The sequence below is a fragment of the Lutra lutra genome, chromosome 2 (genome assembly GCF_902655055.1).
Source record: "Lutra lutra chromosome 2, mLutLut1.2, whole genome shotgun sequence".
In the NCBI taxonomy this organism is placed as follows: Eukaryota; Metazoa; Chordata; class Mammalia; order Carnivora; family Mustelidae; genus Lutra; species Lutra lutra.
In genome coordinates, this window is record NC_062279.1 from 11,847,643 (window position 1) to 11,991,821 (window position 144,179).

The following is a 144,179-nucleotide window of genomic DNA, read 5'->3' on the forward strand; positions in this document are numbered from 1 at the left end:
TTGTTATCTACACAGAATGGGAATTCTGGAATTCAACACATGTATTTCATCCTATAATTTCCTGAGCATGTAACTCAGTTGCTTGATAAGTGGTTCTTCATGTTAATGATACCTTAGGGTGGGATTGGAAAAATAGGGAACCATAGGGTATTATCATGTTATGACAACGACAAAATGTAATGAGATATTTTCAGGTTCTGGGCACAGTTCTTTACAAGCATTATTCATTCAATCAATGCGACTATATATGCTCTACTCGCATGAAAAATCTGATGTTCAATCACTGAATAAGTTACATAGACAATGATGTGACATTGTAAATTTCAAGAATTGTGCCCAGATGATTCCCTCTATCTGGAATGTTCTTCTCTAGATATTTCTTTGGCTTCTTTCTCATCAAGAACTGTTCTCCTCCAGTCTCAGACCTGACTCAGTGTCCTATCTAAAATAGCAACTTTCCCCTACTCTATTTTCCTTATTTCTCTTTGTTTAGTACCATTTAACATTCTATACATTTAAATTCTTTTACTTCTGCTCCCCAAAACTTTAATATAATAGAGGTTTATTTTTACACTTAGGATAGTTTACATTTCTTGAACATATTTGGGGAAATAGCAGTAACTAAAATAATTAAATTAATAATTGAATTGACAATTGAATTAATAATTAATGGATTTAGCCTACATGGGCAGAGTCACTTCAACCATAATGAAGTATTAAAAATGTTTAGTGCCTTGTTTAGAGCACACTGAGTGAATCAAACAATGAAATCTTATGTATAGTTTTCTCCACTAAGGTTCTGTACTCTTTGTTTTTTATATTGAATTGTATTTTTTTTCCCCTCACAGTGAATGTGTCTATCAAATTGTTGAACTGCAAAACTATCTGGAGAACATTTTCAGACATAGTGGTGTATTCTTAAGAGAACAAAGAAACCCTCCAAGGCATAGGAAGTTTGTGGATTTTGTACTGACTTCTCAGTAGTTCAAATGAATGTGGAGAAAGCTTGACTGCATCTAAGTTAACATATTTAAACTGTTTTGTATTCTGACTTCCAATGTAGACTGGTAACAAGTTAATGATTTGTGTTTCAAACACTGTTGGAAGTTGATTCCAACAACATCTGCACAGGCTCATTGCCTTGGGGAAGACATAAACTGAAACCATGTTGGTAAATCCACATTATAAATGAATTCAGAGGCTTCACCCCCTTTTTAACAGTAATTTTTTCAACTTTATTGGCTGCACATGTCTGTGTGTCTTTCTCTCAAATGCACGTGCACACAAGCACACAGAGTAGTAGTAGATCATGTCGGGGTAAAGTGAACTTACGGTTTACCCCCTGAGCATAATTTTAAATGACATTTTTCATGCTTTTCACCTAATGTGTGTGTGACAATATAGAATCTGAAATAGTTTTTCTTTTAACCAGTTAAAAAAATTTCCCTTATTGTTGCCCATAGCTAGAATAAAAACTATGTGATATGAAGTATCTTCCACACTTATTTTGCTGAAATAAAACTTCCCTAAAGGTGTAGTTGCAGAGTAGATATACATAACTAGATCAGAATGAAACAATAGAAATACACTGTTATCTTATATCAAGAATAGTTCTTCACTGGATTTTCAATACAAAGAAATCTCAATATAATGTACATTCAGAAATTTAGTCAATACCACAGGGACTTTTTTTTTTTTTTAATAAAATCTCACATTTTCAAATTTATTGGCCATTATTTCCAAACTGAAAACTGGCTTTTTCACTTTTAATCATTGACCTTCGATTAAAAATGAGTTTTAAAAGGTGCTCTTCACTGAAGTTGTATTTAATTTGCCTTATGGTTTGTAAAACGACTAATTCAAAAGTCTTTGGGAATAATTATTGGTTTCTAACTTCGAACATTTATTATAGAATAAACTCTTATTTCAACAGCCCATAATCAGAAACTAATAGAATTAATGAATAAACATGAGAAATGGAGAGATTTAGGCAATATAGATAATACTCTCCAACCATTACTAATGCTCAGTTTCTATACTTGATTTTGTTAGAATTTTAATTCACAGGCCAGCACTGGTTTATTTAATTTTATTTTATTCATTTATTTTTTTACCAAGTAGAATAACAAATGCTGTGAGTTTACAGTGTATTTCACTTGATTATGTATGGGCTAAAGTGATTTTTTTTTTTTAATCGTCCCCATTCTTTTGTATATGTTAAACTTTGATGTATTTTTCAAACTCTATCCTTAATTTTCAACTCCTTAGATGTTTATCCTATGATTTGGGGGAGATTGACGCTAAATACATATGGTATAACATTCCTAGTAACTGGTTTAAAGACTTTTACAACAATCAGTAAGAGCAATCAGGTTTATTATTGGAATAACCAAATTCTGAAAGGAAGCCATCTGTAATGTCACAGAGATTAGCAGACACTTACCAAAACAGCAACCTCTTGAGATGGGCCTCTTGTAAGAGTCCATATCCCTTTGGGGCATTTTTTTTGTTTCTCATCTTTTTCCAAACCCTTGCGTCCAGAGCTGACTTTGAACAGACAGCAGTGGGAGCCATTCTGCTACCTACAAAGTGCTGGCCAATCATTTTCAATTTTGATCTGCCCTGGGGACTCTGAATCTTTAGAAAATAAAATTTTAAAAAGGACTCAAATATTCCCTAAAATCTGTATGTGGACTACTTCACCCTTAGTTTGGAAGAGGGACATAGTAACAAAGTTGTTGCTGAGTTAAGACCGAGAATTAATCCTATTAACTATAACATCAGAACAATACATTAAATCGGGAAGTTGAGATGGAAGAACCCCAACCATAGGGATAAGGAGGCACTATAGGAAGCTGGGTGCTCTAGGGTGAAAGACAGCTTTTCAGAGAATAATAATAATAATAATAATAAGTAAATGAGTTAGGTCTTGTGGAGATTGGAGGGCCTGCTGAACTAACTAGTGTGTTAGAAAATTACTACAAAAGGAACAGATGGGCTAGTTGACTGACAGACACAAAAGGCTTATTATGGTGAAGGTAGGAAGAACAGAGAAAAGATTAGGGAATCTGGGAACAATATCAGGGAATCCTGTGTACTGAGTTCCAGGTAATTTTAGGAACAATAGTTTTGCTTAGAACCCAACAGCAGACCAAAAAGCATGTTTTTTTAAAGATTTTTTTTTTTTTATTTGACAGAGAGATCACAAGTAGACAGAGAGGCAGGCAGAGAGAGAGAGAGAGAGGGAAGCAGGCTTCCTGCTGAGCAGAGAGCCCAATGCGGGACTCGATCCCAGGACCCTGAGATCATGACCTGAGCCGAAGGCAGCGGCTTAACCCACTGAGCCACCCAGGTGCCCCAAAAAGCATGTTTTTTGATGTTTGTTTGCTACTTTTTCTTTTTTCTCTCCTGTCATTGGAAAGAATCATGGTTGTCGGTAAAGATAGGGCAGGTAAGTGTGGGTGAATGGAATGGGTGCAGGGCAAACTAGGGTCAGAGGAGCTGGCTTTCTGGAAATAGCCAGACATAGGCAGTGGCTACAAAATAAACTCTTTAAATTTTTCATATGCAGGCAGATACATTTAGGATTCAACCATAGTTTAAGACAACCTAATCAGTGTTGTTGGTAGCCATCTTGCTCCTATGGATATGTTCAGATGAATATGATGAGGGCATTTTTCTCACTGACGGTTTTTGCCTACAGAGATCCTAAGATGATGTTGGTGGTGTCCAGGAAGATGACAGTAAACATTCAGATGTTTCCCTGGGTCCCTACCCTGTCTGAGTACCCATAACCACTTCACAATACTGAGTAACTTCCCAGTGTTCCCAAAAGCCTGCCAACAGGTCAATCATATTTGATCAATTCACTTCCTCACAGATATGTCCCCAGCCCCCATTACAAGATGCATGTTTTTCCATCTATTTTGTACCACGTTATGCACCTAACGTGGGCCATTGTACTCCTTGCCCCCTCTCCCCCTGCCAGTCCAAAATATTTTGGGGGTCTGTCTCAAACCCCACCTTTTCCATGAAGCCTTATCATTCTCAGTGAACTCACTCTTGCCAGTGTTATTGTATCCATAACGACTCCCATTCTACTTCCAATTTATGCTGCCTAGTATCTTGTGTGGGATTCGTGTGTGAATTTTGTCTTCCTAACTCAAAGGTAGAATTTTGATGGAAGAGACCGTGTTTTAGAAATCTTACTCTGTACCATGCCTGTATCGTAGACATCGTAGACAAAAAATGAAACAAAATAAAAACAAACATTGTAGACAAAAAATGAAACAAAATAAAAACAAACAAAACCCAAAAAAGATATGTTGAACATATACATTCAAATTCTTAGATTCTCCCCAACTCCATTTGGAACAAAAGATAAAACATTAAGATAAGTGGTTGCTAGTTCAGTTTTTTTCATAGTTTCCCTCCGGAGCTTAATATGCTCCATTCTTTTAAATAAGGACAATCCTAAGAGGCAGCTGTTGTTCTCGTCTTGGTTGGCTGACCCTCAGGCAGTCATTTAAACTTTCCCAAACTTTGTCCCATCACCTGTAAAATGAAGAAACTGACCTTACCTCCTGTGATTTTATCACAGTAATTTATGCCTAATTAGATTCAAAGAGGAGCTGTATCTTTGTGAGTATCTTACAAAGACATGTCTTCAATCATCTGTTGACTAAGAAAATCTCTCTTGTGTCCCTTTCCTGGTCCCAGGCGATGGAAACAGAGGTGCCCAGTAAGAAGCCAGACCCAGCCCTCATAGAGGACAGGCGGGCAGTAAGAGGGAATGACATGGGTGGTCCCTAAGTGTATTTTCCTGTACCAGCATCGGCATCGCTTGAAAGCTTGTTAGAAATGCAGAAATGTGGTCTCCCACCCCAGACTCATCCCACTGAAGTCCTGGAGGTGGCTTCCAGCAGTCTGTTTCTAATAGCCCAGTTTCACAGCAGAGTTTGAGAACCATTGGCATGACGAATGAAAACAAATTGTGATCAATAATCATCTTTTTCTTACTGGTAATTTGAGCACAGATACTTCAATTTTTTGAGACTCATTTTTCCTTCTTTGTCAAATCGGGACTACTTGAAAGGTCGTTTTGTTTTTGTTTTTGTTTTTCCCTGAAAATAATATTGGATATTTGCCAAGCCCATGTTATAATACCTGGCAAACAGTGAATATAGGTGTTTATACAGCTTCTTGATGAAGTGAAACACTTTAAGTGAGGAAACTGATTTCATTACCAGGTGTGGTTGTCCAGGTGTCAAATTATTTTCCATTTCACATAAAAATGAAGTCTGTCATTATAAGACCAGCAGTTTTTTAGGAATGGACCTGGCTTACAGTTAAAAGTTTCTGACTCTGCGTGTGTTGGTCTGATTGGTTATTGTAACAGGTTGATTCTTATTTCCCCCAGTGTAAACACCCCAATAGACCATATAGGAATATCTTATCTTGCCTTTACGATTGCCCCATAATGGGGTAAAAATTAGAGTGTGAAGTGGAAAGAATTTTCACAAATGTAATTTACCTGTGCAATCGGCGCCTCATCAAAAAAAAAAAAGAAATATTAATAGCACCTGGAAACTCCTCCTGTTCACTATTATTTCCTTTTCTATTTCCCTCTCTCCGAGTGTAACTGCTCTCCTTAATTCTAATGGTGTCGGTTAGTTTTCTCAGTGTTGAACCTGATATAAATTTTCACTCCCTATTGTGTTTGTGAGATTCACACATGCTTTTTTGTAGATAGCAATAGTTAGTTCATTTTTGCTCTAATTTTCATGAATAGTAAAAGGAACATATGTGGGGAATTTAGTCCAGGAATCATTCCATGATAGAGAAGGCCAAAGCAGGAGTTGATAACACCTGCGAAACATACTTGAATATCTACTTTCAGATTTCACTCTGGGTGGTTTTTCGTGTGGATACTCTGCTAGTTGGCTCAGTAGTCCTCTACCCAGATGGGATGGCCTCTCTGATGTTTGCTTCGCGTTTCTTCTTATTAACAGTCTTTAACAAGGAAAGCACGCCACAAAAGCGTGGGTCCCATAGGTGTACTGGAGATTGAACTAAGACTTCACAGAGCTCATCCCCAAGCTCAGTTCTGTGCAGTAATTCGAGATCGTCAAGTAAAATACTTAGAAATGGTTTCATATCATTAGGAATAATTGCAACTTGGCAATAACAGTAAAACACGGGTTCTTACCCTTATTTATCTTGTGCCTTCAAGTTTTGAAGTGCCGTTAGATGTCTGGAACTCGGATGGGTAACAGGAAAAGGAAGCCCTTTCCAAGAAACTGGTTCCAGAACCCAGCATTTAAATTTACACTTCTGACACCCACATAACCATGTGTTCTCTCTCTCTTTGTGCTTCATTACAAGGCTTATAAATGATCATTACTGAAAAAGACATCTTGAGGCAAATTGCTCAGAACATTTGAATACACTGACCTCCCGCAGAAACAGGATTCAAATTTTAGTAACAACACAACTTTTGTGATATCTGTAAGGTAAATTTGGATTCCAGCAGCAGTTCCTTTATGTTAACATGACTAGATAATGTTATGCCATGGTAATTTAGATTTAATCAGATGCACTCACTTGAGCTCAGAGCCAAATGTTTGTCTGGGTTTCTCTGTTGTCATATCAAATGTTAGCTGATGTCTTTTCTGGGTTAGCAGGACAAGAATGTATACAAATCAGCATCATGGATAAGAATGATGTGTAACTCAATTTAGATATATGATGGATGCATATTTTAAATGACGTTGTGAATGTACCACAAAATAGCTAGCATGTGTTATTTAAAGTATCCAGTACCTGGAGGAAAAGTACATTTTATCCCTTGTAATTAAATACAGGGAAAATCTGCAGTAACCATTTTACTCAAAGATAGTCAATATGGTTTAAGTTATTTAAAATTTTGCATTAGGTATCCCTATAGACCTGGAAAGTAACGTTTCCACATTTGTATTACTGCACTGTTGAAGGAAATCAAATTATAAATACATATCTTAATTCATTAGCATATTTTAATTCTTCAGAATAAACAGCAAGTCTTATTTCTCAAATCAGGAGGAAATAGCAGGACACAATCAGCAAAATGAAAAAGCAAGTAGACGAAGGAACTGTAGCATAACAGTATTTTTGCTAAGTGATTGAATGTAAATAATTATCTATGCCATGACATCAAATATGTCTCACCACATTTGACTTGATATCTAGCTGCACCCTGAATTGAAAATGACTACATGTGATAAGGGGTAGTGGAACATTCTAATGAAGGCACTGTAGTTACATTAAATTTTCTCATTATTGAATATCATTATTGTGGAAATCACGGATATTCTCGGATTCACAGACAACATTACAGTTGATATTAAATTATATATCCATATAAAAATAGGTTTCTTGACCATCTATCAGTGTACATTTTTTAGTAACTAAGGTGAGCACGGATTTTCTAACCTAAAGTGGGAGAATTTATGCATGATTTAATTTCAGTTCAAAATACAGATACAAATGATGTGTCCCACACAATTTTTTAGGAATGACAAAAAAAATTAGCTAAATTAACAAAATACATCCTCACTCAACCGAAATGTTCGGAGTATATTTTTGGTTTTCCTTATTAGTTCATTGTTGAATTTTTCGTCAGTTTGTGAATTTGAGGAGTTAGTTTCTGAATTCCTACTGCTAATTTTCTGTTAATTTCATTACTGCTTTTCATTATGTTCTATGATGGTATTTTTCTTATCTCAGATTTAGATTAAGAATGAAAAGAAAGCTAGAAATTTAAGGAAAGGAGGAGAGACGGATTGTCAATCCATAGAACCTCCTAGTGTTTTCAATTCTGCTTTGTTCAAAGGAAGCCATCCACTTGAACTTGCCATATAGTTATGCCCACAACTATCATTTCGGACTTCTCTGAAATATGCCAGTATGGTTCATATTCATAATAAGTCCAATCAAATATGTGTGTGTATGTGTGTGTGTGTTTATAATATACACAAAGACAGGCTTTTTTCTAAGAATGTGCTCTGGGTTGCAAAGTTAGTAAGTGACAAAATTAAGATTTAAGACAACTTTGCCCCCAGTCTCCCTTTTGTTAAGAATGGAAAGTATTATCATGAATCGCTGTGTGACTAAAAGCATATTCTACCACAGAAAAGACCTTACTTAATTGTTTAGGAGAGCTGCTTATTTATTTATTTATTTATTTACTAAGATTTTATTTATTTATTTGTCAGAGAGAGACACAGCAAGAGAGGGAACACAAGCAGGGGGAGTGGGAGAGGGAGAAGTAAGCTTCCCGCGGAGCAGGGAGCCTGCTGTGGGGCTCGATCCCAGGACCCTGGAATCATGACCCGAGCCAAAGGCAGGTGCTTAATGACTGAGCCACCCAGGTGCCCCTAGAAGAGATTTTTATGACATAAGTGAGAGGACTTGGGACTTGTTCCACCACATGTCATCAAGAAACATCTAGGGTTGCCTGGGTGGCTCAGGGGGTTAAAGCCTCTGCCTTCGGCTCAGGTCATGATCCCAGGGTCCTGGGATCGAGCCCCGCATCGGGCTCTCTGCTCAGCAGGGAGCCTGCTTCCTCCTCTCTCTCTCTCTCTCTGCCTACTTGTGATCTCTGTCAAATAAAAAAATAAAATCTTTAAAAAAAAAAAAAAAGAAACATCTATAACTTGGCTCTTTTTCCCAATTACCCCCTGCCTTCCACCGCTAGAAAGTAGAAAGAAAGAAAGAAAGAAAGAAAAAAAAAGCTGGTGTAACATGAGTCTTGTGATCTGATATCATTCTCCAATGCCCTTTGATGAGGCATAGAGTTTGAATTTCATACCCTACTAGCAGATAAAATGGAATAGCCACTTTCCTCACTACCTATATCTCTGTGTCTATATGTCCTGTGCTCCGTGTTTAGAGGAAATATTTTGGAAGAGATTCTTCAATTCATGAAAGGCTCTGAGAAGGTGTGCATGGCCCCAACAATGCCAAAACCTCTGGAAGTGTTTTGTGTCCTGTTAGTATAGAAGGCTGAAATCAGACAAAAACTGTAGAACATACTAAACATGTGTAAATGGTGTGGAAGGGAATCATTATCAAAACAGACAACGGTGGGGCACCTGGGTGGCTCAGTGGGTTAAAGCTTCTGCCTTTGGCTTGGGTCGTGATCTCAGGGTCCTGGGATCGAGCCCCCAATAGGGCTTTCTGCTCAACAGGGAACCTGCTTCCTCCTCTCTTTCTCTGCCTCTCTGCCTACTTGTGATCTCTGTCTGTCAAATAAATAAAATCTTAAAAAACAAACAAAACAAAACAAACCAGAATGGGATGGCATCACTCTAGGTCTTGGCTGGTCCAAGTGCTGTCCTTGTATGGATATCGTCAGCATCCTCTGGGAACTTGTTGAAATACATATTTCAGGTTTCCACCCCAGACCTATTGCATTCGAACTTTGATTTTAACAATTTCCTTACATGATGTACCTACCCATTAAAGTCTGAGGAGTACTAGGCTAGTGAACAGGATTAAAAAAAAAATTTAGATTTATGTAATAGGCTCATTTCCTACTGCTTTTCCATGATGTATTGTGCTGATAGTAGTGGAAAGAATCACGTAGCTTTTATCATAAACTATACCCATGTAACGGAATGGAGACTTTGTAGGTGAATGGTCAGTGGATGCCTCAACGCTAAAAGAAAAGAAAGAGAAGAAAAACAAATGAGCAGTTGATTTGCAGAGTTTCATCTTTTCCATCATAATGGTCAGGCAGCATGAAAGGGATGGTGAAATAAGGAAAAAGACAAAACTCAAAGTTAAAAATACATGGAAAATCATGTGCTCACATGTGGTGTTAAAACAGTGTGATACAGAAAAGAAGTAGAATTGGACAGGATGGCCAACATTGATAGAAACTGGATTTTTATGTGGAGAAAAGTATTAGAAGCAAGATTGGGAAGTAGTTTAGATGTGACAGGTAGGAAACTATTTTCACTATGAGGTCCAAAATGGATTTTATCATTGACAGGACAAATTTTCAAAAAAATATATATAGAATTATAATTTTTCAAGTATTCATGACAATTTCCACTCTTATATGTAGCTATCGATGTGAGTATGATCTGGACCTAAATTTAGATGCGGACATAATTAACACTTGAGTGTCAGAGCACAGGTTTCCTTTGATTTACTACTTGATCTCTGACACAATGTTCTGTAAATAGCTGTTAAAGTTGATGAATTTGAGCCTTTTTTTTTTTTTTTCTTTACTACAAGGTTATCCTTAGGGTCCATGCTATAGGAAATACCCCTAGGGAAAAATAACATATATTACTTGTTTTTAAATGATTTTCTGCCTTTGCTTGAGGGTTAATGCTACCTTAAAGTATGAAAACAAAGCATTGTGTTCAACATTCAGGTTATCAATGGCTCAAGTCATACGGAGGGGATCAATTTAGCTCAAGTCACAGGGGAGGAATAGATCTATTACTCTGTTTGCCATCTCCGTCTGGTACAGTCTGTCAAAATACTTCTTCAAAAACAGTAACAGTGGGGAGACTGGTTGCCTCAGACATTTAAGCATCTGACCCGTGGTTTCAGCTCATGTCTTGAGCTCATGGGTGATGGGATGGAGCCCTGTTGTAGGGCTCCGGGTGGAGTAGGCTTGAAGATTCTCTCCCTCTGCCCCTCCCCCCAACTCTGTGCTCACGTACATGCTCTCTCTCTCAAATAAACAAATAAAATCTTTAAAACAAAAACAAAAAAATGGTAACAGTGAACACTTAACTGGGGACTTACTGGACTAAGTACTGGGGTAAGCACTTGGTAAAGAGTTGTCATTTAAACTCACAACTAAGTGGGATGATTAGGGTAAGTGCCTGTCCTCTACTGGGGTCCTGATCCCAAGGTCCTGGGACCAAGCCCAGCATCCGGATCCTTGCTCAGCAGGAGAGCCTGCTTCTCCCTCTGCCTGATCTGCCTGCTGCTCCCCCTACTTGTGCACACACTCTCTCACTCTCTGACAAATAAATAAATCTTTAAAAAATAAATAAACTCAAACTAACCCCAAAAGTAGATTTTATGATAACAGCATTTAACGGGTCAGGAAGTATCCTCGCTATTGAAGAACGCTGACAGGTTTCAAGTGCAGGTCTCAGGCATAAGGGATCGTACATATAAACATGGCATGATACGGTCTTCTTTAGAACAAAAGATTTAAAGGGATTCATTGAAAAAAATAATAAAAATAACAATAAAGTAGTTTTAGGACATTATGGCTTATAAATCAGTACCTTGAAATGTTATTAGCAACAGGAGAGTTACATAAACAATATGAATATTTATAAGTGAGCCATAATTTTTTACTCTGCCATGAAGTAGTGCTGATTTTTTATAATCTTAGTCATCTTAGAGAAAAAAGAATCTTTTTTTCTCCCCTTTTATTCTAACAAATTTTCTTGACCAGGACAAGCAACAAAAGTTCAAACCTACAGCCTGAAGACATTTCACAAGGAAGAGGGGGGCATCTTTCCTACTTAGAGGAATTTACAAAAGACTCTGGTATATTTCCAAGCGGATGAACTAAGCCCATTAAAACTAAACATTTTACATAAGCTGTGAAACTTTTCATTGTGATGGACTCTCATTATGTCCCAGCATGCAAACATTTCTTTTGTACTTTGCAAATGGCAGTAGTCTTGGAAATTGGTGCATATAATGAATGGAACAACTACAATAATAGGTCATTCACCTGCAAAGTGAGTAAAAGTTAGGGGTATTCGGCAAGGAGATATATTTAAAATTTCTGTCAAGTCAAATGTCTCTGGTGTTTTGTTCTCCAACATAATGGAATTCATTTTTGCAGTCCTTTTAAAGGTACACAAGTGTAGCTATAGCAACGTGAGGGGGGATCACTTTGTTTCCTAAAGCACATGGAGCCCTGTAACTAGTCAGAGGCATATCTCCTGAGAGATGTTGTGCTGTGCATCTGAAATAAGGCACTGGTTTTCAGTACCAATTTCACTCTCCTTAAATTAGAATATAATGATCATATTTTAATATGGAAAATTTGTCAAATTACCATAGTGCTGTGAAAGGATTTTCTATATTTGGATGCCTCCTCTTACATTTTTTAACACTAAGTGAGCACATACTTGTACCTGTAAATTAGGCGAGGATAGAGTCACTGAACCCACGGCAGGAGAGAGCTGGATCCCAGGCGCTGAGCTCGGTGTCTTGTCATTTGATGACTCTCTTCAAGTCTAAACTATTTCTCGTGACCAAAGTCCAACACAAATAAATATTGTGCAGAACTGTTTGATTTTTTTTCCTTTTTTCCTTGAAAAAATACCATCCAAGGAAAGCTGGTTGGGTTGTGGAATTTGTGGACTCAAGGAAGGAGAAAATACAGAGATGGCCTAGAGAAGTCATAGCACCAGGCAACCCACTTTCCGTCTGTCTTTTGACAGGAATCTCTGAGCTGCTTCAGAGGCATCAGAGCGATGATCTGGGGATTTGGAGGGAGGAGGAATGAAGTGGCTGTCATTAGTATATTCTTCGTTCTTTCTTACGAATGGAAAGCCAAATTTTGTACCATAGTTTGGAAAGAACTCACAAGAGCGGGACGGTATTAGGGGGGACTCTTGGATGACTGTTTAACTAGATACAGGCTTTCCTCTCTACCCTTGAGCTTTTGTGTATCCAACTGCATGGAACTAGTTCTTTCAGCCCCAATAGGCTGCATGGACCTATTGTGTGACAATATAAACCTCTTGAAAAATCTCCATTCAAGATGATCGCACCAATGAACTTTGTCTAGTTTCTATTCTAAAGACAATGAAACTTTAAAGTATTGTATTCATAATTATCAGTGTAGTTCTTATCCATGTAAAGATTTTGAAAGATGAATTATAAAGTTCAAGCAGAAAATATAAAAATACAGACCTGGGTTGAAGCTGCTTCTCTGCTAATACGTATTTTTATCACCTACATATACCTGTATTTGGTTTAATATCCCTTACTTTATAGCCAAATTCTGCCCTTCTAAAAAAATATTAAAATGTATAAGTACATGATAGAAAATAATACTCATCAACCTACCCGTCATGCCTTGGTAATAACTGATATCTATTTAACATTTATTTCAATTCTGTATCTTGTGCAAATGAAAACTACATTCTTCAATTTAAATTAGTTGCTATGTCATTTTGCTGGCAATATCCCTTAAGTTCTACTTTCACACTTACATTTTAGAAAAAAATTGCTTTACATTTGTTTTTCATTTTGAATATTTAAACGTTTAAGGTGTGAAAACTCATTTGTACTATTTCAGATCGTGTGTTATGTAACATCACATTTATTTTTTAAGGACTTTATGTATTTACTTTTTTTTTTTAGAGCAATATTAGGTTCACAGCAAAATTGAAGGGAAGGTACAGATATTTCTCACATCCCCTTACCTCCCATGCATAGTTTGCTCCATTGTTAACGTCACTTATCACAGGGCTACCTACCTTAAAGCAGATGAACTTACACCGACCCAGTATCACCTGAAATACATAGTTTGCATTAGGATTCATTCTTGGCGTCGTATATTCTGTGGGTTTGGACAAATATATAATGATAGGTATCCATGCAATGACATGAAAATACATACATGTATTCTTATATTTTCACTGCCCTAAACACCCTCTGTGGTCTGCCTGTTCATTCCCCCCACTCTGCAACTACTGATAGTATAACTATCTCCGTAGTTTTGCCCTTTACATATAATATTATGGTATATATATTGGCACATAGTTGGTCATATAATTAGAATCATAGGGTAGATAGCCCTTTGAGATTGGCTTCTTTTTCTTAGCCGTAGGCATTTAAGTAAGTAATTTAAGTGTTGTCTTGTAGTTTGATAGCTGAGAATATGTTTGTGCTGAGTCATATTCCATTGTCTGTTGATACCACAGTATATTTGTCCATCACCTCCTGAAGAGCATCCTGGTTGCTTCCAAGTTTTATCCAGTACAAATACAGGTGGTATAAACCTATAAGCAGGTGTTTGTGTCTACCATCATTTCTCATCTCCTTTGGGTGATTACCAAGGAATGCAGTTGCTGGATCATAGGGAGAGAACCTATCCAGTTTCGTTAAGAAACTACCAAACTGTCTTCCAAAACCATTAGACCATCTTGCATCCCTATCAGGAAGTATGAGAGTGACTGCTGTCCCACATCCTCACCAGCATTTGGTGGTGGTCTAGATTTGGCCGTTGTAATAGCTGTATAGTGCTCTCCCATTGATTTAAGTCACATTTTCCTGGTGACGTATGTGGAGAACTTTTTCCTATGCTTATCTGCTATCTGCATATATATATTTTAGTGAGGTGTCTGTTAAGGTATTTCACTCATTTTTAGAATGAGGCTTCCTTGAGTTTTAGCATTCTTAGTATATCTTGGATTGTTATTGATTAGATTCACCTTTTGTAAATATTTTCTCCTAAACTGTGATTTGTCTTCTCATTCTCTTGACAGTGTCTTTCACAGAGCAGACGTTTTTAATTTTAATGAACTGCAGCTCACTTACTATTTCTTTCATGAATCATGCTTTTGGAATTCTATCTAAATTACATAAACACACCTGAGGTCATTGAGGTTTTTTCTCCAAGTCCTAGAATTTGATAGCTTTGCATTTTACATTTAGGCCTATGATTCATTTTGAGTTAATTTTGATGAAGGTTGTAAAGTCCATGTCTTGGTTTATTTTTTGCATGTGGATATCGCGTTGTTATGGTGGCACCACATATTGAGACTTTTTTTTTTTTTTTCTGCACTGTATTGCCTTTGTTCCTTTGTCAAAGTCCAGTGGACAGTATTTACGAGGTTCTATTTCTGGGCTCTCTATTCAGCTCTATTGATCTATTTTTTCACCAATACTGTGCCTTTTTGATTACTGCACTATTAAGTCTTGACTTTGGGTAGTGTCAGTCCTCTAGCTTTGTTCTCCTATGTTTTGTTGGCTATTCTGAGCCTTTTGCCTTTTTACATAAACTTCTGAATCAGTATGTCAATATCCATGAAATAATTTGCTAGAATCTTGATGGGAACTGCACTGAATCAATATATCCAGGTGAGAAGAACGGGCATCACACTCTTTTATAACAGACTCAAGAGAATTGTTTTCTCCTTTATTCAACTCTACTTGTCTTTCATTCCACTCAGAAATTTTTCTTGGGAAAGAACCAATTTGACACCAATGTTCCCACCTCTCAGCCCACATAGTAATAAAGCACCAGTCTTCTTTGGCTAGCAGAGAATCCTTAAAGAAAACTCTAAAAATTATTTCTAGCATCTTTCTATGGTACCCAAATTGTTCAGCTTGTCTCCATTCTCTCCTCAACTGCACTTCTACCTGCTTCTCCTGAATCTAAAGATTTATACTGTCATTGAGAGAATAACTCCAAAATTTATTTAGCTACTATTATTTTTTAAAAGATTTTAGTTTTTTTTTTAAGATTTTTATTTATTTATTTGACAGAGAGAGATCACAAGCAGGCAGAGAGGCAGGCAGAGAGAGAGGAAGGGAAGCAGGCTCCCTGCTGAGCAGAGAGCCCGATGCGGGGCTCGATCCTAGGACCCCGGGATCATGACCTGAGCCGAAGGCGGAGGCTTAACCCACTGAGCCACCCAGGTGCCCCAAGATTTTAGCTTTTAAGTAAATCTGCACCTAGTGTGGGGCTCAACCTCGCAATCCTGAGATCAAGAGTAGCATGATCCACTGACAGAGCCAGCCAGCACCCCTTTAGCTACTATTATTACCATTAACTTTAGGTGAAAAAATATAAAGAAAAGATTTGGAGTTGGCTGGAAGAATATATACCTATATACTTACAGAGACTGCTTTATTGTTAATAGAACTTAAAAGATTAAAATCTACATATAAGCATCTTTAGATCTCCCAGGATTTTCTTCCAGCAGATGATTTTAATGCTTGCTAGATGTCTATACAACTACAACTATGGTCTATACAACTACAAGGTAATGCAAGTTATCGGAATTCATTATTGCAAGTAAGATAAGAGCCTGAGACTCAAGTCCACTAAAGAGACTCGTTTTTATTGCATCTGTGCCAAATCAGCTATAGTGAAATTATCCATATATCTAATGAGTAGCTGTTTTTCTTGCTGCCCAGAGAACATGTGGTGAAATTCTCTCCTTCACAAGGTGCAGATTAAGAGCGTCTCCACCACACCCCCTTCTTGCCTATTAAGTGAAAGCTTCGTGTCTCCAAGAGCCTGATGTTAGAAGTGCTCAGTGTTGTAGGAGAGTTAAATTTCCATGTTTTCTCCTGCCTAAGCCTCGCTGTTATTATCTGTCTGAGATTTTGTGCCCCAGGATTCACTTAGTTATCCACAGAAGACAATATCAAGCAGAAACTGGGGTTTATGTAACTGAGAGTTAAGATCGGGCAGGTAAGTTAGGAAAGTGTATCAACCCACGAAACATATTTTGAATCTAAGAGTTCCTGAATAATTTTGCTGCTGGAAGAAATTGGCTCTTGGCTTTCAGATTTTGAAGAGTACAGTTACAGATACCAATTTAATTCCACATTTGAGTGCCTCTTACACATAAACCATTATGGTAGATTTTATGAAGAATTCCCAAGATGAATCTGCATTGATAACATGGCCAGTACTTAAAGCTCATAACTATTTTTTCCCAGCATTTACTTTGTATCAGGCATTTTACTTACATGCAATATTTCATTTAACTTAATGTTCATAATATTATTTTGTGATGGATTCACTCACATGTATAAGAATTAAAAGGAGACTAGAAAGGTTAAACAGCTTGCCAGGTGTATTCACTCATTATATAACATGTACTGAGTGACATATATGTACACATGATGTCTGTGCTTTTAGCTAGGACATTGTTCTACTCCCTTCAACGTCTTGACAAGTAGGTAGGAAAGGCAAGATGGAAGAGAATAAAATAAGATACAACAGAAGTCATAAAATGGAAAAATAAGGTGGATACACTGATATAGGTCATTTTAGTATGAAGTAGAAGAGGCTGAAGAAGTCATGACAGAAATAAAGCCATCAGTGGTTCTTGATTTTGAAGGATGCATAGAATTTCCTTAACTAAAAAAAATTGTGCTTGGAAGGGGCATGTGTTAAACTTGGGACAGAGGAAAGGGAAGAGTTCAGAGGGTAATATAATCCATGACAATAGTGTTAACGAAGACGTAGGGGAGTAACAATTACACATGACTCCTTCTTGGAATCCAGGCATAGATACGGACAGGAAGTTGACTCTTATGGTTACTGCATGCCATCATTTTGGATGTGCTGAATGTCAAGTTTAAGCATAAACAATGGAGGTTTGAAAGCTCTTTGACAATTTGGTGTGTGTATCTCCGTGAGGACAGTAAATACCAGACGTCACAAGTGGCAAGGTTCTTAATTTCTGGAAATTCTTTTTTTCTCTGTTTTAGAAAATTTCCTACTGTAGAGATGACCTCACAGGGATGTGGGAGTGGGAAAACCTAAGACTGAGGTAAAGTGGTAGCTTCTGGAACAAGAATAGGGCACGGTTAATGCTCCAAAAATTAGGAAACTTGACGTTTACGTATGATTTTGCCACTGAATATATGATTATTTTGATGATTAACACTAAAATGTGAGTGGAAAAGGGACGTCTTCTCAAAGATCTAACTTCCTTCCCTGCCATCTTATTCTCTATAGCTCAGACTATGGCTTTATGTTTGAAGAAGGATGCTCAATCTTTAAACCACTTTAGTGCTTCTGTTTCATAGGTACATTTTGTTCAACTAAAATTCAAAGCTAATGCTAGATATAGATTAATTCTGCAGTATGGCCTATTTCTTACCACCTGAACCTAAAGTCTGATAAATATTTACAGACATCTAGCTTTTCAGAAGCCCGAAATGTGGCCCAAAATGCAGTTAATGGTGTAACTCTCCTTTGAGTTCTCTTTATTTTTAAGGATTTTTTTGTTTTGTTTTGTGTCTGTTGAAAGAGAACAAAAATACTGCTCAATATTAACAAAATAGTTATACTTGCTATATGTAAAAATAAACAATTTAAATATCATAATTAGGGTTAAAATTTTGCATTTGAATTTTCTAGGTTTTGCATTCTTATCTAATAACATTTAGTGCACACGTGCATGATCAATATGCTAAAAAAAACCTTTTGCTGGTAACACTATATTTAGAAATACATATTGATTTTATACTTCTTTAGATACCTGAAAATAAAATGATATGCTGTCTGTGTATCACTTAATTTATAAGTCATAAACATTTATATATTTATAACAATATATTATTCTTGGATCCATTATTATATTTGAACTCCTTCAACTGTGCTGGTGATCATTTTTATCATTAAACAAATAAACGGGGGCGCCTGGGTGGCTCAGTGGGTTAAAGCATCTGCCTTCGGCTCAGGTCATGATCCCGGGGTTCTGGGATCGAGCCCCACATCGGGCTCTCTGCTTAGCAGGGAGCCTGCTTCCTCCTCTCTCTCTCTGTCTGCCTCTCTGCCTACTTGTGATCTCTGTCTGTCAAATAAATAAATAAAATCTTTAAAAAAATAAACAAATAAACGGACCCTGTTGTAAAGAAACATCCAGGTGTCCTGATATCCTGTGCACAGTCATTTCTTGCATCCTATTTTTCGTTAGAAAATACATTATGAGTCATATGGGAAATTGGAATCCCAAGGAAAGGGTCCGCTAATAGAAGAAAATAAACTGACACAGATTCAGAAACTTTCTTGGGTGAGTTTAAGGAGGAAAACTTCAGATAATTATTCTTAAAGTTTGGTTCCTGTTAGCTTTCCCTCTCAAATGTTACTTCTTGACTCAGTATTCATCCTAGGACCCATCCTTGTTGCATTACTTATGGTTCCCTAAAAGACCTGATGGATAAATTTTCTCTGGAATGCCTCTTCTCGGAGCAGTTATTTCAGACTTCTGTTACAATTCTCTCCCTAACACTGACTCTATTGAATTGACTACATTCTGTCTCTCCCATCAGTCTATAAGCCCTCTTGAGGGCAAAAGATATGTTGCAGCCATAAAACTTGGGTCTCTACCGCCTTCTACAGTGTCTTGAACATAGTAGAGGTTGTAAGCAAGGGTGCTTAAAAAAGAATTAAGACATAACATGAAATACCTCATGAACTTTGAGTTATTACAAGACCGTTGATACTTGTTTCTAAATGAACACATTTGAGAAAAGTTGCTAAATTCTAACAGTTAACAGAGAGAGACAATGTTGAATTTGTTCTTAACTGTACCATGTGAGTAACTGTGGTAGGAACTAAGCCCCATTTGGGTCTTTGTCTGTCTCCCTCTCCGGGTGTCTGTCTCTGAGTCTCTGTCTGCCTCTCTCTCTCTCTCTCTAATATTGGAAGGTAACTGTTGCTGAAATGCCTCTTGATTTTACTTAAATCACCTCCCTGAGCTTGGCAACTGGAAAAGTAGAGTTTGATGGATTGGTTTATTCTGGTTAAATTAAGCACGGCACAGTCTAAATTGATCACTAAAGAGACAAAATCCTGAACCATCTATGCCTGGGCTGTTTCAATTCAGTTAGCTACCTACGGCCAAAATAGGGAGACAAAATATATACATGTATTTCTAAACATTTCTGAGCATTTTCAACACATCTTTGTTACAAAACAGTACATAGAAGCACTTTCCATGACCAGATAAAAACCAAAGGTGGCAACTGACAGCATATATTATCCTTTAAAACATTTCAGACTATATTGCTTTGCCTTTTCATTGTGTTTGTCATAAATCTCTTGGCAGAGGGATTTTTTTTTAAGTTGTTTCTCTTTTTACCTTAACATTTCTTGTTGTATGGTGTGCTCTCATTCTTTACCCTTCACTCAGGAATGTTTCTACTTTTAGCTATAACTGTCTCCTTATAAACTATGCTGTTGTTAGCATGACTTATCAAATGAAAATGAAAATATCTAAGAGGTACATTTTGCTAAATGCAGCTCAGTTTTCCTTGTTTGAACTAGACCTCTAAGTCAGGCTTATTTTGTTTGCCTTTTTATTTATTTATTTAATTATTTTTTTGTTTGCCTTTTTAAAACCAGATTAAGGGGGTGCCTGGGTGGCTCAGTGGGTTAAAGCCTCTGCCTTCGGCTCCAGTCATAATCTCAGGGTCCGAAGATCCAGCCCTGCATCGGGCTCTCTGCTTGGCGGGGAGCCTGCTTCCCCCTCTCTCTCTGCCTGCCTCTCTGCCGACTTGTGATCTCTGTCAAATAAATAAAATCTTTAAAAAGAAATTAAAAAAATAAAACCAGATTAAATAGATAATATTCAGCTCTGTGTGAGATCTCCATTTTCTAGCTGGTAACATGATAACTCAATTAATTTTTTTGAGAACCAGAGAGAATTAAACTTTGGAAACCATGTTCTATGATACTCTGTGATCTGACATACATTGATAGGGACAGTTAGACATCAACTTTCAAAGTTGAAAAAATTTATCTTATTATCATAGCATTATGGTTTTAATTTTAGAAGACAGGAAAGCATAATATAAGAAAAAAAAGAAAAGAAAAAAGCAATTGATATCTTACTCCAACACCCAGGTCTGAAGTACAGCTTATATTTTTTTGAACTGAAGTACAGCTTATATTTTTTTGAACATACTTATAGTGTTTAGGTTGTGTTTGATGGAAATTGTCTCTGGTTTTGTTTGGTGGTTCTTTTATGAAATTGGATTATTCTGTATTTCTAGGTTTTGCTTTTTTTTTTTTTTAAGATTTTATCCATTCATTTATCAGAGAGATAGAGAGCGTACACATAAGCAGGGAGAGCAGGAGGCAGAGGGAGAAGCAGGCTCCCTGCTGAGTAAGGAGTCTGACTTGGGACTAGATCCCAGGGTCTGGGATAGAGCCAAAGATGCTTAACAGACTGAGCCACCCAGGTGTCCCTGTATTTTTGGGTTTTGTTTTAAGATTTATTATTATTTTTTTATTTGAGAGAGAGAGTGAGTGCATGGGGGGATGGGGCGCAGAGGGAGAGGAGAAAAAGAATCCCAAGCAGACACCTTGCTAAGAGTGGAGCCTAATGTAAGGCTCTATCCTATGATACCGAGATCATGACCTGAGCCAAAACCAAGAGTTGGTTGCTTAACGTGACTAGGCCACCCAGGCACCCCTGTATTTTTAGATTTTAAGCTCCATTTTGTTTAAACTGTATGTATACATTTTTCCATTAGTGATAACTCTTTCCCAACCTCATTTTTTAATTGCTTCATCACATTGCCTAATGAGTATACTGTAATTTCACCATTGTCTATTATGGAGCTAATAAAGTTCCTATCAATTTTTCAATATCAACAATACTTTGGTATTGAATGTTCTTGTCATCCAATTTTGAACATTTTGTGAATACTTAGAATTTCTTATGTGTAGAACTGAAATTGTCACTATGAGAGGCTCGACACAAATACAGGATCTGTTTCTTTAAATGCATCTTCTTAAATGTGTCTTATAAGGTGGTGATAAGGAAACTAGTAAGATCTCATCAGACAGAAGATATTACAATTCAGTAGGTTTATTTTACCTGTTAATGTATTTGAAAATATTGAGGACTGTGTTGTAGGCATTCATAATATCTGATAAATAAATATACCATGGAAAATACATATGAGAGAAGTTCCTTGTAATTCATTTCTGCAATAGCCATAAAATACTAATATAAATGTTACTTATTTATGTACTTATTAAGACAGACAGCCTTGGCACCAAGCTAATTATGGTCTGTAGTCGTAGGACATGTTTTATGCATATCTTCTGCATTTAGAAAACGGTGAAACAGGTTTTGCACCTTAATGAAGAGAAGCTTGCTATCCCCACTCCCCTCACCCCAGCATCTCTGTTTTGAAGGACACGGGATTGTTTTCACGTAGTGGCTGCTGAATTAAGTTTTCCCAGTGCCCTAGCATGCTTTGCCCATGAAAAGTCTCAATGATCCTACATTTTAATATCCCTGAATAAGGCTATTCGGTTAAATAAGTGATCTGCGAGTGACCAAAATTAGGTAATTTTCTTTCCATTCTGAAATTATAGTTAAGTAACCATTACACTTGTTTAGATATAATATGCCAAAAACAGGAGAAATATAATAAAATTAAGAAATGAAGTGTTCATTAAAGAGCACAGTAAACTGTTCCCTTTTCTTGCTATGATGGCCAGAAGGCCTAATTAACTCTGGTAGCAGTGGCCCCACGGGCAGGATCCTTTTAGAGAGGATAAACCTCACAGAAGCAGGAGCTAAGACTCATTAGCTTTTAAACTGCTGTTCAGACCTAATTTCCATTGAATAAGGGCATCTTTATGATAAAGAGTAAAAATGTTTACCTTATGTTCATATTTAATTAGCCTAATGGTTTGTTATATCAATATTGTTTATTCCTTCTTTCTTAGGCACAGACATGGCCTTCTCAGCTTTTCTTTTATTACCTGTGAGAGTTTTTACTTAGGATGAAAGTAGTCCCTTTCCTTCAAATGCCCTTAGTGGTTGCATTTATTCAACCGTCATTGACGGGACGTAAGGGCTTAAAAGATACTTAAGTACATTACAACCTTTAAATTATATTAATCTCTATACGTATTTATCTCCTTAAAAATTATTCCAATAGATCTCTTACAACCTGATTATGATTCTGTTTATCTTTAACAGAACCTTGTTTTCCCCCAGTAAATAATTTTTCATTAATGAACTTGTACTTTATAATAAACTCCCTACTTCATGTAGCTGAGGTAGAAGAGTCAAGAGTGACTTGACCAGCACTGCACCCCTTTGAACAATGAGGTGTGCTTCTCCTCCTGCCTGGAGAACATACAGGGAGATAATGCAAACAAGAGGGGGTAGTAGGTATGAAGAACTTTGCTGGAGAGGCATTGTGTTTCTTTTTCTTGAGCTCAGTGCAGCCCCCAAAAAGGTGCATTCAAGTTGGGTCAGCTGCGGTTGGCATTTGCAAAGCCAAGTTCTTTCAAAATTCCCAGGTTGCCATCAACTGAGCTTATGGATACATCTATCTTTTCTCAGCTTCTTAGAAAACCACGAATGCTGTCTCTATCCGTGTCCTTTTCCAAGTGGTGAAAATCATCCTCATATTTTATTTTTAAATAAAGTAAATACATTCTTTTGACCCTCCGTATACTTTCTCTCTCACAACTTCAGTGTTCTCCTCACTGTTCAGTATTTTAAGGATGGGAAAATCTTCCCTTCTTTGCTTCCCCGTTCTCTGGCTGGCTTAATAATTGACATAAGACAGATGAACAGGAAAAAAAATTCATGTGGATGGGATTTCTATAAAAATATGAGACCCAAAGGCAAGTTGTGCAAAAGGATGGGAGGGGGGCCTGAGGAGCTGTGGCTTCAAAGGGGAAAGTAGTAATTTCCAGGAAGGTAAGAGCAGAGATTTGGTAATCAAATGTTTGCCCCACCAGGTTGGTAAGCTTTTCAGATCCAAAAAGTTACCCCAGGTCATAGCTGTCTATGAGCACAGCTCCCCTCTCTAAGTTATTTTAGGTGGTTAAGGGAGAGGTCAGAGGTTTCTTTTTTCTGAACTGCCTAGGTCTTGATTGATTTCAGCTTAAAATGATCCACATGCCAACGTGATACCTTTTGGGATAAAACATTCTGTTCCCTTTCAAGATGAAGAATACTTAGCAAACCCTTTCAGTGTTACATGTGAAGTTTTTTTTGTTTTGTTTTTTTGTTTTTTTTTAAATTTATCTATTTGACAAATACAGATCCCAAGTAGGGAGAGAGGAAGGCAGAGAGAAGGAGGGAGGAGAGGAGGAAGCAGGCTCCCCGCTGAGCAGAGAGCCCAATGTGGGGCTCGATCTCAGGACCCTGGAACCATGACCCGAGCCAAAGGCAGAGACTTTAACCCACTGAGCCACCCAAGCACCCCAGTGAAGTTGTTTTTAAGATCATGCCCATGCTTTGTGAGCCTCAATAGTAGAGCTCATGTGACTTTGTGAATTTTATGGGAATCCTGTTGGCTTTGCTTAGATATGGATAGACATGCTTGATGTATCCTCCCCCCCCCAATCCATGTTTTTTGTTTGTTTACTTTGGTGGTTGATGTAAAACATATTTTAAGTTCCCTGCATATTTAATCAAGAATCTACCTCTTTTTCTTTATTTCTCATGAGATAGTTTCTTTCTGTCTATATATGAATTTCACATGCCCAACAACTCCATGGTAAACATCTGTACCTCCTTCTTCTGCATTACTATAGCAGATACTTAAGAACCCAAGAATATTTGTGAAGCAGAAATATAGAAGATCCTGCTAGAAATGGTTGATTCCCAGCTTGAGCTTAGACTGTAGGACTCAAACATACCCACATATTTCTAGAAGAAAATTCCTCACACCCCCCCCACCCCACCACACTTCTGATCTAAACTGGACTCCTACAGATTATGAACCAAGTGCTTGATTAGGAAAAAGAGAGAAGCAGATTTGACAGGGAAGGGTGAATTCTGCAGATGAGTCAGTGACTGTCCTTTAGCTCAACCACCAACCGTTCATTATGTTTCTCCAAGAAGAGGGAACAGCAAGCAAAAGGAAAACAAACACAGAAGGGTTACTTTCACTGGTGCCATGTGTCGACAGTCTGTTGGGATTGCTGTAACAGTATACCATAGAGGGGTGGATTAAACAACACACACTGATTTCTCACAGTTCTGGAAGCTGTGAAGTCTAAGACCAAGGCACTAGCCAAGTGGGTGGGTGTCTGGTTGAGGGCCCAAATTGATAGCTATCTTCTGGCTTTGATAAGGGCATTGATCCCACTGGTGCAGCCTCTCCCCTCATGTCCTAATGACTTCCCAAAGGTTCCCACTTCTGTAGACCATCACATGAAGGGGTGGGGGAGGATCAGGATTTCAACACATGAATTCTGGTGAGATAGAAACATCTAGTCCACAATCTACTGTAAGGTAGCTTCTGGGCATGAGGACTACTGCTTTGGTCCCATCTAACAGAGCATAAGGAAAGATGAAGGAGCATTGTTTTTCTCATGGTATGCGATTTGTCTTACATATATTGAAAATGCGGAAAACATGATTTGACATAGCCAATGTCAGTGCTACCCTCTTCTTGCGACTTTCGGTGAATAGGAGACAGTGTCCACAAAGGAAGACAACTGTGGTACTTATGGGAACCTCAGGTGAAGCTTACCTTGATTTTTCCTAGGAGTGGCCATATTTCCTAGGGTGGCCACAACAAATTAACGCAGTTTGGGAGCTTAAAACAACAGAAATTTATTCTCAGACTTCTCAAGGACAGAAGACTATAATGAAGCCATCATTATGAGTTCTTGGGGTTCAGAGGGAGGATCTTTTCTGTGGTTCTGCCTTTGTGTTTGGTGTTTGACAACAACCTTGGGTGTTTCTTAGCTTGGGTGTGGCACGTCAGACTCTGCCTCTACTGTGGCCTGGGGTTCTCGTGGGTGTGCCTGTCTCTCTGTCTCTATTTGCTGTTATAGTGACCCCAGGCATTGGCTTAAGGGCCACTCTAATCCAAGATGAACTCAACTTGATTATATGGTCAAGACCCTATTTCCAAATAAGGTCACATTTAAAGTGCAGGGAGTTAGAACTTCCATACCCAATGGGGAAAAAATCTTTTGCTAGTCCTGAGGTTAGCAGACATCATTGTGGGGACAAATGGTATAGACTGAATGTAGTAGCTGTGAGATAGCTTGCTTTCTCTTTATTTTCAAACTTGGGTCTTTAGGAAAGATTCTGATGGAGGTTTGAGGGGACCAAACATGATGTTGAAGTAGTTGAGATTACTGGTTTTGTGAGACAAAGACAGTTTTCATATTGGCAAGATTCTCATGATTGAACCTCAACTGCGTTAGAATGAATGTGGCTATTTATAAACTTTTTTTTTTTAGAGGATTTTATTTATTTATTTGACAGACAGATCACAAGTAGGCAGAGAGGCAGGCAGAGAGAGAGGAGGAAGCAGGTTCCCCGCCGAGCAGAGAGCCCGATGGGGGGCTCGATCCCAGAACCCTGGAACCGTGACCTGGCTGAAGTCAGAGGCTTTAACCCACTGAGCCACCCAGGTGCCCTGAATGTGGCTATTTAAAAGAAATATTTTATTTATTGGAAAGAGACAGAGGGACCACATGAGGTGGAGAAAGGGAGGGATGCAGAGGGAGAGGGACGTGCAGACTCTGTGGTAAGCATGGAGCCCCATGAGGGGCTCTATCCCGAGACCCCAAGATCATGATCTGAGCCAAAATCAAGGGTTAGACCCTCAACCTACCAAGCCACCCAGGCGCCCCAAGAATGTGCCTATTTTTATAAACCCTGACTGGCACTGTTACACTGTAAAAAAAAAAAAAAAAAAAAAATTGAGTTACATGAGAGAAAGGGTTGCTTTTTTACCTTGGAAAAATAGTCCACGTTTGAACTTAATCTAGTTAGATACTTTTAAGATTTATAAGTGCATTTGGTTGTCATGTGTATTCAATAGATGTTTCAAAAACGGATTCTATTACACAATATAATCTTGCCTCTCTCAAGCGAGTCAGGCCTAGTGTGAATAAATACTTTCACACCATAGTATTATCTCATAGTAACCAGCAGTAAAGCAAGGTGAGTTGAAAAGATTTCAAATCCTGTATAAACCTGTGAATTAACTTCAAGCCTTTTTAGTGATGAGCCAGATATCATTCTATTTATTTACCCTTAGGATTTGCATAGTGATTTTTTTCTCTCTCTCAACATTTATCTAGATTGAGCAGCAAATTTACTTTTGATTGCTTTCCCAATTTTTCAAGTAATTTGTATTCTAATACTATTTTATAGGAATTGGCTGGCCCAACGGCCATCCCCCTAGATTTGGATTGATATTGTTTTGAAATTCGTAATGTCATCTCATAGACTTGACTCAATTTGATTAAATTAATTTTAGATCTCACCACACTGCTGTTTTTAGCAGCTTAAAATGTTATCACCAAAAATATTTTCATATACTAACTTAGCATTGTTCTTGAGGAAAGAGTCAGTGTATCTAAAACCTGTTTTTGAAAAGCACTTTTTTGATATCATTCCTTTGGTTTATCAGTTTAGTGAACAAACCCTTATGCAATATTCATTGGAAGGCAGTTGACGAGGTAACTGACTAAAAGAAGAGTTATTTTGATCTTCAGATTTGATTCTTGTTTTGGATTGTGTATAGTCCTGAAACTTGTTTAAAACCTCCCAAGATTTGATCCAGAAATCAAAATTAAGAAACAATAAAGATCGGGTAGAACGCGCTATCCGTGACCTTCTATAAGAACATGCTGTTCTGTAGGGTGAACAGTATAGAGTTCAATCATACTTGAGGCTTTTTTTTTTTCTCTAAGTTTTTACTGAAAATTGAGACTGTCAGTGATCCATCAAGATTCAGGTATGCCTCTGGGGTGGGAAGGACAACCAAAAATACATGTTTTGTTTGGTGTGTTAACCTGATGTTCACTATGTGCATTAAATACATTTATATGTCATTTCTCCTCCTGTTGTACATTCTGGCTGTTTGAGATGTGTTACCAGGAGCAACTGGGTATGGAGACCAGGAGTTTCATTAGGCTATGCCTGGAGGCATCTTAGACAATAATGATAAATATGAAAAGCTATGTAATTCTGACCTCGTCAGACTAGTGTGGACAAATGCATCTTTAGCCATGGGTTTGGTTTGTTGATGTTGCACTCTACGCAGGATAGCCTGTTTCTGATGGAAACGTTAGACAATGCCCCAACTTGAAATTAAGTCAAATTAAATAACTGTCTGTACATTTTAATGAAAAATTAGGCAAATAATATACTTCTGACTTAGAGTTTTTATCCTTAGGATAGATTATGGAGTAAATGACATTAATTTACACTTATCTGCTGTCTTTACAGTGGCAACTACAGAGTTATTTAAATGTGTATATGCTGTGGGCATTCAGAGGCTGGTCAGAAATCCCAAATCACTAGGACTGTTTCATCAGATCCTTAATTTTGCAAGTGTGTCTCTTGTTATTTTGAGGAGCAATTCCATGAAATCTTTTTGGTGTATTCAGAGTACCACATGCAATAGAAAGATTAAAGAGGAAAAACTGAAGGGTGCCTGGATGGGTCAGTCTACAGGGCATGTAAATTTTGATCTTGAGTTCAAACCCTACCTTCAGCATAGGGCTTATTAAAAAAAAAAATTGGGACTTGGGGGGCAGGGAACAGAGACTGAAGAGTGGACATGTCACCTTCTAGGGTGAACATATGATAATTCAGTAGCAGTAAGAGGTTATGGCTTTGTAGAATGAAAATGCCTACATTAACATTACTCCAGAGGCAACAGGCTGTTGCCCAGCCTTGAAGTACTTAAGAGGGTTGTCTGGCATCTCAGACTCTGGGTCAATCTGGCAAAACCTAATGGGCTTCTGGAATGTAATGTTGCCATACTGTGGGCAGTGGCTTTTCATGAATCTTTGTTCTGATCATGTGAAGATCTCTACAACTGTTACTTAAAAATGCAAACAGTATATATATTACAAGTATGAAACACATCTTTTAAAAAACTAACACTACCTTCATAGTCCTTTGTACATGTCCTTGTACTTAACATGAACAATTGATTATTTTACTTTATTTTCTAGTGGTCACTGAACAACTGTAGAATTAGATAATGCTTTACCAATCACATTGTCAAACAGGTGTTTTAGGAGAATGCTTTTAATCAAGAAAAATTTTTTTGTGTGCAATTTTGCAGTTTTAGCAGAATAACTATACCATCCTAGTTGAGAAAAGACTGTCTTTGAATTTAAACCCTGGATCCACACTGTACTGATTGAGACCTTAGACAATTCACGTACCTTCTATGAGATCTAATTGTACTCTTCCCTAAAATGAGGTTATTAATAATAAACTACTTCAAGAAGCTGTTGTGGGATTTGGATGAGATGTAAGTAATGCATTTAGCCTAGCACACAATATATGTTCGCAAAATGTTATACACTCTTTATATACTATAGTGTGAGCGTTGACATGGTCACAATTGTCTGTCAGTCTGTCTTGTAACAAGACTGTGGATATTTTGAAGATGACTGGCTCTCTGACTACTTCACATTTAACATCTAACTATTAATCAGAAGTATAACAGTGGTTCACTGGTAATTGATACATTCTCCCATTTCACTGAATTATGGCACACATTTGAACAATTATTAGTTTTCAAAGCAATAGGGTATTTTAGGGTCAACTTGGAAGTTTTCATTTTGTATAAAGCGTTTAGGAAAGCATTTTGCTTGATGCTAAAAACCAATTAACAGTATATGGAAAGATTTATGGTAGAAACCAATGTTTTCTCTTAGCATGGTTTATTAAAACGACTTCTTTATAAAACCTATGGAATATTTTTCCCTAAATACCTTCTGTCTTTAAAGTTTGCCTCCAAAGTCCAAACTATCTTCCAGATACTGTTCTTTTACAAAATGCTTTAACACTTTGCCAACTTTCTCTATAAAATATCAGGATGATTTCCCCAATGATCGTCAAATAGACATTGCTTACTCCTGTAGTTGTGCGAAGTACTCTTTCTTCTTTCCTCAATCTAGCTGATACCTACTCATGTTTCATGGCTGTACTCAAATTCCAACTCCCTCTTCCATCAGTCTTAATACCTACAGTTTGTCACATAAAATGTTGTTGAAGGATCTATCTGCTGTTCTCTTGTACTGTTGTATGTAATGATTTGATAAAAGACATCTTTATACCACGCTAAGTTCCTCACACGTTTCTGTGCATCTGCTAAGAAGGCAGCATATCAGACAGTTTCTCTGTGTACGTAAGGACCATACTGCAGAAGGAAATGTATTCTTCTGGGAGCTAGCAACATGAACACCGTTAATAGTGTTTGAGGTAAAAATGGATGGCGGTCCATAAGACATATTAAAGGAATATGAATGGATGGACAGGAAAATCTGGCCAGTCGATGATTGGTATATTTTGGGTGGATTTCAGTGGTCAGGATAGGAAATTATCATTAGTTCTAGGAAGCAGACTTACTGGAGTCAACACATCACAACTGCTAATGTGACTTCTTAAATGTGAATATCTTTTTTATTTTTTAAAAAGTTTATTATTTATTTTGAGAGAGAGCAAGAGAGAGACCACAAGCGGGGTGGGGAGGGAGGTGGGCAACAGAGGAAGACAGAAGCTTACTCCCCACTGAGCAGGGAGCCAACATGGGGCTCGGTTCCTAGACCCTGAGATCATGACCTGAGCCAAAGGCAGATGCTTAACCAACTGAGCCACCCAGGTGCCCCTGAATATCTATTTTTTGAAAGAAATAGTCTTAGTAGATAAAGGGTTAAATAACTTTTGATAAATATAGGGCGTGGAAGGTATAAGGTATGGAGCAGTGGAGGTGAAAAGAAGTTAAATTATATTTTTCTCAGTGATACTCATTAATGCTACATTTTCAAAAGGAAATTATAGGAAAAATATGTGTCTGACTTTGTTTTCATAAGTAAGGAGCACATGTACCAATGATCCTTGATTAACACCATGAAAATCTTGGGCTTTTTCTTAAAAGTATCAGAAATAGATTTCTTACTGACACATATTTACTGAGGATAAAAACATGAATTTACTTTTGTTTACATTTATAAATTGACTCTGAAAGACAGATTTTTTTTGGACTAGCTTCGTTATACCTTAGTTGAAAAAGACAGTTGCAATGCCATCTGGCTTGAAAAATGGAAAACAATGTTCTTAAGCTGTTTTTAGAAGTGAAGATTATCAACGTCACCTCTTGAATATAAAGGTTAGAAATAAATACAACCACTAAAAATGTAATAGTTAAGTGAAAATCAGGAAAGTGTGAGATTTGTGGCCTAAATTTTATGATTTTTACCTTTGAAATATACAACTGCTAAAGTGAGGCTGTCTGATTTGTTAAATCAGTGATTGCAATAAAAGACTTTGGCCTTTGACAACTTCAGACATCCAAATGCCTAGCATGTAGTTTACTGTTGCCTTTACAATAAAACAACAACAACAACAACAAAACAAACCCAGCCTGCTTCTCCTTGTCAGTTTTCTTCTTCTTATATTTTATCCGCCAAACTAAATGTATTTCTATAAAGTATATCAAACTCTTTTGGAAATGGGAAACACAAATAAAGCCTCAAGATGGTAGATAAATGAACAGGGAAATATGTGGAGGAGAGGCTGACACAGACTGGAATGTGAAAGTCTGCTGCTATGTGAGAATTATTATCAAATGTTACTCTGGAGTTGTGGTTTACTCTGGTAGTGTACCCTATAAGTTATGATATTTGGAGCTTCTTTTTTTTTAATCTCATATCATTCAAGAACCTTTCGAGAATGTTAATGGCAACAGCAGACTCGCTGTGTGTAATGTGTATACCCCATTGCAAAGTGTCCTAGATTATAAATTTGAGCAGTATCAATAATATTAGGACACCTGAGGAGGTGTGATATAGCCTTTTAAATCCTGCTTTGGAAGGGTCTGTCACTACTATAACATATTCAGGTGTATTGTTCTCATTTTCTTCTGTCAGCACATTTTTGTTACGAATTCATATACATAGTATGTATGGGGGAAGATAGTCCTGGGTGACTGGCCACAGAAGCATGAAGGAAGGGAGGCTTATTTTTTTGACAAGAGCCTAAGAGATGTCAGAAGCAAGTTCTAGCAGGTTTCAGAATTAAGGGAATTAGAAACTTGATAAGTACAACACAAAAATAAAGTATGTAAAATTAAAATCCAATATTACAAATTTCTATCACTTATATTCTTTTTTTTAAATTTTATTTTTTATAAACATATTTTTTATCCCCAGGGGTACAGGTCTGTGAATCGCCAGGTTTACACCCTTCACAGCACTCACCATAGCACATACCCACCCCAATATCCATAACCCCACCCCCCCAGCCCCCTCCCCTCATCAACCCTCAGTTTGTTTTGTGAGATTAAGAGTCACTTATGGTTTGTCTCCCTCCCAATCCCATCTTGTTTCATTTACTCTTCTCCTACCCCCTTAACCCCCCGTGTTGCATCTCCTCTCCCTCATATCAGGGAGATCATGTGATAGTTGTCTTTCTCCGATTGACTTATTTCGCTAAGCATGATACCCTCTAGTTCCATCCACGTCATCGCAAATGGCAAGATTTCATTTCTTTTGATGGCTGCATAGTATTCCATTGTGTATATATACCACATCTTCTTTATCCATTCGTCTGTTGATGGACATCTAGGTTCTTTCCATAGTTTGGCTATTGTAGACATTGCTGCTATAAACATTCGGGTGCACGTGCCCCTTCGGATCACTACGTTTGTATCTTTAGGGTAAATACCCAGCAGTGCAATTGCTGGGTCGTAGGGTAGTTCTATTTTCAACATTTTGAGGAACCTCCATGCTGTTTTCCAGAGTGGTTGCACCAGCCTGCATTCCCACCAACAGTGTAGGAGGGTTTCCCTTTCTCCGCATCCTCGCCAGCATCTGTCATTTCCTGACTTGTTAATTTTAGCCATTCTGACTGGTGTGAGGTGATATCTCATTATGGTTTTGATTTGTATTTCCCTGATGGTGAGTGATGTGGAGCACTTTTTCATGTGTCTGTTGGCCATCTGGATGTCTTCTTTGCAGAAATGTCTGTTCATGTCTTCTGCCCATTTCTTGACTGGATTATTTGTTCTTTGGGTGTTGAGTTTGCTAAGTTCTTTATAGATTTTGGACACGAGCCCTTTATCTGATATGTCATTTGCAAATATCTTCTCCCATTCTGTCAGTTGTCTTTTGGTTTTGTTCACTGTTTCCTTTGCTGAGCAAAAGCTTTTGATCTTGATAAAATCCCAATAGTTCATTTTTGCCCTTGCTTCCGTTGCCTTTGGTGATGTTCCTAGGAAGATGTTGCTGCGGCTGAGGTCGAAGAGGTTGCTGCCTGTGTTCTCCTCAAAGATTTGGATGGATTCCTTTCTCACATTGAGGTCCTTCATGCATTTTGAGTCTATTTTCGTGTGTGGTGTAAGGAAATGATCCTATTTCATTTTTCTGCATGTGGCTGTCCAATTTTCCCAAAACCATTTGTTGAAGAGGCTGTCTTTTTTCCATTGGACATTCTTTCCTGCTTTGTCGAAGATGAGTTGACGATAGAGTTGAGGGTCTATTTCTGGGCTCTCTATTCTGTTCCATTGATCTATGTGTCTGTTTTTGTGCCAGTACCATGCTGTTTTGTTGATGACAGCTTTGTAATAGAGCTTGAAGTCCGGAATTGTGATGCCACCAACTTTGGCTTTCTTTTTCAATATTCCTTTGGCTGTTCGAGGTCTTTTCTGGATCCATATAAATTTTAGGATTATTTGTTCCATTTCTTTGAAAAAAATGGATGGTACTTTGATAGGAATTGCATTAAATGTGTAGATTGCTTTAGGTAGCATAGACATTTTCACAATATTTATTCTTCCAATCCAGGAGCATGGAACATTTTTCATTTCTTTGTGTCTTCCTCAATTTCTTTCATGAGTACTTTATAGTTTTCTGTGTATAGATTCTTAGTCTCTTTGGTTAGGTTTATTCCTAGGTATCTTATAGTTTTGGGTGCAATTGTAAATGGGATGGACTCCTTAATTTCTCTTTCTCCAGTCTTCTTGATGGTGTAGAGAAATGCAACTGATTTCTGTGCATTGATTTTATATCCTGACACTTTACTGAATTCCTGTACAAGTTCTAGCAGTTTTGGAGTGGAGTCTTTTGGGTTTTTCCACATATATTATCATATCATCTGCGAAGAGTGATAGTTTGACTACTTCTTTGCCAATTTGGATGCCTTTAATTTCCTTTTGTTGTCTGATTGCTGAGGCTAGGACTTCTAGTACTATGTTGAATAGCAGTGGTGATAACGGACATCCCTGCCGTGTTCCTGACCTTAGCGGAAAAGCTTTCCATTTTTCTCCATTGCGAATGATATTTGCGGTGGGTTTTTCATAGATGGCTTTGATAATATTGAGGTATGTGCCCTCTATCCCTACACTTTGAAGAGTTTTGATCAGGAAGGGATGCTGTACTTTGTCAAATGCTTTTTCAGCATCTATGGAGAGTATCATATGGTTCTTGTTCTTTCTTTTATTAATGTGTTGTATCACATTGATGGATTTGCTGATGTTGAACCAACCTTGCAGCCCTGGAGTAAATCCCACTTGGTCGTGGTGAATAATCCTTTTAATGTACTGTTGAATCCTATTGGCTAGTATTTTGGTGAGAATTTTTGCATCTGTGTTCATCAAGGATATTGGTCTGTAGTTCTCTTTTTTGATGGGATCCTTGTCTGGTTTTGGGATCAAGGTGATGCTGGCCTCATAAAATGATTTTGGAAGTTGTCATTTTATTTCTATTTTTTGGAACAGTTTCAGGAGAATAGGAATTAGTTCTTCTTTAAATGTTAGGTAGAATTCCCCCGGGAAGCCATCTGGCCCTGGGCTTTTGTTTGTTTGGAGATTTTTGATGACTGTTTCAATCTCCTTACTGGTTATGGATCTGTTCAGGCTTTCTATTTCTTCCTGGTTCAGTTGTGGTAGTTTATATGTCTCTAGGAATGCATCCATTTCATCCAGATTGTCAAATTTGTTGGCGTAGAGTTGCTCATAGTATGTTCTTATAATTGTCTGTATTTCTTTGGTGTTCGTTGTGATCTCTCCTCTTTCATTCATGATTTTATTTATTTGGGTCCTTTCTTTTTTCTTTTTGATAATTCTGGCCATGGGTTTATCAATCTTATTAATTCTTTCAAAGAACCAGCTCCTAGTTTCGTTGATTTGTTCTATTGTTTTTTTTGGTTTCTATTTCATTGATTTCTGCTCTGATCTTTATGATTTCTCTTCTCCTGCTGGGTTTAGGCTTTCTTTCTTGTTCTTTCTCCAGCTCTTTTTGGTGTAGGGTTAGGTTGTGTACCTGAGACCTTTCTTGTTTCTTGAGAAAGGCTTGTACCGCTATATATTTTCCTTTCAGGACTGCCTTTGTTGTGTCCCACAGATTTTGAACTGTTGTGTTTTCATTATCATTTGTTTCCATGAATTTTTTCAATTCTTCTTTAATTTCCTGGTTGACCCATTCATTCTTTAGAAGGATGCTGTTTAGCCTCCATGTATTTGGGTTCTTTCCAAGTTTCCTCTTGTGATTGAGTTCTAGCTTCAGAGCATTGTGGTCTGAAAATATGCAGGGAATGATTCCAATCTTTTGATAATGGTTGAGACCAGATTTAGGACCAAGAATGTGATCTATTCTGGAGAATGTTCCATGGGCACTAGAGAAGAATGTGTATTCTGTTGCTTTGGGATGAAATATTCTGAATATATCTGTGATGTCCATCTGGTCCAGTGTGTCATTTAAGGCCTTGATTTCCTTGTTGATCTTTTGCTTGGATGATCTGTCCATTTCAGTGAGGGGAGTGTTAAAGTCCCTGACTATTATTGTATTATTGTCAATGTGTTTCTTTGATTTTGTTATTAATTGGTTTATATAGTTGGCTGCTCCCACGTTAGGGGCATAGATATTTAAAATTGTTAGATCTTCTTGTTGGACAGTTCCTTTGAGTATGATATAGTGTCCTTCCTCATCTCTTATTATAGTCTTTGGCTTAAAATCTAATTGATCTGATATAAGGATTGCCACTCCTGCTTTCTTCTGACGTCCATTAGCATGGTAAATTCTTTTCCACCCCCTCACTTTAAATCTGGAGATGTCTTCGGGTTTAAGATGAGTTTCTTGTAGGCAACATATAGATGGGTTTTGTTTTTTTATCCATTCTGATACCCTGTGTCTTTTGATTGGGGCATTTAGCCCATTAACATTCAGGGTAAGTATTGAGCGATATGAATTTAGTGCCATTGTATTGCCTGTAAGGTGACTGTTATTGTATATTGTCTCTGTTTCTTTCTGATCTACTACTTTTAGGGTCTCTCTTTGCTTAGAGGACCCCTTTCAATATTTCCTGTAGAGCTGGTTTGGTATTTGCAAATTCTTTCAGTTTTTGTTTGTCCTGGAAGCTTTTAATCTCTCCTTCTATTTTCAATGTTAGCCTAGCTGGATATAGTATTCTTGGCTGCATATTTTTCTCCTTTAGTACTCTGAATATATCATGCCAGCTCTTTCTGGCCTGCCAGGTCTCTGTGGATAAGTCTGCTGCCAATCTAATATTTTTACCATTGTACGTTACAGACTTCTTTTCCCAGGCTGCTTTCAGTATCTTCTCTTTGTCACTAAGACTTGTAAATTTTACTATTAGGTGATGGGGTGTGGACCTATTCTTATTGATTTTGAGGGGGGTTCTCTGAACCTCCTGGATTTTGATGCTTGTTCCCTTTGCCATATTGGGGAAATTCTCTCCAATAATTCTCTCCAATATACCTTCTGCTCCCCTCTCTGTTTCCTCTTCTTCTGGAATCCCAATTATTCTAATGTTCTTTCATCTTATGGTGTCACTTATCTCTCGAATTCTCCCCTTGTGGTCCAGTAGCTGTTTGTCCCTCTTTTGCTCAGCTTCCTTATTCTCTGTCATTTGGTCTTCTATATCGCTAATTCTTTCTTCTGCCTCATTTATCCTAGCAGTGAGAGCCTCCATTTTTGATTGCATCCCATTAATAGCTTTTTTAATCTCAACTTTGTTAGATTTTAGTTCTTTTATTTCTCCAGAAAGGGCTTTTATATCTCCTGAGAGGGTTTCTCTAATATCTTCCATGCCTTTTTCGAGCCTGGCTAGAACCTTGAGAATCGTCATTCTGAACTCTGGATCTGACATATTACCAATGTCTGTATTGATTAGGTCCCTAGCCTTTGGTACTGCCTCTTATCACTTATATTCTCAACAGTAAAAATATGTGTATCATGGGTTGGAGCCACGAATAATACAGGCTTGGCCTAGAAATGTAGATAAATAAAATGTGTAAACACACTTAAATACATTAATGTTTTTGTTTTTTTTTTTTAAGATTTTATTTATTTATTTGACAGAGATCACAAGTAGGCAGAGAGGCAGGCAGAGAGAGAGGGGGAAGCAGGCTCCCTGCTAAGAAGAGAGCCTGATGTGGGGCTCGATTCCAGGATCCTGAGATCATGACCTGAGCTGAAGGCAGAGGCTTTAACCCACTGAGCCACCTAGGAGCCCCTACATTAATGTTTTTAAATTAATAAAGCTACATGGTTTTACAGGTATAAAACTGGATATCTCAGTGGGTTAAGCATCCAACTGTTGACTCTGGCTCAGGTCATGGTCTCAGGGTTGTGGGATTGAGCCCCAAGATGGTTCTATGCTTAACATGAAGGCTATTTGAGATTCTCCCTCTCACTCCCCCTCGGCCTCATTCCTGCTTGTGTGTGCACGTGTGCTCTTTTTCTCTCTCAAACAAATAAATGTTAAAAAAAACAACACTAATAGTTTTATATAGACACTTTATCATCCCTACTATGTATTTTATCCATTATGAAACAGGTTTTAATTTGAAGCACTAGTTACATCCTAATACTCTCTTTTAACAAATTATAGTCCTTAAGGTCTTATTAATAAACCAAAATAATGAAATGACCAAATGCTCACTGAGGAAAGTTGAATCCAATATAAATTCATTTTTAAGTTATGACCACAAAGTGTTCATAATAATGCTCTTAAGTATTACATATTCAAATGGAAAAGCTGGAATATTGACTACTGCATTGCCTTTTACCAGCTAAATACAAATGCATCCTTAGAATACTTTTTTTATTTTTCATAGGCCAAATGTCATAGTTCGTTCACATAAGGCTCATCAGAGATTAATATAATTATGATTACAAAGGAGAAAAGCATCACAAATGTGGTTCTGAGTGAAACTAGATCTTTTAGTTAATGTTCACAATTTTCCAATGTAGATGGATCATTTGTGTGTCATTTGTGGAATGTGATCTTTCAGGGAAACCTATGGACTCTAGAACATTCCGTCACTCTAATTGCTGGAGGAGATCTTTGTCTTAGCTTAATAATCCAATTTTAGAAACTCATGGAAATACTCCATAAAGAGCAAAACAGCAACGGGAAGAAATAGTTGAACAGGAATAAGCTATGACTAGAATTGTGGTTTTTGGAATAATGCATTAGGTTTGTAATCAATTATGGATGAAATGTCTGGTCCGTATTTTTCAACATCATCTCCCAGCATTGCGTCCCTCCTGCCGGGATTGATTATGGGAGGGGTACCTCTTCTGTCATAACTGTCTGGACCCAGAGGAGTAGGATACGTGCAGAACAGCAATTAGCATCAGAAATCAATCATCCTGAGGCTGTGTTTTCTAGAGTTCATCTAGAAAAAAAAATTACCCTCCAAGTGGCTGTGTGTATGTGTGTGGGTAGGCGCACATGCCACCCTTCATTTACAGTCTGTTGGATTGGAAACCTGACATTTTCTGCTTGTGTCGGAAAGCGGAACAAATCATTCTAGTTAAACTCCTGTAACTAAGAATGTGGCATCCTGGTGACAGAGAAAAACATTTAGACTTGAAGGTTTTTTTTTTTTTTTTTAAGATCAACAACCTATATTAACATATATAGGCTTACCAGCTGATTTTCTTATTAATGCACACCTACTGTGATTGTTTGCATTGTTCTTCTTTAAACAGAGTTATACTTTGAAAGTTTACTTCCAGTTTCACTTTATGCTTCAAGGATAGCTCTATTTTGGTGAAGTAACAAGAGAAATGGAATCTTTCCAGGACAAATTTTACATATCGGGTTTTTTTTTTTTTAAATACTACTAGGGTTAGTATTTTATTAATTAAATATCTAGGGGAAGAGTCCTAAAAATGTAATTCCAATTCATAAAATAGTTAATAAAATTTTTTAGAGTTTAGAGATGATTCAGAAAAAAATTTAATTGAACTGCTTGACCATAAGGATTTATGCAATGGTGCATAATTTACACACGCCTAATTTGTACAAAAATTAGGAAGACTTATTCCTGGTCGAGTCAAAGCATTACACCAAAATGTAGCAAAGCTCAAGAAAATCCTGCCTTTCGGTTTTAATATCTTCATTTTTCACAATATTTGTGGCAAGAACTAGACCCACATGGTATCATTGAAATTGACAAATGGTAAATGATGAGAACAGGATTGAAAGAAATTTGCACTGTCAAAACACAACTCCACATGCATTTGTAGCTTCTTTATCTGAAAAACATGTAACATTCGGGAGGCAAAATCTTTATTCTCCCAAGAACCTATAATCTGGAAGAGGGCCAATAAGAGTTCATCTTAATGCCGCCTAAGTCATCCGTGTCTTCTGGGAGTCACACAATCCAGCTGTGACAGAACTTCGGGAACAGGGCAGGCTCCTTCTGGTTAGGAGACTAGGAAAAGTTCATGAGGGCTTGTGGGTCTTCTCGTGTTTTTTAGTAACAAGGGTTCCCGCAATTTCTGCTTTCCGCCTATTGCGTGGACATCCATTGGAATAAGTCCAGCAATCGGTGTTTCTAATAGACATTCTTTTTTATTATCTGAGGTTTCCTCTACAAACACGTGAATACTGGGTTGAGGGGTGGGGGAAAAGGACCATGGTTTTTTACCTATTTGTTTCCAGTACAGAGCCTGATGTAGCGACATGCGACAGATACTTGTTTGGCTTAAGTAAACAGTAAGTGCCAGTAAAGATAATTTAGCAACGAATAAGATTTATCTCTTGTCAGTGTTACCTGTTCTTTAACATAATTAAGGCAATGGCTGAGCCTAATAGTGCTTAAAAATTGGTAATTTGTTTTTCTGAAGTTCTTTTTTGGTTTAAAACAACAGATTTGTTGATAATTTATATTTCACGTTTGGAAAATGCAGCTTTCACAATGCAATTTGGGGGAAAAATAAATCAGATATGAATATATGAAATTATTTCAATTGACAAAAAAATAATCAAAAAGCATTTTAACCATTTCCCCCTAAATTCGGAGGCAGCTTTAAACAAGGTATTGTTCCCTAGCTTTTCATGATGATACTCTAAAGTGTCTTCTAATCCTAAGTGGCTGTAAGCGCAAACATAGTTAATAGGCTCTTGGTACTGAACTCACGAAATAGAAGTAACTGTTTGATTTACCATGCATCTATTAGTCCTCAATTTCTTTCATGACATGGGTAACCTTGCAGGACTGTCTTAGCACAGACAAGTTGTGTAGAACTCGTCTCCACAACTGAAGAACCAGGGTCCGAATTACCCGGTCTTGGGTTGGCTTTGCCACATCTTTGGTGTGCTACTTTCTGATTCCTGCTGTGACCAATGACTCCAAACAAGGGCTTCCAACACCACGAACTCATTATCTCACCATTTTAGTGGTCAGAAGTATCAACTGAGTCAGTGAGGCTGTATTCCTTCTGGAGAATTCCTTTCTTTGCCAATGCAGCTTCTACAAGAGGTTCTTGTTACTAAGCTCCTGACTGTACAGTGCTGTACCTCCGCTGTCCTGTCTTCTTGTCTGACTCTTACCCTCCATGCATCTCTCTCATAAGGATCCTTGTGATTGCTCTGTGCCCACCTGGGTAATCAGAAGAATCTTCCCATTTCCAGATTCTTCATTAAATCACCTCTGCAGAATCCCTTTGGCCACATAAGGAGACATCATGTCAGGCTCCATGGATAAGAATGTGGACATTTTTCAGGAACCATGTTCATCCCCTCTCACTTGATGATATTTTAGGTTTATAGGTTAATTTAGGAAAGATATTTCTCCCAGCTGAAGGCAACTTAGATGTCTGTCCTATTAACAGTTGGTCTGTGAGGTCTCTTAGCGAAGGGGGGGTGGGGACCAACAGAGAAAGAGGTAGGAATGGGGCCAGTACTGCATCTTTGGGAAATCCATAGCTGTCAAGTGTGTTTAATTTTATTTGGAATGGGAGGTTAAAATCCAATCCCTTAGATCTTTATATGGTCACGTTTGCTCTCACATTATAAACTCCTTGTGGAACAAATAACCAAATTAGCCTAGAGCTAATTTTTTTAAGCAGGTCAGACTGAAAAGAGTGAGTTGTCAAGTTTTTATTTCACTCCTCCTTTCCAGGGGCTGTCAGAGGTTATGAATATAAATTATGTAGAATAATACAAGTTATGAAGAATATAAGTATATTCATATAAGTTATGAAGAATATCTCTATGATCGGTTTATTTTGAAAGGCAATAAATAGGCTAAAACTGTTGGCAATAACTCTTAAAAACCAGAAATGCTTATTTTTGTCTAAAAAATGTTTACTTTGCCAAGATGTAGGTCTCCTTAGTTCTAGCTGTATATTGATGATACAGATGTATCTTACTGTGTATTCATTTTTTTTAATAATTTCTCATGAAGTATTAAAGATTTATTTGTTTGTTAGAGAGATGGAGAGCACACATGCACAAGGGAGTAAAGGGAAGGGCAGACGGAGAGGGAGAGAAATTTTAGCATACTCCTCACTGGGCTCAGAGTGCAACCTGGGGTTCCATCCTACAACCCTGAGATCAAGACCCAAGTTGAAACCAAGAGTTGGATGCTCAACCAGCTGTGCTACCCAGGGGATCCCTCATTAAGTCTTTCTAATGTACTGTAGTCAAAGGGCCCTCTCATATAAGAGCATTTCTTTCCATATTTATTCTCCATACTCTGAGTCAAAGAAGAAAACTTAAATATCCCATTTGTCTTTAAATTCAGTATAAAAATAGACAATTTCTTATCTAATGTTTGAAATCAGATGGAAGTGGGATTTAAATGGCGCTGCATTTACCGTTTATAAAGAACTCCATGACTCTAACATTTCAAAATAATGTAACTTCATTCCACAATCATTTACTTTTTTAGATAGTCAAGCTATTTTCTGGGATGCTTTATGATATAAAATAAAAGACTTTCCAGGGAAAAAAAAATCCCTGCCCCCCCCGCCATGTTTTCAAAACTAAGGTTAAATTAGCATTATGTATGTTGAAAGTACATGTTCCTTTTAATGGCTGGTGTTGTTAAACGTGTACCACTTCCCTCAATTCCGAAATTGTCAAAGACACTTCTGGGAGTGTTCATGGGATGGGATTATCTTGTGTTAGAAATACAGAAATAGCATTTTCAAAGAATAGTGCTGAGTTTTGTGAAATAACTTGTATTTGCCTTAATCAAAATGTGAAATGTTCTCCACTTGATCCTTTTAAATTGTTTCTATGACATTTGCTACAGTGGTCATTAAATTAGATAGTAATAGCCCAATGCGTTTTTTGGATCCTTTCCGTTTTTCAGAAATAGAGAGATTGCATTGGCTACATTTCTGCTTTATGAGCCTCTGCAGGAACAAATGTGCTCATAAAATGTACATTAAGAGTTCTTCAATTATGTTCCTATTTCCTTGAGCACCCCAGCCTCTTAATAAGCTTTTTTAGGTGTTTCTGGTCTATAGTCCTTTAATTTCTACAACATTCCTCATAAGCTTTCATCATGATTTAAATGAAATCCTGTTATAAGCTACAGTAGAATTATAACCAAGTGCATTGACCAAATATAATTCCTCCCAGGAACTTAATTTCACCACATTGGAATACAAATCAATTTGCATTTAACATGTCAACTTTTAGTTTTTAAGAAAATATAAACAGATACATATACATTAATGTACTAACCTCTGCAATTATAGGTTTTAATGATGAAATAATTGATTCCTAAAATAACGAAACCGATCCTCTCCTTCTTTATATTGTTCAAGCTAGGTAATTAAGTACTTTACACAAGGTGAGCAGAAGGATAGCCCTGGAAATCTGATCCCTTTACTCCTGGTTAAGTGCATTTTCTGGTAAGACGTGTTTGCTTTTTGACAGTGTGCCGTGGAGAATATAAAAGTTCTAGTCTGATAGCACATGAGGCACCTGGGCTGGAGACCCCATTACTCTTGCCAGTGCAGAGCATGAAGCTTCATCACGCTCAAGCTCGTGTTGTCATTGTGACCGGTCACTTCCTTGACACACTGCAGCCTCTGCCTCCTACAGTAAGAGTCCAGGCAGGATTGATTTTTAATTGTTGTATAAATGATCATTGGCCAGATAACACACAGGTACGGGGTACAATAACGTGCATCATGTTGATTACGATTGCACTCTTGTTTTCTTTGTTCATCACTGTTCATTAATTTCTGTTTTAAAGGTAGTATTATTTCAAGATCTGTGGTTTGGCTCTCAAGACTACTATTCCTACCAATGTTAATGAATATATATATATCTATATCTATATATATATATATATATATATATATATATACAAAATGATATATATATATCACCTAAAACATACTAAAAGAAAGTAAAATATATATATATATATATACATATATACATATACGTATATATATATATATTTTTTTTTTTTAAGTTCCTAGCTTTGTCTTACATGTATGCACTTTTGGCTGAAATTTCAATGTTTTATAGCATTGGCAAACTTCCAAACTGAATGAATGTTCACTAATTCACCAGGTAGCAGAATCAGGACCAATAAAATAGCTCAAGTTTGCTATTATAGTGTAATCTTTGAAAATCAGGTAGAGGTGAGGTCTAAATCTCAGACCTGCTGCACAGTTACGTCTATGGGGCTACTGGAGAGAATGACATAGACCCTTGTATGTTTTTTCCTCTCTGTAAAATGGAAACAATAACACCTATCTTGCAAGAGGATGGTAGGAATGAATGAGACTATCCTTAACAAATATTCTGGAATACAAGATATTCTGATTACTGAATGCCTATCATTTTACATTCATTCATTTGAAAACTATCAAATGAAATGCAAGGAGGTATGAGAATTCCCTGGCCAACATGCTTAAAGGCAGCTTGAGCTGAATGGAAGATTTAAAGAAAATATTTTTAATCCCCTCTCGCTCAAAACCTTCAAAAATGTTAATTTCCAGAGAAGTTCAGCATTTTTTTTTAAAGATTTTATTTATTTATTTGTCAGAGAGAGAGGGAGAGAGGGCAAGCACAGGCAGACAGAATGGTAGGCAGAGGCAGAGGGAGAAGCAGGCTCCCTGATGAGCAAGGAGCCCGATGTGGGACTCGATCCCAGGACGCTGGGATCATGACCTGAGCCGAAGGCAGCTGCTTAACCAACTGAGCCACCCAGGTGTCCCGAAGTTCAGCATTTTTTCAAAGAACATAAATAACTTTAGTTTCAACTTGTCTTGACTTAATTTATGGGTATATATGTGTGTATGTGTGTATGTGTGTGTGTGTGTATACATATGTAACTTACTAGTTCTCAAAGATTCTTCACCAAAGATTGTGAGGACATGGTTAGAATGTATTCGCACAGTTAGTGAGATCTTCAAAAAATAACCAACCATTCCTCTAAGACTTCATCATATCTTGATTTTAAAATATCCAAAGCATTGTCATCAGCATGTGTAACTTACTTGTAAATGTGCTTATTATCCACCTTTTCCCCCTAATGCATGGTGCATGGAGACCAGAATGTTGTAGGTTTTTTTTAACCACAATGTCCCCAGCACCTGGGGAAGATGCCTAGAAGTTCAGTTAGTCTATATTAGCTGGATGGATAGATGGATGAATTTTGACTATTGTAAAATCTTCTATAGACTTTTTAAAAAATAGTAGTCACTTTTTGTTTTAAGATTTTATTTATTTATTTGACAGAGAGATCACAAGTAGGCAGAGAGGCAGACAGAGAGAGGGGGGAAACAGACTTCCCACTGAGCAGAGTACCCGATGTGGGGCTGGATCCCAGGACCCTGAGATCATGACCTGAGCCAAAGGCAGAGGCTTAACCCACTGAGCCACCCGGGCGCCCCTTCTATAGACTTTTTAAAGACTAGTTGACAAGTATTAATCTTTCCGGAATATTTTAGATGAGACAAGATCTCCTAAAACCAAAATAATTCTTGAGAATTTATTTTTAACACATTATTAGTTATTTGTTTGTATCTTTCTAGAACAAAAATTAGGTTGTTATATAAAAGTAGAAAAATTAGCCCAATTAGTAAAAAGTCAATACATGTTAACTCTTAGTCATTGATTAGTTCATGCATCATATCATTTCTTCAAATCTAGAAATAGATTTTTAAAAGTCATTGGTAGATCTTCTATCAAATAGGGAAGAGAAAATAGGTTTTTATCATAACAAGGTAGACACCTAAGAATTGCCTCAAATTTTTTGTGTGTCTCATACTTTCATGAGGCCATGGACAGCTTTGCTTTTAAATCTAGCAGAAGATATTTCAGCTCTGTGATTACTAATAAATATGATATGTCACTTCTCATTTTGCAAGGTACAGCATTATTATATAAATTTATAAGAACAACCATCAATAATGATGAATTTAGATGCATCCCAAATGAGTTAATTAAAATGACAGCAGAATTTCATTTACAATCTTGCTATAAATGAGCTGCAAATACTCACTCTGAGCTTGAACATGTTCCCTTTTAAGTGCCCAGTGTATAACACAACAGAAATTAAACCGAAGTAATTAATACTTTAAAAAATGTTAAAAGGGGTAACTGCCATCTGGTCTCGTCAGGGGTGTTAGTGTATATGGAATGCATCCTATTGCAGCAGCTGGCAATACAATTGTAATTTCTTTGTACCTCTTAAAGATTAACTGGACAAAATGATTTAAATGTAGCAGTAGCCATCATTGAAATTGTACAACTACAAAATGTGCTGAAAAGAATGAACTGTGCACAGATCCTCAATTTCGAGGCTTTGTATCTATAATGTTTCAGTTAATGGTTTCGAATCCCATCCCTAACTACATTAATAGGATGTATATATTTTTTAAAATTTTTTTAATTTTTATTTATTTTTATTTTTTTAAAAGATTTTATTTATTTATTTGAGAGAGAGACAGTGAGAGAGCGCACCAGCGAGAAGGTCAGAGAGAGAAGCACACTCCCCGCGGAGCCGGGAGCCCATGCGGGACTCGATCCGGGACTCCAGGATCATGACCTGAGCCGAAGGCAGCTGTCCAACCAACTGAGTCACCCAGTCGTCCCTAAATTTTTTTTTTTTTTAACATATAATGTATTATTAGCCCCAGGGTACAGGTTTGTGAATCGCCAGGTTTACACGCTTCACAGCACTCACCATAGCACATACCTTCCCCAATGTCCATAACCCCACCCCCCTCTCTCTATTCCCCTCCCCCCGGCAATCCGGGATATATATTTTTAAAACACGTGCTTAGCTCGAAGTTTTTTGGAGCGTGACCGTTATTGTGAGCTATGAATAATGCTAGATGTGTTTCAGATACTCTGTTTAATATTTGAAGATAAAAACTATCAATTTTTAGATTCATCAAAGATGTTACCGGGTTTGTTTTCATAATGTATAATGACCGGGTCATTATGTGGCAATGTGAGGGTGACATTAAATGGGTTTCTTACATTCCAGGAAAATTTCCCTACCAATATGTGACCTGGGATTATTTCGCCATTTAATATTAAATGTGATAGAATACAGGATTCTTCACTGACCTTGTTAAAAATAACTAAAATTTGAACCCTTTTTTTTTTTAAGATTTTTTTTTTTTAATTTATTTGACAGACAGAAATCACAAGTAGGCAGAGAGGCAGGCAGAGAGAGAGGAGGAAGCAGTCTCCCCGCTGAGCAGAGAGTCCGATGCGGGGCTCGATCCCAGGACCCTGGGATCATGACCTGAGCAGAAGGCAGAGGCTTAACCCACTGAGCCACCCAGGTGCCCCTGAATTTGAACCCTTTTTAAATGAAAACATCATCTTATCATTTTGAGTATTAAATCTGCTGACATTTATAACCATTTTCATTAAGAGATTTATTGTTCCTCTAATGTCATTCTCATTAACTTGTGTAAGGCATGCTTATAGAACTTAACTAAAATGTAACAGGATTCTCAGGCTTTCAAAAATATAATTTACAGAAGAGCAAAAGATAAGCCAGTACTCAATATCATACTGAAATGAATCATCATTGATAACTGCTTCCTGCTCTCCCCCCTTGGCTTTTTATCTTTTCTCTTCCTAATGTACTTGCAGATGAGTAATGGGAAATGAATTTTGTTCTAACAATTGTTTTAACTGCTGTACTCCTGTCTTCCTGATAAACTAGGTACAGACTGAAGGAAGTAAAGACATTGCACAAAACTAAAACTTCCTTTCTCAGGTAGAATGTGAATGTTTGGGAGGGCCTGTTGATTGCTGTTAAGCTGATACTGTTACTAATATCTTAATTACTCTTGTTAATATTAAATTAGTCTTAGCAACTGAACTGGCTTGATTCTCCCTTAGAGAAATATCCCATGGTCTTTTGCTGGAGGAAGATACTAAAATTGGAAAGTTTGGGCAGTGGCACCTGTTGTAGCTACCAGGGGGACTCTATCAGATCTCCCCCCCTCTCTCTTAATGCTTTGCTTGCTTGACTTTATTCATCCATTCACAAAACATTATTGGCAGACATCATTCTAGGTGACCTGAATACTGATAGAAATAGGAAGATATTCTTGTCTGAATGAGCACTGAGTCCAACACATGCCCTAATCATTACGACCCTATGATGAGGGCCTTAGTGTTCCATATATACGTGGAGTGCGGAAACTCACAGAAGGGAGTGCTCTGTTGCCTGGAGAAATCATTAAAGTCCTTTGGGACTCTGAGCATGAAATAGAGGTTGAGCATGTGAATGTAGAAATAAGACATTCTTATCTCAGTAAGTGGTGTGGGTAAAGAGATGATGATATAAAATGTGGCCTATTCAGGGATTCCGGTGACTGGAGATTTGGTGACAAAGAAAATGTATGTTCTTTTCTCTTTCCCTTCTTTGAAATAGTTCCTTTTAAATTCCTTCTGTTCTCATTTTCTGCCTATACAATCAGTCTGTAGCCAGCTCAGACCCCAGTGTTGTCCACACATCGATGGCTGAGAAGGCTGGAACTTCTGACATCAAACATGGCTGCTACCTTGATGAGGGTCTCAGGTTCTCTGCTAGTTTTTCTACCATTGAAAGATTAGAAAGCTGGGGCACTGGGTTTGCTCAGTGGGTTAGACCTCTTCCTTTGGCTCAGGTCATGATCTCAGGATCCTGGGATCAAGCCCCACATCAGGCTCTCTGCTCAGCAGGGAGCCTACTTCCCCTTCTCTGCCTACCTCTCTGCCTACTTGTGATCCCTCTCTTTCTTTCTCTGTCAAATAAATAAAATCTTTAAAAAAAAGATTAGAAAGCTAACTCACTCTCAGGAATATAGGAAATATTGAAACAATTAAGAAATGTTGGGGGAAATGCTAATGCATGATTAAAATTTGCAAGAGAGAATTGTCTCTGTACTGCTTTTTTAAGTAATCTTTGTCTATTTAACTGATTTATACCTTTTCCTTGTTGCAGAGTTCATTGAGGTAACCACTAATTTCTAAGGGTGCAATTTACTTAGTAATGGCAAAGATAGAAATGATAATCCTGTCAGTGATTTGGAGAGAAAAATGGATACCTTGAGACAAGGCAATTGGGTAATTCTCATGCTTGCAAAGAAAAATATCACTGTAATGTGCTGGTAGCAGAGTTTAATTCCTAACTGATTTTCTTGATCTGTTTTACTGGGTGTATGGTAGCTACTGTGTGTTTGCAGTCATCATGGACATGATTCTCTATGGGTTTGGCACACCCTGGATGTAATCCAAGGCTGCTTTGAAGTCCATTGGACACACAGACACAGATAATCACAATGTAGGATTGATTTTTACTATCTTAGGAGAGAAAAAAAAAGCTACTCAAAAGATTCAAACAGAGGGGGGCGCCTGGGTGGCTCAGTGGGTTAAGCCGCTGCCTTCAGCTCAGGTCATGATCTCAGGGTCCTGGGATCGAGTCCCACATCGGGCTCTCTGCTCAGCAAGAAGCCTGCTTCCCTCTCTCTCTCTCTCTGCCTGCCTCTCCGTCTACTTGTGATCTCTCTCTGTCAAATAAATAAATAAAACCTTTAAAAAAAAAAAAGATTCAAACAGAGAAGTAAGATTGATTGGTCTCTGTAAAGTAGGTTATGCAGAGTTCCAGCATATAGAGAATGATAGTGGGCTTTCAGAAGATATCAACATAGAGATACATATTGGGAAAATGGTTGCCTATGTTCTCTAACAGAAACATATATTGTAGTTCTGCTTACTGGGTTTTGTTTTATCTTGTTCTGAAAGAGAAAATGTAGACTAAAATATTTGTGATGGACAGGGAGAAGAATCCAAAGTTTCAAAAACAAAACTTTAGAGCAGAGGTTTGCAAATTAAGGCCCATAGGCCAAATGTGGCGACAGCTTGTTCTGTATGATCTGAAAACTATAAAAATGGTTTCTACATTTGTAAAGCATTGGGAAAAAAAAAAAAGATTTGTGACCTGTGAAAATAAGAAATTCAGATTGTCTTGTCTATAGCTAAAGTTTTATTGGAACAGAGCCACATAAATTTTTCACATATGGTCTATGGCTGCGTTTGTGCGACAACAGCAGAGATGAGGAGTTGTGACAGAGACAATATAGACTGCAAATCCTAAAATATTTACTGTGTGGCCTTTACAGAAAAAGCTCGACAACCCCCGCTTCAGAGAAAGGGAACAACAGTGATAGAAAATCAGCTTAAGAGAATCAAGAATGCAAAGACTTTTATGTAATTTGTTCTGATAAGTTTCAATTCCAGAGCAGAGAATACAGGTATCGGAAAGCAAACAAAAGAAAAAGATAATTCTTCCATTACTTCTTCGCTAATCAGTGTCTTTTTTTTTTTTGGAGCCTCAAAGTTGGCAGTTCATACTTTATAGAAACAAGTGCCTCAGAGGACGCAAGCCCAGCATATGGATTTCCCAGAGGATGGACAGTTAGAATTCAGCTCCAGGAAAGATAAGCAACTAGCAGATGGCTGGTATTAAAAGCAGTAAGAAGGGATGAATAGAGCTGTATGCATCACCTCTTTCCTAATGTTATTATCTGGAAAGTCAAGTATCATATACTTCAGAAATCAGAGTTGCAATTCACAACTTTGAAGCAGGTGTTATATCCTTTATAAGCCGATAATAAAAATAAAACAAGTTACCCTCCGTGTAACAGAACTAAAGCTAAGGATAATAGATCCACTTTTTCCAAGCTGAATTGCAATATAATTGCCATGTTGAGGGGGAAAATGTAGTTCTCAACACTGAATACAAAGTGGAGAGCAGAAGTCACAGGGAAACCCACTGGACGATGTATAACTTCCCTTCAGGATCTGCTGACTAAAATGTCAAATGGCTGAAATCCACATAAGTAAATGGAAATGGTTTTCTCACTGAATCTACTTATCGTAATCAGAATGATATTATTTAGGTGAGGAAAAAAGCTCTCATATTTAACTTATGTTATGGAAGCTTCTGTTAATAGAAAAACAAATTCTGTTTTTTCCTAAAGTTTTCTTATATACTAAATAAAAATTTAAAAAATTGACCTTCATAGGAAATGTATAGATTCTCATACTTGGAAAGGAATTTTTTTCTTTTTGAAGAAAAGATTCTATTTTATTTTATTGACAAGTCCCCTGCTCCCCTCGAAAAGGAAGGGATGTTGATAAGAAGAGTCTCCCAGTTCACTCTTAATAGTTCTCCCTGGGAGATGATGCCCTACTTCTTTTCACATTCTCCCTCACTTTCTGCATTCAGGAACTACATGGAAATAGAATTCTCTGATGGCTGAATATCCAGGGTAGTTTTTAGTTTGTGAGAATATACACTCCCTCTTTCCACATCTGTGCTCCTCTGAGCACAACAATATATTTTACTGAAGTGTGAGAGAAGCCTCTTTTACCTGTTAAGTGTGGTGGAGCCTGGCTGAGTCTCCATATTTCTGCCTATTGTCCTGGGAGCCTCATGCCTTCCTGTCTGTCACCCGGAACTCCCCACACGGCCACCTCCTTACTGTTGTTGACGGCCATCTTCATTTCTGCTTGTGGATGATACAAACCAAACAAGGAAATGGGAACAAAAGCCCCACTTTGGTCACGGGTTCTTGAAGTAATGCCGTAGCATTTTCCAGTTAGACACCAAGTTAGCATTTTAGCTAGCACTTCCTATCATCCGATCACCTTGTTTTGCATGTTTTTATGCAACCTAAGATGGAAAGGTAGAGGGACGCGGTGGTGTTTGTACCATTTCCGTGGGCATGCTTCCTGGAGGCAGTCTGTAAATCTGTGTGAGGGGTAGAAGGAGCAGTTCGTGATGTCTCCTGATGCCATTGTTTTCCCTTTTACACTTTTAAAACCTATTTACTATTTCTGCTTAATGCTGGCTCCAGGAGTGGGGATGTGGGACCATTTAATATGCTGTTTTAAAAACTATACATGTAGGGTGCCTGGGTGGCTCAGTTGGTTAAGCGACTGCCTTGGGTTCGAGTCATGATCCTGGAGTCCTGGGATCGGGTCCCGCATCAGGCTCTCTGCTCAGCAGGGAGCCTGCTTCTCCCCCTACCCCTCCCCTTCTCATGCTTTCTCTCTCTCAAATAAATAAAATCTTAAAAAAAAAAAAACTATACATATAGATAGGGCAAAGTCAGTATTTTTCCTTAGAATTTGTTTTATTGGGGGGTTAGCTGTGCAGGAAGTAGATGGTGAATAGTTAGGGTGGAAACTAATGCTTTTCTCGAGGCACCTCTGGAGACATTGCTTTTCTCAGCACACACAGGTCAAAAAAGTCATTTTGTTGAAGCATTTTGAAAGCAAGACTTATTTCTACCTTATGGTAATACATTGTTAAATCTTAGGTAAAATGATGATTTTTATATCTGGGAACATAGGTATATGCAGGTATGTTCGTTGCATCTTCTAAATAGCAATTTCCTTTATAAGGCAATTAGAAAAATAAATAATAATTTTTGAAAAATAAATAATATTAATGATAATAATTAAGTTCCAAATACCTCATTACAGCACCTTTATATGCCTTCTCAAAGGTGAAAAGTTAATATTTTGGGGAGTCACACAGAAAATTCCTGTGCTATAACCATGTCAGTGATGACATCGTTACTGTTTCTTACTGGGCTGATACTGGTGCTCTGCCTCCTTCAGACCTCGCCCACCCACTCTGCAGACTAAATATCTCATCATATGTGGCATCAAATTATGAAATTGTAGATAAGAATAATCACACATGTATCCATCCTGATATTTAAGGAATAGCACATTTTCTCTGTCTTGAAGAGACATTCCATTCTGATTCCATTCTGAGTCCCCTGTGAGAGCCATTTTGTGGTGATTTTAATTCTCTTAATTTTACTTGTGGTTTTAGTACATATGTATATAACCATAAAGATATTGCTTATTTGTTAGCCAATAAATGTTATATATTTGTTCAGCATATAGGTGTCATCAATCCTGATGTGTGCACCTAAGATTCACTGACTTTTCTTTAAGGCTCCACTTTTAGTCCAATAGGCTTTTATCTGTTTGCCCATCCACAAATATATTTTCACAACATTTTTCTTTTTGCTGCTGCTGTGGATTGAGTGCATAGGATTCTTGAGGGCATAAGCAAAGAAACGGAATTTCTGGGCATAGGATATGTATACTTTCAACCTTGTTGGATAAATCAAGATTATTAACCCATGGGCCACTTGGAAACTTTTTGAAGTATGCCTTAAGTTTTACAGGGCATTGTGGTTTTGTGTTTTTGTTTTTGTTTTGTTTGTTTATGTTGGTTTTTATTGTTCCTTGAGTGTGTTTTGGTGAATTAAGTTGTTTATGAATTCACCCATTTGTCTAAGTTTTCATTAGTTTATAGTTATTCATCAACAGTTGTTTTCTTCATGTCTTTGTAAATGCTAGTGTATTCCCTTTTAATTATGCCCTTTATTTTCTTTTAATTGCTGGAAGTTTAGTTCTTTATTATTGTCCTAGTATTTTGGGATTTTTACAGTGTCCTTTCTTTTCTCTGATATCCTAAGAGATTATTAGGTCATTCATTTTCATGGTATCTTATTTGTTAACAGAAGTGTTAAGCCTGAATTTCCTTTAAAAAGTAGTTGAGTATCTACCATTGTGTTTAGAATTATAGTGTATTCATTACCACAGAGTAGTTGATATTTTCCACTTTAATTTCTATAGTATGATTCTGACTTACGAGTTACTTAAAAATGTATTTTCAAATTTCCCATGCGTGTCTTTCTGGTTATTTATTGATTTCTAACTTAATGGAAGAGCAGTTAGAAACATACCTGTGTGATACCATCTCTTGGAAACTGGTTGGGAATTCCTTGGTGGCCTAACATGGGGACCACTTTGGTAAGTACTCTGTGTGTGTTTGCTAAAATCTATTTTTCAGTTGTTGAGTATTAATAACAGGCTTGATACATTTTTTAAAAATGTGTCAAAGAATGTTAGTATCAGTTACATAATAGCTACTCCATAAATATTTCTTCAAACTGTAACAATTTACTGAAATATTTCATTACTTAAATATTGACTTTTTTCTTTCATATATTTCAAGTTCTATAAAAAATGTTATTGGAAAATCTTTACAATATAGTTAGCTTACATTTAAAGAGCTTTTTTGGATAAACAAAATACATAACTTAGTTTTTAAATGGGATTAAAAGAAGGAAAGAAGTAAAGAGAAGTAATTAGAAAAAAATATGCAGATACACATATACTTTCCAGAGGAGAGTCAGTAGGGACCATGTTTGTTTTGGTCTTGATCAATATTTCTCAACTGAGAGCAAATTCCCTCTCCCTATAGGAGACAGATGACGGTATCTGGTGACATCCATGGTTGTTACAACTAAAGGCAGGTGCCATTCTATGGCTGGTATCTACTGGGTAGGAACGATGGGTGCCACTGAGAGTTTTCACCTATAAACCATATAGTCAAAATGTAAATAGTTTGAGGTCATGAAATCTGGGGTTGATCTTGGATAGATTTTTAAAACTGAGATAGATAAAGATTCTGAGGATAAAGAAAATATAGTATAACACACACACACACACACACACACACACACACAGGAATATTATTCAGCCATTAAAAAGAATGACATCTTTCCATTTTGAAACCATGTGGGTGGAACTAAAGGGTGTTAGGCTAAGCAAAATAAGTCAGTCGGAGAAAGACAATTATATGATTTCACTCATATGAGGAATTTAAGAAATGAAACAAAGCATCATAGGAGAAGGAAAGGAAAAATAAAATAAGACAAAATCAGAGAGGGAGACAAACCATGAGAGACTCTTAACCACAGGTAACAAACTGAGGATTGCTGGAAGGGAGGTGGGTGGGGGGATGGGTAATTTGGTGATTGTCATTAAAGAGGGCACTTGATGGAACGAGCAGTGGGTGTTATATACTACTGGTGAATCACTAAACTCTACCTCTGAAACTAATAATACATTATATGTCAACTAAATTGAAATTTAAAATATATATATATAAAGACTCTGAGAACTGCTAAACGAAGCTGACCCCTATGTGGATTTGGGGACTGATGTAACACTACATTTGTGGATCAAAATATTCAAGATGAAAAAGAAAAAAAATTCTAAACTAGTTCTGGGATGGTCATAAATGAAAGTGGGAGAAATTACACCTGCTGTGATTTCTCAGCAGCAATCATAATGGCAGAAAAACAGATTTGAAAATCGCTAAAATGTCACTGAGTTTAGAGTATTCACAAAATTTAAAAACACCTATTTAAAATACTGGTAGAAATCTCTTAACCTAGAATGTATATTATGATATCATTTAAAAATGAGGATAAAAAAAATTTTCAGGCACGAAATGTGAGGATTTTTTAGCAACTGAACCTTACTATAGAAGAAAAAGGGACACATTTTGTTAAATCTAATTAGATACAGAAATTTTCTTTCACTAATTTGTGGTCAATTGATAATATTTAGAAATGGAAGGGGGTATTGCACAGCTAGACAAAAAGAAGTGTGAATGTATTCCCTGAGTGTACCATTTAGGGAGACAGGTCTTGTGTGTTGAGCCTACTTGGATGGAACATTACACCAATCATTCCACAGAATTATTTCTAACACAGGAAACAAAAATCACAATCCCAAGAACATTTGGTTAAAATTTGTAGAGATAGGGGAGTGTCTGGGTGGCTAAGTCAGTTAGGTGTCCAAATCTTGAGTTTGGCTTAGGTCATGATCTCAGGGTCCTGAGTTTGAGCCCCAAATCGGGCTCTGTGCTGAGTGTAGAGATGGCTTGGAATTCTCTCTTCTTCTTCCTTTGCCCCTCCTCTGTTCATGTGTATGCACTCCCTCTTTCAAAAAAGAAAAAAAAGGTATAAAGATAAATATTGTCTGTGCATTAAAATATTACAATAGTGAGATGAATCTGAATGAGAGCTGGGTTGTACTTGGATATTGATGTCAATAACTAGAAACATAGATAACCATGGGAATGGGGTAAGATATTCATTGGAAGTGGTCATTATAGTTGGTCATAGGTCAAAGAAGTGTTCATCTTTATTTTGTGGTGTGGATGGGTATGGCTGCTTACCAGCAAATTCCATATTAGGCTATGAACACTCTTATAAACTTGGACAGTCACTGAACATTTGTGTGTAGAGGAAAATACTGTGTGTTGATTTTATTTTCCAGATGTTGCTTCAGGGATAATAGTGATTTATGATTGAGTGTGTACCTTACAGCATGCAGAGGAAATTAAAGTATCCTTGTAACTTCTGTCAGCTCTTGTAATTTCTGGTAAAAGTACCGTGGCTTATGTTGGTCGTAGGAGTTTAGATATCTTGTTTACATTATGCTACCCAAGTGCTCATAAATGAAAGCCACTCAGCTCTTGGTGTCTTATCTACACATTGTGTAAAATGATGAGGATCTCTGACTTCAACTGAAATGCAGAAAAATTATCCTCATTCAGTTGATAGGAACAAAGATATATAATGTCAAGTGGTTTGTTACTCATTATAGGAAACTCTTAAATTTTCATTAAGCACCGGTCTTTGAAGTGTACCAAATTAAGAGATTGATGCCAGAGAAAAGGCATACTTTGGGAACCAGAAAATCTTCCTTCGCCCTTAAACCACCTGGTCCTGCGTAACTGAATGGCTCATGTGAACATTGTGCTGTCTACCAGAACTCACAGAGCTTCAGTCTTCTCATATGTGGATAACCACAGCTCACTTGTATGACACTTAAACATGATAAAGTATACATAAAATGCCAAGTACAATGCTTAGCATATGGTGGGGGCTTAATACATGGTGGCAGTTTTTCAGAATAATTTTGCCCCTGGAAGGAGCTCAGAGATGGCTTCCGTAGTAGCTGGGGTTTTTTTTATTGTTGTTGTTGTTGTTGAGGACAAAGAATAGATACCCTTCATTGTTTTCCTCTGTTAAGAATGCTAAGACACTTGCGCCAAATTCAATTCATTTAATAGATGGCTCAGTCTAGTGCAATTAAGTGACCCAAAAGGTGTGTTTTGAGAAAAAAGATGCTCTTGAGTACTGCCATGTACTTTGCATTTTGAACTCCCAGATACATATAATTACATATTAAGCACCATCCTTTTTTCCCCTCCTTTTTCAATGGAAGTAGAAAATGGCATGAAGGGTTTTGTCAAGGAATCTACAAAATTACTCTTGGAATTTGTACCTCATCTTGTAGGGTCCCTTTTCATGGTACTAAATGACTGAGAAGCCCCCATTTCTTTTACTGATAAGGATTGTCAACTACTCTTCTGTATTCTGCAATCCTTAGTTGAATTTTATTGATAAGATACTCCTTTTTTTTCTTTAAACTGATATGGTATTCTTAACTCTATAGTACATATAAGAAAAACAGAAGGTAATTGGAAAATTAGAAAAGGTAATTTCTTTGTGCTTTTAAAAAAGATAAACATCCTAAAGAATAAATAATGGAAATGCAATTTTAATCTAACTTTAGGTTAAAATAGGGAGATAACTACAGAGGTAAATGAAATGACAATATCTTCTATCTTCCATTTTTCTTTTATATTTCAATACAATACATCTTAACATTTTTATTTACAAAATATATTTATTTTTATATTTTGTATTTCAAGTATGCGTATTTCAAGCATATCAGACATTTCAAAAGCCCATCAAGTTACAACCAGAATTATACATTTCTCCACATATATTCTATACGTAAGGTAATTTTGTGCTGAGCCCTCAAATTACCATGTCGATTACAATGCAAATGGACACATGCTTGCAATTCTATTTAAACATTTTACCTTTCTTTGCCCGTTGGATTGTCATGGTGCCACCCTGTTCTGTTTCTCTTCCGTTGCATTCAGGAACTAATACTTACAATGAATGAGAAATAGTGATTTTACTCATAGAGGCAGACTTCTTTCAATATTCTTTTTTTTTCTGTTGTGACATCCTGAATGATGTCATCATTTTTGTTTCTATCATTTACATTTTTTTTTCATTACCTGTAAGCAATTCAGAATGTAATACACTTTTTAGATTAAGGGGTGTCCATGGTTCTTCCACAGTCAAAAATGTCAAAATTTTTCTACTTTGGGTTTTTACATTCTCTGTCAGTGAAAGGAGGTGAATATATTTTCCTGGAAATTCATATTTTATGATATATTTAATTTTTTTCAAACTGTCTAGTTCAAATTTTTTATTTCCTTCTCTAAAGAATGTTATGGACCATCTAAACAATCATAATTTAGGGTTGAAGGGTGGGAAAATTTTAATAGCTCTATCTCCCCTGTAGATTCTGACATTTAGAGGAATGTGAAAATTTTGTCACTTTTGCGTAAATATTCCTTCCTGCTTTTATAACTTCTTACTTTATAACTAAGAGTTGGAAAAATCAAGAGAAGCAGGGATTGCTAATGCTATCATCTCCCTAAAAGGACTATTTAAAGTGCCACAGTTAATCAGTAATCAAGTCAGAAGCTGAGCTAAAACTAGACTTTGACTTCAAACATGTTTCTTTTTCCACTCTACCAGACAGATTTTTTGAAATTTCTACATTGGAGTTATTTTAAGCAATGAAATTAAATTATGTATTTTTTTTCTACTCTCCAAAATACTTTACAACTGTTAATGCATCAAAGAGCTAGTGGTGTGGGTAATAGAGTGTTGTCCTGTTATATTAGGGTATTTGTGGAAAACTCTGATCTAGAGAGGTCATTGGGGGTTTTGCTAGGACAAGTGAAAGATTCTTGTCCTCAAAATTGTCATTTAATATTTCATTATATTTACACAATATGTGTGTATCTTCTGTTAATGTTTAACCCCAGCTGCAGAATGCTTGAAGGCCAGTCCAGGTCTAGAGAGCCCCTCATTGTTGAATGTTGTCTATTCTAACGTAATCCTACTTTCTGATTTTGCTCCAATGATTAAGTCGTTTAATTTCTTCTGTAATCTCTCTATTGATCCTGTGAAAATAGCAGCATTTCTCACCTCTCTAATGTAGGCAACTTTAATAAATTATTAATATTTATGGAATATCTTAAACTACTGCATTAAAACATGCACGCCAATAGATGATGGTATGGGGTGAGAAAAAATAATGTGTAAAAGATGACCTCACCTGTGTTACAGTGTTGACCTCTGTGCAGACTCAGATAAGGGCTGATGGCTTTTTCCACGAAAGCATCGTTAATATATGTTTTTCCAACCCACTGGTACTAACAATCTCCTCTCCTTTTCAAGGAAGGCCATCGATAAGCTTTAGAGCTGATTCATCATTAGCTCTTCTACTCTTTGTGAACAGTCAGTAACAATATATTTCAGGGTTTCTAGGACCATATCCATTTCCTGCTTTCCTCGGAAATTGTCTCTTGCAGTTAAATAGGAGGAAATAAGGTAGCTAAGTGCTCAGGTTATGTGTACTCCATCAAAAATGAAACTTTATCCAAGTCTTGATTATCGAGGCTATGTAAAGGGAAATTCATAGTCAAGATAGCCAGAGTGAAGGTAACTGAAAAAAATATGATAATTCCATAACACATATAAAGTGACTTTGTATTATACTTAATGTATGTTAATGAAAATTTAACAGTAAAATTTTTCTGTATGGTTGGTTTTCTTTTTTTCTTTCTTTTTTTTTTTAATTTTAAGATTTTATTTATTTATTTGACAGAGAGAGAGATCACAAGCAGGCAGAGAGGGAGGGGGAAGCAGGCTCCCTGCCAAGGAGAGAGCCCGATGCGGGGCTCGATACTAAGGATCCTGAGATCATGACCTGAGCCGAAGGCAGAGGCTTTAACCCACTGAGCCACCCAGGCACCCCTGTATGGTTAGTTTTCTTATATAAAGTAAGGATTGTATCAGAAAAATAAAGATATATAGAGCATATAAAAATACTTTCATATTTGCAAGGAATTTTCATTAGTTTTTAGAGGGAAGTTTTATTAGATGGCACCAAAATTTATAGTCATTCACATTAAAAACAAACAAACTACGCTTTAGCTGTGCTGAGGTATGAATGTGTGTACACCTAAAGCAATCAGTAGTACACTTGAATTCATGAAGTATTTATTGAATGATTGCCGTGGGCTGATCACTATGCTCAAAGATCAATGAAAAACAATTTGATCTTGGAGTACCCAACATATCAATAGTAGTAGAGGACCAAACACTAACTGCTGTAAGAGCTTTTAAAACATACCTGAATCAGGAAAGGAATCAGATTTTGAAGAGTGGCTAGGTTCTAGTCACAATAGAACACATGGTATGCTCCAGACATAGCAAGATGGTTTATTTAATTTGAAGGGAAAGATAAGGGAGAAAGAGATTATAGTGGATCATGAGGATGGAGAAGATAAAATGAGGTCAGATTTGAAGCAATCCAAATGTCATCAGAAATTTGGATTTTAGCCCTCAGGAAATGAGACCTCCTGGGATTAAAAGCTGTAATGTACATCAGTGATTCTCAAGGAGTTAGGTGACGGTAGAGACAATTTTGCCTCCCAGGATTCACTTGATAATATATAGAGATATATCTGGTTGTCCCAACTGGAGATATTCTCATAGGCATCTAGTGGGTAGAGACCTGGGCTGGTGCTAAGCATCTTCTAATACACAGGGTAGGTCATGCAAAAGAATCACCTGGTCAAAAATATCCATAGTTCTTTGATTAAGAAACCCTGCTGTAGCTTATGGGGTAGTTAGAAAGAGAAGTCCACAGTCAGACTGCCCATGTCAGAGACAGTTGCTACTGTTGAATCATAAAAGAATGAAAACTAGAACTAAAGGCATTTTACAGGAGACACAAGGATAAATACTTAAGAATCATCTGTGTGACTTTGTGGCTTATTGAAAATAGAGTTTCAGATGGGAAGAACACCCAGAAATGACTCTGAAGTTTTCAAATGTCAGTGACTCTGGGGAAGAGTGTGCATGTAATCAAGTAACACAGGTTACATCAGCTTCACTTATGATATATTGAGCTGGGATTTATTTGCAGCTCATCAGATAGAGGAATACCACAGGCAATTAGACATATGGACTTGAGACTCAGGGAAACAGTTTGTTTATTCCAAGATCAAACACGGAGTGCTCTAATCCTACAACAATAAAAAAGACTTCACAGGTGCCTACATTGAATGTACTATACTTCTCAGTCATAGAGACACATCAGTGACATATAGGTGGTATTGATCACTTTTTATAAGAACTGAGTAACATTTTTTAAATAACATGAGATGTCAAAAAAATAAAATAACATGAGATGTCAATGATGTGGTAAAATAGACTATTTCATACACTTACAATGGAGTATTTTTCTTTTTAAGATTTTATTTCTTTGTCAGAAAGAGAGAGAGAGAGAGAGAGAGCACAAGCAGCGGAAGTAGCAGGCAGAGGGAGTTCGAGAAGCAGGCTCTCCACTGAGCAAGGACCCCGATGCGGGACTCGATCCCAGGACCCCGGGATCTGCCTTTGCCTGAGCCAAAGGCAGATGTTTAACCAACTTAGCCACCCAGGCATCCCTTGATGGAGTATTATCTGGTGTAACTTTATTTAAAAGATTTTACGTATTTATGTATTTATTTATTTATGAGAGAGTGAAATCATGGAGGAGGGGTGAGAGGGAGAGGGAGAGAGAATCTCAAGCTGACTCCTCCACATCTAGCACAGAGCCCTCTCTGAAGCTAGATCTCACCAGCCCAAGATCAGGACCTGAGAGAAACCAAGAGTCAGATACTCAACCAACCAAGACATCCAGGCGCCCCCTAGTATGATGTGTTTATATGGTAATTTGTTAGTGTGTTCAGCATCCTTCTATCTTTTGGCCAGGTCATTCATTTCTAGGATGTAAAATGAGATGAGTTTAAAAAAAAAAAAAGTGAAAGGATACTTATCACAGCATTATTTATAAAAGTGAGTAGTTAAAAGCAGTATACATGCCCCTAATCTGCTGTATTCTGAAATTAATGATAATTTTAGGGGAGTTGACTCTAAGCAGATACTAGATTCAGTGTAGAAAAAAGCCAATGGCACGAGGAAGTATCTGTGGATTAAGGTTAAATGGAAAGTGTGTGTGTGTGTGTGTGTGTGTGTGTGTGTGTGTGTGTGTACGTACACACACACCCTCCAGTTATTTATGCTTGTCTTAGGTAGATAGGCATTTAAATGAAGAATGAACTTTAAAGTGGTTATATTAAGATATAATTAATAGTGTTGCAAATATCCCTATTTTCCCTTTCGTATGAAGGGTGATCAGAGATACTGTCACTGCGAAACGTAAACACCTTGAATGAAAAGTGCTCTTTTGACGCCATCCTGAAGACACCTAGAAGCCATTCAAAGACTGTACATGGAAGGGTAATAGCTCACATACGTACACCATTCCCACATATTTGCTTAATTTTATAGTTAAAATCTAATGCATATGGTTCTATTATATATATGCATTATAACATATACCTTATATATTTGTATATGACTTAAACTGATATACAACGAGTTTAATGGAAACAAAAGACACAGGTATAAAAAAAAGGCACAGAAGGAATTAGAAAATAGCAAATCCATAAAGGATATCAGGTGTGCGTGAGAGTACACCATTCACCTTCAAACAATACCATATACACAGATTTTTTTCAATAAATACAGCATAATTGCATTTTCTCTTTTGAATACCTTCTTTCACTTACTTTATTGTAGGAATACAATATGTCATACAAATAACATACAGAATTTGTGTATTTATGTTCTTGGTAGGGCTTCAGGTCAACAGTAGGCTATCAATAAGTTCAGTTTTCAGGGAGTCTGTTATACACAGACGCTCAACTGTGTGGGAGATGGGTACCCTAATCCCCACACAGTTCAGTAGTCAGCTGTACAGATATTGGGAACAGTGGAGGAAAATGCCAAGGTTGTAAGAAATATCCTTTGTTGGATCCAGTCTAGGTTCTCTGTGTCTAAAACACAAGCAGCTTTAAGTATTAGGGGAAAGAGAGTAATGGGGACAGAGAGAGGGACTGATACAGTGCTTTCCTTTAAATTCACTGATCAGTCAATTCACTGATCAGTCAACTTATACAGGTAATCACTTCCTGTATTCATGCTGTTGTTCTAGTATGTTCTTTCCCCACATTATGACTAAGTGTATCCTTTCTCTAAAACTAGCCTCCTATCCCTTTCTCTCCAGAGCACCCTTTGCTCACATGGGGTGGGGTCATGTTTCTTGGCAGCCATCTTCTCAGGGGTAACTGTAACGCAAATGTACTTGCTTCTATACCGATCTGTCTCATTTTCTTTCTGTTAAAATTCCTCTCTGATGTTCTGGTTCTCTGACGTTAGATTTCCTCAACCTAATTTGAGGAGTTCTCTTCCTTGGTTATCTCCCTGCTACTTGTCTTGAAAGTATATTCTAGATTTGCTGTCTCTTCACTATTATCAACTCCTCTATCCACCTCAAACTGAATTCTTCACCCAACAGTGCCCTGGAATTTTTCTCATTAGGAACAGTGTTGGATTCTGCATCATTCCATATGTGCTGATAAGATTTGCATTGATTTCCCAGCAGTTTTTCAGAGAATCACTTCTTTCTTCTTGAATCTTTTCCATGGAGTCATATTATCATTTTGATTTCACTGGCCATTAGCATTAGTATCCTTCTTTGTTTTTCTTTACCTGTTCTTGGTATGTTGAAATCTTGAAGGATGTGATATTAACCACTTTTATACCTTTATCTCAGTTTATACTATTTCTTGGGGTATTTCATTGACCATGGTTTTAAGTGCCATCAACTTCTCCACAATTCCTGATCTTTTAGGGCCAGACTAGACCCCCTTCTGATTTCTAGATGTGTATATACAGCTCCATCTCCTCAGATGTCTTTTTTTTTTAAGATTTATTTGTTTATTTTAGAAAGTGAGAGTGCCCTAGAGGGAGGGGCAGAGAGAAAGGGAAAGAGAGACTCTCAAGCTGTCTCCCTGCTGAGCATGAAGCTCAACATGGGGCTTGATCTCAAGACCCTGAGATCATGATCTGACCTGAAATCAAGAGTCTGCTGCTTAGCCAACGGAGCCACCCAGATGCCCCATTTCATCAGATGTATTATAGCCATTTCACATATAGCATGTCCAAACCAAAACCTGTCAATCCCTCTAAACTAGTTTCTCCCCCATCATAATGAATGAAATCATACATTGAAACACTAGTACAAAGCCATTATTTTGAGCCCCCTTAGGATAGCCCATATTATATCTGTATGTAGTGTATATGTAGTTCCTATTTCTTTCTTTCTTTTTTTAAAGATTTATTTATGTATTTATTTGACAGACAGAGATCACAGGTAGGCAGAGAGGCAGGCAAGCAGGCTCCCTGCTGAGCAGAGAGCCCGACATGGGGCTTGATCCCAGGACCCTGAGATCATGACCTGAGCTAAAGGCTCCCAGGACCCTGAGATCATGACCTGAGCTAAAGGCAGAGGCTTTAACCCACTGAGCCACCCAGGCGCCCCCATCCTTCTAGTTTTGTTCTAAATACTATCTCCTCAGAAATATTTGCCTTGACCAACACACTTTCAAAGCATTTTTTTTTCATTTCAATGCACTATCTTTTCATACCATTTACAGTTATAAATTAAATATTTATTACTTATTTATTGCCTTTTTTGATCTTGAGAATATTGTTTCCCTAGGGCAGGTACTTTGTCTTGTACAAAATTGTATGTATGGTACCTAAAATAGTACGTGATATAAATGAGGTATAAGTCCCTCCCCCAATAAACAGTGGAATAGTGCTGATGAAATAACTGAACAGGACGTATTAATTAGAACATGAACAGCTATCAACTGAATTTGACAATGTATCTTTAGTAGATCAAATGGTACAAGTATTTGGGGCATCTACCACATCCATGTGGGCATGAAACCTAAATATTTAAAAACCCGGATCAGATTTGAAGTGGTTCAAAATATTAGAATAACCTGGGGAAATTTCCTAGACATCAACTCATATATTAAATCATATTGAAAATGTGTTTATATTTTGAGGATAAAATGATAGTCCCTGGTCTTGAGCCCTGCACTGATTTTAACAGAATCTCATTCAGACCATGAGGAAAGTGAGGCTCTCCTCTGTGTGATTTAATGTTAAATGGTTTGCCGTGAGCGCTCCCTCGTAGTATGTCTTCTGGGTAGCAGCTGGGGCTGTGGCTTGTGGGGGCAACGGCTGTTCATATTTCTATCTCTTCACCTTAGAAGCTCCGCTCTATTTTTGTTGTCCGTGAATGATGGCTACTTAGATTACTGTGTGCTGCTGTTCTCTCTTAGCAGTAAATAGCATATGCTGTCTTGTTTAAAGTTGTATGTCAATGTTACATTTCTCCTCCACACTTGGGATGAACTTATGTTCTGCTCCTCACACCGCCATCCTTGAATTAGAGTTTGGGAGTAGAATAATGCCAATAAGAAGGAGGAGGAGGAGGAAGAAGGCGGTGACGTTGATGTTGATTACGATAGTGATGAATCAAGGATTTCTTACTTAGATTCTCTGCCCATAGTAAACCGTGGATATGATGCCATTCGGATGACTTTAATTAGCACATGCTTACTTAATCAAAGAGAAGGCTAGATTCTGTCTTGTTTCCCTAAGGTCGTTTTTTAAAGAAGGATCAAAACACATCTGGTTCTCAAATTCTGTTTTTCTTCATTCCTCATACCTCCTTTCCAAGGTACTTCATTTTTACTTGCTTTCCAATGGACCATACAAATGGAAAAGAATGCCTTATTTCAACAAGAGCATGCATTTTCCATTCACTAATTGTGAATTAAAGGTTCAACACGATGACTAGAACTGGCAACACCATGTTAAATGCTTTTCAACAATTATACTGTGCAAGACTTTTAAGTTTCAACTTATGCATGATAATGAGATGTCAATATATAAACTAAAGATTTTAACTTTTTTCATCTGCAGTAATTATACAAATGTGCTTAATCCTTTTTGCTTATTTGAAGAAATTCTATTAACTCATGTTTCTCAAAAAAATTCTTATCTAGTGTAATATTGTAAGATAAACAAGAATAATTACATACAAGTTTATACTTGGTTTGTTAGTGTTTTTAAGAAAATTCAATTATAGGGAATTAATTTACCCTTAGTACATCACACATTGTCATCATGGAAATTTATCTGTTTATCTATCTGTCTGTAACAAATTGAACACTCATGAATCCTCCAGCTAGCAAAATAACTTCGTTAGTAATATGTTCCTACCTTTTGCTGTGTCTCTGCTTCATCTAACAAATGTTAAAATGAGTATTTTATACCAGAAGTCCCATAAATTTAGATTCAATTTCAGAAATTTCCATATTTCTGAAAATGTAATTTCAAAACATAAATGTTGACACAGCTTTTAGGAATTAGCTGAAACCCTCAAAAATTATTTCATTTTTTAATATGTCTCAGTTCACTGCATTAGTGCATTAGCCATGGCCAGTAGCATTTTCTAGGTTGCTCTAAGAGAGAAGTAGAAAAGATGACAATTACTGAATTAATTTTATTTGTATGACGTGTAATGTGATTTAATTTGTGGATTGAACACATAAGGTCCTGAAAATTATTTAGCTACAAATTGTTTTGTGTGGATATATTATGTAAATACTTTACCTTTATAAAACTATGAATTATACTATGCCAGTTACTATTGCAAGTTGCTGAATTTCATATTAGTATCTTCATCAGTTGTGGGTATGTAATTATTCTCTTAATATTTCCGTAAATTATTTTTTGTTGAAGTATAATTAACATAATACTTTCCACATTCAAATGAATAGTTTCCTCTGAGTCCTTGTATATATGACATATATATCCAAATTGACCTTGTTTGAGTGACTCAAAATTTTATATTTTGAATTATAAATAGGATTCTCAAGCAGTAAATGCATTTATTATAACCCTTGTGTCCAAAAAGAGAAAAAAACATTGAAAAATGATGTAATCAACACATTTTCACGAAAATACTTTGAGATTAGTGGCAGAAAAGGGGTAAAATAATCTTGTATCAGAGATGTAATCATGGAAGTTTCATATTTGAATAGTTCACCTCAAATTCTCTTATTTTACAGATGCTTAAGTTTGAAAAGGCAGAATGACTTGATCAAAACCAAAGCACTTATTAGCAAGAGAGCGGAGGTGGGAACCATAGTACCGAGCAGTTTCATAGAGTCATAAAGCATGCAAGTTGGGCATGATTTTCAGGAATCTTCCATCTTGATCTGAGGGACTAAGTGATTTTGTGACCTATAATCTTTCACTTCTTATGGTATTGTATATTACTGTGAACAGAATGAAGACCTTGAAATCAGATCCATTAGAATATCAGCTCTGGCACTTATAATATATAATATCCATAATATTTACAATATAACAAGTTTCTAAATACATCTTTTCAGAGTTTTCTTTCTTCATCAGTAGCATAGATTTTGTGCCTGAGAGATAATATTAAAGGTATAAAACTGAGGACACTGCCTAGAATCAAGAGATTATTTTAGTAACTGTTAATTCTTTTCCCATTATGATGTTTCCAGGCAGATAGTCTTTGTGTTTGCAACTTGGAACTTCCAGCAGATAGAGAAGAAGAGGAAGAAGTTTAACTGAAGTAAAGGCATAGTTAATTTTGTTCCCAAAATGTTTGCTAAGGAAATAATCAAGCTTTCTAAGGTCACAGAAACTCAGGAAAGTAGTGATTTTTACAAATGAACGGTAACAAGGGAGTTACTTAGATGGGGGATAGAAGAGGTCAGTTGGAAATAGAACAAATCAGTAATTCATAATTCTCTTCATTTAACCTGTTTATAAGGTATGAAGTTCTTGCATGGGAGGCCTTTTGATTATTAGCAACTCTGTTTTTTGGAAGAAGGCGGTGCTTTGTTGACATAACATTAGTAATGACACAGTTAAAGTGATAAGCAGGATATTGAGATTTCATCTATCTTAAGATCTATTTCCCCAGATTTGATGTTCTTCTGTGCTGAGAAATATGAGAAAATAACATTTATAATATAGGTATAATATATTACATAATTCCTTTTATCACATTTGAGACTATTCCCTCCAATAATCCAAAGTATCCACAAGATACTGGTTCCTGCACTTTTCTTCTAACACCAATAGTATGGTGAGCTAGAAAGTCTAATCCTGACCATTGCCTGAAATGTATGTGTAGCTGGGAGTGCCTGTGCTCTATCAAGAGTAAACAGAGGTGCCTGGGTGGATCAGTCGTTAACCATCTGCCTTCAGCTCAGGTCATGATCTCAGGGTCCTGGGATCGAACCACGCATCGGGCTCCCTGCTCAGTGGGAAGCCTGTTTCTCCCTCTCACACTCCCTCTGCTTCTATTCCCTCTCTCACTGTCTCTCTTTGTCAAATAAATAAAAAAAAGTCTTAAGAGTAAACATAAATGTGGTTCTGGAACGGCACTTTTTTTTAAGGATTTTTGCAGTGGATGTTGTTAGATTTAGGAACAAGTGTGGGGTGCTTACAACTTACAGTGCTAAACACAGACTGAAAAAAAAGGTACTCTAGAAATGGCTATTGAACAGTAAAAAATATATTCCAAATCCGTTATCTTAATTATACTACTGACTATTTCAAAATCAAATTATGCCAAGATCTGCTCAAATCTGTATATAGAGAGTCTGGGGTAACGGATTGTTTTGCATCAGCCTCTTACTCGTGTCTTTCAAAGAGAAGAGAAGAGAAGAAAAACACTTACGGCATCTGAAGTTACCCAAGACTGAAAGTATCAGCTTTTGAAGGGGAGAAAGAAAATCTCTTCCAGAAAAATTCTATTTTTTCAAGATATCGTTAGACAAACTGTCAAATATGTAGACTGCCCACATAGTGTTTGGCATCTGTAAGACAGTGAATAAATTTAATCAATTCAGGCAGTCATTAGGATGTTTTGTCTAGATGGTGAATCCAAACATCTGTGCATTTGAACATTTGAATGTTACTAAGATATGTGGAGAACCAACTGAATTTTTACAATGTCAGGAAGGACATTTTTCTGTTTTGCACAGGACTTACATTGTCATGTTTATCCAGACCATTTAATAATCTTTCATTATTTCAAAGTTCTAAGTGGTTTAAAGGTTGTACATTTGTCCTAATTTATAGTTCATTTGGAACACCGTTGATATGCATTATTTTAACCAGCTTGATCATATAGTGAGTCAGTAGTCAAATCGGAAATGTTTTAGTGTAGAAGCCAGGAAAATTTGATGCAGTCAAGAAATATTCAGATCAAATGTTATTCATGCTCTAATTAAATCATTAGAGCATGATTTATGTAACACAACTATAGAGTAATTAACTGCCTTTGTGGAACTCTGACCTTAAATAAATGCACATTTTGTCCCTATATAGTCAATATCCTGAAAAAAAAAATCTGTATTTTTGTGCAGATCATGGAAATATTGGTAGTAGTCAAAAGTACCAGTATAATTTTTGTGAAGAGCAGTGGGGTTTTTTAAGTTTTATGTACCAGTTAGGTCTTGTTGTAGTAATATGTCTGAATACTAAATAAATACTTTCAAAATCATTCATAAGCAATATGCCAGGTCCAGTGATATGCTTAAGTCAAGAGTTGAATACTGAGTTAAGTTCGGGGAAAAATAAAGTGTTCTAGCTTAATTTTTTTGTTGTTGTTTTGTTTTTGTTTTGTTTTGTTTTTCACTGCTTGAAGGGACATCAGTAGTGGTTGGCATCTGGCCTGGAGGATAGACCTAGGGAACATATTGGGCAAACAGGATAGTAATTAATCAAGAATATCCATATGCCTTGGGGCGCCTGGGTGGCTCAGTGGGTTAAGCCTCTGCCTTCGGCTCGGGTAATGATCTCAGGGTCCTGGGATCGAGCCCCGCATCGGGCTCTCTGCTCGGCAGTGAGCCTGCTTCCTCCTCTCTCTGCCTGCCTCTCTGCCTACTTGTGATCTCTCTCTCTCTCTGTCAAATAAATAAATAAAATCTTTAAAAAAAAAAAAGAATATCATATGCCTTTATATTTGAGGTGAAGAATTCACATTTACTTGAAAAGCAGCCCTTCCCTGTATGCTATTCAAAACACTTGTCTCCCCTAGACTCTTCCTTCTTTTGTCTAAAGATGGTGTTAACATTTTCAAAATGGTACTAGGCTAGTTCTCATTTTCAGAGTGGTCTGTCGTAGTTAAGATATGCACCCTAAGGTAACCAGCTGGCTGGGTTTCTATGGGATAGAGCAGTTGGCTAGGGTATAGGCATTTTAGTGCCAAGCTTGGGAAATCTCCAGATCAGTGAAAATACGTTGGTCAGTGAAAATCTAAAAGAAATTCACTTCCTCAAGTTTTTTGAACAATTTACCAGTTGGTTAGTAGTCTTAAAAAAAAAAAAAAAAAAAAAAAGGGAAAACTGTCACTTTTCTCTTTAATACCTAACAGAGAAGTTAAGGAGTTTTTAAGAGTTTTCCTTAAAAACAAAAACAACAAGAAAACAAACTCTTGTTCAGAAGCAAGCCTGGTTTAGATGCCATGACTTTGTCCTTGCTGGTTATGCTCTCTCTAAGGAGAAGAGGTTTCCTCCTCTTTTCTCTGGAAAAATTAAAGATTCCCTTTATTTCTATGCAAGTGGATTTCCAACCCTTTAGCTTAGATTCCTTGAACAAAATAGGGAGAAAGTCAGGAGTCTTAGTAGGAGGTGCACCCTGGATATGGACACTTTAAGTTACTGCATCTTGTTTAGAATGAAGAGGAGTATCTTTCTTTGCCTTTTCATCCTTTGGTACTTACCAAGTTGGTAGCAGTCAGCATGCCCTGTCTCCTGCAAAAAAAGTGTTGTTAATACAAAAGAGGTATATTGGGGCAGTCTGTTGATCATCCAGCTCTTTGGCTCAGTTCCGTCTCAGGGTTGGGAGAGGGAACCCAGCATCAGGCTCCTTGTTCAGCAGGGAACAAGTTGAGATTCTCTCTCCCCTGCCCCTGCCCCACTCCTTCACTCTCTCCCTCTCTCTCTCAAATCGTAAAAAACAAAACAAAACAAAACAAAACAAAAAAAAACTGATTAGACCACAAAATTATATGTCAATTAAAAGACAGTCTTTTAATTGACATATAATTTTGTGGTCTAATCAGCTTACTCTGACTGAATGCACTAAAAAATTTTGGTGTTAAAGATGTCCCCAATTCGCATTTGTTGGTTACACTGTTAAAAAAAAAAACAAAAATAGGGGCGCCTGGGTGGCTCAGTGGGTTAAGCCGCTGCCTTCGGCTCAGGTCATGATCTCAGGGTCCTGGGATCCAGCCCCATATCGGGCTCTCTGCTCAGCGGGGAGCCTGCTTCCTCCTCTCTCTCTGCCTGCCTCTCTGCCTACTTGTGATTTCTCTCTGTCAGATAAATAAATAAAATCTTAAAAAAAAAAAAACTCTAAAAAAAACCAAAAAAAACCCCCAAAAAACCAAAAATAAAAACAACAACAACAACAAAAAAAAACAGAAACGAAACCAAAACTAGTCTCTCCAACCTTTCACACGCAAGTGACATTAAATATTGGAAGCAAAATTAAAAATAGATTATCTTCTAGAAGACACTGGGATATTTTGACATGAATATTTGTCCCTATAACATAAATCAGAAATGGAAATAACATAAAACAAAATCAGAGATCTCTATTTCTAAATAAACTATGTAGAGATTATTATCTAAATAAACTGATTTTATTTTCATTTCTGTATGTTTAGGATATTTCGGTATAATTAAATCTTACTTCCCAATTTATACCTTGCTGGCAAGCTCACTACCTGTTGGCTGGTTCTCGGTGCCATTCCATCATAGACAAGATAAGTGCCAAGAATCTGAAACCTCTGTTTTCTTAATCTTGGTGTTTTTTAAAGTTTGGATGAGGTATAAGATAGGGTCAAAATTCTATCTTGCATCTTTCAGTTCTTTTAAGATCAAATTTTAAAAATGACCACATTTTGTTTTTTAATGGTACGATCTATGGATTATATTTCATTGAATATAAAACATACCTGAAATAGGAAGTTCTCTATTACTGTCATTAGACACCATCATCAACATTATTAAAAACTGTTTTTTGGGGCATAGTGTGGAGGAATCGCTATGGTAAATGTGGTGAGTAAAAGGGAATCAAGAGAAGACCTAGGACTCATACAATATTCTTTTTGAGAGGTAGGAATATGCATAAAACTAGAGATAAGCATACAAATTAATACATATTAGCTGTCCATTGAGTGGCTGGTGAGCGCTAACATAGGTCAAGATGATGAACTTTCACGGAGCAATACAGTACATGGGGAAAGTCTTGGGAAAAACCAAGAGTTGGCATGAGCTCTTGGGTTTTTCCCCAAATTCAACCTGAGAAATGCCAGAACAGAAAATATATAGTAGGTGAATATAGTAGCAAATATAGAAAAAGCCTGAGTGAGGCAAGACTTTAGAAAAACACACTCTCACCTAAATGAATGGTGATATGGAACACTTCCTGTGACAGCGGGGATTTTTTAGTGCAACACCAGTATGGCAGAGGACAAGGAGACTGTTCTCATGTCTGATAAGAGAGAAGTGAAAACATAAAGTTATTATAGTCTGGCTCAGTGTTTGAGGATGAATATTTTGAGAAGACACTTATTTATAGGAGAAATTTGATGATTTCTCCTATATGAATGGATTTCAGTCATTTAGGTGTAGAATAAATTAAGCTATTACTGTTAAGCCAACTGAAGGTAATTTGATCTATTCAATTCTAATGAAGAAAGCTTGATAAATATAAATCACATAATACTATAGAAATAAGTTAAATAGATTAACAAATATAGCAAATGTAAACTGAACTCAATTTTTTTTCAACCTTCAATATTGCTTTCTTTTTTTTTTTATTTCTTTTCAGCGTAACAGTATTCATTGTTTTTGCACCTCACCCAGTGCTCCATGCAATATGTGCCCTCCTTAATACCCACCACCTGACTCCCCCAACCTCCCACCCTCTGCCCCTTGAGTCCATAGTCTCTCATGGTTCACCTCCACTTCCAATTTCCCTCAACTCCCTTCTCCTCTCCATCTCCCCATGTCCTCCATGCTATTTGTTATGCTCCACAAATAAGTGAAACCATATGATAATTGACTCTCTCTGCTTGACTTATTTCACTCAGCATAATCTCCTCCAGTCCCGTCCATGTTGCTACAAAAGTTGGGTATTCATCCTTTCTGATGGAGGCATAATACTCCATAGTGTATATGGACCACATCTTCCTTATCCATTTGCCCGTTGAAGGGCATCTTGGTTTTTTCCACAGTTTGGCAACCGTGGCCATTGCTGCTATAAACATTGGGGTACAGATGCCCTTCTTTTCACTCCATCTGTATCTTTGGGGTAAATACCCAGTAGTGCAATTGCAGGGTCATAGAGAAGCTCTATTTTTAATTTCTTAAAGAATCTCCACACTGTTCTCCAAAGTGGCTGCACCAGCTTGCATTCCCACCAACAGTGTAAGAGGGTTCCCCTTTCTCCACATCCCCTCCAACACACGTTGTTTCCTGTCTTGCTAATTTTGGCCATTCTAACTGGTGTAAGGTGGTATCTCAATGTGGTTTTAATTTGAATCTCCCTAATGGCCCTTGGGTTGATGATGAACACTTTTTCATGTGTCTGATAGCCATTTGTATGTCTTCATTGGAGAAGTGTCTGTCCATATCTTCTGCCCATTTTTTGACATGATAATCTGTTTTGTGTGTGTTAAGTTTGAGAATAAAGGGAATCATATAATATGAATTTCAGCAGCAAATAAGGAACATTCGTCACTCTTTTGTGTTTCCTCTACTCTCAAGAATGAACACTCATCCTGAGACTGGAGAAGCAGTTCACTTCAATGAATACAGAAGAATAAGGAAGGAAGCCTTACCATATAGATAGGCACACTGACTTTGGTTTGTTTTAAAGAAACCCAAACATTTAATTTTAAATTTTAATCTAACTTCTGAATGTTCTAGTAGTTTCCATCAAAGTTCTTATTTAGCAGTCTGTAAATTTCTTGTTATATCTATTTTTTATAATAGAGCCTTTGTGTGGCTGTCCATGTGGGTATCCATGGGACACCAGAAGTCTCAATGGCTTTAAAATGTTAAGTTCTTTGTAATGTCAAACTTCTTTATTTTGTATTATGTAAGTGCTGTTTGTTTGTCCTACAGAATGTATTTGATTTTTATAAGTTAGGCACAAACTAGTTGCCAAAACTTACAAAGAATATAGCAGAGAAAAGTAGTTCAGTCAATCCTTGATAGAAGATTGGATTAAAATCTCTCTCTCTCCCTCTCTCTCTCTCTCTTTTTTTTTTTTTTTTTTTGATGGGATTCCATAGATTTTTATATCATTTTCTGAGATATGTTTCAAACTGTCCCTCAAACACCCATAGTGATGTATGTGTGTCTAACACCTATTCCAAACCTACAGATGATCTCCCACATTCCCTACCCCCACAAGAGAAGGTCAAGAAAGCTGGTTTGGTGAAAAAAAATGCTAACTTGATCGTTCACTTCTAGTTTATATAATTGAGATTAAAATCAAGATTGTTACCTTAAAGAATTTGTATATAAAGGGTGTTATAAACCAGTTAGCCTATTTATTGCAAATATTTTCCCACAATATCATTTGCTTTTCATTTCATTAATTATAGGATATTTTAATTATGTTTTCAAGGGTAGTTTTCTTCTTCGAGATGTGTTTCTCTTGCCTTTCTGCTTAAACATGTGGGCATGTTTCTTAATCAGACCTTCACTAGTGAAGAAGTAAAAGGATTTTAAAAAATATTTTATTTGGGGTGCCTGGGTGGCTCGTGGGTTAAACCTCTGCCTTCAGCTCAGGTCATGGTCTCAGGATCCTGGGATCAAGTCCCACATTGGGCTCTCTGCTCGGCAGGGAGCCTGCTTCCTCCTCTCTTTCTCTCTCTCTGCCTGCCTCTCTGCCTTTCTGTCAAATAAATAAATAAATAAAATCTTTAAAAATTTTTTTATTTAAAATTTTATGTTTTTCTCCCCTGGGGCTTCAGTCTAAGGGTACAACTTCTTTAGTACTTAACAGTATTTGAAGGTTTGTTGAAGCAGACGAGAAATCAAAGTGATTTACTAAATAAAAAAATGTGACCGTATATCCTTTGTGAAATTAATACCAAATTCCTAGGTTTCTTTGAGAGAAGATGTAATAAGGAGTATTATTCTTTTTAAAAAAGAAAGAAAAGGGGCGCCTGGATGGCTCAGTCATTAAGCATTTGCCTTCAGCTCAGGTCATGATCCCAGGGTCCTGGGTTTGAGCCCCACATCTGGCTCCTGGCTCAATGGGAAGCCCGCTTTTCCCTCTCCCCCTGCTTCTGTTCCCTCTCTTGCTGTGTCTCTCCCTGTCAAACAAACAAATAAAATCTTAAAAAAATTTAAAAAAAGGAAAGAAAAACTGAAATTTTACTTCATTAAATACCATAAACCCAATAATAAAACACTATTCACCTAATAATTTTAATTAAATAGTTTAAATCTCTGCCCCCCCCAACACTTGGGAAGTGGCAGTCATATAACCTTTATCTTCCTTTCATGATATGCATTCTTCATAACATGTTCAAAACCAGATGGAAGCAAATACTTGATGTAAAATCAAAATTGAGAGAATTTCCAAAATAGAAATTCAAGTTAGTCATTGTACCATATAAATACATGCAGCCAGTCTGATTCCTATCCCTGTACTTCATTTTTTATTATTCTTTTATTATGTCCAGTTAGCCACTGTATAATACATCATTAGTCTTTGATATAGAGCTCAATGATTCATTACTTGCGTGTAACACCCAGTGCTCATCACAACACATGCCTCCTTAATACTGGTCCATCCCTCCACTTTAAAGCTAGGGCCACACTATAGATTTAGTTTTATTTCACAATTTTATCCCAGCCTGACTTTAGGGAGGAGAAAATGAACTGATAAAGTAAACTGAAATATAGCATAAACCATTTATAATGGTTTTTCTATATCCAGGACATTTTATTAAGCACTGCAGACATACTTTTCATTATATCCTCAATTATATACAGGTTGGCATTACACTTTATTAGAAGAGTCAGAGGTAAAAAAAAAAAAATTGCCTAAGGTCACACGGTTGCATTTCTTTGGCCATATAATTGACGTAACACTAGTTGCAGGTGTACAACATAAGTGGACACTGAGAAATGATGACCACAATAGGTTTAGTTATCTATTAACATACTTATAACATAGTTACACTCTTTTCACTTTGTAATGAGAACTTTCCTATTTTTTCAGCAATTTCCAATATGTAATATAACTTTAAATCTATTCACAATGTTGTATATTGTATCCTTGTGACTTACCTATAGCTGGAAGTTTGCAGTGTTCATCCTCTCCAACTGTTTTACATACCCCTACAGCACCCTACCTCTGGTAACCACCAGTGTGTTCTCTGTATCTAAGAACTTCTTCTGTATTGCACATGTATGTGGGATAATATACTATTTCTTTCTCTGACTTATGTCACTTAGCATAGTGCTCTGTCCATGTTGTTGCAAATGGCAAAATTTCATTCCATTTTAAGGCTGAATAATATTCGTGTGTGTGTGTGTGTGTGTACAGCACATTTTCTTTATTTGTTCATCCATCAATGGGCACTTAGGTTATTTCCATATCTTGGCTATTGTAAATAGTGCTGCAATGAACGTGCGAATGCAGATGTCTTTTTCAGTTAGTGTTGTCATTTTCTTAGGGTATGTTCCCAGAATGGGATTGCTGGATCATATGGTATTTCTATTTTTAATTTTGGGGGGAACCTCCATACTGTTTTTCCATAGTGGCTGCCCCAATTTACATCCAATTTACATCCTGACCAACAATGCACAAGCATTCCCCTTTCTCTGCATCCTTGCCAACACTTGTTATTTCTTGTCTTTTTTGATATTAGCCATTCTGACAGGTGTGAGGTGCCGTCTCACTGTGGTTTTGATTTGCATTTCCCTGATGATGAGAGATACCGAGCATCTTTTATGTGCCTTTTGGCTATCCATATGTTTTCTTTGGAAAACGTCTATTCAAATATTCTGCCCATTTTTAAATTGATTTCTTTTGACCATTAAATTATAAGAGTTGTTTATATATTCTGGATATTAACCCCTTGTCAGATACACAATTTGTAAATATTCTTTCCCATTCAGTACGTTGCCTTTTCGCTGCTGTGCAGAAGCTTTTTAGTTTGACATAGTCTCACTTGTTCATTTTTGCTTCTATTGCCTTTTCTTTTTATGTAGGATTAAAAAAAAAAATCATTGCCAAGACTGATCTCAAAGAGCTTACCAGCCTGTTTTCTTCTAGGACTTTTGTGGTTTCAGGTCTTACATTCAAGTCTTTAATCCATTTGAATCCATTTTTTGTGTGTGGTGTAAGATAGGGGTCCAGTTTCATCCTTTCTGATGTGGCCGGTTTTCGCAGCACCATTTATTGAAGACTCTGCTTTCCCCATTGTATATTCTTCCTCTGTGGTCGTAGACTGACGGCGTATGTGTGAGTTCATTTCTGGGCTCTGTTGTGTCCTATTGATTCACGTGTCTGTTCTATGTCAATACCAGTTGTTTGTGTTATACACAGTAACATTTTAAACCTAAATCTTCGGGACGCCTGGGTGGCTCAGTTGGTTGAGCGGCTGCCTTCGGCTCGGGTCGTGATCCCGGCGTCCTGGGATCGAGTCCCGCATCGGGCTCCTTGCTCATCAGGGAGCCTGCTTCTCCCTCTGCCTCTGCCTGCCATTCTGTCTGCCTGTGCTCGCTCTCTCTCCCTCTCTCTCTGACAAATAAATAAATAAAATCTTAAAAAAAAAAATAAACCTAAATCTTCAGGGCAGTTGGGAAACCAGTGAGAAACTTTTAAGCGTCCTCACAACCATGATTGTTGGACCCTTATTCCTTCAGTAATGAAGTTGGTGGCTTCTGTCTGCTTCCGTGAATCCCTAAGTTATACCGGGGTTAATCTGTGATACTTTCCTCCCTGGCCAATGTCTAGATATTGTAGGTCTTATCAAGTATGTCTTTTATGATGGAATCATCAGTGCTCATCACCACACATCCCTGTTTCTAGTAGTCTATTTGCAAACGTAGCTTCCATTCATAGACAGCTTTTTGGATAGTAAGCACTTGTGCTCTAGTTCCCTAGTTCTAGTGTGAATGGAAACCTAATGAGTTTGATAGAGGTAAGTGACATAGTAGTTACAGGGCATTGAACACAGTGCCTGACATAAAATTATCATCACATAAGTGATTGTTAGATATATTTTTAAAGCTCTTATAAATTTTTATTTTTATAAGAAATTAACATTTCTCTATTGCACACTGCTTAAAGTTTGCATTTAGAGTCAGCTTTTAATTGATTTTCTGAATCTTATATTTGGCTTCTAGACCTCTACACTTAAAAGGAGACTCTTCCTTTCATAAATGGACTTCAGACCCCATTGTGTTCACATACTTTTAATGGTGTTGTAAAAGTATTTATCTTAAAAAATGTATAACTTAGCTCACACTAAGAATACATAAGCTTAGACTTAGAATAGAATATAAAGAATTGGAAATATATATATATATATATATATATATATATATATATATATACCTTATTTGGTAAGGGTGTATATTGTTTCATTAAACTTTTGTAATATAGGTAAGCATTAGGTTGCCGTGTACATCATATTTCTTATTGTGGGTCATGGTCATTAAAGTTTGAAATATGTGGTACTACATTACATAAAAATACTTAAATTGTCTACAGTGGCTAAGAATCATAGAATTCTTCACTTTCAATGTCAAAAGAGACATAACAGTCTATGCATGTGCATAGAATTGTAAGCAACTCTTGGCTAGTTTTTCCAATTTCTTCAAGAGAATGTAAGCTTGTCTCTATACACCCATCCTTTTGTTTTTGTTTTTCTTTTAATTTGATACTTAAGAGACTTGTACACAGAGGAAGAACAGTGCTATTAAAAGGGATAAAAATTCAACATCCAGAGAACTAGATTGTGTAAAGCTTTAGCTGATATATGTATGCTATATATGTTGTATACAATTTAGTTCAATAAATAGGTTTTAATCAAAGATCCTTGTTTTACAAATATAGAATATCTTAAAATTATCTATTTCTGTCAGCTTCCTATTTATCTTATACTATCCTCCAGTTTCCTGTGTAGAAAACATATTAATTAAAAATCCAAATTAAAATACTAACTTTGTTAGCTTCTTCCTGTTCTTTTTCCATACATTTTGCCTCCCTGCCTTCCTTATTCTCAGGAGGTTGCATTTTTTCTTTTTAACAAATTGCTACAGATATTGGAGAGCTCATTGAAATTCCAGTAGACATGGAGGGTCAATTTTAAGAAATATCTACATGCCCCTGAACATGTACTCTAGGATTCTCTAAGTACAGAAGAAATCCCCAACTATTTTTAGAGATTATCACTTATATAGAGAAGAAGAAACTGAAAGATAATTTTCTGCCAATGAAAGGGATGTAATTCATATTAATTCTTTTTAGCGAAGCATGAAACGGTGATTAACCAAGGGAAACAATTGGCCAGCTCCCTTATCTAGCTGTCTGGAGCAGAAAGAATTACTTATAACTTAGCTTTGTATTTTTATATCCTTCAATATCCATTAGGAACCTAGGTACAGTCATAGAAATGGTGTCTATGAAATTCCTATTTAATTCTTCAGTACTGTCACATTTTTACTGTCCCAGGAATCTTGTCGTGAAATATAAGCTAATGTTAGTCACATGGCATGTAGATAGAATATGCTTTTGCCCCTCTTTTTTTAACTTGCCGAAAATGGACAGTTATTATAATTGATCTTGCCTAGTTGAGTCCTTCCTTGAGTGTCGACCTTAGGAGTGTGGATTATAAACCCTATTAGTCTTCAGAGACTTTATATACCTCATTACATTTTTTTCCACACATTTTAGTCCTCTCATTTCTTCCCTAGAGACACCGAGTCAATCAATGCTAACCCCACCAAGAAAGCCACCCAGTTTTTCACTCACGTTCCTTATCTACAACGAGTTATCTGCAAATGAGTTTCTATCCTACCTATTCCATTCTGTATTTTATCTTATTTTGATCTTACCTTATCCCTTACAGTATCTTGAATGGAGCCTTGGAAACATAGTCACTTACAAATTCATGGAAGAGATTGTTCCCTATTACTCTGATTAAATACTGGACTAGCTGTAATTACTCTAGAACATTACTTTTAACTTCCTCCTCTTACTTAACCATGAAATATAAATTGTGACAGTTTTATTATTGTAATAGTTTTAGCAATTGGGATTATCCCATTGAATTCCATATTTATTTGGCTTAATTTCTACTATCTAAAACATATATGAGAATCTAATCTACTTCAGTAGGAGTTTGAGTGCAGATTTTTTTTTAAGGTTTTATTTAATTGAGAGAGAGACTGAGTGGGGACACAGGCAGAGGGATAGGGAGAAGCAGGCTCCCCACAGCAGGAAGCCAGATGTGGGGTTTGATCCTAAGACTGTGGGATCATGACCTGAGTTGAAGGCAGACACTTAACTGAGTCACATAGGGGTCCCAAGTGCAGGTATATTATTACTAATTGATTTATTCATCTTCCTTTGGCAAATTGCCAGTCCTTACATGCATAGCAACATTGCACATAAAGCCTGTTTTTGTGGAATTCACAAGCAAGTAGAATTGATAAAATGGTTATATAAATAGTTCAATAGAAGGAGAAAAATAATATGGACAGTAAGAAAGGTCAAGAATTAAGGGATGATGAAATATCTTGTTCTCATCTGGTATTCTTCTAGTCCTTGTCTTTGACTTTGATACCATTTGTTAGGAATAAAGAGTCCTTTCTGATCTAGCTGCACTGCACCTGGCTGGCAGGCCTCCTACCACTCTGGTCTTTATCCAGACAATTTGCATGCCCTTATCCCTGAAATAAGTTAACTCACTCCTTGTGCAGGCACTGCTAACCATCTGTTTCTATACCAGCATTGAGAACTCATCTCTGAAAGACTTGATAGAGTAATTTAGACAAAAACAGTTATTGTGAAATCAGAAGCTCCCCATCTTGACAAAGACAGTGAATTGTGACCCTGTAGAATCATAAACTATTGTTTCTTCAGTTCTAGTACTGTCTTCTTGAATCCCCTAGGAGTTTCATGCTGACTTTGGAAATTTGAAAATTTGGAAACACCAGGAGGTAGGGTTTATGAGACAGGCCAGCTGGTTTTGAAAAGCCAGATGCTCTAACTACTTCTATGCCTCTTAAGACAAGGCTGATAATGCTACATCCCAGAGTACTGCCAGCCACATGTGGGTTATGAATAAAGTAGACCTCATGGGATAGGGTCAAGAGGAGTGTCAACTTTAAGTGTGATATTAAAGGTATAATGCATGAAAATGAAATCTACAAATGGAGTCACTTATAGAGCCTTACTTTGGCAGTGCCTTTATTTTTATTTTTTTAAAGATTTTTATTTATTTATTTGAGAGAGTGAGAGCATGATAGAACATGAGGAGGGGAGGCAGACTCCCCACTGAGCAGGGAGCCCTATGTGGGACTTGTTCTGGGGACTCCAGAATCATGACCCGAGCCGAAGGCAGTTGCTTAACCAACTGAGCCACCCAGGCACCCAAGTTCTTATCATGACCCGAGCCGAAGGCTGTTGCTTAACCAACTGAGCCACCCAGGCACCCAAGTTCTTATCATGACCCGAGCCGAAGGCGGTTGCTTAACCAACTGAGCCACCCAGGCACCCAAGTTCTTATCATGACCCGAGCTGAAGGCGGTTGCTTAACCAACTGAGCCACCCAGGCACCCAAGTTCTTATCATGACCCGAGCCGAAGGCGGTTGCTTAACCAACTGAGCCACCCAGGCACCCAAGTTCTTATCATGACCCGAGCCGAAGGCAGTTGCTTAACCAACTGAGCCACCCAGGCACCCAAGTTCTTTTAGTCCAACCCATGCTTTCTCTTGTGTCAGTTTCCCAACTGAAGAGGCAGAGACTGTGGTTGCCCTTAGTTTGTACCTGGCGAAAATGGAGCCTCGGGGAGGTAAATTTTCCCCAAAACAGCACAGTTAAGAAATCACAGACCTAAGACTGAAATCCAGGTAAGGCTAATTCTAGAACCAGTGATCTCAGGGATGTGTCATATTGCACAGAGCAGTTGACATTTTCCAAGAACCCTCTAATGATTGCAGCCAAACGTATTTCAAAAACGCTTTTTGAACTATTTTTAAACCAATGTAAACCCTTCTTTTTGGAGATTAATGGATGGAAGGATTCTGGAGTATGGTGTTAAGAGAACACAGGATACAGCACTTAAAAAGAAAAGAGCAATTCTAAAAATTTCATTTGAGCTTAGGAGAATCAAATTTATTTTTTTTCAGCTTATGACTGTTGAACTACTGCTGAAAAGTAATATTTTAAATTGACTAATTATCTGGATTTTTTTTTAAGTATGGTAAAGGGAAAAGAAAATGTTCATTGAACTTTATAGAGTCAACTTTCATTAAACACACAGTTATTGGGCATCTGTATGGCAGGTGCTGGAGATACAAACATGAGTATGTCCCATCACTTCCATTAAGTGGAGAGAAGAGATAAGCAAACAGGGAAACGAGCCCAATGTCAAAGTTAGCACTGCCTGCCAATGGAATGTTCAGCACCCAATGTCAGTGTGGAGGAAGAACAAAGTAGTGGCATAGTAAGGTCAGAGAAAGCTTCTGTAAGGCAAGATGTTGTAAAAATCCAGTAGGAGTTAGTGGGAGTCAAAAGTGGTAGAATCCCAGGCACAGAGAAGGATGGTGAGCACTAGGTACATGGTGCTTTCCAAACTGCAGAATGTCTACAGAATAGTTGCAAAGTTTGGGAGCAGAGAGGACATCCGTTAAAACTGAGACGGGAAAGGTAAGCTGGAGGGCAACGCATTTGGTGCCGCCTATCGTGTTGAGCAGTTGCAATTTTATCCTGCGGACAAGAAAAGTTACAGAAGGTTTTAAACACGCTGGGACATGCTCAGATTTCTAATTTGGAAAGATCATCTCTGGCCATAGCCTCAGCCTGGAGAAGTGTTGGAGGCAGGTATTAATGAAGGTTCCCATACCTATCACACACATCGGTGAGTGCAGCATGGCAGAATGGTCCCATAGCTGTTGAGAAGGAAAGATTACTTATTTTTTATTTCCTTGTCCTGATGGGTAGAAAACCATATTTTTTTCCAAAGTAAACAATATTACATGCCCAAACCTTGGTGAAAGCAATATTGGATACATGTGGAAGAACTTGGCATTAACCGTTAGTGTCCATAGTCATCAAGTTAAAGCAGTCTCTACAATTTTACTCCCAGAGAATCAACCCACTTGAAGAAAAGTTTTTCTGTGAAGCATCAGTTCTCACTGCGAAGCCCTAGGGTTCCTCGATCTCCTTTCAGGGAATCTTGAGGCTCCAAGCTGTATCCAGTGAAACAGCTAAGACAGGATTTGCCTTTTTCATCCACTCGAGCCCAGAGAGTTTATGAGATGCCGTATGATTGTGGTATCACAAGGAAAAAGTTGATTGGAAAAAATAGAAAATAATGGCATTCTCTTCACTATGTTGTACTTGAAAAATATTACTTTGTCATGAACATTTGTCAGCATGTCTAGGGTTATTAGTAATTCAGGTTAATATTTTTAATAGTCTCAATTTTAGTCTTTAGTAGTACATACAATACCTATAACCCACATAAGCATAAGCTTTTGAGGTTGTCAATTTTAAGAGCAAAAAAAGATGAAAATAAGACCCATATGACACCAGAATGTTTGAAAATGGTTGTATTACATGTAAGTAATGATAATAGCTAGCATTTAGTGTTAACAACATGTTAGGCAGTGACCTACGTGCTTTTGTATGCATTAATTGATTTAATTTTCCTATCAGACTTAAGCAAACATTTTACTCTTGTCAGTCCTGTTGTGCACACAGAGAAAATGAGGCACAAAAAGATTGTAGTCATTGTTCCAGCATCATTAGGCTGTTGCCTTTAATATGCATTTAACCACTGCCTTTTACAGAAAAAAATGGTCCACTCCATTTAAAATGCAATTTTTGGTGTTATGTAAATGAAATCTTTTAAAATATTTTTGTAAAATATTAAGATACAATATACTTAATCTATGAGATATTCTATTTCTACCCAGAAGAGTAGGTATTACGTACACTAACTCAAACTGTAATTAGTTCTATTCAGTGGTGATTGGGCTGGTTGATATATAGATCTTAGATTATGTTGAAACTAAATATTAATAGCAATATTCTTTCCTCAAGCTCATATCTGACAAGTAAATGGGACAGCATATATATATATATAGTTTTCTGTAGTTGAGATAAATGTCATACTACCTGCATCATAGTTAGACGGTATTGCATGGATATTATATTCCTGGCCTTTAAAGTCAGAAAATAATATCAAAATTCTCATTTGGAAATTTACTCATGTGTTTTTTTTTGGCAAGTTAAGCTCCATAAGCCTCAATTTTCACATCTATTAAACCTCACCTGGTATGGTGAGGTTTAAATAAGATACTGTAAATAAATCAGGGTACAATCAGGAAAGGTTGATTATTGTTACCATATAGATAAAATCTTCTTAGAGGACAGAAGCTATTAGCCAGAAAAAATGTTATAGGTGATGCATATATCAGGCATGCATGTGTATTCTGTTCATAAATAAAAGTGAACAGAGCCCCTGAGCTGGACTGTCTTTACAATACTGATTGCATATAAAGCATCGAGACTAAAAGTAAATTAATATTTAGGTGTCACTTAAAAAGGAATTTCGTTCATGAGGGAAAGTAAATGGATAAAGTTTCTACCATTCACACAGATTTCTCTCTGTTGAAAAATCTCTGCCCCCTCAATTTTTTATTTTTGACAGTCATTTCCGAGTGGCATATGATGGGGAGATCTAAGTGGAAAAATTTTTATCTGACAAAATACCTTTAAGCAGAATAATCCACAGGTGTAAAAAGCCTGAAAGATTAATTTGGGAATGGTTGTTAGTATTTTTTTCTTTTGACTTCATGTAGAATGTTTGCGATAAGTCATAATTCATAACACATTTAAATTCATGGATTTACACAAGCCCTTTCTCTTGGGTAAGTCCTTTCGTGGGTGCATCTGCCAACGAAGCAAGGACAAAGGGAGCCGTGTCAGGTTCTTGAGCAGGGGAGTCCTGATAAGCATGGGGCTCTGTGTGCCCCTGCAGCCAGCAGGGTGGACAGACAGGGAGAGACAGGAGGCCAAGAAGACAGCTAGAAGGCTCTCGCAGTCATCTGGGGTGAAGAAGTCCACTGTTGACATGGCAAGCTAGGAAGAAGCGCATCCAAGCGCATCTGCAAAAGGGAGGACTCAAAAAAGAATGCTCTGGTCTTGGGTGCTGATAAGACCAGGGTTGCCAGTGGTTCCAAGTTTCTCGGTATCACCAGCCACCCCAGTGCCTTGTGGGTAGCCCTGAGGAAGGATCTGGCAGTGGCGAGGGTGGAGAATGAATTCAGCAGTGGACAAGAGTTTGAGTTCAAAGCTGTAGCAACAAATTAAATACTTTATATTAAGTTGTGAATGAAGACCTCGTGTGAAAAAGTCAGTATCAGAGACTCAAGTCCCTTCAAGCAGAGGCACCGTGATTGAAGTCACTGGAATGAATGATTGCCCCTGAGTTGAGGAAGCGAATTGGAGAGCTGAGAATGGACCGCTCTCAGATACCCGTTGCCTGTAAGTCAGGTTGTATCAGCATCTCACACCATTCCGGGGCACGCCTATTGTACAGAGCTCCGCGCCGGAATCTAGTTTCAGTGGATTTGATTTGTCATATAGTGGGAGTGGGGGGAAGGGCACAGGGTTATTAAACAAGTAAAGGCTATATTGTCAAGAATTAAACATGAACTTGGAATGAACCTATACTTCATCATTCATATCTTTATCATCTCTCTGGATGTGATCGTCTTCACTGTAATTATAGCATGTTTTTGGCATTATAAAAAGTAGCCCCGTCCCCCTGCAGAAATAACTAGCACATTCTCCTATTGGGATAGGAATAAGAATGGCAGCTTCTGACAGTGGGAACTGTAAATAATGGGCTTCACTGTTTATTTGTTGAATTGTCTAAGAAGAAAGAATGACAAGTAGGTCTATAACACACTTAGCTCAACAGCCCAGTACCAGCACTCACCTTATCTGGCTAATGTTTAATGATACTGGGTATTTATGAGGCATTTTAACCTTGGTTATTTTTAACTGTGAAATACCTAGATCATATTATACATAAGAAATATTGATGAGGAATCAAATTTATGGAGAGAAATATCACCCTTCGAGTTGAAAAATTGACCACTACTAGAATATAATTTCTGAAAATGCAGCCTGAAGGCAATTCACTGGAGGGTAATTTTTCAGCGCAGAAGGCAAGTTTTCACAGGATGCTGACAGTCTCTCTCTCCCTCTGTCTTTCTTTCCTTCTCTTTCTCTCTCTCTCTCCCCCTCTCCCTTTTAACCTCTGAGGGATATTTTTGTTCTAAATATGCCTCACTCTATTATTCCCTAAGATATCTTCCTTAATTCCTATGATCCTATGACTCAAGGCATAATTAATGCCTAGTATCATAAACAATGATAGTAGGCAAAATTTTGAAATGATTAATATGCAAAGCAATAGAAATAGTATGAATCTGATTTTGATCACTAATGATAGATACATGCACTATTTTGTACACTGCTTTTAATGGGCTTCCTAAATAATTTCCTGGTTCCTAGATTTTCTCCTTCCTGAAGGATCCAAGCACTCCTGTCAGACTTTCCTTTCCAACACGTGACATTGGCCATATCACGGAGCTTGAAAACCTTCACTGGCATCCTACTGTGTTTTGAATAAAATTGAAAATTCTTTGGCATTCAGGATGCTCCAGTCCCAATATCTGTATCTTAATTATTTCCCTTAAACAGTATACTAGTTCTACCCTCTGCATATTTGCTCGCTGTGATCATTTTAATATTAGATTTTATAACATTGTAGCCAAAGGTGAAATTTAGCCGAAGCATCCCGTAGGAGCAGTTTTTAATATTCACTGTTGTACAAAGTTTTCAGTTTTAGGCATTCTTTTTAGATTCATGGAAGGATCACATGCTTTTACAGAATAAAAAGGGAAAAGAGAAGAGAGATGGGCGGGGAAGAGAGGAAGGGGAAAAAGAAAAAGAAAAAAAAAAGAGAGATCTATCCCTTTATTTACTTACAAAATAATTATGCTACAAATCCAATCAAAGGAGAGGCTCTCACAAAGTGTTATTTTTGGACATAGACTTATTTCCACACCTTTATTTTGTTTCTCTGGGCCACTTTGGCATAACTAATATTAAGATGCTATATATTAGTAGTTTTATATATTAATGACATCCTTTGTTCTATTAATATACCTATTTTATTAATGTTTTTATTAATGTTTGAATTTATTAATGTTTGAATATTAATTGAATTAATTGAATATTAATTCAAACAGTCCATATCTCATGATGAGATGTAGATCTTAACAACAGATACTTCAAAAAAATAATAAACCTTTTTTCAACATGGTACTTGGCAAAATTTTGTGTTACGTTGGCCTGTTACTTTGTACATTTTGGTCCTTTCATTATGAGCTATATACGTTAATAGCTTTTATGCATTTGCATTTAGAATTAAGTCTTCGTTATTTTATCTGTATTTTTGATATTTCGATTACTGAATATTAGTTTCAAGATAGCTTTTGTTCATCCATTGATATTTCATTTGTCCCGTATTAACCTTGCAAGTTTCGTGATGATAAATTCTGTGTTGCCCTTAATAGAGTTGTTATTAAATCTACTTTTGTGTTAGAAAGACCAGCCTATGAATATCCTAATGCCTCAGTGTCTTTATCTGTAAGATGGCAAAAACATTATCCAAGTTGGATGTTGTGAGGACGGTTTCTGCTGTTATTATCATTTTATGTTGACTATTAAAACATTTGCCCCAATGCATCTTAATATGATACTATGTTCACTGAAATTTTGTCATTGTAATTTTGATTCTCAAAAATAATAGTACAACCGGATATTAAACAATGATTTTTTCATAATTTCTAAGTAACTCTCCATTTAAAAAAGAAAAATACCACACAAATCAATGTCTAGAGATACTCAAATGAAGTATTTTTAAACCTTTCTATTGCTTAGAATTATGATTTCAAACAGTCTAATATTCTTTGAGAGATTGTGGTTCTGAAACCTAGCAGTGATAATATCCTGTATCAAATCCATATGCATACATCCTAAGGCAGGTGTAGCTCCTTTTAAGTTTATTAAAATTCAACTTCAGTATTCAGTTCCAGTTACTCCTTTTTGGAAAGCCTCCCTCTCCAGCCACTGGCTTAGGTCTCCCTCTTACGTGATCTGAGAGCACTGGCTTTATCGGGTACAGAAGCACATCTTCCCTTTCTCGTCTGCTAGACTCCAAGGCTCCGGAGGCCAGGGCTAAGTCCCTCATCTCTGCTCCCCAGTACCAGAACAGCCCCCGTGATCACCACGAATTACTGAATCAGTTGCCCATACATCTTGACAATCCTGTGTTACTTAACATGTCTGTAATGAATATAGTTAATTATTTTAGAATACAGGCAACACCAGTGTTTTCTGTGGAGATGGGTATAAAAATCTACTGGTCACCCAGATTGATGCTTAGTCAGCAGAGGGCTTTCCGATGAGTCTGTAGACTGCTCCCTACCGTCCACCCCAGGGAGCTTATCTCCCCAGTCTCCACATCTCTGCTATGGGCCACTCCCTCTCAGGCTGAAAACAACACTTACGTCATTCTTCCTGCTACCAAATCTATCCTTTAGCCTCGTCACGTAATGCAATTTATTTCTTTCCTTTTTAAAGACACTAATGGAACGGTTATCTCTGCCTTCTACTATTGCATGAACTCCTCAGTGCTGTGCTACCTGGTTTCCTCCCTTCATCCCAATATTTCTTTGGAGCTGTTATTGACTTAAAATTTAGAAACCCACTGAACGTTCTTTTAGTACCTAAATTGACTTCTCTTGACTTCTACCTCCTTTATAATAGTTCTTCTGTCTAGCTGAGAGACACTCACTGAATGTTTTTTCCCTAAGTGTTCATTAAATGCCCTGTTTCATGACTTCCTAATTTTTGACCTTACATAAATTCCTTAGCTATCCGAGCCTGTATTTTCTTGCCTGTATAATGGGGATATTGATATGGCTTACCTCGATGAGGTGATCCGTGCATAGAACTTGTGTATTTAGAACCCAGTAAACATTCTATAAGAATAGAAATGTGCTATCAGGGCTGCCTGGATGGCTCAGTGGGTTAAGCCTCTGCCTTCAGCTCAGGTCATGGTCTCAGGGTCCTGGGATCGAGCCCCGCATCAGGCTCTCTGCTCAGCGGGGAGCCTGCTTCCCCCTCTCTCTCTGCCTGCCTCTCCGCCTACTTGTGATCTCTTTCTCGGTCAAATAAATAAAATATTTTAAAACATTTTTAAAAAAGGATAGAAACATGCTATCAAAAGCATGTAAAGTTAGTATCAATGGGTGTTTAACTGAAGATCTTATTATGGGGATCACGTGGATCTTTTCTTAGCTCTGGAGGCCGTGTTGGTTGAGAAGAGACACAGTTGGGCAGGTGGGCAAGTCTTTTTCCCTAGAGTTGCTGTGAAGAAGCAACGCTGTATGTTAGAATTCAAATATTTTTTGAAACTGCTCTTGAAAGTATGGTATCTGATTGGGTCTTTTTTTCCCCTGCATACCACACTACAAATGAAAGAAAGAAAAAAAAGAGGAATATTTTGAGTAATTCACTGCCATAAATTTTTTTTTAAAGATTTTATTTATTTATTTGACAGACAGAGATCACAAGTAGGCAGAGAGGCAGGCAGAGAGAGAGAGGGGAAGGGAAGCAGGCTCCCTGCTGAGTGGAGAGCCCGATGCGGGGCTTGATCTCAGGACCCTGGGATCATGACCTGAGCTGAAGGCAGAGGCTTTAACCCACTGAGCCACCCAGGTGCCCCACCGCCATAAATTTTTAAGGTGAATTTATACAGTTAGGCTTAAGATAGAATTATATTTTTATATTAATTTCTAGGCTTGGATATGATGTAAAACGTTTTGATTAGGCCTCGTTTTCTGAATTGACCGCAGTTACTTATCCATTAATTAATTTATCCCAAAATACTTATTAAGCATGTACTATGGATTTGGTGCTGTGTTAAGTGCTTTCATTATTTTTTTTTAACTCTTATCTAAATTTTTAAAAAAAATTATTTCAGAGAGAAAGCACGCAGGAGAGTGTGGGCAGAGGGAGGGGCAGAGGCAGAAGCAGACTCCATGCCTAGCAGGGAGCCCACAGTGGGGCTTGATCTGGAGACTCGGGATCATGACCTGAACCAAAGGCAGATGCTCAACTGACTGAGCCACCCAGGTGCCCCTGTTACATGCTTTTTTACCACAATGGCAAACAGGCTCCTTCTCTGAGAGCTTACCATCTCTAAGTAACTTCTCAACTTACATATAGCTTGCCATGTAGAATGACATGCAACATTTCTTGAAAGCCAACTGAGAAAGGTTCTGTGCTTTTCTTTTTCAAAGAAAAAATTCTTTTTCTTTTCTTGTACTATATAATTTTCACAAATACCACTGTTGCTTTCAGTGTTCAGATACATCCAAATAATGTCAATTAGTTAGGAAACAGAGGAAACATTGCCTTTTTTTCTTACTTACAAATTTGATTTTGAACAATATATTTAGACTCATAACCTGACATAAATATGCCTTTAATTTTCTCATCAATCTAGTAAAAATGCCCTAATATCTATATTATGTTGTGTTTTATAATGCCTATTCTAGGTTTGGCAGGGAAAAGATTGATTTTGAGTATAAATTTTGACCATAAATGAGCTTACATGAGTTAAGTTGCCAATCACTCAGCAGAAGACAGCATGTATGAGTAGAATATACCTAAGTGTCTACGTACAAACAGTAAAACCAGGCTTGTAAACTTCATGATTCCGTTTGTCCCAAATGCTGCAGTGCATCATGGGAGAAGAGGTTTATATCAATGTGTAGCTGATCTTTCTGAGCTACAAGTTCACAATCTATTTTTTTTTCTGTTCCGATGATGTTACTGTAGCCTCTAAACCATGGAGCACATGTACATTTAAAATAAGTTTCTAAATATTATGATAAAAGCAAGGAACAAGCTGTTATTCACTTAATATCACAATGTTTATAAGGTTGGTGGGTCGGAGGCTGAATTTTCTAAAGCATTCATAAGGTTGACGTATGTCCTCAGTTCTAGCCCAAAATGTGTTGAATACAATAAAGAACATTTTCCAAGGCTGAGGCTGATGCTTTCCAAACATACATCTCTCCAATCTGCTTAAGATGTTCCTCTGGAACCCAGCTTTATTTTTCCATCCATTTGCATTTTTCGATGTGTTTCTCTCCTGCTCAGGTTATTAGATTTGACGGCTGCACGGTATAGATAGCGAGCCCCGCTGTACATAGGTGTCTTCATGGAAATCACCTGGGGCCGAGAGTTCCGCTGTTCTCACCTTATCGTATCTGGAACACAGATTTGCTCTGCTCCTCGTATTTTGGCATCTGTGAATCACCGTCATGTTGTCATATTCGCAGTTACAAAGTGGCCGATGGGAAAGGAGCCAACTACTTGAGGCACTTTCAAAAAAAAAAAAAGTCTGATTTCAGCATTATTCATTGGAAATGCTATTTGGGAAAGCATTTACTTCAGTTTCTGAGATGCTGGCAATAACTTAGTAGGCAATGCATAATCCTACTTTTTAGAAGTGTTTGTATGTGCCGGACAGTGAAAGAACCAGTAGTTACTGGAAGCTTCAGGTGAAGTGGCAAGCTTAGGAAACCAGAAGTGAATAATTTTCCATGATATAGTTTATCAATAGTACCTGCTAATTCAATGGACAGTGAACGAGTCCTGTCACTACAAGTGATTGATGATAATTCTCTCAATCATACTAGTCCCTTGTAATTTGATCCCTTTTCATACAGGTACATTCTAAGTGGGCAAAAATGAAAGTAATTTTAAAACTAGGTTTCAGAACAAGAGTTCTAGGTAGATCCTGAATTTGTTCAAATAAAAGACCTACATTTTACTCTCCCTTAAAATTTTACTCTATCATAACTATATGCAAAAATACTCAAATACTTTAAAACATAGTGTTCTGTTTTTACTCAATTGAGTGCAGGCTTCTCAACAAATTAAATTATCATCTTTCTATACATAACACTTTATATATTCTTTAAGAGTGACTTTTGGGACACCTGGGTGGCTCAGTTGTTAAGCATCTGCCTTCAACTCAGGTCATGATCCCAGAGTCCTGGGATCAAGCCCCGGTAAGGGGGGAGGGGGGTGCCTTTCAGCAGGGAGTCTGCTTCTCCCTCTCCCTCTGCCCCTCCCCCTATCCACTTGTTCTCTCTCTCTCTCTCTCTCTCAAATAAATAAATAAATCTTTAAAAAAATTACTTTTTATCATCTTCATGGAGATAGAGTAAACACACACACACACACACACACTCATATAAACAAAACCACTCTACAACTAGCTTCTCACAACATTTAGTTTCTTTCAAGTCAACGCAAACCTTCTGTTGATTTTTATGCATCTTCTCAAAAATTTCCACTGGTGATTTTAGGCAAGGTTTGTTCTAGTATCTACCTGAATGATATGTGGTGACAAGATGGCATTGCTAAGGCAAATATACAAGAAAAGCCATTCATTTTCAAGGGAGCGTGTGGGTATCTCCTAGTCAGCATTTATAAACATTTTATTTTATCAATACCAGCTCTGGTGGTGTAGTTTGAAAAGAAATCTCAAAGGACCATAGTCCAACAATTTAAGGAATTCTGCACATTCAAGTTTTATTTAGTTTCATAATGAGCATTAGGATTTCTCTGTGAAATCCTTCAATAAAAACATTTCGTGAAAAGGCATTGCCAAATATAATTGGCCACAGACTGCCCACACTTAACACACAGTACTCCACGGAACACACTGTGTTTGGGAAAATTACCTTAAATGAAGAAACACATTAGGACGGCTTAGAAAGATCCAGGTGTCTTTCAAAGCAGAGGATTGGTGAGCTAGATCCTTACCCTAAAGTGACCGGCTTATTTATTTATGTATATATATGTATGTATGTATGTATGTATTTTTGCCAACACTGTTCTTCAAAAATGAATCATCACAATAACCTTTATCTTAATAATTGAAACCCCCACCTGTTTTAGTAACAGGGATTTCAGTCCTTTTCAGGGGTTGCCTTCCTAAATTTTGACCAAGGAATTGTCTGTGTTTCAGTCTTTCCAGTGGGGGTAGCAGGCATGCATCCATGATTTATGGGGATGTGTGAACTGTTTTGGAGTAATACACCCATATTCAATGATACGATCTTTTGAAATAAGACAAAGCTCAATAACCCTAATATAAAGAATGAATATGAAATAGACCAAGAGTCAGAAAAAAAAGCATGCATGGGCAATTTTCAGAAAAGGAAATACAAGTGATCTATGTGAAAATTTGCTTTGAATAGTGAACATGAAATACAAATTAGAACAAGAGTGAGAGAACATGTTTTTTAACCCATCAGGTAGTCAACATTAAGGAAGCTTTCACATCTAGAGCTGGTGACAATTTAGGGAAATCAACACTCTTCCCTAATGGGGTTCTGCATTATTTAAAAAAATAATTTGTCAAGAGCAATGAAATTGATGTCTGTACGTCCCTGGACCAGGCACATTTAGCTTGATAGGAGAAAGAAATACGTTTTACAAATTCAAAAGGTCTTTTGTGACTGAATTTTTCAAACTTTATAATCTCCTAGCTCCTGGCCATCTGCGAACACACCACTTACAGAGATTTCTCCTTGTTGAGGCTCCCTGGCCTCAAGGGTCACAGTTAGATTAGTCATTATGGAGCTGAAAGTCTGTACCAGTTCTCCTGTGGGGCGGCTTGACCACTGGCCAAGTTGTCATTGCTACCAACCCACCTGGTGACAGTCAGACAAGGCTTTCCTTTCCCACTGGCCTTGTGCTCTACTTCAGTGTAGGTCTCTGGGTCTTGGGGGGATCAGACAAAGCTTCCTCCGTTCCTTCCCAAATCTCAAGAATAGAGGTTTTTGGAAACTCATTTGTTTCACACAGCACCACCTCCCCACATGCTTATAGGATGAGAGCAGCAGACCAGAAATGCTCTAATCTTGGCTTACAAGACCTGTCTGACTCCTTGTCCTTCCAGACCTATTTACTGGCCCAGACTCCTTTTACCCTCATAATAACGTTCCTCTTGGGAACACTGCCCTTTTCTGCAATCTGGCTTTGAGGAGCAGCAACCTGGACATCGGACATGTTAGCAAAACATTCCAATTCAGAGAGGGTGGAGGACAGGAGGGAGCTCGGGGCATCCTGGAGGTGCCTTTACCCTCTGTGCCAATTCAAGGGAAGAGCCTTCGCAGCCAGCTTTATCTGCCCCTGGCCCCTTGGGTTACAAACTTCAATCACAGCTAATTACATTGAGGAAGGACCGAGCATCAATTCCTATCAATTGTCGGACCCTTGTCCGAGCAAAATGTCCTGCCAAGATAATGTAAGATGATAGAAATTTCCAGATTGAGCCTGCCTCGTGACTTTTATAGGCTGGTTCTCTTAGACATAGATCTGCAAGTGATTATATTTCTGTCCTTGTTTACCTAATCAAGCTCTTTCATATGAGCCACATATGCTCACTCTCTTCTGCTGGCAACACTTCTAGGTTTCCAACCTACCATGCACATCAGGTTTAATTCCTGCCTAATCGTTATCTTTGCTGGATCTTTCTCACTTTCTAATTTTGGAGTCTCCTAGGGTGAGTCTTGTACTCTAATTTTCTTTTTCCATGGTGAGATCAACCATGTCCCTGGTATCAAATCCAGTCATCCTTCTCACATCTAAATGTTGATCTGCCATGCGAGCCTCAGCCCAGAGCAATTTGGCACCACCACCACCCTTGCTCCGTGCTATTAGGCAGTGCCTGGCGACATGTTTGATTGTTACAACTGGATGACCGTATACTGTCATCCAGTAGATAAAGGCAAGAGACATCGTGAACCATCCTACCATGCACACATGCCTAGGACAGCCTCTGCAACGAAGAAATATCCAGCATACATGTGAACAGTGCTGTGCGTGAAAACCCTGTAGCCTTAGACACTCTCTTCTAGAAACATGTATGCAGCGTTACCCCCTTAATGTCACTGTGTTCCTCCCACTTGATATGGTCAAATATAGATCTTTTTTTCCTTTGCCAGTTATGGTTTTCTGCTCTCACTCAAACCCCCTCTTCTTCTTCTTCTTTTTTTTTTTTCCTCTCTTTTAGGGATTTAGAAAGTACAGGTGTGCAGGGAGGGAGGAGCAGAGGGAAAAAGAGAATCCTAAGCAGGGTCCTCTTTGCATAGAGGCTGGCGTGGGGCTCCATCTCACTACCCCAAGATCATGATCCGAGTGGAAATCAAGAGTGAGATCCTTAGCAGACTGAGTCACCCAGGCATCCCTCAATCCCCTTTTCATAGGTGGCAGCATAATTTATCTTGCTTTCCTGAGACCTAGGAATGGTACTTAATTCCCGTCTTGTCCTCAGTCTCACCTCCAATCTGCCAGCAAGTCTGGTGAGCTCTACCTGTCAGCTCGATTCCGGCATCCTCCATTTCTCTCCATCGTCTTTCTAGCTACCACGCCCGACCCTTCATCCTTTCGTGTTTGGTCTGTTTCAGTAACGTTTCCACTGCTCCCCTGGCTTCTCTGCCGGACTGTGCTAGCAATTCACAAAGCAGTTGAAGAATGATTTTTAAAAACATAAACTGGATCCTGTCCTTCTTTCTCCCAACCCCCAGTGTTGCCCCTTTATAGTTAAAAGTGGCCCTTATGGGGCACCTGGGTGCCTCAGTCATTAAGCGTCTGCCTTGGGCTCAGGTCATGATCCCAGGGTCCTGGGTTCAAGCTCCGCGTCGGGCTGCCTGCTCGGCGGGAGGCCCGCTTCTCCTTCTCCCATTCCCTCTCTCGCTGTGTTTCTCTGTCAAATAAATAAAATCTTAAAAAAAAAAAAGTGGCCCTTATGTCAAAAGTCATCCTGTGTTTCTCAGACCTCATTCACCAGCCTTCTCACTAAGAAAGTTTTCTCACACATTGCAACACTTTAATCTTCCTTTAGGCTCTCTTTCTTGTGTTTCCTTATTCCTGGTATTTTCTGCTGCTAGACTCTCCTAGACTTGTACATGCTTGTCCTTCATTCCTATCTTAGATCAAGTCTCCTGTCTTTCCTGGCCCTACAAAACAAAATGGCCCCTCTCTCCCACACTGGCCCTGTGTGTCCCCCTTATTTATTGTAAAGTACTTAAGACTGCTTTGTTCTTTTTAATAGCTTTTTAAATTTAGATGTAACTGACACATAACGTATTAGTTTTTAGTTTAAGACGTAACGATTGGATAGTTGTATATAGTGCAAAGATGGTTACACACTAAGTCTAGTTAGCATCCATCACCATACATAGTTGCAAATTACTTTTCTTGGCATGAAAACTTTTAAGATCTACTCTTTGAAAATTTAAAATATACAACACAGTATTAATTATAGTTACCATGTATATTACATCCCTGTGACATATTTTATAGCCAGAAGTTTGTACTTTTTAACCCCCTCACCCATTTTGACACCTCCCCCCACCCACCCCCAACTTCTAGTAATCACTAATTTGTTCTCTGTATCCACAAATTCAGTCATTATTTATTTTTGGATTTTGGTTTTGTGGTTTTTGTTTTTGTTTTTAATTTCATGTGTAAGTGAGATCATACGGTATTTGTCTTTCTCTGTGTGACTTCACTTAGCCTGTTGAACTGAAGGTCAATCCTTGTTATCACAAATGGCTCTCTAATGGCTTTGTTGTGGGCGAATAATATTCCATTGTATTTATATACATTTTCTTTATCCATTCATCTCTTAGTGGACACTTCGGTTGTTGCCATATCATGAAAATAATGTTACATTATTACAATGATTATTAATGTATTTTTATTATTTTATTTTAAATTTTATTTAATTATTAATTTTTAATATCAAATTATTATTTATTATAACCACAATTGTATTTTTATTGTATTATTGTGATAATGTAACATTATTCATTATGTAATTATTATTACAATTATTAGTACATTACAACAAATTATGCTGTAAATAATGCTGCAGTGAATGTGGGGGTGCAAATATTTTTTCAAGTTAGTGTTACGTTTCCTTTGGATAAATACACAGAGGTGGAACTGCTGGGTCATATGGGATTTCTGTTTTTAATCTTGTGAGACCCTCAATGCTGTTTTCCATAGTAACTGCTTCAATTTACATTCCCACCAGCAGTGCACCAGTTCTCTTTCCTACACACTCTTGCTAACGCTGGTTGCTTTTGGTAATAATCCATTCTAAGTGGTGGGGGGTGGTATCTCATTGTGGTTTGGACTTGCATTTCCCTGATGATTAGCACTGTTGAGTACGTTTTGATGTGCCTGTTAGTTTCTGTATGGTACCTGTGGAAACAATGCCCATTCAGCTCCTTTGCCTGAGTTTTAGTGAGTTTTTGTTGTTGTTCTTAATATTTATCCATATATTTGTATTTATGTAAGATAGTAAGTCTTTGTCCGATGTGTCATTTGCAATTATTTGCTCCCACTTGGTAGGTTGATTTTTTATTTTGTTGATGGCTTCCTTTGCTATGCAGAGGTTTGATAGATTCCCACTTGGGGTTTTTGTTGTTGTTGTTGTTGTTGTTATTTGTTTGTTTGCCCAATCCAAACACTCATCTCTAAAATCAGAATCAAGGAGCTCACCATCTATGCTTTCTTGTAGGATTTTAATAGTGTCAGGTCTTACATTCAAGTATTCAGTTCATTTTGACTTGCTTTTTGTGTATGGTATAAGATAGTGGTCCAATACAATTTATTTGCATGTGGCTGCCCGGTTTTCCCACCACTGTTTATTGAAGAGACTGTCTTTTCCTTGTTGTATATTCTTAGCTCTTTGCTATAAATAAATCGAGCATATGTGTGGGTTTGCTTGTGGCTCTCCATTCTGTTTCATTGATCTATGTGTCTGTTTTTATGTCAATAGCATACTGTTTTGATTTTACAACTTTGTAATATAGTTTGAAGTCAGAGAGCATGATACCTCCAGCTTTGTTCTTCTTTCTCAAGATTGTGTTGGCTCTTCTGTGTCTTTTATGACTTGTTCATTACGTCATTCTCAGGGCACTCAAGTTTTGATGATGGGGTGTCCCTGTGTTTCACTTTAGTTTGTACTCAAAAAATATTGGTTACATTGATGGGGCTCTTTCAGCAATGCAAATAATTAGAAATGAGCCATTAGCCGTTAGAAAGCCTAATACTAAAGCTTAGTAGAAAGGCAAGAGCTCATAATTCTATTAAAAAGATTGCCAAATGGCAAGGTGATTCCATGTAAGATCCTACAGCATGAGGAATTCTTTCCGAAGTTTTCTTTTCTGACAAAAGTGATTCCCCACTTCACACCTTGTAACTGTCTCAGAAATAATCCTATGTTTCCTAATACTGTGTCTATTCTTATTTATATTCCAACTAGATCACAGGTTGCTTAAGGGTAAGGATTCTTGTTTATCTTTGTATCATTTGTCACCAAATGTCAGACCTAAACAAACAAACAGACAAAAGGTGGAGGTTTTCCTGTTTATATGGCCAACATCGTTCAGATTCTGTGCATGGTATTTATGATAAACATTTGCTACTCATATTGTTTCTTACTATCTGATTTTGTTCTGAGTGTAGGATAGTTGAGGCAATATGCCATTTATATTAGCAAAGCTGAAGCTTCTATAATACCAACTGGTAATTACTAAATAGTAGAACAATAGATTGATTCAGTTCATTATGAAAGCTAACATATATTGAGGGTTGATTATGTGCCAAGCCATATTCTAAATGCTTTATTATGTATTAACCCATTGAATTCTCAAAATATCCACAGGAGGTGGTGATTACTATTTTTCTTCTTTTACATTGAAAGACATTATGCCAGAGGGAGTTAAGTAACTTGCTGAAGTTCACACTGTAAGAAATATTGAGGTCACTTTGAACCCAGGCAGTGTGACTGTGAAGTTAACACCTTTAATCTCAATCCATTCACTTTTGATAAATACTATGTAATTGAACCCAAAGGGCTTTATACCTTTAAAGTATCAAAATCCTTTCTTCCTTAATGCAACTTTTTAAAAATTCTACAAGCAGATTTATTGCTACATACACTACACAATTAAATATGTCTCAACCCTTCACTAAATTCAGTGATAAATATTTCTGCTTTGTTGTATGCATGGCCAATTCTTTTCTTATCCCCTTTGAAAATGCAAGACTTCAGAAGAAAACACTAAAATATCTCTGCATAGTAGAGTGGGGGAGGGTGAAAACCAGGAAAACAAATTGCTCTAACAATGTATCTTGGCAGCATAATGGTCCATTTCTAGCAAAGAGGAAAATAGACATGACATGACATGCTCTGATTTGAGATCATCTTTTACGTTTGGTGATGATTAACAATCCAAATAAATCAATACCAGCAAAGTTTAAGAATGGAAAAGATAACAAAAACCCCTTTAATTGTCCTTTCCATTTAAAGGGTACATTTGTTATCTATAACCACAAAGAAGCGTACTAATTTTCACGAAAGGCTTAAGATTCCAACTTTTCAGTAGCAAAAAATTCACTTGACAACCAAAATGCACAAATAAAAATCTTCATTAAAAGAATATGAGAAGGGGCGCCTGGGTGGCTCAGTGGGTTCAGCCTCTGCCTTCGGCTCAGGTCATGATCTCAGGGTCTTGGGATCGAGCCCCGCGTTGGGCTCTCTGCTCAGCAGTGAGCCTGCTTCCTCCTCTCTCTGCCTGCCTCTCTACCTACTTGTGATCTCTCTCTCTCTCTGTCAAATAAATAAATAAAATCTTAAAAAAAAAAAAAGGATATGAGAAGCCAGTCTGAAGGAGAAATGATTTTTTTTTTTTTTTTCCCTAGAGTAAGTAAATGTCTTCCTAGGTAGCTGGTTCAACATTAAGGACCATCTGGTCTCTTTTCATGCTCCATATCCACTGTCCCCAGCAGCATAGACATGAACATGGTTTTGGTTTCCTAACTAAGTGAAATCAATATGGAATGGTGGGGCAGAGCTGCACAACCATAGACACACACACACACACACACACACACACATCTCTATCTACCTAAGATTTTATTTATTTATTTATTTTTGTCTAGGTAGTTGCCAGTAAATAATTAGGTTTCAAAAGGGTCTGTGCCAAGTCAACTAAAACATTCGTTTGAGGGATTTCTGCTTTTATTGACTAAATCTTAACTCTACAGTATTTCAGCTAATCGAAGAGATAGGTACCATTCTTGCATCATAGGTGAAGAAACTATGGTTATTTAGGCCTGAATTTACAAAACCACAGAACTAGTTCTACAAGGGGGATGGAATTTGGAGTCAAAGAAATTAAAATAAAACCCTTCTTTGACCACAAAGCCGCTGTTTGACCTTTAGATTTCAACTTTCTTCATTTTGATTTCTTCAGTTACAAATTTAGAGCACTGCATATCGAAGTGTTGAGTTGCCTACTGGATTTTTAGGCTGAACTTCAAAACTCTGAAGTTTTAAAAATCTGAAAACTTACTGTCTTCTCCTCTCATTCTCCACTTTTATTTTTAATTTCTCTTGTGATCACTAATTTGTCAACTGGTGTTTTAAAAGTCCCTCAAGCTAAACGTTGAAAAGACACTCTAACATTTGTCTCCAGATGGGTCTTTCCCAGATGAATTCTAGCTCTTAAATACCTTGGAAATATCCTCCTTTCTTTACCTCTTCACTGTCTTTGTCCCAGTTAAATCTGTCACCATTTCAGTTTTAAATTACTGCCAAAGTCTCTTAGCAGGTCTGTTTCATCCCACTGTAACCATCGTTCATATTGCTATGCTGATTATCAAAACCAAAAATATGTTATCCACGTTCCTTTTCAAGATCATTTATATCCTTCAATTTAAAAAAGTAGACTCATCTTAGCACGGCATAAGGATCTGGGCCCTTTAGCATTATGTCCTGTCTTCCTCCAAAGCCTTCCTCCAATTTCTAATTAGGCCAAAGTGATCTACTTAGTAATACTCTAGGCTGTCAGGTTTCCCATGTCTTTAGCCTTTATCTGTCGGTTTGCCACTATCTGATTAAATCCCATTCAGTCTTGAAGATTCACACTTTCACTTCAACCCACAAAAAAGGAAAAAATATGACCTTGTTAAGCCAGGGGTGCAAGTGCCTCTCCGTCTTTCTCCCCCTCCCTTCCACCTTCTCTCTGTCTCTTTCTGTGTGTGTGTATGTGTGTGTGTGTTTAAAGATTTTTTTTTAAATTTATTTATTTGACAGAGATCAGAAGTAGGCAGAGAGGCAGGCAGAGAGAGAGAGAGAGAGAGAGAGGGAAGCAGGCTCTCTTCTCAGCAGAGAGCCCAATGCAGGGCTCCATCCCAAGACTCTGAGACCATGAGCTGAGCCAAAGGCAGAGGCTTAACCCACTGAGCCACCAGGCGCCCCTCTTTCTGTGTGTTTGTATGTGTGTATAGATGTTACACATGCACATAAAAGAAGATGAGCTCAACCAGAGTACTAAACACAGAAAAAGAAAGGTAGCCTATTTCAAGGACCCAGATGTCCATATGTTTACTTTTGTTCTTACCTGTCTCTCTGGACAATAAAGTTGAAAGCTAATTGTCTGACAGCAAGTCTACTCTTCTTGGACTAAAATTTTGCCTGTATCTCACACTGAAATATTGTTGAAGAGGATGTTTTGTGGATCTGGCTAAGAGGGTGGGAAGATCTTAGAGGGGCTGAAGTCCATTCTACTGTCCCTCTGACCGGTCCATGATCAGTACATTGGAGTAGAGGAACACCTGTCAGCAGTTGCAGTCCTGGCTTGGGAATAAACTGACGAATGCAAATGTGTTGATGGCAGAGAGGAACTCATCCAGAGGCTGCAAAGTGGCAGTTCCTGGCTTGCCCAGAAATTAATCCAGTGAGCATTTAATTGGTGGTTGTGATTTTGGCTGTGGTCCAGCTGTTGATAACCTTGTAAGTTTATTGGGTGCCATTTTGATTTTTATTATTTTTTAAATATTTTTTAAAGATTTTATTTATTTATTTATTTGATAGACAGAGATCACAAGTAGGCAGAGAGGCAGGCAGAGAGAGAGGGAGAGGAGGAAGCAGTCTCCCTGCCGAGCAGAGAGCCGGATGCGGGGCTCCATCCCAGGACCCTGGGATCGTGACCTGAGCTGAAGGCAGAGGCTTTAACACACTGAGCCACCCAGGTGCCCTGACCCATTTTGATTTTTAGATGTTTATAGATTTTTTTGGTAGTTGTTTAGTATAGGAAAATAATAGTTCTGAGGCAACATCACATTCTACTTTATGTAACGTGTTGCACAAGTAACCCTCGGCTTTGAAAGCTCAGAAACCGCTAGCATGTTGTCCCCTCAGTTAAACTTGAACAACCTTAGACTTGTTACCACCCATCGAAATGCTGACTTTCCCTCCGTGGGGTGGTAGACCAGATGCCTGCATTTGCTCAGACCAGTCCTGGATCGCATGTCCTGTACTGACAGCTAGTCTGCTTACTGCCTTCTTTTAGTTTCACAGTCTCCCAGTTAGATGACAAATGTTATGTTTACTCTATCCGTAGGGGAGCTTAGCAGATCTCAACACTTCGCCCGTAATACCTAAAAAAGGGAATGCTGAGCAAACCGCAATTCCTAGGTTGTAAAAGCGACCCCGTTCAGGATTTGTGGGAAGACTTTCAGGAAGCAATGTTTGAGATCTACAAGTTAGGTTAAGAGTTACATGAAGGGGTTTCATCTGCTTGCACATTTGCCAAGGTCCCAAGACCTTGATACCAGAGACCAAAAGGGGGTTGGCTAATTTGAGGAAGAGGGAAAAAAGGCCCAAGTCTGTAGTATGAGGAGACAGGAACCTGATGTGAAAAATTAGACCAGGGAAGTCAGCAGGATTCAGAACAAGTCTTAGAAATCAAGCCAAGGATTTTCAAATTTGCTGTATGAGTGGTAACAACAAAAAATATTGCAATTTTTAAGTAAGCGCTGAGACTTGCTTATACCTACTTCTTTTCTTTTCTTTCTTTTTTTTTTTAAGAGTACTCTGGCACATATGTGGATAACGGATTGGGGTTGGGGTAAATTGCATGAAAAGCAGTGGAATTGTGGAGGCCCTTCAGCAAGCTAAAATAGTGGCATCATGAGCCTGAGCTAAGGGGGTAGTTAGTGGGGGAAGCGAACTCTTTACTTTTTTTTAAAGTTAGCAGAACTAGAATTGATCATACTTTTTATCCTGAATGCTTCTGTTTATATCAAAAGAAAGAGATATCTGGAAATCATGCTTATGTACAGTATGTACAGGTGAAACTTTAGGTTAATTTTTTCATTTACTCTTAATCAGTTTTGCCCTTAATTGGTGTAAGGGCTCCTTCAGAGAGGGGATTTGGCCCCATGCTGCCATAGGGCCACCAAAGCGACAGGAGAAAAAGCAGGGGGCCAGCTGGGAGAGGTCTTCCCAGGAGAACAGCCTACCTGGAAGAGACTGACTATACTCTGTCCATCTCTGAGCATTCCGCCCCCTTTCTAATTCTTATTACAGAGGTCAGTCTTGGGACTACACTGAGAAGTCGTTTTGCTGTCCTGACAATTTGACACTCAAGTGAACTCAGATGAATTTACAACAGGAGCTACCTCTGTTTACAAATTAGTAATGTTCATCAGTTTTGCAAGGCTTTACATTTTACTTGTTCTGAAGCTACAATAAAATTCTGTTAAAGTATTTCATGTAAACTGAGGCATCTGGATATTTACATTGGTGACATATGTAGACAGTTGGGAAAGAAATATGTCAAAGAAGCAGAATTCCCAAGGAAATTTTTTCCATATTTTTGATTTTCACTTTTGAGAAAACTAATTTAGATCCTACAGGAAAGAAATAACAATTGAATTTCTTCTGCTACCTGCGTATCACTCCTTTGCCTCTGATTAGGATTACATATTATATTGATTCAAGCCTGTCTGTTTCTTTTCTCCATATTGCACGAACGATGAGTTTACTTCATTTTATCTCAGTGATATTTACGAGGTATCGTAAATAAAAATCTCTCAGGCTTCGATGTAGTTCAGTGAAAAGTACATACGGAACTCAAGTCAGTAATGTAATACTTGAAAAGAGCACAATTCAGAGTAACTTCTACCTGATGGTATTTTATTTTTATTTAGTAGAGATGAAATCCTCTGTGACACCTAGTCTTTAAAACTCCTGGTTTAGACATGAATTCACGTGCTTCTTCTCACAGTCAGTGGGGGTATATGCTGGGATCTACCCCCATGACCTGGATAATGTGCCCTGTGATTTCTGTATTTTGCTCTCAGACATGAAACTCATTAGCTTTTGTGATTTCAGTGCACATGCATTTAACAGAAAGGCATTTAATTATTACAACCAAGGAGATGGTTTTTAATTTTTAGTAAAAAAAAAAAGAAAGAAAGAAACTAAATGAAATCAAGAAAAGTTTTTAAAGTTGCCCTATAATTGTGCTAAGTATAACAATGCATCAACCTTTATATTATTTACTGGATACCAATAAATGCTATGTTTTATTTTAACAGGCAATTTGCTGCCAGAAGTGTTTTCTTCCAGAAGGTAAGTGCCTTTTAAGAAATATTATATAAAATTATCATGGTTTCTGATTTATAGCTTTGAAGAGCCTATTAATTTTAAAGCCCTATGGCTGACAGCTGTGTTGTTCAGAGGCAAGGATATATAGTATTAATTATCTTAAGCTCTGGATTATTGTTCATGGTGCAGACATTACGTAGAAAGGAGAGACTGGCACATTTTTCTATTTTGTAAGAATAATTAACCTGGTGTTTTTAAAAGAAAAATACCTGTTGAAGAAAAATACAAAGAACACAGTTCAGATTGATCACATTTGTTTCAGTTTCCAGATAGTTTGGGACAATTTTCAAAGAAATTACCAGCCACTTGGGGTATGACTGCAGTTTTTTGTTATCGATCTTTGTGACTTGGTTGGCTGAGATCGGAGAATGGCTTGGTCATTTTGAAGTTTAAAAATGTTTCACTGATAAAAGGTTGCATGATCGTATCAACATGTTTTTGCTAGAAAAACCTATTTGGCAATGAGAACATATATGTTTACTTGAATACATATGCATTTTAAAATCTTGTGATATATTAGGTTTAACCGGAGTTAAAGGTTCTTGCTGACTCAACCTTATATTTAAATTTTCAAGAATCCGTTTAAAAGTAAACTGCGTGTTTCGGGAGAGAGTATCTTCATTATGTGATAAGAAATGATTGGAGCACGGGTTTGTTTCTTAGCTTGCCTTTCTCCAATTCTGTGTTGTCTGTGTTGTGTTGCCATAGCAAGTCATGGTATATCTTCAGAAGATGCCCTCCAACAGCTCCCAGAGCGAACACTGATCTTGATTCCTGCTCTTGGTTCCATATCTCACTAGTTGGTATTTGCTGGTAGACCACCAACGCTTTTTTCCTCCCAGCCCCGTGGGTGTGATATCAAGTTCAACACGCTGTCTTGAGGCATTTGAACCCTGCTGTGGGTTGTAGTAACAGGGTGGCTCTGTGTGTCATTATGTTACTATGGTCAGTAAATTCACAAATTATAACTTCTTTCTTTGACTAATCATAGTTTCTTTGCATGGTCTGTATGTCTATGATCAGGTGATGTTGGCATATTAATCTGGTATACGACAGGCTAACCCTCAGGTCGAGTTAATGAGTTATAAAAGAAATGCATTTTGAAGAGGAAAAAAAAAACACTACTTTTAAAAGCTTGGAATTTTATGGCTGGGGCCTCTAAATGTGTTAAATAAGTTATCAGGAGGTATTTTCAAGGGTGTAATCCACAAAGTCTTCCATACCCTAGGGGACATAAGCGGTGATGAAATTAAACAAAGTCTGTGTATAAATTTATATCATCAGTTACATAGCTAGCATAGTGTTCAGACTACCTTACTACTCTTGATAGCTTTTTTTTTTTTAATTTTATTTTTTATAAACATATATTTTTATCCCCAGGGGTACAGGTGTGTGAATCGCCAGGTTTACACACTTCACAGCACTCACCATAGCACATACCCTCCCCAATGTCCATAATCCCACCCCCCTCTCCCAATCCCCCTCCCACCATCAACCCTCAGTTTGTTTTGTGAGATTAAGAGTCACTTATGGTTTGTCTCCCTCCCAATCCCATCTTGTTTCATTTACTCTTCTCCTACCCCCTAACCCCCCATGTTGCATCTCCTCTCCCTCATATCAGGGAGATCATATGATAGTTGTCTTTCTCCGATTGACTTATTTCGCTAAGCATGATAACCTCTAGTTCCATCCACGTCGTCGCAAATGGCAAGATTTCATTTCTTTTGATGGCTGCATAGTATTCCATTGTGTATATATACCACATCTTCTTTATCCATTCATCTGTTGATGGACATCTAGGTTCTTTCCGTAGTTTGGCTATTGTAGACATTGCTGCTATAAACATTCGGGTGCACGTGCCCCTTCGGATCACTACGTTTGTATCTTTAGGGTAAATACCCAGCAGTGCAATTGCTGGGTCATAGGGTAGTTCTATTTTCCACATTTTGAGGAACCTCCATGCTGTTTTCCAGAGTGGTTGCACCAGCTTGCATTCCCACCAACAGTGTAGGAGGGTTCCCCTTTCTCCACATCCTCGCCAGCATCTGTCATTTCCTGACTTGTTAATTTTAGCCATTCTGACTGGTGTGAGGGGATATCTCATTGTGGTTTTGATTTGTATTTCCCTGATGCCGAGTGATGTGGAGCACTTTTTCATGTGTCTGTTGGCCATCTGGATGTCTTCTTTGCAGAAATGTCTGTTCATGTCTTCTGCCCATTTCTTGACTGGATTATTTGTTCTTTGGGTGTTGAGTTTGCTAAGTTTTTTATAGATTTTGGACACTAGCCCTTTATCTGATATGTCATTTGCAAATATCTTCTCCCATTCTGTCAGTTGTCTTTTGGTTTTGTTAACTGTTTCCTTTGCTGTGCAAAAGCTTTTGATCTTGATAAAATCCCAATAGTTCATTTTTGCCCTTGCTTCCGTTGCCTTTGGCGATGTTCCTAGGAAGATGTTGCTGCGGCTGACGTCGAAGAGGTTGCTGCCTGTGTTCTCCTCGACGATTTGGATGGATTCCTTTCTCACATTGAGGTCCTTCATCCATTTTGAGTCTATTTTCATGTGTGGTGTAAGCAAATGGTCCGATTTCATTTTTCTGCATGTGGCTGTCCAATTTTCCCAACACCATTTATTGAAGAGGCTGTCTTTGTTCCATTGGACATTCTTTCCTGCTTTGTCGAAGATGAGTTGACCATAGAGTTGAGGGTCCATTTCTGGGCTCTCTATTCTGTTCCATTGATCTATGTGTCTGTTTTTGTGCCAGTACCATGCTGTCTTGATGATGACAGCTTTGTAATAGAGCTTCAAGTCCGGAATTGTGATGCCACCAACTTTGGCTTTCTTTTTCAATATTCCTTTGGCTATTCGAGGTCTTTTCTGGTTCCATATAAATTTTAGGATTATTTGTTCCATTTCTTTGAAAAAAATGGATGGTACTTTGATAGGAATTGCATTAAATGAGTAGATTGCTTTAGGTAGCATAGACATTTTCACAATATTTATTCTTCCAATCCAGGAGCATGGAACATTTTTCCATTTCTTTGTGTCTTCCTCAATTTCTTTCATGAGTACTTTATAGTTTTCTGTGTATAGATTCCTAGTCTCTTTGGTTAGGTTTATTCCTAGGTATCTTATAGTTTTGGGTGCAATTGTAAATGGGATGGACTCCTTAATTTCTCTTTCTTCTGTCTTGTTGTTGGTGTAGAGAAATGCAACTGATTTCTGTGCATTGATTTTATATCCTGACACTTTACTGAATTCCTGTACAAGTTCTAGCAGTGGAGTGGAGTCTTTTGGGTTTTCCACATATAGTATCATATCATCTGCGAAGAGTGATAGTTTGACTTCTTCTTTGCCGATTTGGATGCCTTTAATTTCCTTTTGTTGTCTGATTGCTGAGGCTAGGACTTCTAGTACTATGTTGAATAGCAGTGGTGATAACGGACATCCCTGCCGTGTTCCTGACCTTAGCGGAAAAGCTTTCAGTTTTTCTCCATTGAGAATGATATTTGCGGTGGGTTTTTCATAGATGGCTTTGATAATATTGAGGTATGTGCCGTCTGTCCCTACACTTTGAAGAGTTTTGATCAGGAAGGGATGCTGTACTTTGTCAAATGCTTTTTCAGCATCTATGGAGAGTATCATATGGTTCTTGTTCTTTCTTTTATTAATGTGTTGTATCACATTGATGGATTTGTGGATGTTGAACCAACCTTGCAGCCCTGGAATAAATCCCACTTGGTCGTGGTGAATAATCCTTTTAATGTACTGTTGAATCCTATTGGCTAGTATTTTGGCGAGAATTTTTGCATCTGTGTTCATTAAGGATATTGGTCTGTAGTTCTCTTTTTTGATGGGATCCTTGTCTGGTTTTGGGATCAAGGTGATGCTGGCCTCATAAAATGAGTTTGGAAGTTTTCCTTCTATCTATTTTTTGGAACAGTTTCAGGAGAATAGGAATTAGTTCTTCTTTAAATGTTTGGTAGAATTCCCCCGGGAAGCCATCTGGCCCTGGGCTTTTGTTTGTTTGGAGATTTTTGACGACTGTTTCAATCTCCTTACTGGTTATGGATCTGTTCAGGCTTTCTATTTCTTCCTGGTTCAGTTGTGGTAGTTTATATGTCTCTACGAATTCATCCATATCTTCCAGATTGTCAAATTTGTTGGCGTTCTTGATAGCTTTTGTGCACAATTTTCTGATATTTCCCAACCCTCCCCTCCCCCCTGCCTGCCCCCTAAAAATGCTGTGATAAAAAGAGCACAGGTTTAAGATCAATTAAAATTCACTTGTAAACCTAGCTTCAGCTCTTACTAGCTCTGTGATCTCTTAGGCAAGCTCCTTAACTTCTCTGAGACATTTCTATCACTTTTCAAGCTGGATATACAAATACCTGTGGTACCAAGACTGTAGGAAAGATGCTGAAAGTAATTGGTCAGTTCTTGACTTTCTTCTAGGAGTAAAACTATTGTTATGGACACACGGCCTCAGATAAACTCCTTATTGCTCTCTCTGATAAAATGGTAATTTATGGCATGTTTTGTCCTTATTCTTTCATGATTGTAAACTTTGACTTTGGGTGCCCTGACCTCGTAGGGTACTGACATTTTGAAAATGAAGCTATAGTATCTTGCTCAACCCCAGGTAAAGATGTTCTGTCTGTAGTGTCTATGCATCCTCTCTAGGGATTAGCCTGTGGGCCCTGGGGAACACAAAATATTCTCATTTTAGTGCCTCCTTATAGATCTTACATACATCTTTCTTGACTTTCCTTCCTAAGCATCCTAAGTGTCCCTACTTAGGGTCTTTACTCTCTAGGGCCTTCCTCTTCTTCATGATCTACTGAAACTTGGAACTAGAGCCCTATTCTTTCATTCATTTATTTAGGAAATCGCTCCTTTTTTGTAATACTTTCCCTTAAAACACTGCTGGGTAATCGGATAGTTAAATAACTGAAAATGCTTCAATAGTCTTCCTAGGTAATATTTACATTTTAAGAAGCTTCTGTAATGGCTTAACCTAAATGTAAGGGAATATGATAATCTCTGTGGCCTGGGGATCATTTGAGGCCAAAGTCTTTTCCAGGAAGCTCTATAAAGTATGAAAAAAGTAAGGCTGCTTCCTCTCCACACATACTATAAAACTTATACATGCATACAGGACATCTCATTCATATTCTCTTACTCTCTTCCACCTCTCTCACTGCTTGTAAAAAAAAAAAAAAGAAGAAAAAAAAGAAAAAAAAAGAAAGAAAACTTTAAGCAGACATGATTGATATATTTTCTTCGTTTCTTTCAAAACCTGGAGAATAATTTACATTTTTTATCATGTTTTACTTGTCACAAATTTTCATACACTTTAGCCAAATGATTCTGGTAAGGTTGGAAGGAATTATTGCATTTGTATTTCTGATCAGGAAATGGAGCAAGAAGGGACTCGGCGAAAGTCAGAACAGCGAAGATGGGTTAATACAAGGGTTTCTGATACCAAGTCTGGTCCAAGCATGTAGATGTTGTTTTATCACATAAAGGCAATCCATGTGCTATTTTCTTCCTATGGATTTATCCCTACCTATGAAAATAAGGGAAACAAGAAAAACAAACCAAATATACTGCCCATGGTAATGGGATTCAGCTCTTCAGAAAGCCAGGCTCTCACCAGGCTACTTGCCAGGATAAACTCGATGTTCACAGCAAGCTTGAGTGTTTTTAGTATTTTTATAGCAGAAAGTCAAAATGAAAAGAGTTTATAAGTGATAAATGACATATTCATTTTTAAATACAGTTCTCTGCTTGGATAACATACATGTATATATGACTTTGCTGAAGTTCTTGAAAAAATACTGGAAGGCATTATACGCTTAATTTTGCTGGACAAAGCTGACTAATCCTGGTAAGGAAAAAAAATGCAGTGGATTCCCTTGAGAAAATTTTAATTGACCTTTAAAGGTCATTCCTGGGGGCGCCTGGGTGGCTCAGTGGATTAAAGCCTCTACCTTCGGCTCAGGTCATGATCCCAGGGTCCTGGGATCGAGCCCCACATCGGGAATCTCTGCTCAGCGGGGAGCCTGCTTCTCCCTCTCTCTCTGCCTGCCTCTCTGCCTACTTGTGACCTCTGTCTGTCAAATAAATAAATAAAATCTTAAAAAAAAAAAAAGTCATTCCTGTACCTTAATGTGCTTTACTAATACAGAATTGAGAATATTTGATATTTGTTGATTTTATCTCAAAGTTTTATGTTGATTTTATTTTTTACTCTTACTCAGAAGTGATTGTGGATCCTAGTGCTTCCTGAAAATACCTTCCTTCATCTCCATCCTTTCTGCTACAAGTTTGTGTAGAGGGGTCTAATGGTTTGCTTTACTCTTCTTGAGCCAAGACCTACTAATTATGTCTATCATAAAGCAATTTTCCCCCAATCAGACAAAAGGATGTTTTGCCTTTTTTTTCTTTAAATACTTATTTTTTGGTTGTTTTCAAGAGTAAGTCTGTATTTTGTTAAATTCAGAAAAGTTAAACAATCTTGAGAGTAGGATCATTCTTAAGTTAATTGTCCATGCAATGAGTTTGTCTGGGATTATAAGTTGAAAGTCGGATGGGAGTGTCTCTTAGGAGGATTTCAACTGTACGAGACAGGCTCAAATCCAGAATGAAACTTTCTGAATTAATTTAATTCTTTCATCATGTGATTTTTCCTAGAAGACTGAAGAATCCAGAAAGTTTCTTCCTCTTTACATCTGGAAAGTCCTCTTGCACACATTCTTTAAAAACTACATCTGTACTGTGGGTTTCCCCTCCATAGTCAAAGGTACATCTTCCTTTTATTTTTTGATCATTAGTCCATCATTTTCAGTAACTGTGAAAGTGTCTGAAAAAAAAACATTGCACCAAGTACTCATGAGCCGTAGCACTTTCCTTTCATTTCTGAATCAAGCTCTGTGTTTCTTTATACCTTCCAACTTTTTTCTTTTTTTATACCTTCCAACTTTTCACCTGTTTTCATGGGCACTTTGGTCATTAGCATATTTATGAAACCAAAGTTATAACGCTGTTCCAGGTAAATGTTTAAAGCACAAAAATACAGATTTTTTTTCCCAGTGAATTTCATTCTATGTAGAATAAAACTCTGCATTTTTTCCTTTTTCCTACATACTGTCATTGTTTTTATACATTCACCTTGAAGTAAATATAAGCCTTTCTCGCTCAATTCTGGAGAGTGATTCAAGGGAGATCATATGCCACCATTCTCTCTTCAGAATTCCCAAGGATTAATTTTCTTCGTTTAAACAAACAGAACTAGTATAAAACCTTCATATGGAGAATAAGTATACATATTAAATCTTGAATTATATAATAAAATGAGCCTGGGGAAAGTGTTCTTTCCACAGTGAGATTTTCATTGTGGAAAAAATATGGATTGCAGCTAGTGGATTATGGTGAATTTAAAGAAGAAGAAAAAAATCACCATAATTCAGTTGCGCCACCCTTTGAGATAACTACCACTGACATTTTAGTGTGTTCCACTAGACTTTTTTTTAGGCATTCATTGTACATAAAAAATTGCACCCATGACGGTACAGTCCCAACCCCTCTCTTAGCTGAATGCTTTCTCATCCTGTTCTCTGTTCCCAAGAGGCATGAGAGCCTCCTTTGCTTTCTGGCTTCTTTCGATTCAGGGTGTGAGAAGACCTGGAAGAAGATGAGAAAGGGAGTGGGCAGTGAATTCAGGTTTTTATTTTCCTAACTCCCTCTTTCTATGGTTACCTCAAGGAACCTTGATCACAACTCTTAGTTCCTTTCCATATACACTTCCCTCGACACCTCTTCTGGGTTTTAGGAATTGTTCCTCCCTTGTCTCTGCCATATTAGGGCTGGGGAGTGTTGTCCTGTGGAACCCAGTGGGTTTTGGGAACACCTCACCCATATCTTTGTAAATGGTTCCTTTCTTAAACTGTCTGAGAATTATGCCATTTTGAGTGTGCCATGTGGTCCTATGACATTGACTCATACTGGAGCTCAAAGATGGTTTTATTGACTGCCTTTCTTTTTGTCTACAGTATGTGGTGAAAGTCCTTGCATGTTGTTCAGTATCATGTTAGCACATTCTAGCAACTTCATGCTACACATGTACCACAGTCGAACATTTATCTTGTTTTCTGTTCTTCATTATTGGTAGCTATGCTATAAGGAACCTCTCTGTAGACTGTATATCCTCTATCATCCCCTTAGGATAAGTTCCTCAAAGTGAATTAATAGTAGTTTCCAAATGGCATTTTCTTATTTGTTCTGCAGATTTAAAAATCACATCTCTTGGTCATTCTTTGGCTGTGCCATCTCTAAATGACCTCAAGCAGGTCAGCAGTCACTTTGATGTCCTACTACTTGAAAATGTGAGACTCTAGATCTCCAAGTTCTAGAATTTCCTCAAGATGCATACTGACTTTTGTGTATTTATATGGTTATCAATCCACTCCGCTGAAGTACCAAGAGATGGTCCTTCATGCCTTGAAATCAGGCCAGATGGAGCCACAGAAGCCCCTCCTCACGGAGGGCCATTCCATTCTCTGGGGGGCAATCTGCTGGAAACCACTCACGGTCTGTCTGTCCATACTTCACTCCTCCCTCACACCAGCTCTCCCCTAGTCAAGACACAAAGGAAAGGAATGGAAATTCCTGAGAAAGTCAGTGTGTCCAAGAGTACTTGGGGGGAAAAGTATGAACCCTATTTAAGTACTTCTTACATTAGTAAACAGTGCTTGTGAGGAACCTCATGTTCATCTAAAAGTTGAATGATTCCTATGATCTGTTTTTCATTCATCTGTGATAATATAAGACTGACCATCATGGCCATGATGTGATTAATGTTAATCATTATAAATGATTAATGGATAAAACATAATCATTAATGTTAATCATGTAATGGCCGGTCTTTATGCTCTCAAGGAACTGAAGCTGTTGAAATGAAAATACAACAAAAAAATCAGGCTTTTTTTTTTCTTTTTGTTAAATGGAATGATAAATCTCATACCACTCAAATATTCAATTTGTAACTATCATAATGACCTAGGTGATACAAAAATTGTCACCAGAGTTATCAGCATGTTTCTACATCTTGGCTAAAAGCCCAGAAAGTATAGATTTACAGAATGAAAATCTGGAGTGTTTTATAAATACTATAAATACTGTTCTCACTGAGGAAAACATGAGTCTGGAGGCAGCAACTCTTCAAAGGAAAATGTACAATTTTCATAAACATAATTTTCTTGAAGATATTTTCCTATCCTACCTAGCTCTGATTAACCGAAATAAAGTAATCATTGTTCCTGGAAAACAAAACCAATTTAAATACCTTCCCTCCTTGTGACTTTCAGTATTTGATGTGCGTTTTTCAATCTTGGTTTCTCCAGAAAGTAGACCTCCTCGGATGTATTTTCAAGGGTACATGGGGTTTCCATGAGATTTTTACAGTTAAGTGAGTTTTCATTCTATAATCTTAAAATGTTAATATGTTAATGAGATCTTAATTAATTGTCTTATGTGTCATGTAATTTCAAATTATACTACTATAATTGATAAGAAATCATGCGGCAGGAGGGGACTGAGGAGAAAGAGATCAGTTAAATAATGTGTTTATGTTAACTTAAGGCCATTTGAAGCCTCAAAAGTTGAGCTAACTGAAGTTTCATTATAGCTAGAATATATAAAATTACTGACTAAATTAAGTTGTTCTATGACAAATAATGTCTCTGCTATGTGCAATTTATAAAAAATTCTCACTGTAAAATTTAGTCATGTAAATGCATCGCAGGTGGCAATTTAGTTTTATTTAAATAACATCATCGTGATAATGTAATAAACCTGGTATTTGGAATAGTATATGCTTTACAGTTTCATTTATGGATTTTGTGGGTTTTTTCCTAAGTCTTGTAAAGGGTAATCTTCTGTTTATACATAAATCGTAACATTAAAATAATTTAAATCAAGATTTGCAAGAAAATATGATACATGGTACAGTATACTGTATATGGTACATTCTTTACAAATTTTGAGAAACGCTACTATTCAAAATCAGAACTGTGCTTATTTCTCAACCATGTCCTTTCCCCACACTGGTTCAGTGTGCATTCAGCTTGCCATTAAATGTGGAGGTTAAATTGTAGTCCATTCTCCTCAAGTAGCTCAGGAATTTCTTCAGAAAATATGGGCATTTATTAAGGTATATCCAATATTGAGACACTAGTGTCTAGAAATCCAGAAGTTACTTTGAAGAGATCATAAGAACAAACAGGAACAAGGATGCCACTTCACGGGGAATCGTGAAAGACTGGAAAGATGATTAAATCGCTAAGCATGTGGAGACCAACGCTTATCAAAGTGTGAAGAGCTCTTGAATTCATGGCTGACAGATCTGCTTGAGTATTTCTGCGTCCTTCCTGACCCTTGGGTGCACTACAGGGAAACACCTATAAGATTCAGATGCTTTATAATATTATTCCCTAGTATTATGATTCTTGACTTGACATTTTATATTCAGAAGTGCATTTTGCCTAACCATTTTGCCTCCTGGTGACTAGTCAATCACCTTCCATATTTCCTGACACTAGGAAAGTCATCGCCCTAAACGTGTTTTCATTGGCCAGACCATCTTCCAGTCTTACCTTGGCATTCACTGTCCCTCCTTCTCAGCCTATCTTTCCAAACTCTGACACCCTACTCCATAGACTGTCCTGCTCCAGGAAGGATGTTTAATTCACTGATGTTAAAACATGCCTTGCTCAGCCCGTCTTCTATGAATCTTACTGTCTGCAGTCTCTCATTATATTTTCTATCCCTAAACTGCCATTTTAGGTCATCTGTAGGTCACTAATTTTCATTAATTGTGTTTCTTGATATTTGGAAATGTTTCCCATGTTCTTCCAATTAGATTCAAATTTGGGAAGGAATGGAGTTTCATATAGTACCTAGGAATGGTTTTACCCTTATCAGAGCACTCAAATTTTTTGCTGAATAAATGTCTTAATTTTGATTGTGCTTCTCTTAAATGACAGCTATGAAGTGTTAAAATTGCATTGCATTATTCATATGCCCTGCAATAATATCTAGATAGACCCCCACATTCCATACAGGGAAAAATTACTTTGGGTGGAAATCAGGAACTAGAATAAATACCCGTGGAAGCTGGGACCCTAGGAGTCCCACTACTAAATGATAATGAAACTGAATGAAAACAGTTTTGCTCAGAAAATGAGCTGAACAAAAGTAAAGTTTGTAGGAAATTAGATCAGAAGCTTTTAAAGAAGGACAGTTCAATATTTGTGTATATATATATATATATATATATATATATATATATTTTGATATATTTTTTAAAGATTTTATTTATTTATTTGACAGAGAGAAATCACAAGTAGGCAGAGAGGCAGGCAGAGAGAGAGGAGGAAGCAGGCTCCCTGCCGAGCAGAAAGCCCGATTCGGGGCTTGAACCCAGGACCTGGGTGCCCAGGCGCCCCAATATATATATTTTTTTTAAACAGAAAATTTCAAGAAAGCTATTAGGAGTATTGTAGTAGCATTTTGAGCAGATGATTTACATAGAAGTAAATACACTCTTTTTTTTTTTTTTAAAGATTTTATTTACCTGACAGAGATCACAAGTAGGCAGAGAAGCAGGCAGAGAGGAGAGGAGGAAGGGAGGAAGTAGGCTTCCCACCGAGCAGAGAGCCCGACGCGGGGCCTGATCCCAGGACCCTGGGACCATGACCCGAGCCGAAGGCAGAGGCCTCAACCCACTGAGCCACCCAGGCGCCCCCATAGAAGTAAATACACTTTCAAAAAGAGGCTGGCCTTTAAAATTAGAGTAGCCCTAGAAAATCCAGAGTATCAACATCCTTAGGATTTAACCATAGTGTAATTAACATATATTTATTCGTTTTGCATGTTCGGGGCTCTTTCATTTCATTCAGGCAACAGAATGCACATTCTTAAGTTCTCACTTGCTTCTTCAGGAGAATCCGGAGATGAAAATGCTTTTTCATTAGGCTTTGACCTTTATAATTCTGCCTCTAAACAACATTCTTATTAGTAAAATATGATGGAAGTGCCTGTAGGGTAGAAACAATGAATATTTATTTAGGAACTGGCTTTTGGCCAATTTTTCTGAACCCTGAAGGCATAAATATTATATACCAGAGCATTTCAATTCCTGGGCCCTTATAATTTTCTTCTCTGCACACTTGTGAAAGGCACAAGTGTCTGCGCGACACTTTCAAGAACTCATTTGTCAAAGGCTCACTTGGGCTTGGAAGCCGTAATAGGCATTTCTATTCAGTCATGAAATGTTAAATAGGTATAAATCCTGGTTAACCATCTTAAGTTAAATAGTTAAAATAGAAAGGAGGGTGTGCAAATGACCTCAGTCTCTTAAATTTTGGTTAAGTGGTTTAAAAAAAAATAGAAGGAAGTAGTTAAAATTAATATAACTTGCCTCCCTGAAGTTACTCTTGGAGACAGTGTTGAAAGCTGTCAAGCAGTTTCCCCCCCCCCCCCCCCCCCCCGAGAACATTCTCTTTGTTGTCATTATGTTTTCTTGTGGAGAATGCGTTTGCCACACCTCTCAGCAGAACCGCTATAATTGAATGAACAGGTAAGTTGAATTATGGATGTTGAAGTCACATCTTGCTAACAGGAACCAATAGCATTACTTTCACAACTGTAGCATCTCCTTGAACAAAATGCTAGGGCTGTTTCAGTGCAATAGAATTCCCACATTATTTTTTGTTTCTTGTTTTCTTTTTTAATGACTCTCAACTGTACTAGTGTGTCAAGTTGTAGACACTAGTGTATCTGCAACATTCACATGTGCAAATCATTTGTAAGTAATGAGAGATGGCTCGAGAAATATTCAATTTTCATCGCTTGCACTTCTACTACTCTTAACATTTAATTTGTTTTTTTGTGCTTAATATCCATGTCTCTTTATGCCTTAAATGTTTTTACTAAAACATTATATGGTCGTAAAGCGCAAGGACTGAATTTTTTTAATTTAATTTTTAATAAGGGTTGGGCACAAGTAGGAACTTCATGAATCATTTTGATAGTTATTAAACTTGTCAGCATTAGTTAAATGTACTCTTTCTTCCTTTGAACTTGAAAGCACATTAAAAGTGTCTCCTATGACACATATTTCGATCTACTAAGTATTACTATTATTCCAGTATAGCCTTTCCTACAGTATAATCTCCAACCACCTAAGCTCTGTACCAACTAGCTTGCTTGTTCTTGTCTGATAGACAGTAAGAAGTGGTTGAATAAGTAATGACTGCCAAATAGAGTTCACTGCCAGAATGAACCATGGACCTACACATTCCATAATAACTTCTTAAATTAACTATACTTTAAGCATGTAGATAAACTTCTTTAGAAAAAGCTGGATATGTGGGTATGAATTCACTATGGGCAGTAAATACAAATAATGGTGAGCAAATAATTCCTTTGTAGAAAACGGAATGTACACATGGGTAGTTGGAGGAGGAAGAAATTCAGGGGAAAATATCTGTGGGGTGTCAGGAGCCATTTGATTCAAGAAAGAAGATTCTGTGCAAGAAAGGGAGTAGACCATGCAAGCTCAGAGCTGGCCTGACAGGAGGGGAGGTTGATTGAAGAGTGTGAGGCAAATTGTCAACAAAGCAATTAACTGTCTACCATGTGCTGGGAAGAGGGCTCGGCACAGCAGAGAGACATTTTTAAGATTAGAGAGGGTAGTCATAACCCTTCAGAAATGTAAAATCCACAGAGGAAGGCAGGATAAAAGAAAACCCAACAACATTAGTGGAAGGTACAGTGCTTTAAAGTCACCATTGAAGGGTTTGGATCATAGAAATCCCAGGAAGCCAGAGACTTGCGAGCAGTGTATCATATGAGATCGTGGATATGAAAATACTCCGTAAACTGCCACATGATGTAAAAATGTGAGGTAAAATCATTATGTGGCTCACTAGAAAGAAATCTACAGTTTTCTGACTAGCCCTTTTGAAAGTGATGTATGAGTTAGCCCAAGGAAGTAGCGGTTAGAGATCCAACCACCAGTTGGGTAATGGCAGCAGAAGCGGATAGAAAGTAACAAGGAAAGCGAGAGTCCAGGATTGTTAGTCAGAATTTACATTTTCTTCCTATTCGGCCTTCAAACAGAGTTCCTCATACTCGCGTCAGCTAATAACGGGAGTTCGTATTTAGCTAGGATTCTAATGACACATTTACAATGTCCCCCCAGTTACTATCACGAATGGGAGTTGGATTTCTCAGCCTGGCCGCAGTGCTGGTTAACATGTGTGTATAAACTATATTATCTGCGTAGGTGTCAAGAGTGGTTACCGAGCTTTTCTGGAATTCTATTCGTAAAAATACTTTAAGAATGCATGCCCAGTATAAATATTTATAAATCCTCACATGTATTTTATACCAATATATTGTATGCCTTATAAAACATGCATAAAAATAAAGTCAAAAAGGATAAGACTAAAAATATATAAATTGAAGTTCTACTTTTCTTACTGTACTCGTGGATCATTTTGCACACCCAGAATCCTGGGTTTGTGCCTGATTTGGCTGGCTGTTGATTGACACCATGCCATGGTACATGACCATTTGTAATAATAAAGAAATTGCGACTAGAATACTCTTATTTGTTTCTTGCCTGAGAGACCTAGAAGATACTCTTTGTATAGCATTCTTGGCAAGCAGACGCTATTTTCTCTAGATGGTCCTAGAAGTGAGGTGAGGACGAGGAGACTTCTTCAACTTTTAGCCAAGTTTGTGTTTCAGGCAAGCCCTCTAGCAAGGTGGGGATAGGGGACAAAGAAATAATGAGTGAAGATCAGTGAAAGTTTTGTTTCAGCAGGAGCCCGTGGACTTTGCAGGACGCCCCGGGTCTATGAATGCAAACAGCATGTGTAGCTACCCCTGAGCCTTGGGCATATGTTCCAAGACCCTTCTGGATGCCATAGACGGCAGATAGTACCAAACCCTATGTAGACTATGTTTTTTCTATATGTGTGTACAGTAAAGTTTAATTTAAGTATTAGTCACAGTAAGAGATTTACAACAAGACAATGATCTTAGCAATATGCTGTATTTAAAGATGCATGTGAGTGTCGTCTCTCAAAATACCTTAATGCGCTGTGCTTACCCTTGTGATGCTGTGAGATGGTAAGATGCCTGTATGATGAGATGAAGAAAAGTAAATGAGACAGACATTGTGACGTAATGTTAGGCCACTGTGGGCTTTCTGGTAAGTCAGGAGGCAGATCTGATTCCATGCTGGGATTGAGCAAGGTAACTAAAACAGTAGAAAGCTAGAACCGTAGATATGGAGTGGGATGAAGGAAACTACTGTATTAAGGCTTTACCTCACCTGGGCAAGGCCTTTGCACAATATTTGAACTTGTTCCTGTTTAGATTTTGCATTCTAGAAGCTTAGGTACTTACCTCTGCCATTATTCATCTTTATGAAAGGTGCTAGTAAGTATACGGTGCTCTATACTTTAGCACAAGTTATACTTTTTCCTGGTATTTTGTATGATTGATAATTGTATTTTTGGCTTCTAATTCACAGGGTGTTGAGTAGTCCTAGCTTGTGTGGGTAATTAAAATATATCATTGTTGTCAGTCATTGGTTAGTTAAAACACGTGTTTAAATTACGTATTTCTGATTAATACATCTACATTATACGTGTGCCATTCCAACACTAAAGATAGAGCATTGTTTCTTTCTAGGTTCTTGGTAAGGAATAAAATTTAAAAATTAAAAATGTCTGAGGAGCCAATGTGAAACTTGGTAACTATACTTGCTAATGATGTATAATATAACTGAAGTTTGCTAGAACCTAAATGTTTGGTAATGATTGTTTTATTTAACTAGATGGGAGGATTCTTTTCATAAAACATGCATTTATTAAATCACCACAGTGTAAACTTCAATTATATTTCAAATTTGTATGTCAATTATATATCAGTAAAAACTGAAATTAAAAATAATTAAGTGAAAATAAGAATTAGGGCTGTTTTCAGAAGCGGGAGAAATCGGAATAGGGATGTCCAAGAATTGGCAACTAACTAGACCTTTTCATGTGGAGCATGAAGCCAGAGTAAGTCAGACTAATATGTACTAGAAGAGAAGCCATTTAATTATTTCCAGAATGGAAATTATGGCTGGGAAACCCAGGTGTAGGTACGAAGCCTGTGGTGTAGAAAAGTGAGTTGAATAGGACAGTTCGGGGGTTGGGAAACAGGATTCATATTTTTTTTGTTTTGTTGTGTTTTCCTTGGTGGTGGCTTTAGTCATTTTGAGCTCTTTTAACCACAAATCTGACCTTTCTTTGAGGGCTTTTTTTTTTTTTTTTTTTTTTTTTTTTTTTTGCCTCTGTACATAAGTGAGACCATTCAGTGTTTGTCATTCTCTGACTTATTTCACTTAGTGTAATGTCCTTGAGGTCCATTCATGTTATTTCAAATGGCAGGATTTCCTTCTCTTTTTATGGCTGGATAATATTCCATTGTTTATGTACCACATCTTCTTTATCCCATTCGTCCATTGGTGGACAATTAGGTTGTTTCTGCGTCCTTTGTATTGTAAATAATGCCACTGTGAACATGAGAAACAGATATCTCTTGAAAATAGTGTTTTCATTTCCATTGACTGTGTTTCCCAGCATGGAATTGCTGCATTGTATGTTCTATTTTTTTAATCATTTTAATGTTTCAAGGAGCCTCCATACTATTTTCCAAAAGTGGCTATACCAATTTATAATTCCACCAGGAATGCACAAGGTTCCTCTTCCTTTGCATCTTGACCAACATTTGTTATTCCCTTTTTTAAAAATAATAACCATTTTAACAGTCATGAAGTGATGCCTCATTGTGGTTTTGATTTGAATTTTCCTACTGATTAGAGATGCTTATGTATCTGTTGGCCATTTGAATATCTTTGGGAAAAAAATGTCTGTTCAGGTCCTTTGTCTACTTTATTGGATTTTCTTGCTGTTGTTTTGTTTTTGTTGAGTTATAAGACTTATTTACATATTTTGGGTATTAGTCCCTTTTCAGATATATGGTTTGGAAATATGTCTTTTCCTATTCAGTAGTTTGTCTTTTCATTTTGTTGACTGTTTTGGTTTCTGCACAGATGTTATCCACTTCTTTGTGGGTACCAGGTTTCCTTCCTTAGGAGAACTGGGGCAGTGAAAGGCAATAACATAGCAGGCCTTTGCTGTGGTGCAGAAGAAATCAAATGATTGAAAATTCCTGGGAGTTGTTGCTCTGTTGTAGACAATGACCACTCCAAAACTTTGCATTATCAGTGGTATTAAAATGAATCTGGACTAGGGATCCCATGGTTATGGAGAATAATTCCAGGGAAACTTGGCAGCTTCCTCTATGAGGACAGAGAAAGGAACTGTTTACTTAAAACATAGACTTCTGCCCACACCAGCACCAGCACCATCACTTCCCACTGCATTTTGTTTCTCTAAAACCAAACCCACAGCAGGTTGCTTTTCCATCAGTTTGTTCTTTTAATCTTTTAGTATCTTGTGACTAGGGGGTGAAAAAAGGTAACAATTTAAGAGAGTGTCCTAGAATACTGTTCAAGAAGAGTGTCAGGAAATTGCTTTAACAGTTTTCTCTGGTGACATGTTCTGTGGAAAAAAGAGGCAGATGGTCCCTCATCACGTTCTACATTGTAAGAACTTTAGAGATGGTCCCTTCAAAGCCCACTGCACTCATAAGAAAAAAGACCAGCATTCTTGCTCCCGTGTTTATCTGAACGTCTTCCTGCTTGAAGTTTAAATGGAACTCAAAAAACTATAATTTTCAGACCTCACCTCTATCAATCTCATGACTTTATTGCTAGAACCAAATGAATCAATAGTAACCATCAAACCATTCCATGTATCACACAAGTCACCCTAGGAAGCACAAAATATAGGAGGGATAAATGACAGACAATGCATGTCTTATAGCCGACCATTTAATGCCTTGACTACAGTATGCACTCATTTAAAGATATTACTTTGCTCTAGCCCACAATAAAAGCGAATGAGTATTTATTTGATTGTTGCCAAATGCAGCGATCCCATCACAGTGATTTAAGGAGACAGGTTTGCAGTCCTTCACCAGTGGGGTCTATATTTTATACGCTTGAGAGCATGGTCAATATGGTTGCAGTGAAAACATCTTTACACATGACTAACTAGCTGGGAGAATAAAAACAAAGGGGGAAGGAGTGAAGGAATAATCATCTGAGGGAAAGTGGGGAATTTGGAGCCATCCAGTTTGTGGATTTGGGGGCCAAGCCTGAGCTATACCTCAATAATGTGTCAATAAAGGAAATAAGATTTCCCCGTTAAATAATAATTATGTGTTTTGCTATTTATATGGTTGGATTGTTTATTGCCTCTTTACATGAGTCTCCTAGGAAGGATGCCAAGTGGAGATTTTTGTCTACATCAATCATGGCCACATTGTGCTCTGCATTATCTGTCACTTGAATAATATCCTTGGGTATGTCAGGAGGTTAGGGTTTTATGGTCAGGGTTGGAGATCTGAGACAGGTTTTCTAATGTTATCTGTAGTGGAGAGAGAATGTCATCCTTGGCTGTGGCCAATGGTGGGTGGGGTTGGGGGGAAAACTTCTTCACCCCACACTCAGATTGAACATACTCATTCGTTCAGTCATTCCTGTATCCATCTCTGCACTGATTCAACAAACATGTCGACCCCATTCTTTGTGTCAAGTATATGGTTAAGACACAATGTCCTACATTCAGGAAATTCATGTGCAGTACTTAGGACAGCTTCTGGGCTCTTCTTTACAACACTCACAGCCTTCCTCCGTCTGGAGGGGTTAGAATGTCTGCTACCACTCTCTTGCCCCTATCCCTCTCTCTGTACAAAGCCATCTTTGAGGGTAAAAACAAAATATGTTTTGAAACAAAGTCTTCGTAACAGGACCTCTGAATAATTAGTAACTCACACAGTATTGATTTGGACTTTATGAGAATTTGAGTTTTAGAAAAGATTATCTCTGTAGTTTTCTTATGGAAAAAGAAATTCATGTCAAGCACTACAGACTGTAAGCTTTGTAAGCAAACATATAAGACTAACTTTTTTGCTAAGATCCAAGAATGTCACGTTATTTGGCCAGCATAATTAACTTAATTATTTTCTAATGACACTTAAAAGATACCAGAGTGACACAAAGCCATTAAACCCACTTGCCCTTCTCTTGGCACCTTGAATGTCTGTCTCTGGAGCCTTTGATCAGGCCCTTCTGAGGTACAGCCAGGTTAGCTAAAAACTGGGAAAGCGGTGTGCACAGATTAATCTGAGCATAAACATTTTAGGAAATTCTTGCAGTCATTGGATTACAAATAAATCACTTGAAAGTATTTGATAAAAATGAGAAACTTTGAATCTTTTTAAAAATAAGTTATTTCATTTATTTAAACCATCAGGATTCCACTGTGAATAACATTCTATTCAAAGGTACCTTTTAGAAATATCTATGTTTTTTTTTTAAAGATTTTATTTATTTCAGAGACAGAGATCACAAGTAGGCAAAGAGGCAGGCCGAGAGAGGAGGAAGCAGGCCCCCCGCTGAGCAGAGAGCCCCGATACCAGTGCTCAATCCCAGGACCCTGAGATCATGACCTGAGCTGAAGGCAGAGGCTTTAACCCACTGAGCAACCCAGGTGCCCCTAAAAATATCTCAGTTAAGGAGATTTTCATTTGTGTATCTAGACTGTCATAAAATTTTACAAAATTTTATAAAGGGATTTTTCTAGATTATAAAAATTTTTCTTAAAACTTTCTCATTAGTGAATTAAGATGTCGCATAAATTTATCTCTGCTTAAACATTTTATGATAAGCTCACTCATTCATCAAAAATCTACCTTTGTTACTCTTCCTAAAGATATGTCATGTTATGTTAGAAATTTAGGGAAATTTTATTTTTTTTAATTTTACATTCCAGAATCCACCTACTTTTTTTTTTAAATAATTTTTTTATTTTTTCAGCATAACAATATTCATTATTTTTGCACCACACCCAGTGCTCCATGCAATCCGTGCCCTCTACAATACCCACCACCTGGTGCCCCCAACCTCCCACCCCCCACCCCTTCAAAATTCTCAGATCGTTTTTCAGAGTCCATAGTCTCTCATGGTTCACCTCCCCTTCCAATTTCCCTCAACTCCCTTCTCCTCTCCATCTTCCCTTGTCCTCCATGCTATTTGTTATGCTCCACAGATAAGTGAAACCATATGATAATTGACTCTCTCTGCTTGACTTATTTCACTCAGCATAATCTCTTCCAGTCCCGTCCATGTTGCTACAAAACTTGGGTATTCATCCTTTCTTTTTTCTTTTTTCTTTTTTTATTTTTTTACAGCTTTATAAACATATATTTTTATCCCCAGGGGTACAGGTCTGCGAATCGCCAGGTTTACACACTTCACAACACTCACCATAGCACATACCCTCCCCAATATCCATAACCCCACCCCCTCTCCCAACCCCCTCCCCCCATCAACCCTCAGTTTGTTTTGTGAGATTAAGAGTCACTTATGGTTTGTCTCCCTCCCAATCCCATCTTGTTTCATTTACTCTTCTCCTACCCCCTCAACCCCCCATGTTGCATCTCCTCTCCCTCATATCAGGGAGATCATGATAGTTGTCTTTCTCCCTACTTTTAACAACCATTTTTAATATGAAGGTATAATAAAAAATAAAAACAAACCAAAAACCTCTTTCCTTTGGTATAAGTTTTATATGTCCTGTCTTATATGTAAGGCTTTTCTTTTCACATGATTTATTTTTTTTTTATTTTTTTTTTTTAAAGATTTTATTTATTTATTTGACAGAGAGAAATCACAAGTAGGCAGAGAGGCAGGCAGAGAGAGAGAGGAGGAAGCAGGCTGCCTGCTGAGCAGAAAGCCCGATGTGGGGCTCGAACCCAGGACCTGGGATCATGACCTGAGCCGAAGGCAGCGGCTTAACCCACTGAGCCACCCAGGTGCCCCTCACATGATTTATTCTTCACTAATACTTTCATGGAATCCAGATTCCATGATAAGTTTATCAGAGAATGGGTTGAAACACTTCCATCAGGAATTTGGCCCATGCAGATATCTGCTTACATATCTGTCACTTGAGCCAACCAGAGAACACTGAAAGTAACTTTGGGGGAAAAGGGAATTGTGAGTTTCTCTGAAAACAGAGATAGGAAATAACACTGCATGAATCATTCTTTAGGTAAATTGGGTGGAGAAGTGGGCTTTATTTATTTATTTTCCATTGTATTCAGACACATTTATTTAAGGTAACAAAGTCATAGACTTTAGAAGTGGGCTTTTAAAATGCCAGTAGTAGTTTTAATAGTAAATGATTAGATTCTAATATAAGAAATTACATTTCAAACTTGGATCATTAGCACGGATAAAATCAGGGAGGACTAATCAGGTACCTTTGGGGGTTTCTCCTATTGGACAACGTGATATTTTGTGTGTCCGAGGCAATGTGGCTGGCCTTTAGCTGGCTGTGAAATCCTGAGATGGGCCTGTCATTCTCTTGCCCGTGACCTAATTATCTGAGCACCTTTCCGGTTGTGTGGAGATGAGTCTGAGAGTCTTCCTCAGCCTTCTCTCCAGCTAGCCACCACCAGCTGATCTGAGCTGGCACCAAAGTAAGAAACTAAGTGCCATCCCTGCTTCACATCTTGCCTGTTATTTTAAGTTAGCCTGACATGTAGAGACTTGAAACTTCATTGTGCCTTCCATTATCATAATCTCATATAACTAGAATAATGGAGCTACACTCCACGTGGCCCGTTTTACTGTGAGGTCACCAACACACCTGTAGTCTCTCCAGGTAAACACATGATCCGGCGGGCACTCGGTCGGGCTGGACCACACTAGTTGAATGCTTGTTAGCGTGAAACACCGTACCGAGCGTGTGGTCATTTTATTCACTCCCCATTGAAGCTGTTGGGGTAATGGCCATTACTACTCCTATTCTTTCTTTTCTCACAGATAAGAAAACTGAGGTTTAGTGAAGTTATACCACTTGCTAAAAATTACATGTAAAGTCGAATACCCAGGAGTCCAACCAAAGCTGCCTGAAACTAAGGTCCGGGTTTTTAACCAGGGTACTAAAAACTGCCTCTCTCTAAAGAAAGTTCCCTTCTTTATGTGACTTTATGGGTTTCAATGAGAAGAACAAATTGCGTACAGAAAAAATTCTAATTCTAGCTCCTAGCCTGGGCTTAGTTACATTCCTATAAAATGAGGTTCCACAAACAGGTTCTCGAAGATCCTTTCCTCTGACCAGTTCTGTCTGTACAAAGTCACTTGTCTTATGATTCAATAAAATTGACAGATATATCATCGACAGAAGCAGAACTTGAGTAATTGAAAGTAGGCGAAGTAGGTAAACATCTCATGGAGAGAAAAAGGGGGAAAACTCAGAAAATAAAGGATTGATTAGGGTGTCATGAACCAAAACATTCTGAACAGAGCTTCGGCTAAGGGTTCTCAATGAACAGTGCAAAAGTGTTAAGGGTATTATTCAAAATAAATCTTACATATTAATGCTATGAAAATTGCCCAGTCACTGTATTTATTTTTTTTTTTACTTCTCTGCACTAAATTTATGACATCTGGAACTTAAAAAAAAACTTCTTATAATTCATATTTTATTTATGAGCAAAAATTATAAAGTCAAAATGTTATCAGTGTCTGATTTTCAAGAAATGATGGAATAGCGTATTTCCATCTATTTATTTGCATTTTTATCAGAAAAGGTATTTGTAAGATTAAAAATAGTGCCCTATAAACAACTTCCAAAAAAGTGTACAGAAAATCCTTTGGATGTGCTCATTTTCTTACTACAACCCTAATCTTTATACACACCCGCCTACACATATGTATTATCATATAACATATATAACTCTAAATTTTGAGAATAAGAAAAAGCAAAATAAAAAGTCATACACAACTTCTAATATAACCTTCTAATTTTATAGGAAATGAAACCTAAGTTAATAGTTTATTTTCTTGTGATCTACTTGAAGGTAGAAGCAAGATTTGCTAAAAAATATATGTCTTTTTATGCATACATATACACTTCTGTATATAATGTGTAACTATTTAACATGTCTATTTAACTCTGGTTTCATTTTCTATAAAATTAAAAGATTAAATTAGAAGTTCAGCTTGATTTGTTTTAAAACAAGTTTTTATCATTAAAGAAATGTTTAAAAAAAACATAAATACCAAGGAGTTTCTTGCCAAAGCTGAATGAATACTAAAAAAGTAAATACTTAGAAAAGAGGCTTGTGAGATAAGTAGCAGTTTGAGATGAATGGGTTATGTTTCTCTTGAATTCTGTTTCTTCATTCCGTTGACTTCATGTTTTTAAGATCAAGCTAGTATTAAGGGCCTGCTTAGGTTTTCCTCATTCTCAGATTTTGGAGCTGGGCAAGGAATTAGTAAAGCAGTCTCAGCTTTAAATTTAAAAAAAAAAAAAAAAAAAAGGAAAGCAAGCAAATTCCATCTGTTGAGAAGCTATTAAAGATGAAGGCACATGATTCCACAAGTCAAAATAACTATCATCTAAGTTATTTCTAACTGACATAATAGTCATGTGACTCAGATGCCAACTATAAAGAAAGGAACACAAAACAGTCCTTGCTTTTAGAGACCTCATAGACAAACTTGGAAAATAAAGCAGGACAGAGCTGGGTGAGACAGAAGAGAAAAAATAAGAGGACTGTCCTCTGATTCAACATTCGTATCAGACTAGAGCATTTGTTTTCTGGTTTTAGAACTTCCAACTGGAGTATTTTGTCGACAATTTTTAGATTTCGGTGAAACGAACACAGTGGTTCTCAAACCTTAATATACATTAGAACCATCTGGAGGCCTTATTAACACACACACGTGTTGTCCCCAAGCCAAGTTTCTGATTCTGCAGGTCCAGGAGAAGCCTGGGAATTTGCATTTGTAACAAGTTCCTAAGTGATGTTTTAGCTGGCCTGAGGAACACATTTTGGAAACCACTTTCTTAATATTCATTTTAAACAAGGGGTTGTGATAATTCTTTTTTTTTAAAGATTTTATTTATTTATTTGACAGAGATCACAAGTAAGCAGAGAGGCAGACAGAGAGAGGGGGTAAGCAGGCTCCCTGCTGAGCAGAGAGCCCGTTGCAGGGCCTTGAGATCTTGACCTGAGCCGAAGGCAGAGGCTTTAACCCACTGAGCCACCCAGGTGCCCCGGGTTGCAATAATTCTTGACTAAATAATTTCTTTACTCATACTACTAGATTGAAGAACTTTCTATATAGTAACCAGTAGAAAGTTACAAATTTCCCAAAGTGTTAAAATTCATCATTGCATTCATCTTAAAAGACATTAATTCTCAAGGTTATAATACAGGCAAGGCTTACCACAGTCCACCCTTCTGTGTTCTTTCTGTTTGGGGGATAAATTCTATATTAACTTCATTCTTATCATTATATTACTTTTTTTGAGTTGTTAATTATTCGTTATAATTAACAGGAAATGCACAGGAATGCACACAGGAAAAAGTTCATTCTCTCAGACCAAAGGAAGAAGAGGTGAAATTTTTAATAATCTTGTTCAGAACATTTTCAAGTAGAAATATTTCAGAAATTGTCACTAACGATGGATCGTTTAACAGTACCGCTTATTCATTTCTGTTTCTGAAACCTACCTCCTTAGTTCCTTCCTCATCCTTTCCTCAGCTCTAGTCTAGACAACCTAAGTCCTTCAAACTTAGCCAAACAATACCCCCCCTCAAAATGGCCCAAATGATAAGTAATCCTTTTTATTTATTGCGGTCTTTAAAATCAACAGCTAAATGAATGAATCATTATACAGGAGTTTACATTGTCACTGGAATTCTTCTAATAATACTTCTAATGAATTATAATGTTGCTTCTATTACAGAGTGAGCACTATGTTAGCTACTGAGGATTCAGAGATAAATAATCTTGTTCTGGAGGAGCTCAGTGGGTACTGACGGGTAGACCAGGCAACAAATCAGTGCAATACAAAATGTCCAGTGGTGTCTTAGAAAGATAAACAGAGGACTGCATTTGCTCAGAGGGGAAGAATGCTCCATGGGTGCAAATCAGGGAAGGTTTCCAAAAGAGACTATATTTACTTCGACCCATGAAAATGAATAAGAAAATCCTGAGCCAGGAAGGAAAACAGAGCCTCTAAGTAGATAGAAAAATATATACAAACCTCATTTAGTGACTGGGAGGAAAAAAGAAGTTATGTCAACTATCAACCTAATTTGGGAGACTTGGTGAATATAACTAAAATCCTATGCATCAATAATGAGCAGTTTTTTATTAATACATTTCTGGAAAAACAGTGAAGCCAATCTGAAACAAGTATCCATCAGTATTAATGATCTTGGAAAAGGCCATGGTAGGCATTTGCTGAAAGATTCAAACCAAGAGGAAATCTTTCTTCAAGTGAGATAAATCAGAGACTTCTCCGTAGAGGATATGCGCCTTCAGTTAGCTCTTGGAAAACATTTCAGGATTTGAGTGTGGGCTCAAGTCTAACAACAGAGAGAGGAGGGTGAATAAAAACAGCTCCAGATTTGCAAGAAACCAATGTGAAAGGTCATGAAAGTTTTCTGAATTTGGATTCCTTTAGAATATTTCTGCCAGTGTAAATGATATATTTATGTATTTAAAATCCTCATATTTTTATATCTGCATTGAAATAAGGGATTTTTGAATTGGGGTTTAAAGAGGGCCACCCTCACCATAAATCTTGTGACATTTGTATTTGTGATACAACATTTATGATTTTGGCAATGGAGAATGACTGACTCCAACTGCTGTTAATCCTTTTTAACTCAAAACCAAAATGAAACAAAAAAATACAATTTTCTCCCTCTCACAATCCAAAAATGATGAGCTTTGTTTCTAAACAGCTGTCATAAAAAAATAAAATAAACAAGACGGATCCTAAATAATGGTAAAGGCATATTTTTGTGTATGGTCCAAGTTTTTAAATGCCTTTCGTCTTGGGGATGCTGTGATTTGCTGGCTTCTTCTAATGAACTGGCCATTGGACCTGGGTGGTTGGAAGGTGAACTTGGCTTCAGTGCAGGTCAGTCTGTGCCTGCTGCGTGCCAACATACTAAGACTGATAATTCTTAAACAAAGCGATTAATGTCTTTGTCAATCCCTTTGTATTTGCCCGACCACATCTCCTGCATTAACGCATAATTAGAAGTTTATTATACTTGGTGTTTGTTCTGTAAGTCCCTGTCTGCTCGAATGAGGGCTCTTTTTAAGTGCAAGAAAATAATTACTAAAATGGAACTTCTATTCGACTATTTCACTTTGCTAGTCAAAGGGAATTTCCCATTTCCTCATCAGCTTTGAAGATGGTGATAACATCAGCGAGTTCTATTCTTTTCTAGAATGACTTTGTAATTTTGTGTTTTAGATTTACTACCTGTCTCTGCTCGCCTCAAACAGCTTAAAGCCCTCTCCTTATATCTGCTTCTCATAGAATCCACATAAGTCAAGATGCTGGTGATAGCACCACATATGAAAAGAAACAATGCCAATTAAGGTGAAGTAGTGCTCGTGCCTTGAAGAAAGTTATGTGTTAAGCTGAGGGAGAGTTAGGAAACTCACTTCATAGCCCTTATTGTGAGGAAAAAAGACCTATAGTGAGTGATTATATTTCAAAGTGTTGAGCAGTCAGCATAACTGCCTGCACCATTATTTAATCCTACTCTTACGTGTTCTGAGATTAACAGGGTCAACAATGTATCCTCATTTGTTGGTGTATTTAAGCAGTATATAGCCAGTCTGTGTGCACAAAGGCTTACCTGCTTTGGGAATGGAAAGAGGGATGAAATTCATGAAAAAAGAAAAAGAAATCTTAAACGTTTTTTCACCAACTTTAGATCCCTGCAAGACTGCTGTCCAAAAATGTACAGGTATTGTATTGGCTCTTGTGATGACATGAAACCGGGAGAGATGTGCTAACTTTGGCAGTTGCATGTGTAGACCCTGGGATCCTTTCATAATGACTCCTTTCACCATACCTTGACCCTCCTTTTAGTCTCTAAAAGAGAGCCTGCTCTATTCCAAGGCTAATAAGCCAGCAGTAGGGGAGCACTGTTCAATGGCTTCCCTCTGAGCGCTGCTTCTAAAAGTGGAGAGCTTAATTGTAATTAGCTTAGCTGCCTTGACCTACCTAGGAAAACCTAGCTTAATAAGTATCGAGATCCAGACATTCTTTTTTCCTGGTATGTGCTGTTCCATATTTGGTATTTAATCCATATGAGAGAGATTCATTATATCCATAATGTGTCTGGCATTACGTCAAGGAGCTATATGTACACAGATCCATAAATTCACCCAACTCCTCTTCCCAAAGGGCTTTTGGTCTCGTATGTATGTTCATTAGGAGTAATCTACAATCAAGGCATTCAAAATAATGTATGAAGACAAAGCTTTCAGTATGATTTGTTTCATTTTCCAGGAAAGATACAAAGAACATTCTGGAAAAAAAAATACATGACACATAGTACACATTTCTCATCTTGAAAGTTGAGCATGGGCAAGCTGGGATTTGAATACAAATAGAGTTTTACAAATCTTTAGGTGGCACAATATGTTTGGGAATTAGAAAACCATGCTTCTTCATACGATAGTGTGTAGAGAATATCGTGCAGAGGACCACTCACTGAACACTCAAGCATTCAATTTAGAGTATGTCCTTCAAAACCTTCAACAAATATTTACTGAGTGACTATTACATGCTGGACACCAGCCCAGGTGCTGGGGATAACTGAATTTAGGAAGATCTTAAATATATTTTAAAATATAAATGATCTCTGGCAATATTAATTTGGCTAGGAAACCCAAATCATTAAAATAGTCCAGACTCAAAGCAGTCTGTTAATAATCATGCTTTCCTCCAGGGCTTGCTTCTGTCCTTTTTAAATGGCCAAGAACCACAGCAGTGGTTATGAACTCATTCATAATTTATTGGATAAAGGTCAGTTGCATTTTGAGACACATTAATTTAAATTATAGCATTAGGTGTAAATTGGGATCTTTTTCTAAATAAATGATCCATTAATATTTTAAACAAAAAATAATCCTAACAGAAGACAAATTCCAAAGCCTTTGCAGGAATACTCCTTTCAAATACCTTTTTCACATACTCACAGAATTATAAATTTGTGTTTAAAATATGAAATGAATTTTGAAACTTTCTTCTCATTTAAAGAGCACTTTAAAGATTTTGCAACATACTATATTTGCTTAATTACAGGAAAGTAATGTTTTAAATACAAATTCAATGTATTTTTCTTGTGCTTGGTGGTCTGGGTTAACATTTTAGAGAATTTAAAAATTCTTGGGCCATCCAAGTTTTTACACATTGATTGAAGTCATAGTTTAGGACTTAGTATACTAAACAGTATGTTCCCATCACTTATGAATTTGAAGTGTTAAAAGCTTTATTTTGAATGCACTGAGGCATATTAAAAATAAAATGGAAATTTTCATGCTTTGGATAGAGCCAAGGAGATTCTCCAATGTCATTTTGAATTCTCCCCAAATCTAAGGAGGGAATCCCTCAGGTAACATTTGAAACAATTTTAGCACTTCTATTTCTAAAAGAGTCACTTAAAATATCAAAAAAAATGTTTTTAAGCTAAAAAAAAGTGTGTATATGTATGTATATGTGTATGTCTCTCTGTGTGTATATATGTGTGGTGTATGTATGTACACATATAGGGAGAGAGAGAGAGTGTGTGTGTGTGTGTGTGTGTGTACACGTCTGAAGAAGGAAATCCAAAGTAGCAGCAAGATTGGGTCTTCTTTAATTTTTAAAAGTAATCACTCAATTATTTTTTTTTCCAAAAAAAAAAAAAATTAACAGAGCTAAAAGCAATTATTTAAGGCATCATGATTATCTGTCCTAAAAGTAATTAAGATACACTGTGGAAAGCTTAACACAACAGATATCTTTTACTCTGTTTTATATATTTATTAACAAAAAATATGTTTTGAACTCTGCTGACATCTTTGGTACTAAATTATTTGTCAGCATACAGAGCTAAATATAGACGACTTTCACTTTTGGTAAAAATTTAATGTCCTTCCTCTCCAAATACATAACAGGCTGGACAACAGAAGGGACGGGGTGGATGCTGTATTTGCTTATCAGAAAAGGGCTAAGTATATATTTTGGTGTCTCTGACAGCAGTAAGTGAAGATCTCCAAATAAATAAGCGATATGAAAAGACATCTGAGCAAAAATAACATACTTCCCATTCATGAGGATAACAATGGAAAGAAATAATTAAATTCTCTCGTTCTTTAGCTGCATATAAAAAAAAGAAAATCTTAGTATTAACACAATTTATGGTAAAAGATAGGAAAAAATAAATACTCATATACTTACAGTGGTGTTATGAGATTCCAAATTACAACAGACAATGTTTATCTATATTTAGGGGGAAAAGAGAGAAATGAATTTCTTCTAGGACTTTAGGAGATATGGACTTCCCGGTGTGTCTGTTTACATATTCCTATCAGCCCTGCTGCTCCAAGGAAGAGAGGTGAATTATCTGCTGCTCACTACTTCCCACATAATTCTACTAGATTCTTAGTCAGCCCACGTCCCTGTTCTCATTTCTTACTGTTGTCGTCTTGACCTTGGACTGGTTACACTGCCTTAATCTGATTTCTCCAAAAACTGTCTCTTCCTTGCCTCAAGATTTTCACAGTTGCTTTTATTTGTTTACTCAAGCTCACTTCTCATTCCTCAGCTTCACCTGCAGGTTCCTAAGTCCCCGGGAAGAGCTTGTCCTGTTCTCTCCCGTGAACACCCACTTGGCCCGTGTCTCTCTGGCCTGGCCCATCTCCCGTGTCCCTCATTCACACTTCTCTCTGCCATTGGAAGGCATCTCCTGTTCATCCACGTGTGTATCCCCTGTCCTGCCTCCATTCTCAAGGCAACCCCACGATATCCAGCTTGTCTGCTGACTGTGATCATTGCACTTCCAGTGCTCTGAACGGGGTTACCGCTGGCTCCAAGATGCCAGGAAATATCTGAGAATTTACAGTTCCATAGTTTGGTGGATCTAAAGTAATATGTTGCTCTCATGCAGCCTGAAGAGGAAGAAAGAGTAGCAGAAGTTAGCACTGTGCACTTAGAGACCCCGTTTCCCCCCCGAAGTGACTGTAAGGGACTATTCAGCCAGAGCGGCCCCACCCCGGTTGAACAGCCATTTTGTTGTTTATGCAGTAAAACTTAAATTGACCCTGCCCCGCCAGGGGAACTTACTTAAAAGCAAGTCCGGGAAACCAGTCCAGGAAACAAAGCCCAAGTACAAGGGTGGGTCAGATCAGGTGGAGATTAACAGCCCAAATGCAGGGATGAGTCGGTCAGGTGGAGACATCCAATCAGTGGGGCACGCATACTGTCTTCCTAGCTACCAAGGAGTATGGGCCCCGCCTTTTGGGCACCAATTCTGACCAAGGTGATAGGCTAGTTCAAATGTCTACTATAGGGTAAATCGTAGTTCAATTGACCACCCATGTGGGACCTAGCATGACTGTGCAGCTTTCTCTGTGTGTTACAATCTCATTCGCCACCTACGTGTGGCCAGGCTCAACCACATGGTCTTTGCTCTATAAAAGTTAGTCTGTGAGGCAGGGAGGGGCTGCCCTCTCTTTTAGGGGTCGGCCCCCACCGATCTGTTTGACAGTTGGTTTGATTCTTGATGCTTGGTGCGAAATAGAGCTTTGCTTGACCTTCGCTTTGTATCAGTCTCACTCCTTTGACCATGGACCCAACATTGGGGGACCCAACATGACTCCAGGGAAAGGAGTGATTCTCCACAGGGAATCAGGGATACCCTGCTCCCATCCTGAGTTTTACCCCACAGCTGTGTATCTTGAGGTGGGAGTTGGGTGATGTGGTTGGCAATGCTGGGATTGCAAGCTCTAGGGTCTACAGAGGGGCTCCAAGCCCGCGTGCAGGAGACAGTGGAGAGTGGCTCCAAGTCACAACACCTCCCTGGGCCCGTTTCCATTTACTCTGATGGGAACCTGTTTGAAAGCCAGGGTAAGCAGGGATGCTGCAAACAGCTATTTCTGGGCACAGAGCAATAACACAGTGGGGCTGGCAAATGCGGACACGGAGGAAATGTAAAACATTTTAGTCTGAGCAGCTTCTTTGTGATTCTAATGATTTTCAGTGTTACTTAGATGACTTCTGAGAAGTTAACAGCCATCCATCTCGAGTCAAAAACTACATTTAGAGAGATCAATGGTGCATAATAGATGTGCTGCTTGGCAGGGCGAATTCTCATTCTCAAAAATCTACAGCCTAAAAAGTCATCACAGAACATTTAAAAGAGCTTCCAAAAATCCACCGTGTGTCTACAATATTACGTCAAGCAGGCTCAGAGCCGGTGTGGAACCAAAGCAGAGTAATGCGCGTGTTTAAAAAAAAAAAAAATGTTTACAATATTCATGCCCGTGAATGTTTTAAGTCCTTTTACAGAGATGACTACAGGCATTTTATCGCCTGGGCGTTATGGAAACATTTGACACAAAGACAGAATCTCTTTTGGAGCAAGATCATCAGTGCTTTGAAGGTGTTAAGGGCAAAAAAAAAAAAAAAAAAAAAAAAATTCCCTGCCCTTGATTCCTTAACCTACCCCTAGTCAGTCTGTCCTTAGACCTGCGTGGAGGCAGCCTTGTTTTACAAAGCTTTCTAATGAACTTGAAGCAACAGCTTGGAGGGATGGAAGACGTCGTACTTTGTACGTTATACTCTAGAAGCCTCTCCACCGTGTGCTCACAGGGGTAACGTTAAATAGTTTTCTCTCTTGTGGTAGTAGCAGGTCAGGCTCTGTGGAGAGTCCACATTCCTTACGAGCGAGATTTCCCTCCATACTCACCCCAACTGTAAATAATCTGACAGCTTCAGAAGCTGCTTCAAGGACCCGTGCAGGTGCATATCAAGAATAAGAATGTAGGTAGGAAGGCTTTTATAAAATTAAACAATTTTATTAAAGTTTCCTCATTTTAAGATTATATACCTCTGACTGCTTTGCGACACCGAGTTTGCCATTTTGTGGAGCAGAAGTGAGAATAGTAGGAGAGGATAAAAGGATAAGTTTGGTTTTTAAATGGCTTAATTGCCTTCCCACTCAACCCACAGATGGGAGATGCCCATTGATTTTCAAATTGTATTTTAATTTAGATCTTCCCCAGCAAATTCTCCAATGTGGAGACTGCTGATTGAGAACTCACTTTTTAACCTTAGAAAACAAACATATGGTTTCATTTTAAGGATAACTCTTAAACAGTCTGCTTCCCAATATCTGCTTTTAAGTCCTCCTCACACCTTCTTAATAAGGAAAACTAGGCAGGCTATTTTCAGCTCTCCAACCTAAACGCTACTTCTTATGCATGGTTCACACATATATACACATTGCCTTTTTTTTAAGGAATGATCATGCATTCTTTAATTTCATTAGAGTTTTATTACACAATTTTAATTGCAACTTCCAGAGAGAATGGGGCATTTTGAAGTTCTGTTCTGTGAGTCATTCCAAGTGTAAAAAGAACATAGTACATTGTTTAATATTTGTTAGGGCTTAGTTTTGTCCCCAGATTAACTACAGGGTCATAGACAACATTCGAGAGTCTTTTTTTTTTTTTTTTTTTTTTTTGCATTTCCAAACCTAAAATGACCGAACTAAAATTGCCTTTTGCAACTTAGTCAAAAACCCACACAGGTCAACCAGTGCTTCATCTTCTGTGTGACTCTGAGACGTCCGCACACAGACCCCTTATCCCTGCGGACCCCAGATCATTGACATGACTCTTGCATTGCAGGTGCGTATGTTTTGTTTTGTGATTTTGGCCCTGGGTTGTGTGACTTCTGAATTTCTTGAGGCCGGGGAACAGACCTTCTCAAGTATCTGGCACAGACCCCGGCGTGAAATCCCATTGCTGATGGAGGAAAGGAGTGATTATAAGGCATGTACTGCTGTCCCCTACTTTTCAAAGTCAGCTCCTCATTCCAAGTCTCCCTGTGCATGTCGGAAGCAGAGTGTCTCAGGGTCAGGGTCATGCACCATAGGAAAGCAGCTTTCTTACAATGATGTTGTTAAGAGAATGAAGCCTGTAGATTTTTTTTTCTTTCACATCTAAACCCAAAATGCTCTCACTAAAAACACTGAATTTCTGCTAACATAGTACCTCAAATTAAATAAATCAGAGTGGACTTTCCCTTTAGGATTCTAGTGAAACAGTTATGCCTAATTAAAAGCCAAAGTGAATAAATTAGGGTTGTTCTTAGATGTTCTGGTAGATCTGATCTGAAGCGAGTTTGTGCATTGCACTCCTCAAGATCAAAATGAAATAATTTTGAGTTTCAGTATTTTCCATTATCTGTTGAAGTGTTTCCTCTCAAACAATATCTATTTTTATAATACTGTCCCAAATGCTATCTTTCAGAAAGCGTGTTATCAACAAATGCATTTTCACAAAGCATAGCACTTTATGGGATTTGAATGAAGAAAGATAAGACATTTATAAAAGCAATACATTGTAGTCAGAGATACAAATTTTGTGTTCACATGTTAAGCCTGATGAATCTCCAAGGCAGATATGTCATTAGAAACAACAACTCATGGTTAAATGTGGCATAAATAAGTGGCAAAAGGGATCATTAGAGAACTAAAATTAAGATTGTAGGCTTTGTAGGGGCACCTGGGTGGCACAGTCAGTTAAGCATCTGCCTTTGGCTCAGGTCGTGATCCCAAGGTCCTGTCATCAAACCCCACATGGGCTCCCTGCTCAGCAGGAAGCCTGCTTCTCCCTCTCCCATTCCCCCTGCTTGTGTTCCCTCTTTCGCTGTGTCTCTCTCTATCAAACAAATAAAATCTTTAAAAAAAATAAAAAGAATGTAGGCTTTGTAGAATCCAAGTTTTGTTTTGTTTCATTTTTCCTCGGTGAAACGGTTAATACATGAGCTATAAAGCAGGAAAGAAGAAGGGGAAAACACTACATATGGAATAAGTACTCTATGTAAGGCTTAGTATTTGCACATAATCATTTTTATCTTCTGAACTTCAAGATCCTACACATAGATAATTTCATCAAAGGAAGCTGAAGCTCAGGGAGTTTTAGTAACTTGCTCAAGGTCACAGGGAGTCCGTGGCAAAGCCAGGATTTGTCTAGTGCCCTGATTCATAATCTTTCCAGTACTCGGTGAAGCTGGAGTTTTGCCACAATCTGGAAAAGGGTGAAGTTCTTCTGATCTGAGATTTGCCCTCATCAAGCTTTTAGAAAGGAGCAAAATGCTTTGTCAAAAGTAGCAAGCAACGAGTATAATCAACAATAAGATTTATTTACTTACTTATCTTAGACCAAGGCAGTGGGGAGGTGAGGGCGGGCAGCCATAGGAGACAGAGAGAATCCTCAAGCAGACTCCCTGCTGAGTGCATTGCCCACTGCAGGGCTTGATCCCAGGACCCTGAGATCATGATCTGAGCTGAAATCAAGAGTCCCAAGAGTTAAGACCCTTAACCAACTGAGCCACCCAGGTGCCCCAATAATCAACAATAAAACCGAATGTCAAACCAGAAACATGTTTCTGCGGAAAGTTTAGTGAAAGAATAAAATGCTTCAGACACACTCTACTCCAGGAAAAAGCCAATGAACTTAACCCAGTGCAGATCCCCGTGACTTGGAAGAGAACAGTTTTGGTAGAGGGTTTAAGATGTACTAAATAATACGATACAGGAATAGAGAGAACTGCTTTAATTATGTTCTAACCACAATCCAGAAGCTGTTAGAGCTCAAAGCTTATGATCTCATGGATCCTTTGGGCTCTGAATCATTGTACAGATGAGAACACAAACTCCCAGAGGTAAAGGAATCCCCCCAAAGCGGCCAGCTGGTGAGTGTCAGAACGGCAAGGAATTTACAACCACCCAAATGCAAATGGAAGGTTTTGAACAATATTACTTCTGACTTGCTAGGGGATCACGGAGTAAGGAAACAGGAGATCTAAGACAGAGGTGAGGGAAACGATGAAAGAGTATCTGAGGAGGAGGTGGGAGTGTGGGGAGGAGGGGCGCAGGGGCAGGACATCACGTTCCAGAAGAAAAGGGTTGCTTCCTTTTCCCAAGATAGTTAGAAATGCAGCACGGAATGGTCATGCCCAGCGCAGGGCAAAAGCTGCCCTGGGAGACAGGGAGAGAGACCTGTATAACCCACATGCTCTAACCTCCCATCACAACGGATGTAGTAGGTCCTTTATATCTGCCCTGTTTTGCTTGTCTGACCCTGTCCCGGCTGCTCCCCCCACCAGAAACAGTCATCCACTCTGCCTAGTTAAGATTGGGTTTTACCTGCATCCCATATTTCTCTATGTGGTCTCCCTGACTGTGGGAAAATACTGGCCGACTTAGAAGAAAGGTGACTCAAATATGGGGGTGTGGGGGCGGTTGGGGAACATCACTCAGTGAGAACCTTTTCTTTTGCTGGGGCATCATGAACAAAAGAGAATTTTCTCACCTAGGAGATTTGGGTCTTAATCTCCATATTGTTCAGGGGGTAAAATGTACTAATACGGGGGTGGGGGCACCCATTGCGCTGGGAAGGGAGGTGAGGACACGGCTCCTTTGGCCACAGTGAGTCCTGCACTGTGCTGCCAGGTGACTTTCTGAAGCAGAACGTGGGCAGTTTGACGCGTTAGGCGTCCTACTGTGGAGTTTCTGGGTGGGTTAGGATGGGGATGAGACTGTGGACCAGGGCTTCTCAACAAGGGATGAGCTTCATCTAGCAATCTTGTAAAATACAGATTCTAATTAAGTCTAACGTAAATGCTTGAGATCTTGTGTTTATAACAACTTGGCAGATGACGTGTGTCTTATCTGGTCAGGGTGCTGTGAAAAGGCACCCTAGTCCGGGAGGCTTAAACATTTATTCTCATAATTCTGGAGGCTGGGAAGTCCCAGGGCAGGGTGTTGGCAGAGTTGGTATCTGGCGAGGGCCCGCTTTCTAGTCCACAGGGGGTTGTCCTTTTGCTGTGTCCTCACGTGGTGGAAGGAACCCCAGAGCTCTTGTGGGTCATTTTATTTATTTGTTTGTTTACTTGTTTATTCATTTTAAATGACTGCAGTTTTAAGCCACTGAGGTGGGTTTTTTTTTTTAATGTTTTATTTATTTGAGAGAGAGAGACAGAGCATGAGCAAGGGGGAGGAGGCAGAGGCAGAAGGAGAAGTAGACTCCCTGCTGAGCAGGGACCCCCCCCCCCCCACAGCGTGGGGGTTGATCCCAGGACCCTGAGATCATGACCTGAGCCGAAGCAGATGCTTAACTGACTGAGCCACCCAGACGCCCCATCTCATGTCTTTTTGTAAGGGTACTACTTCTGTCCATTAGCGCTCCATGCTGATGACCTGATCATCTTCTAAAAGCTCCACTTCCAAATACCATCACTGTGGGGGCTAGGATCTAAACATGGGGATTTAGGGGGACACAGTCCATCACATGGCCAAAGGTGTTGATCCTCTAAGAACACTTGGGTCCGTAAGGCAGAGAACATTTCTCTGTTGCATTTACGTGAATTGTGCACTCCTGACACAGATCCCCTGGGCGGCCGTCCGCGCCAGCCCTTCCTAAGCCACTGGTGAGGCCTCTGACCCTTGGGCACACGCTGCTCGTGTGCACCACACTGTGTGACGTCACATCGGTAGTTTGATGGTGGTTGTCGTGGGGGATGTTTTTACCACTGGAAATCACCGAATGCCACACCAAAAACCCTTTTTAAAATAGTTTATTCTCTTTCAGTAATTTATGTCTCTTTTGAGGTGTGCAACATGTTCATTTAAATGGTTTCCTTCCATTTCTGAAACATGATATTAATTTATGAGTATGTGTAGAATGCAATGCCCAGTCTGCCTAATGGGTTATAGTTTTGAAGGTTATCTAGGCTTAGGAGTAACCTGAGTAAAGCGCCATGCCCACCTCTTATAACTTGGGTTCTTCACAATGCGGCATTCTCGATAAAAAGGCTAGAATGAAGTATTAGTAGTAGAGCAGAATTTTGAACCTCTTCATAAAGAGGCCTTACAGTACTTGGGCTTGTGTTTCTTAATGGATGCAATAAGGACATTAGCCACATTTATCCTCATAAAGGCAACTGCATAGCCATAATTGAATGTTATTTCAATGGGGAAATGTGTCCTGAGCTAAAAACAGCCAATTTACAGACACTGATAGGAACCTGGGATTGGTATAACAAGTTATTGAGAAGTATGTGACCTGGGATTAAGGTTCATGCCAATAATACATAAAATTCACGGTCAGCTAAATACGCATGTGGTGTTTATATGTGTGTGTGTGTGTGTGTGTGTGTGTGTGTGTGTGTGTGTGTGTGTGTATGTCTGTGTGTGTGTGTGTGTGTGTGTGTGTGTGTGTAGGGAGAGAGAGAGAGAGAGAAGAGAGAGACAGAAATAAAGATGGGGTGAGGTGTGAAGCCCAGAGAGGCGATTGCTTACTCAGTAAAAGAAAGTGTGCAAAAAAACTTGCTGAAATTAACTTAAAGCCAAATAGCATTGTGGTTGATATCAAGAGACTGAGAGGCTCAGCCATACAGATGGTGTGCAAAGCAGCGTAAATCCCATGAGATCTTGGAGGACTGGAAGTTTCTTTCTCCACTCCTCCCTCTATCTGCTCTAATAAATGTGCTTAGATGTAGGAAATTGTTCTCAGACAGGCAGTAGAGGGTATGGAGATGGAAAGTGTTGAGGGCTGTTATTAATAAATGGATAATAACTCTGAAGGTTGGCTCTGCATTTAAGATACTCATGGGGGTGGGGCGCCTGGGTGGCTCAGTGGGTTAAGCCTCTGCCTTCGGCTCAGGTCATGGTCTCAGGGTCCTGGGATGGAGCCCCACATCGGGCTCTCTGCTCAGCAGGGAGCCTGCTTCCCTTCCTCTCTCTCTCTGCCTACTTGTGATCTCTGTCTGTCAAATAAATAAATAAAATCTTAAAAAAAAAAAAAAAGATATTCATGGGGGAAAAGCGGGAAGACCCTTGTAAAATCCCAAAGTGTTAATATAAGTATTTTTTGAAGAATGACTATTATCACATTCTTTTCATTACTCAGCCTTATCACAACAAAACAAAATTCAATTTTGAACTATTGGTAGGATATTGAGCAGGAGTTTGAAGTATTTAATCCTCTAGGTAAACCATCTGAATGTGTATTGAGCTTATAAACAACATTCTATCTCTAAATAACACTTTGCAAGGCTAATTTTTATGCGTAAGTTCCAATAGAGATAGATAGAAACATCTTGGAAAATTTCTAACTGCTTAGCATAAGTCATAGATACTGCAAATTTGGGATTTGCTGTCAGTTTTCCTTCTTCTTTAGAAAACACTACAGTAATACATACTACATGGTTTTCAAAGCATCAGGGAAGACTTCAAACTCCAATAAATTGAAGTGAGCAGAGTCAAAGGGCTTGGCAATGTTTCATCTAGGTTCTAACACTCACTTGTCATATGAGACGTTGACGAATCATTGAAATTACCTGGGCCTCTGTCTTCGAAGATACTAGGATATCTCTATTAGGAGGTCTCTAAGGTCCTAAAGCTTTCTGATGCTGTCGTTATTCTAAGGTTTGGAAATGGAAAAATCTTTCACACCTAATGGGACGTTGCTCTGTGCTCCCTTAAAAAAAAAAAAAAAAGAGTGGTGAGGTGTATAACCTGGTCTTACTTTTTTGCCATCTCTGGATCATGAAAAGTGTTTGGCAACATAGCATGGTACCCATAAGATGGGTAAAACTGACAAGAGGGAATGTGGAGCAAGTGGGTGACAGCAATCCAAAGAAAAAAATCGTGGTCAGGGATCTATTCACAGACCAGTGTTACAGATGCTAAAGTTGACTTTTTTAGGGGGCGCATGCCAGCCTGAAACTCATTGCGTAACCCGATGATCCCTGTCTGGAATACTGTGAAGATAATTTGACGGTGAAATGGAAAACATAGTCCTAGAGTATCCTTAGAGCAACAAGATGAACTAAACTTGAATTAGAACAATCGTCTTCAATAGGAGGTCAAGGAGCAATTTTGCATCCCCCAACCTGCCAGATATTTGGTAACTTATTTATGGTTATCATGGTTATCATGACTGGGACAGTGGTATTGGCATCTGATGGGGGAAGCCGTGGATGGTGCCAGACATCCCACAGTTCACAAGACCACCCCTCTCCAGAAAGATATATACTTCCCCAAATGTCAGGAGTGCCAAGGTCAAGATACCCTGCTTTAGGAGAATCTTCCAAAATCAGCCGACTAAGAGTGCTCATTCAAATGAGCGAGTGCTTTTTGTCTCAGATGGGAAAACTGATGAGGCACTGAAACTTCACATAGAACATGGAGGTGAAATGATGACTTGAACACAGTCCTCTGGCCCCCCGTTCAGATTCTTCTCTGTTCCCTCAAAAGGGGGAAAGCAGGGCAGGGGGGTGAGAACCAAGTGTAATGATCTAAAGCAAAAACC